This window comes from Narcine bancroftii, chromosome 13 (genome assembly GCF_036971445.1).
Source record: "Narcine bancroftii isolate sNarBan1 chromosome 13, sNarBan1.hap1, whole genome shotgun sequence".
Lineage (NCBI taxonomy): Eukaryota > Metazoa > Chordata > Chondrichthyes > Torpediniformes > Narcinidae > Narcine > Narcine bancroftii.
In genome coordinates this window covers 76,103,275-76,225,170 of record NC_091481.1, presented here as the reverse complement: position 1 = coordinate 76,225,170, position 121,896 = coordinate 76,103,275, and the positions used below count along the sequence as shown (strand labels likewise).

Sequence of the window (121,896 nt, the reverse complement as noted above, 5' to 3'; positions counted from 1 at the left end):
CTTCGTCTGAAGAGGGCGCGCAAAATCATTGAGGTCCCCTTCCACCCCGCACACAGCATCTCTCAGCTGCTCCCATCGGGGAAGAGAGGAGGATCAGAGCCAGCGCCACCAGGCTGAGGATCAGCTTCTTCCCACGGGCAGGCGAGAACGACCCAAGGAACTGCTCGCGACCACCGCCCGAGACCCTCACACCCACCGAGCCATGTTTATTTATTTGCACGCCTGGGTGTGGGTCTGCGGGCTTTGCACTGAGGACCGGAGAGCGCTGTTTCGTCAGGTTGCCCTCCTGCAATCCGATGACCATCAACTTGATTTGATCCAAGAGTGAATTTGAATGCATTTGTTATTGTGAGTGCAGGTGAGTGTGAGGGTCTTTATTTCAGATTTGCAGTTAGCCCCTGGGCACCAGGTAGATCAGGCCGGTTGAATTGATTGCAGAGCCTGGGGGTTTGCCACTTCCGGGTCCGCTGCTCCCGCCGAAATTGAAAGTAAAAGTCCGCTTCGCTTGGAAGATGAGCCGAGGGTCCAGCGCCGGCTTCGACCGTCACATCACCATCTTCTCGCCCGAGGGGAGACTCTACCAAGTCGGTCAGTCACCTCCCGCCTCCCGCCCCCCCGCTCCCACCCCCTTCTCCCGCCGAAATCGCCCCGCGTCCATCAGTGGGGGAACCTCCTATCCGATGGGCAGCTCGTCTGGCGAATCAGGAGGCGGTTGACCTGTGCATCTGCCAATCGGGTAGGGGTGGGCGGGATCGGTGTTGATTCACCAGGTGAATTCTACCCTAATTTCCAATCAGAATTCCCAGTGATTTAAAGTTTTCTTAAAAGAAGGGCAAATCAGTGCCCAACATATTAAAGAACTGCTGTTAGGTACAGAGGTTAAAACAAGTCTTCAAGGAGTTTACTTGCTCTCACCTTGTTGAATGGTGACACAGCTTTCACTTTGCAACCAGGGTTGGAAATTCCCATGTTCCACAGGGATGTTGACCTTGCCAACTTCCTCAAACCAGGGGATTTTTTTCCCCCTCAGAAAGCATGGATTTGCTTAGTTTCAAACCTGTTTACATCTACAGATAACTTCCCAACATCTTTGAGGGTGCACTCTTCAATATAAGCTCAACTTGTATTACATTTTTATCATCCTAACTTTGAGATGGGATTACAAAACTGCGCTTAGGATGTGCAAATTATTTTTCCCATGGATAGGCCACAATTCTGATCAATTTAATCTGCAGGAACATTCCATCTTTTCAATAGCTCAGGCACTTAAATGTTGTTTTGCCAGCTCCTTTAATGTGAGTTTGACTTTATCATGAAGGTTGCCACTTTGGACAATAAATATCCCATCGTAAAGATCACTAACGTGTCCAGTTTTGAGTGCTTTGTAGGACCAATTAAATTGCAGCTTGGAGGATTTTAAGAGAACAGACTACTGTAAAATGACATTGTAAAGGATTACTGCCACCCCTCAATACTGTGTGGGCAATTTAGATAAAGATATTATAGCATGTTCCAAGAATGTTGATTATTGAAGGTCAAATGCTTTCATGAGTATCTGATGAAGGGTGGCAGTCTTCTATTTAGAAATCAAATTGAAAAATTTTCAAATCAAGGGAATTGATGTATTAGACCTGGTAAAGCTTCTGCTGTAGAAGGAAACTGGAAGAACTGACTTGTGCTCCTAGTTGTTTTTGAAATCTGTGGAAATGTCTGTTTTGAGCACGGTACTAACTTATGTTCAGTTCAAACAAAGCTACAAAAGTTCTGTATTCACAAATGAATAAAATGGGAGATGGTATTGGTTGGAAAAAAAAAGCCAAAATCAAGATTGCTTTATGCTCACATACAATTATACGAGAGACTTTTGTTTTCCTTTGACTCGTAGAGGCACAGAAGGTTCCTCTATCAAGGCCGGAAGGAGAAGCAGGCGAGAGTCCCTTCGGAGACACACACCGAGTGTCTGTGCATCTGTCCACTGCCTCCTCCTGTCCGGTCCAGTGGTGACCGGCTGTGATGCAGCCGGCGGGCTGACTGGCTGCCTCACGGCTTGGCTTGGGGACACGGATACCCCTGATCGTAAAGCCCTGCAGAAAGAAGGTAGTGGGCGCAGCCCAGGACATCACAGGCCAATCCCTCCCCCACCATCGAGGTCATCTACGGAGAGCGCTGCCGTCAGGCAGCAGCAGGGATCCGCACCACCTGGCACACGCTCTGTTCTCACTGCTGCCATCGGGAGAGAGGTCTCGGTGCCACAAGTCTCGCATCCACCAGGCTCAGGAACAGCTGATTCCCCCTTCGCCATCAGATTCCTCAACAGCAAACTCAATCAGGGACTTATTTAAGGACTCTGACCTGCATTTTATTGATGTTTAGTGTAGTGGTTAGTGCAACGCTATTACAGTGCCAGCGATCAGGACCGGGATTCCAATCCAGCGCTGTCTGTAAGGAGTTTGTATGGTCTCCCCATGTCTGAATAGGTTTCCTCCGGGTGCTCCGATTTCCTCCCACCCTTCAGACAATGTAGGTTAATTGGGTGTAAATTGGGTGGCACAGGTTCATGGGCCGGAAGGGCCTGTTACCATGCTGTATGTCTAAATTTTTTAAAAATCCTCTCTGTATTGCTCAGTTTTTAATTTGTTTACATGTGTACTTGAGGACTGGTCTTTTGCACGACCAATTAGTGGTCATTCTGCCTGGCCCACAGGAAAAAAATCTCAGGGTTGTATGTGATGTCATGTACATACTCTAACAATAAATCTGAAATCTGACCTCCAGGCATCCCAGTCACTGGTTCTCAACCCCCAATTTGACTAAGCAGCTATAGAGCCTGAGGCCCTTTGGAAGCCCTCCTAACTCCAGGTTTTTTTTCTATCTCGCTATCAAAATATTGAGAATAAGACTTGGGATGTTATGGTGAAGTTGTACAAGACATTGGTGAGGCCAAATTCGGAGTATTATGTGCAATTTCTGGGTACCTAACTATGGGAAAGATATCAATAAGATAGGAAGAGTGCCGAGAAGATTTACTTGGGTGTTGCTGGGGCTTCAGGAACTGAGTTACAGGGAAAGGTTAAACAAGTTAGGACTTTATTCCCTGGAGCGTAGAAGAATGAGGGGAGATTTGATAGAGGTATTTAAAATTATGAGGGGGATTGACAGAGTAAATATAGATAGGCTTTTTCCACTGAGCGTTGTTGAGGTACAAACAAGAGGACATGGATTAAGGGGGAAAGTTTAGGGGGAACCTCTTCACACAGAGTGCGGTGGGAGTGTGGAATGAGCTTCTAGATGAAGTTGTGAATGGGGGCACAATTTTCACGTTTAAGAAGAATTTGGACAGAGGTATGGAGGCTATGGGCTGGGTGCAGGACTAGGCATAAAAATAGTTTGGCATAGACTAGAAGGGCTGAAGAGTCTATTTCTGTGCTGTAATGTTCAATGGTTCTGAGGTGCTTTATAATTGTGTAGTCTAACCATTGTCAACAGGGGCCACAGCACATTTAAGGGGGGGGGGAGGGCACGGACTGAAATCATAAACATTTTTTTAACGGTACAGAAGAAACTAACTGAACCTGACTGTTTCACAGGGAAGGGACCCCATAAACTTTGTGCAGGGGGCCATAGCCAAAATAAGGTTGAAAATGACCGTTGGTGTTGGTTAAGAAGATTGAGCCCCAGGAATAATATTCCACATGACCCTCCCAGACACGACTGATGGGGTATTGTCTTTCCGGTCACAAAAGGTCAGGCAGGTACAAGCTCCAGCATCTTAATCTTCAGTGCTGACAGTGCGGAGCTTGCACGTTCATTAGATTTCCCAGGTGCTCCAGTTTCCTCTCATATCTTCTTTGGCTTGGCTTCGCGGATGAAGATTTATGGAGGGGGTAAATGTCCACGTCAGCTGCAGGCTCGTTTGTGGCTGACAAGTCCGATGCGGGACAGGCAGACACGGTTGCAGCGGTTGCAGGGGAAAATTGGTTGGTTGGGGTTGGGTGTTGGGTTTTTCCTCCTTTGCCTTTTGTCAGTGAGGTGGGCTCTGCGGTCTTCTTCAAAGGAGGTTGCTGCCCGCCGAACTGTGAGGCGCCAAGATGCACGGTTTGAGGCAATATCAGCCCACTGGCGGTGGTCAATGTGGCAGGCACCAAGAGATTTCTTTAGGCAGTCCTTGTACCTTTTCTTTGGTGCACCTCTGTCACGGTGGCCAGTGGAGAGCTCGCCATATAACACGATCTTGGGAAGGCGATATCTAAAGCAAGGACAATTGTCATCTTGAAGATATTATGATCTGCTGAGGCAGGGATGGCCAACCTATGGCGCATTTGATGATTAGAAGCGGCGCATTGCACCCCAGTGAGGATAAAAAAGGAAGTCTACTCATGCAAAAAGTATTAATCAAAAACCGATTTGTAGAAAAAAAAAGCCCATAACAGGAATTCAAGGTTGGATAGACTAGGCTTGTATTCTCTGGAATTTAGAAGATTGAGGGGGGATCTTAAAGAAACATATAAAATCCTTGAGGGTTTAGACAAACTAGATGCAGGTAGGTTGTTTCCAATGCTGGGAAAAACCAGAACCGGGGTCACAGTTTAAGGATAAGGGGGAAGGTTTTTTAGGACTGAGATGAGGAAAAAATTTCTTATCTCAGAGGGTGGTGGATCTGTGGAATTCTTTGCCACAGGGAGTAGTTGAGGCCGGTTCCTTGTCAATATTTAAGAGTAGGTTAGATTTGGCCCTTGTGGCTAAGGGGATCAAGGGGTATGGGGAGAAGGCAGGAACCGGGTACTGATCAGCCATGATCATATTGAATGGCGGTGTAGGCTTGAATGGCCAAATGGCTGACTCCTGCCCCTATTTTTCTATGTTTTTTTCTAGAGCTAGAAAAGGGTTTTACTGAGAATAAATTAAAACGTAGCAATTATTTTTAGCATCATCAAAACACTCAAAAGTCTCAATGAGGTAAGTAATGTTTATTTTGTTTTTATATTAAATCAATATATCATGTTAAAATGCTAAGTAGGTCTATATTAACATATTTTTACAAGAATTGAATCGGGTGCAAGAGTTTTATGGCACAACTGAACTCGTGCGTGGAAAAAATTGACGCATGGAATGTAAAAGGTTGGCCACCCCTTCTGCTAGAGAATCACAATCTGACTGTAAGAAGTGCTTCAGACAATTTCTGCTAAGGGCGAATCTGTTCTGCCTTACGGCAGCTGAAAACACATCTCGTGTAATGTTGCCCTGTCATTATTCCATGACATTAGAGTGAGGAAGGGGACTGATGGAGATGCTCTGAGTCAACAGAGATTTGATGGGCTAAATGGCCCATCTCATGGAAATATGATAAATCTGATCAATTATGATTATATATTGTCCATTAATATAAAAGTATAATTTCTCGTGTGGCTGCAGGAAGTGAAGTCAATGGGGGTGAGGCTGGTTTGTGTGATGGCCCTAGCTGCATTCACAACTTTAAATTTAAATCGAGACGTACAGCATGGTAACATGCCCTTCTGACCCACTAACCCGTGCCACCCAGTTATACCCAATTGACCTACAACCCCTGATATGTTTTGAAGGGTGGGAGGAAACCAGAGCTTCCGGGGAAAGCCCACGCAGACATGGGAAGAATGTACAAACTCCTTACAGACAACATGGGATTCGAACCCTGGCCGCTGTAATGCATTGTGCTACAATAACTGCCGCTCCCCCCACCACCACCTGCAGGTTCTGGTGGTCTTGTTCAGAGCAGTTCCAATCCAAAGCAGTGATGGATCTGGGTGGGATATTTTCTGGGGTACATCTATAAAAATGGAAAGACATGCTGGGGACATGCCTCGGGCTTCCTCAGGCTTCTGGAGAAGCAGGATCGTGATGTGCTTTCTTGGTTGCAAAGTCAACGTGTTGATACTTACACCCAAAACCTCAAAGCTGTCCCTCTCAGTAACCTATGCACCACCCTGCTTCCTGATGTCAATGGCATTGAGGCCAGTGCCTCAAATGAAACAGTTGTTTCAATGGCCACTATCACATACATCCCTGAGATTCCTTTTTCCAATGGGAACAGCAGAATTACCACTTAGTGATGGAAAAAAATCCTAAACATGTACATGTAAACAAATAAAGAAATGTAAACAAACTGACTATGCAATACAGAGAGAATAAAAAAATAACAAAGTGTAAAGGTAAGAGTCCTTAAATGAGTCTCTGATTGAGTTTGTCATTGAGTCTGTTGGTGGAGGGGCAGCAGCTGTTCCTGAACCTGGTGGGTGTGAGTCTTGTGGCACTGATACCTCTTTCCTGATGGCAGCAGCGAGAACAGAGCGTGTGCTGGGTGGTGTGAATCCTTGATGATCACTGCTGCTCTCCGACGGCAGCATTCCCCGTAAGTGTTCTCGACGGTGGGGAAGGTTTTACTCATGATCTCCTGGGCTGTGTCCACTACCTTTTGCAGGGCTTTTCGTTCAAGGATATTGGTGCCCCCAGACCAGACCATGAGGCAGCCAGTCAGCACACTTTCCACCACATCTCTATAGAAATTTGCTAGGGTTTCCAATGTCATGCCAAACCTTCACAAACTCCTGAGGAAGTAGAGGCGCTGACGTGCTTTCTTCACGATGCCATTAGTGTGTTGGGTCCAGGAAAGTTCCTCCAAGCTAGTGACTCCCAAGAACTTACTCACTCAAGACTTTTGAACCAGGCTGTCTAGTCGACATACCATATGCCTCCCTTTGCCTTATAGAGTATGCCTTCAAAGCCATCAACCAGAGTGGTCTCACCACCGTGGCCGTGAGGGGTAAGGATTCAGTCGTTGTTGTGACACAGAAGAAAGTGGTGGTGAGTGCATAAACCTTCTACCCATTTCCCTCCCCCCACCCCCCCCCCCCCCAAACCCCTTCCCTTTCCCTTTCGGTTCAAAACAATGAATTCCAGTTAAATAGTGTCCTTGACTTAAGTTTGGTTGCCTTTGGAGAGGCCTGTAAAACAACCACACATTGGTGAAACACATCCACAGGCTTCATATCCTGACTGAGATGAGGACACGTGTTCATGCAAAAACTAAATGCAACCATGAATATTTACTTAGTCTCCTGCTACAATGGAGAGACTGGGCGCAGACTGGGAGATCGCTTTGTTAAGCACCTCGGCTCTGTCCTCTGCAATAGAGTGGATCTTCCAGTGCCCACCCATTTCAATCCCCTGTCCCGTTCCCTTGCTGACATGTCTGTCCATGGTCTCGTGCACAGCCAGACTGAGACTACCCGCAAATTGGAGGAACAGCAACTCATCGTCCATCTGGGTCCCCTCCAACTGGATGGAATTAACTTTGACTTCTGTGGTTTCTGTTAAAACCACCCCTCCTCCCCTATTCTTATTCCCCTGTCACCTTTCCCCCAGCTCTGACTCTCTCTCTCTCTCTCCCTCTCCCTTTTTTTGTTACACAGAGCCAAAATCAATTCTCACCTTTCCTCTTCTCATATCCAGTAAACAATCTTTTGTTGGTATGGACTCCTCCCCCCCCCCCCCCCCCCACCCCCACCAGTCTTCAGTATTTACTCAGACATCTTCCTGTTCTCTGCTTGTACTCTGAGGAAGGGCTCAGGCCCGAAACGTCGGAAACATATATCTTTACCTCCTATGGACGCTGCGAGACCGTCTGAGTTCCTCCAGCATTTCTGTGTGCTTATTATATTTATCAAATCCGTTTTTTTCTATTTATTATCTTTCTGTCTCATGAATATTGTGGTAATTTTAATTCCTACTATTGTGTATCTAACGAATCCGTATGGCTGCAGCAAGTAAGAATGTTGGTGCATTGTATTTACATGCAGGACAATAAACTCTTATACGCCCATTCAGCCCGGCCTCTGGACAAACTTCTGGTACCTCCAGCAAGATAAATAGGAAGGACCTTTTCCTCATTTGTCCATGGCCTCGTGTACTATCCACCAGGACCACCTGCAAATTAGAGGAACAACACCTGATTTTCCGTCTGGGCCCTCTTCGGCTGGATAGCATTAACGTTGACTTCTCCATTTTCTGCTCACCTGCTTCCCTTTCCTCCCCCTTCCCTCTCTATACACCAAGACGTCCCTCCTCCACCGCCTGCTGCTGTGCCCTTCCTCCCTTGTCCACTTATTATTGTCCATGGTCCTCCCCCCGCCTTACCTTTTAGTTCGGGTGCCTGCCAACATTTTGTACACACCCTGCTGACGGGCTCAAGCTAAAGCGTTGGCTATGTCCCTGTGCCATATCCATAAGGAGACTGTTTGACCTTCTGATTTCCCCCAGTGTCGTGTTTTTTCTTAAATCGCAGTGTCATTTTCTTTGGCAGAGGGGTCCGAAATCAGGAGGCAGGGTTTTGAAACGATTGGAAAGATCAGTGGACACTTGAAGGAAGTATTTTACACCTGCAGACAGGTGTGAGCCTGCAGAGGGTAGTGGCAGCAGGATCCCCAGCGCCCCGCATTCAGAGACACAGCCTCCAGTGCTCGGGACCCGGTGCTGTTGTGCACAGCCCCACAGCCTTCCCACACTACTCGCCCCTGCTGCCTGCTGCATGCCGCAGCCTTTTGCCCAAAAAGATTATTTTTAAAAAACCCACTGGGATGGATTATCTCTACGATATTGACCAGTCACATGTTTTTAAAGTTGCAAAAAAAATGCTCAGATTCCCTGTGTTTGATCCAGAACTTTTATTTACCTGCCATAATTTTTTGCTGTCGTTTTACCCTCTAATATTTACCATTGTTAAATTCCATGCCAACGTTTATGTTGTAATTGCAGGGTTTAGCCACCATGTAGCACAATGGAGCAGGCTCAACCGGTTTTAAACAAGGAGCATAGAATCAGAATTTATTGCCATGAACATGTCACGAAATTCGTTGTTTTGCAGCACCGTCACAGGGCAAACATTTATATAAACCACCGTACAACAATAGATTTAAAAAAAAAACAATAGTGCACAAAAAGTAAGGCATGTGGTTCATTGATCATTCAGGAATCTGATGGCAGAGGGGAAGAAGCTGTTCTTGTGCTCCCTGAGGTCTCGTCTTCAGGGTCCTGGACCTTTACCCCAACGGTAGCAGAATGAAGAGGGCACGGCCTGGGTGGTGGGGGTCTTTGAGGATAGAGGCTGCTTTTTTTAAGACACTGCCTCTTGTAGACGTCCTCGATAGAGTGAAGTCTGGGGCCTGTGACGTTGCAGGCCGGGTTAACCACCCTCTGGAGTTTATTCTTGTCCTGAGCATTCATACCAGGCAGTGATGCAACCAGCCAAAATACTCTCCACGGTACACCTGTCAAAGTTTTCGAGATGACATACCGAATCTCTTCGGACACCTCACAAAGTATATCTTCTGGCGATTGCATCAACATGGAGGCAGTAGAGAACATTACAGCACAGTACAGGCCCTTTGGCCCATAATAATAATGTTGATCAAGCTACTCAACAATCTGAACCTTCCCCAGCCTCACACCCATAACCATTTGTTTTTTGTATCCATTTGCCTGTCTCTCTTCTTCTCTTTGGCTTGGCTTCGTGGACGAAGGTCTATGGAGGGGTAAATGTCCACGTCAGCTGCAGGCTCGTTTGTGGCTGACAAGTCTGATGCGGGACAGGATTCTGTTAAATGTCCTGTAGAAACTGCAACCTAAACACCATGCACACAATTCAAAGAACACACTCTTTCTTCGTCACACAAAAAAAAGGCACCAACCTTTTTCTTATTCCAAAAAAAACACCTTTCCAGAAAAAACCCCTCTGCCCTTTTCTATCGGTTCTCAATCACGCTGGCGACTACGACGCTCCTGTTCTCCTGCACGTGCGGCCCCGCCCACGCACGGCGGTCCACCGTGTGGTTTGCACTCCCCACTCTGGCCCCCACATGCGTGTAACCACTCTCGCCCGTCGCCCCGGAAACCTCACCACCGGCTCTACTCCCGGCCCACGTTAAGTAAGCGACCGTGACAGTCCCTATTGTACCAGCACCACCCCCCCCTCCCCCAGTCCCGGCAAGCCATTCCAGGCACCCACAACTCTCTGTGCAAAATATACTTACCCCTGATGTCTTCCCGAAACGTCCCTCCCTTCACTTTGTACAGATGTCCTCTGGTGTTCGCTACCCCCGCCCTGGGAAAAAGGCACTAGCTGTCCACCCTGCTCATAATCTCGTTGACTTTCTAGTCACCTAAATGTCTCTACTTAGTGTATCCTGACATCAGGTCCAAATTAGATTTTTTTTAAATATATCTTGGCTGCCCGGAAAGATTTTGCATTTAAGAGCCGATGTTATTGTCTGGCATGACACTTTCCAGGTGCTGTCTGTAGCTTCGTTGTGTGGCCACTTTCCCAGGATCCTGATGGCAAGGGAGCAGGACAGAAATGGTCAGCTGATGGTAATGATGTTGGGTGTCACTGCAGAGTAGGGAGTGGTGCCCAACAGATTAAGTTATTGACTTGCCTTGTCTGATGTTGTAGTCTGATACTCCACTGGCCAAACCAGAATGCCCACGGTAATCTGTTACTCAGTTGACATCTTAAACGCCTCATCACCACGGCAACCATGGCTTTGCCCTATCAGAGCTATTCCCTTTTATACCTTCCATCGTTCCTCAACCTCCCCGCTAATTAAAAGTGAACTTATCCCTCACTTTTCCAGTTCTGCAGTCAGGCCAGTGACCTGAAACAGTTCCATTTCAGTGGATGCCACCCCACTGGCTGAGCACTTCCACCATTTTCTCTTTTTATTCTCATGACTGGAAAGAGTGCTGAGTACCGGGACCGTGTGGTCAAAATTCACCCCTCCCCCCCCACCCCGGTGAAGTTGCAGAGCTGTGACAACTCCCTCTGCTCTGATGGGGCAATCATCAAGAACTTGGGTGAATCATCAGTAGGAACACCCAGATGATTCTTAAACAGATCAGAAATAGAAGCAGGAGAAAGGCATCCGGCCCATTGAATTGAATTGGATTGAAATTAGACGCACAGCTCAGTAACAGGCCATTTCAATCCGTGAATTTGTACCGCCCAATTACACCCAAACAGCCTACAACCCCCCCCCCCCCCCCCCCAGGGCTGATCCGATGATGGGCTCATCTCCACCTATCTGCCTTTTCCAGTAGGAACACCCAGATGATTCTTAAACAGATCAGAAATAGAAGCAGGAGAAAGGCATCCGGCCCATTGAATTGAATTGGATTGAAATTAGACGCACAGCTCAGTAACAGGCCATTTCAATCCGTGAATTTGTACCGCCCAATTACACCCAAACAGCCTACAACCCCCCCCCCCCAGGGCTGATCCGATGATGGGCTCATCTCCACCTATCTGCCTTTTCCCCCCATGTCCCTTAATTCCCTTACGACGTTAAAAAGCTATCCAACCTTAAATGTATTTACTGAGGCCGCCTCCGCTGCTTCAGTGGGCAGCGCATTCACCGCCCTCTGGGAAAAGCAGTTCCTCCTCATCCCTGTCCTAAACCTGCTACTCTGAGGCCAGGTCCCCTTGTTCTGGTCTCCCCCACCAACGGAAACAACGTACCTACCTCTCTCTTGTCTATGCATTTCATGATCTTGTACGTTTCTGTAAGATCCCCTCTCATTCTTCTAAAACCTAGCGATTTTCACATCATATCACATCTAAGCTCAGTAAAAATGAAGCCTAATTTTTGAAATTCATCACGCCAAAACATGACTGCAGCATTTCATTGAGTTTTTCAGTGTATCTGACCAATTCTGGGCAAGTTGGAAGCAGATTCCCCCCCCCACCCCCCCACCCCCCCCCTAGGGAGAATATTAGACGAGGTTCAACTATCATCGGATCATTTCAATCGAGCATAGCCATTCACAAAAAAAACAAATGTCAGAAGCATTTCGGGAATAAATATCTTCCAGCTTGTAGAACCAGACCAAGGATGGTCTCCTTCCTGCCATGAACAGACTCCCAAATGAACTTTCCACTACTAAAAGGATGTTCCTTTGCTCTGCTCTAACTGATCTCCCTCTGTAAATCTCCATTTCGTGCTGATATCTTTTTACTGCTGCACTTTAGATTAAGATTGACTAGCTGGATTGCACACAAAACGAACGTTGTCAGTGTGCCTCACTCCACAGTTGAGTTGAACAATTCAAAGGCTGATGAAGGAACACTTTCTCCATTGACCCTCCCTGACCCACTGAACATTTCCAGGGTTTGTGGATAGATTTTTGGATTTCGGATTTCTTGCCAGAGTACATATGTGACATCACATACAGCCCTGAGCTTCTTTTTCCTGTGGGCCAGGCAGAATTACCACTTAATGGTGGTGCAAAAAAAACTATACTTAGCATATACATGTTGAAACAAATAAAGAAATGTAAACAAACCAACTGCATTACAGAGAAAGATAAAAATATCAATGAAGTACCCAGGTAACAGTACTTAAATGAGTCCCTGATTGAGTTTTTCGTTGAGGAGTCTGATGGTGGAGGGATAGCAGCTGTTCCTGAATCTGGTGGTGTGAGTCGTGAGGCACTGATACCTCTTTCCTGATGGCAGCAGCGAGAACAGAACGTGTACTGGTGTAGGTCCTTGATGGTCGCTGCTGCTCTCCGACGGCAGTGTTCCCCGTAGATGTTCTCGATGGTGGGGAGGGCTTTACCTGTGATGTACTGGGCTGTGTCCACTACCTTTTGGAGGGCTTTATGCTCAAGGGTATTGGTGTCCCCCCCGTACCAGAATGTGACACAGCACACTTTCCACCACACCTGTCGAAATTTGCCAGTGTTTTCGATGTCGTACCAAACTTCCGCAAACTCCTGAGGAAGTAGAGGCGCTGAAGTGCTTTCTTCAAGATGCCATTAGTGTGTTAGGTCCGGGAGCGATTCTCCAAGATAGCAACTCCCCCTCTCAATCGCTGATTCCCCCACTGATCACTGGTGCATTATCACGCCAATTTTCATTTTATTTCAGGATAAGCTTATTGACCCCAGCACAGTCACGAACGTGTATCAACTCACGGACAAGATCGGCTGTGTAATGACAGGCATGTTAGGTCAGTGGTTTTTAATACTTTGTTTGCATGCCTGTCCATTCAGTGCTGTGGCAACTATACTGAACTCCAACAACTTTCTTCCCTCCATCTTACCTCCTGACATAACCAGCGGACAGCCGGTCGCAGGTCCAGAGAGCTCGGCATGAGGCTGCCACTTGGAAGTACAAGAACGGTTACGATATCCCAGTTGAGGTGCTGTGCAGGCGAATGGCGGACATCTCCCAGGTCTACACGCAGAATGCGGAAATGAGGCCCTTAGGATGCTGTGAGTACACATCTTCTTCACGTTTAGGATTTGAAACACATCGGTTGATAGTCTGTTGATGACAGGCCTTAACAGCAGACTGAGAGAATCTTTGGCCCCACAATAACGAAGTTATCCACCTAAGGTAGTCCAAGCCTGTGTTTGGCCCTTTCTGTGTCTGATCCTTTCCTGTCCATGCACCTATATCTTTCATTTTTATTTTATTTCTTAAATTTTAGACATCCAGCCTTTCTGGCCCACGAGCCCGTGCATGCCCCGTTGACCCGCACCTCCAGTACGTTTTGAAGAGTGGGAGAGAACCCCAGGGAAAACCCACGCAGACACGGGGAGAACGTACCAACTCTCTTACAGGCAGTGCGGGATTTGAACCCAGGTCCGGTCCCGATCGCTGGCACTGTAAAGCCATTGCGCTCACCTTACTGCCCCTAACACCATGTCTTTTGAACAACTATCTGTGTGAAAAAGATGTCCTCTCAGGTCCATTTTCAATCTTACCTGCCCCCCCCCCACCTTAATTCCATGGGCTCTCATTTTAGACTCCCCAACCCTGGAAAGAGTATGAATAAGCCCCTCCGTTAACCCCCCCCCAGCCTCCTATGCTCCAGGTAGAAAAGCCTTCATGTCTCCAGCCTCACCACAATCCCATGAATCCCGTGAATCTTACCAGCTTCATCACACGCTTCCCACAATGGGAATATTTATCATCCTATTTAGTTGGAACATGTGGTCCAGACTGGCTATGGGGAGGAGATTTCCTTTTGTGTAGGACATCAGTAACCTACATTAGGAGTTTCACCCAGTTTATTTAATTACTCCGATTTATCATGTTGGGATTTGAATGTCTCTGAATCAATAGCTCAGGCCTCGGATTAACTACCCCAATATCTAGAATTGTTTTACAGGAACTGGGTATTACAGGAGTTACAAGATGTTTATGCATCAATTAGGGAGGAGACACCGTATACCCTCGTGTAATAGTCGATACCATGTAGAAGTCAACCCCTCTACATTTGGCCCCTGCCGCCCACCCATCCGAGCTCCCGACACCCAGACCGCGAAGCCTCGCCTAGTCCCTGGCCACCTACCCATCGGAGCTCCCAATGACTCGACTGTGGCCGTTCGCCCATCCAAGATCTTGATGCCCCGAATAGACTTACCAACCGGCCCCCCCCGCCCATCCGAGCTCCCTACAGCTTACCACCCGTTCCCAGCTGCCCATTCATCCGAGCTCTTTTTGCTTCGAACAACGCAGATGTAGTAGTATGCATGCAATAATTTAACCCCATAAATACGGTAATGAAGACCAGCACCTCCAGGTTCAAGGACAGTTTCTTTCCAACACCTAATGGGCTCTTGAACCTCCCCTTGGTACACTAATCATGCACTGCTCTGTCACCACAAGTGGACTCCACCTGAAACGTTGGCTATACCTTACACAGTGCAACTCAGATTATCCGAATTGGTTGGGACCGGGCCTGTGTCAGATAAACTTTTTTTTCTCGGAGAACTGTTCATTTTTTAAAAACAGCCCAGTAGCAACAGCAAATCATTTGCATCAATGTTTAAACAACAAAACAAACAAGGGTGCTGGATGGAAAAGGTCATCGTGAGCTCGTGGAGCTGTTCTAGTGAACCGGTGCGGACTTGAAAGGCTGACATGGCCTGTTTCTGCTCCGTAAATGGTTATATGGTTATGGTTAAGGGAAGACTTTTTAAGCATTAAAATAATATTTAATTCTCACCAAAATAATGCTGGCTGCCTATCCCCGACTCATCCCAGCCGCTGCTGCTGAGGCTTCCTGGGCCAGTGGAGCACTCACTGGCGAGTCGGCGGGCTCCTGTCTCCCCGGTCACCGGAGCTCCCGATGCCCGAGTCCCACCCCCAAATCCTCCCGCACGTGTAGGAGAGGTGGCAGAGGAGATTTACCAGGATGTTGCCTGGATTGGAAAACAAGTTAGCACGTGCACACTGGGGAGAGGAGGGAGGGAAGGGGAGGGGTGGGGGGGGGGAACACCACTGAGCCTGAGGTCCTGCTCCTGCCATGGGAGGCCGCTCTCCTCGATGATGCCGGGACGAGGGATTCTTCTGAACACTTGCGGCTGGGAGACAGCGACGTGCGGTTGGAGAGGGAGAGTTGGAGAGAAAAATCCATGGGGGAAGGTAACGAAATGGAATGAGAGAGGGGAGGGAGTTACCTGAAACGAGGACAATCGTCGTTTTCATTCTAGGTCAAGAGAATTTTTTTTCCAACCTGTGAGGTCAGCTCAGATAAATGAGAATTTGTGATTATTTTGGATATTCTGTTATCTAAAGTTTTGAAAAAATTTTGGATAAATGAGGATTTTGGAGATTCCAATTTTGGATAATCAGATTATATATATATTGTAGTGTGCGCAGTACCGCAAAAGAATGACTGGTTTATTGCACTAGAAGCTCTGCAATGTTCTCTCCCCGCTGCTGACGACAGGAGTGGCATCACTACGGTGCCGACTTCCGATTGGTCAGTGTTACCACCGTTGCTCGTTGTTTCCTGCTGTGCCACCTGGGACGAAGGTCATTGGGCCCTGCCTGGCAATCGCTGGCCATCTTGTGCACTGGGTGGCGTCCCGGTTAACAGGCCACTTCTATATATATACCTATCTGCTGTTTGACCTGCTAAGTTTCTCCAGCATTGTTTTTACCACAAAAGGACTGTCTGCGCCATTGTAGGTCACAATGTTTTGGACCAGGATTACTGTAAACATTTATTATCTAATTATTTTATGTGTTTATTGTCTCTTTAATTTTAACACAATTATTTTTCTGTGATAGTTTACCTGCAGCAAGTAAGAATTTCAATGCATATGCAGATTGTATGTTGTGTCTGACCATAAGACGTAGGAGCAGAGATAGCCTACCCCATCGAGTCTTCCTTGCCATTTATTAACGAGCTGATCCTTTTTCCCACTCTACCCCGCTGCCTGGCCATCTCTCCAATAACCTTTGAGTCATTCTCATTATCAGAAGATTGATTCAAGTTCCTGAAGGAAGGGAGGGAATGAGTGAAGGCTGGCCTCCCGAGGCGAGAGACTATGGGATGAGATCACCCATGCCTGCCCACCTCTGTCCTAATTACTACGTTGCAGGCATGACGCTCCTGGCTATTGACGATGAACGTGGGCCCCAGCTCTACAAGTGTGACCCCGCCGGTTACTACTGTGGCTTCAAGGCCACCAGTGCTGGGGTGAAACAGACTGAAGCCAACAGCTACTTGGATAAGAAGCTGAAAAAGAAACCTGACTTGACATACCAAGCCACTGTGGAGGTGCTGTAAATTTCATAATTTGCCTCGTTTACTCCCTTTTCATTTGTTTCTGAAGATTTTGGGATTGTGGGAAAGCGTACACACATTCAGATTTTTTTAGACTTTTGTTGTTTAAGCGTATTTGACACAAAATGCTGAGTTCAGAGGGAAGGATTCTCCTGCAGGCAAACTGACAGGTTCTCTCCAACATTCATCTCACCATGCAAGGAGCACATTTCTTCGGGTGGAAATTACAGTACAGGCCCTTCAGCCCACGATGTAGTGCTGACCGATATAAACCTACTCAAAAATGTAAACCTTCCTCACCTCACTTCCACATCCCTCAATTTGTCTGGTATCTGCTGAAGAGTCTCTTAAATGGCCCTGTTGTTCCAGCCTACACCATTATCCCTGGCAAGTCATTCCAGGCACCCACAACTCTGTGTAAAATTCTTCCTCCTGATGTCTCCCCTAAACTTTCCTCCCTTCACTTAGTACAGATGTTTTTTCTACTCCTGCCCTGGGAAAAAGGTGCTGGCTGTCCATTCTGCCTCTCAGAATCTTGTAGACTTCGATTAAGTCATTATTTTTCGCTCCAGAGAGAAGTCCCAACTCTGCTAACTTGTTTTCCAATCCAGGCAACATCCTGGTAAATCTCCACTGCCCCCTCTCCACAGCTTCCACATCCTTCCTGGAATGAGGTGTCCACAACATTCCAAGTGAGGTCTCACTGGAGTTTTATAGAGCTACAATAAGCTACAATAAGCCTTGCTTACCTTGCAGTGATGACGAGAGATCAGAAGGAGAGTTTATCCACTATAAGCCGAACTGCTCTGTCAGCTTATTGGAGGATGGGAAAGGGTTGGAAAACAGAAACTTTGCAACCCCCACAGCAAACAACCCATTCTTTCACCCGATACCCACATTCCTCAACAAAGCCCCAAAACACATCCTTACTCCTTGCACCCACTTCCCCACCCTGAAGATCCCCAAACCTCACCCAACCCCATCCATCCGCTCTATTCCCTCACCCAACCCCATCTACCTGCCCTCCATCCTCACCCTACAACCCAACCCCATCCACCTGCCCTACATCCTCACCCTACATCCCAACCCCATCTACCTGCCCTACTCCCTCACCCTACAACCCAACCCCATCCACCTGCCCTACACCCTCACCCTACATCCCAACCCCATCCACCTGCCCTACACACTCACCCTACAACCCAACCCCATCCACCTGCCCTACATCCTCACCCAACATCCCAACCCGATCTACCTGCCCTACTCCCTCACCTTACAACCCAACCCCATCCACCTGCCCTCCATCCTCACCCAACATCCCAACCCCATCTACCTGCCCTACTCCCTCACCCTACAACCCAACCCCATCCACCTGCCCTCCATCCTCACCCTACATCCCAACCCCATCCACCTGCCCTTCCCCTCATCCTACAACCCAACCCCATCCACCTGCCCTACACCCTCACCCTACATCCCAACCCCATCCACCTGCCTTACATTCTCACCCTACAACCCAACCCCATCCACCTGCCCTACACACTCACCCTACATCCCAACCCCATCCACCTGCCCTACCCCTCATCCTACAACCCAACCCCATCCACCTGCTCTACCCACTCACCCTACATCCCAACCCCATCCACCTGCCCTACATCCTCACCCTACATCCCAACCCCATCCACCTGCCCTACCCCTCATCCTACAACCCAACCCCATCTACCTGCCCTACACCCTCACCCTACATCCCAACCCCATCCACCTGCCCTACCCCTCACCCTACAACCCATCCTCATCACCTTCCCTGCACCCTCACCCTACAACCCAACCCCATCCACTGCCCCATCCTTCACATAGCAATGCCCATATGGCCTCCACCCTGCCATCCAAACGCACCCAGCTCTCTAACCCATTCCTGCACCTGCCTCTTCTCTGCTCCCTCTATCTGCATTCGCCCTGCAACTCCACTCGCTGTATCCTCACTCCACCGATCTTCCATCTTTCTCAGCTTGTCCTTGTCCCCTTCAATCCTCCACTCCCCGTGCTCCGAGCAAACCGTTAACGCTCACACACTGCGTCACAAGTAACTGAGCCCTGATGACAATTTTGATGGGGGAGGGGAGGATGTTTTTCAGTGATAATAGTACTACATAAATGCAAGTTGTGGTTGTGAGGAATCTCTGAATGGTTTCCAGTTCCAACACATCCACAATCTTTAGTAAGAAGCTGCTAAGTTGTCCCCTTTCCTTCCCCGCAGCTTGCCATTTCCTGTTTGTCCACTGTCCTGGCACTTGACTTGAAGGCAACCGAGATAGAAGTTGGCGTCGTCACTGTGGAGAATTCCAAATTCAGGTACGTTGAATCCTTAAAATGAGACATGCAAATTAGAATAATAGACCAACAGGAGGCCAGTCGTCTTCTACAGCCCAGTTACATCCTAGTTAATTTGTTTCCCAATTCCTTTCTGTCTCGGTACACTTCAGCACCTGATAAGAAAGGAAACATGTAAGAGGAGCAAGACTTAGCCGATGTGGCCTCAAACCTGTTCCTCCCTTCACTGAGATCATGGATCATCTTCTTGATAGGTCCTAAAAGTTGGTGTAGAGGTTAGCGCAATGCTGTTACAGTACCATCACTCGGGACCAGGGTTGGAATCCCACGCTGCCTTTAAGGAGTTTGTACGTTCTTCTGCCTCTGTGTGGGCTTTCCCCGGGGGCGGGGGGCTCAGATTCCTCCCCCTGTTCAAAAACATACTGGGGTTTGTAGATCATTTGGGGTGGAATTGGATGGCACAGGCTCATGGGGCGAAAGGGCCCATTACTGTGCTCCATGTCTAAATTTAAATTATTTTTTTAGAAAAATCCAGCATTCTACCCTCTGAACAGGCTCGATGCCTGAGCATCCAGGCCTGTGGGGGCTGAGAATTTCCATAGCTTCATGCGGAGCAGTTTCCCATGACGGACAGCAGGAGAATGAGGGGCTCCTTCCTGCTTCAAGGCTCCTGAGGTTGGTCCCCCCTGCTGGCACTCGGAGAAAGAAAATATTTTTGCCATTTGCATTCTGAAAGGCGATCTACATGGTGCAGTGTCCCAGATGCAAACAGGATGTTTCTTTGTCTCACATCTATTTGGCTTTGAAAACTTGCTGTCAGTCTAACCTACAAGATTGACTGGAATGGTTTCTGTAACCATGCTTAATGCCATCACTGTGTGATTGCGAATCTTAAAACAGGTGCAATCTTAAATAAACACTTGTTGCATTTCGTACAACACAGGACATTCGGCCCATCAAGTCTGTTCCAGTTTACAGAGCAATGCTATTTCCCACCATCTTCGCCCAGGTTCTACCACTTGCTCATTTACTGCAGCCAATTAAACCACAATTCTTTGAGGCGTTGGACGAGAACTCCGGGGTGGGGGGAGAAACCTGCGCGGTCTCAGGGAGAATGTGCAAACTCCACACAGACAGTGCTGGAGGTGAGGATCGAACCCAAGCCACTGGAGTTGAAAGGCAAGGGCTCTACCCACAGAGCGATTGGGAAGCCCTATGCTCTTACAGTTTCTGATAGATAATGATGTACCTTTGTACACTCCTACACCAAACCCCCTCCAACAATATAGCCCACCCTCTGTTATAATTTACAGCCCAGAAAATGACCATTCGACCCCTCTGCTTGGTGGCAGTGTTTATGCTCCATACAGGCCTCCTCCCAATCTCTACTCATCTCCCTCCTGTTTATTCAGCTTCCCCTCTTGCTCTCCCTGTCACCGAGTTCCCATTCCCACCACCCTGCAGACCGAAAGGCTTCCCCAAACTTCCACGATGGATTTATAACTGATTACAGACAGAGCATATAGATGTTTGGATGGGCATGAAGGTTTGGGAAGGAGCGGAGCAGAGGGTTGGCTTTGGGTAGGAGAGTGATGTCATGGCTTGCAGCCTCGCTGCATCCATCCCAGTGGCCATTTTAACCAAGAAACTCCTCTGCATTTCACCCGAACAGGACCCTCAGCGAATCAAAGATCGAGAAGCATTTGGTAAACATTGCGGAGAGAGACTGACTCCCTCAGGGAGCCCAGGTGAAGCTGCGTTCAAGCACTGCTCTGCAGACAAGAGGAATAAAGGAAGATTATGCCACAAACACCTGGTTCTCCAATGAGGAAAATGTGACGGGGTGTTAAAAATGTCTCTTTTCTGCTCTCCCCTCAATACTCCAATACTGTTCATAAAAGATTACAAATTTAGCAACTTTAATAAGGAACTCAATGTGTAAAATACTCAGTACAACTCAGAATAAATGTGAACATAAGATGAGAATTATTTTGTTATTGGGATCGATGATCGTCTATTGATGAATTGGAGGTCTGTACTTCTCCAAAGCAACCAGAAGGCCACCATCCTCCAGACAAGGCTCCGCACCTCTCCTTCCCCCTTCAACATGTGCAGATTCACAAGATATTGGAGCAGAACCACTGGTCCATCAAGTCCGCTCCGCCATTCGAATCGTGAGCTGACCCATCCTCCCACTCAGCCCCTCTCTCTGGCCTTCTCCCCATCACCCTCGATGCCCTGACTCATCAAATACCTGCCAATCTGCACTGAAATACACCCAACAACCTCGTTTCCGCATCCGCCTGTGGCAACAGGTTCCACAGACTCACAACCTTCTGGCTAAAGAAATTTTTCCGCATCTCTGTTTTAAATTGGTGCCCTTTTATCCTGAAGTCGAAGCCTCTTGTCCTAGACTCCCCTACAATGGGAAACTCCCTCTACTCTGTCCCGGCCTTTCAGTATTCGAAATGTTTCTATGAGGATCACCCACCCCCCACCTCCCACCACATCCAACGAGTGCAGCCCAAGAGCCAACAACTGTTCCTCATATGCTAACCCTTTCATTCCCGGTATCATTCTAGTAAATCTTCTCTGGTCCCTCTCTAATACCAGCACGTCCTTTCTCAAATAAGGTGCTCAAAACTACACCGTACTCCAAGGGAGTTCGCACCAGTGTTTTATAGAGTCTCAACAGTACATCCCTGCTATTCCTCGAGAAATGAATGCCAACATTGCATTCACCACTGACTCAACCTGGAGGTCAACCTTTAGGGTATCCTGCTCAAGGACCCCCAAGTCCCTTTGCACCTCTGAATTTTGAATTTTCTCCCCCGTGTCCTCAGTGCCACCTTCCTGACCACCTATTTTGGGATCATCTGCTAATTTAACCACAGACCCATCTCTTCCATAATCCAAATCACATATACAATGTAAAATGAAGCGGCCCAAACACCGACCTCTGCGGAACACGACTGGTAACCAACCTGAACAGGATCCCTTTATTCCCACTCTCTGTTTCCCGTCGACCCGCCTGCGCTCTACCCGCGCTGATATCCTTCCTGTAATTCCATCAGCTCCCATCTTGTTCAACAGCCTCATGTGTGGCACCTTGACGAAGACCCTTTGAAGCTCCAAGTACACAACATTCCCTGCATCGCCCTTGTCCATCCTACTTGGGATCCCTTCAAAAAAATTGCAATAATTTTGTCAGACATGATTTTCCTTTAAGGAAACCATGTTGACTTGGGCTTATCTTGTCATGCACCTCCAGGTATTCCTCATCCTTGCCATTCAACTTGAACAGCTTCCCAACCACCGACGTCAGGCTAATAGGTCTATAATTTCCTTTCTGCTGCCTCCCTCCTTTCTTAAACATGAGAGTGACATTTGTGATCCTCTGGTCCACTGGAATCCTGCCAGACTGTATTAATTCCTGGAAGATCATTACCAACACCTCCACAATTCTTCAGAACCTGAGGGTGTATTCCTTCCGGTCCAGGAGACTTATCTATCCTTAGACCATTTAGTTTCCCAAGTACCTTCTCTCTGCTGATCTTGACTGCCCTTACTTCTCTTCCGAGAAAGCCACGAGACTCCAGTATTCTACTGACGCCTTCCACAGTGAAGACTGATCCAAAATATTAATTCAGTTCCTCTGCCATCTCCTTGTCTCCCATTACAATTGCTGTTTTCTATTGGTCCTGTGTCTTTGGTCGCTCTTTCTCTTTGATTAGACTTGCTAACTTCCTTTCCTAATTCATCTTTTCCTTCCTAATCACCTCCTTAGTTGTCTTTTCCAAGTCTTTAAAAGTTTCCCAGTCCTCCATCTTCCCACTCATTTTTGCTTCCTTTTTTGCCCTCCCTTTGGCTTTTACTCGGCCTTTAACTTCCCTCGTCGGCCACAATCGTCTCATTTTTCCATTCACAATTTTCTTTCTGTTTGGTAGGTGCCTGTCCTGCTCTCTCCTCATTTCATATAGAAACTCCAGCCACTGCTGACCTGCTGTCTTCCCCATTCCTGTTTTATTCCAATCGACGTTGGCCAGATCTTCTCTCATGTGACTGTAATTCCCTTTGCTCCACTGAAATACCGACACGTTGGACTCTAGCCTCTCCTTTTCATATTTCACAGTGAACCCAATCCCATTGTGATCACGGCCTCCTCCATTACCTTAAGTTCTCTAATCACCTCTGGTTCATAACTCAGCATCCAATCCAGACCAGCTTATCCCCTGGGGGACTCATCAACAAGCTGCTCCAAAAACCATCCCGTAGACATTCGACAAACTCTCTCTCCTGAGATCCCGGACCGACCTGACCTTCCTGATCTCCTTTCATGTTAAAATCCCCCATGATTATTGTAACGCTGTCCTTCCAACGTGCCTTATCTATTTCCAGTTGCATTTTGTAGTCCACATCCCGGCTGCTGTTTGGGGGTCCTGTAAATACAGTAACTGCCATTAGGGTCCTTTTACCTTTACCCATAAGGATTCTTCCTCTTCTGATCCTATGTTCCTTCTTTTCAACGATTTAATATCGTTGCTTATGAGCAGAGCCACGCCACCCCCTCTGCCTACCTGCCTACCCTTGTGATACACCGAGTATCCTTGGACATTCAGCTCCCAATGACATCCATCCTTTAGCCACGATTCAGGAATGGCCACTGCATCGTACCCTCCAACCTGCAGCTGTACAGCGAAACCATCCACCTTGTTTCTAATGCTACCTTTAGACCAGTTTTTGCGTGTCCCGTGTCTCTGCCATCCCGCAGGTTACTATTTTGTCACGTCACCTGCCTGTCACCCTTGCTCCACACTATCTTCATTTTATCGATGATTCCCCCAGCACTCTGACTCCCACCCCCCAGCCAAATTAGTTGAAACCCTCCCGAATGGCTATATTAAACCTACCCACCAGGATATTGGTCCCCTTTGGATTCAGGTGTAACCCATCCTTTTTTATAGGTTGTACCTTCCCCAAATGAGTTCCCAATGATCCAGAAATCTGAAGCCCTTCCCCCTGCATCAGTTTCTCAGCAATGTATTTATCTGCCTGGTCTACTATTCTTGCCCTCACGAGCACATGGCACAGGCAGTAATCCTGAGATTACCACCCTGCTTCTCAATACCCTGTATTCCTTCTTCAGGACCACCTCACTTATCTTACACATGTCATTGGTACCAACATCTACGAAGACTTCTGGCTGTTCACTTCACCCCTCAGAATGTTCTACACCTGGTTGGAGACATCCTTGGCACCAGGGAGGCAATGCACTGTCTGACTCACAGAATCCCCTATCACAATTGCATGCCTCTTCGGCCTCTCTGCTACAGAGCCAGGTTCAGTGCCAGAGACCCAGTCCCTATGGTCATCCTCTGTCACGTCATCCTCCCAATGCTATCCAGAACAATAAACTGGTTGCTGATAGCAACAGAACTGTTCTCTACATACTCCTTGTGGCTCCAGTCTATCACATCCTCACTCTCTAGCTCCCTAACATGGTCTCTTAGGTTATAAATTAATTAAAAATTTAAAAATACAGCACGGTAACAGGCCATTTTGGTCCATGGGCCTGCGCCACCAATTACATCCAATTTACCTTCACCCGCCGGTATATTTTGAATGGTGGGAGGAATTTCGAGACCCCAGGGAAAACCTGCACAGACACTTGACAGGCAGTGTGGGTCTTGAACCCCGGTTCTGATCGCTGGCGCTGTAATAGCGTGGCACCAACCGCTACCCCCCCCACAACAACCGTGTCGCTGGGTACCTGAGCACCAATCTCAGGGGGACTCGGGGAAACTCCATCGTTGTTAGTCTGGAGTCATAGCTGCATTTTATTTAATTACAGGGGGCAACAATTTTTTTTTGGAAACATTTACTTTCTTAAAAAAAAGGTGATGATCAACAACTTCAAGCTGAACACACAGATAATTTCAAGTTTGCTGGGCCACGTGGGACGTTGAAGAAAGATTAACTTTTTATCGAATTTACCCTGTTTAATCGCATAATGTTGCTGACATGTTGCGTTAGTTCAACTGCCCTGAAAATGTTTTGCCGCTGATTTTCATTTGTACTCAGCATCTGATGCCTCTCCTGTCAGTGTCCAAACTATAGTTGGCCGGCACTGATGGGTTCCAGTTGCCCTGATCCCGCTTTTCCACGGTCGCAATGTCCTGGTGAAACCTTTCACCGTGTTCGTCACCGACGGCCACCAAGATCGGTCGGGAAGGAGTCCAAGTGCGAATGCAGAAAATGAATTTTCAATGACATCTGGTTTTGTCTGCTTGAAGTAAACTTATGACAGGAAATCACAAAAAAATGGGCTATTTCTAAAAAGGTACATAATAGGAAAGTTTTAAGGTGATATTCATGATCAGCAACCTAAAATCCATACAATACACCCAAAGGCATTCAGGAAGCAAAACCTTCCTTGTCCAGTGTTCACTGAATATCCAAATTCTATGATGACATCATCTGAAATTGATTTCAGATTCACTCTCTCCATTTTGGCACGGCAGCTATTTACTTCTGCTTAATGCAGAAAGTCCCAGAGGCGAAGGGACACGATGTATTTCAGGAAATGCCTCTTGCAATACTGAAGCAATGTAACGGTCTTAAACTTCCTCTTGTAGCTTGTTGCATGAAATACCCAGACACACACAGCAGGCCGATCACTGCACCATTGTACATGAGAGTTCGTGTCGCTCTGGCAGTGAATAGGCCCGGCTGTTAAGAGTAGCCTCTGCACTTTTGTTGATGGGGATGGAAAGATTATGTACGTCTGTAATTCTCTCTAGTCCCAATCCTGTGGAAAAATTTATGAAGATTGACCCTGTCACTCCGTAAAAGAAAGCTCATGCAGCAACTTTGGCAATGATGCTAACCCGGTGGGTGAACAGCCCATTTTAATACAGCATCTGTTATTTAGAAGTTAAGCCTTAAGCAGTTGGCAAGGGCGCTGGCAGTGGTTGTTCGCGGTGATTACTGACAATTTTTTCTTCATATTAGACAAAACTAAGACTTTAATACAAAAATTGTAGTGAAGGCCTTGAATGTAGTTTTCAACGGGTTTATTCCATGATGGGGCAGCACAGGTTCGAATCACGAGCTGTCTGTACGTTCTCCCCGCATCAGCATGGGTTTCCCCGGGGGCTCCAGTTTCCTCCCACTGTTCAAACATACCCGTGGGGTCGTGGGTTAATTGGGCGGCACGGGCTCAAGGGCCGAAAGGGGCTGTTACCGTGCTGTATGTCTAAATTTAAAACTTAAATGTAAAATATTTTCTGCGTCAGCTTGTTTGTCCCTCTATAGAAATATGCTTCTGAAGAAGTAGATTTGGGAGTTGGTAAGCAGTGGAAACTGTCACCTGCCCTTCTTGATATATCATGTGAAGTAAAATCTGTGAAACAATACTCAAGGTCTCTACATCAGTTAATTTCATTGACGCAGTCGGCAGGATCCTTATTAAAATGGGATCTGCACATCACGGTCTCCGAATCAGTTAACTTCATTGACAGGAGGAGTCAGGATACAAGTTCTTGCTGGTACTGGGAGTACCTGCAGGATTAATGAGGCGGTTAGCATAACGCCTTTACAACGCCAGCAATCGGAACCAGGCTTCAAATCCTAGATTGTCTGGAAGGGGTTTGTATGTTCTCCCCACATCTGCGTGGGTTTCCCCCTGGGGTTCTGGTTTCCTTCCACTGCTTGAGGCGTTGTAGGTTAACTGGGTGTAAATTTGGCGGCACGGTCTCAAGGGCCGAAATGGCCTGTTACCGCGCTGAATGCCTACAATTTAAACTTATGTGGGTCAGAGAACATTGCTTCTTATTTGTGAAGTGATGTGGACTGTATCCCAACTTCTTCATTTATTGATCATCCTTCAGCAGATGTCGTGGGGGAACAGACAAACCATACACAGGTTGTTTGCATGTTTTTGCATATATGTGTTTGCATGAGGACAGAAGAATCCCGTTGCACTTCACAATTGTATGATAATAATAAACTTGAATTGAGAGTTGGAACAGGCCCTTCAGCCCCAACATCCATACTGACCCACCTGGCATTCTGGGCTGGTCCCATTTTCATTTGGCCCATAAACCTGTTCTATCCCTCTATCTGTCCAAATGTTGCAATAGTGTAGAATGATAATTAATTCCTCTGGAATCAATAAATCTAAAACCCTTCCCCCTGCCAGCCTTGTCCTCATTCTGACGCTTTCCTGATCCTTGCTTATTCCTTGAAGAAAGGCTCAGGCCCACAATGTCAGTTTATATCTTTACCTCCCTACGGACGCTGCAGGACCAGCCGAGTCCCTCCAACATTTCTCTGCATTGGTACATCTGATAATCTGGATATAATCAGCTGAACTCTGGGGAGAGAATTCCAAGGGTTCACAAGCCTACCGTCATCTGACTGAACAAGTAGTATAGTAATGGGAGACCTTCAGTTCGAAGAAGACACGTTGTTGTTCTGGACACAAAGTTGACGTTGCAGTCCCAGTCTGGAAGCACATTGGGGGCCACTGGAAGTCCGTTGTTGTAATAACAGTGGCTGCTGCACTGTGACACCGTTCACAGTTTTCCATCAGTTTTTGGCGGCGGCTGTCTTCAAAACTGGTGTAGCCTTCATAGCACAGGGCTCACCAACGGGACCAGCCAGCAGCCGCAACTTCTAGTTCTCTTGGTTGGAGGCCACAGTAAAGTAGGGTTTACTTCACAATGTCTTTATGGCGCTTGCGTGGATGACCTTGAGGACTCCTTCCTGTCTCCAGTCCATGATAGAGCAGCTGGCAAGGCATACGGTGGTTGTCCATTCTGATGACGTGTCCCCATCCACCTGGCATCTGGGCTCTGAGGATCAGGGACTCAGTGCTGGTGGACTTCACGCGACACAAGACCTCCAGGTTGGAAACACAGTCTTGCCAATTAATGTACAAGTACAACCCGATGAAACAGTGTTGTCTGGTCCTCAGTGCAAAACACATCCAGACACAACAACACACATACAGACCATACACACGCAGGACAAGAATTCATATATGCAAAATCCAACACCTGCCTGAACATTACTTGCTGGAACATAGAAATGCAAAGCTGTGTTCCCTTGGAGAAAATTACTTACAACTTTTTTAAAAAGTATGACATTTAAAAAAAAATTTGTCAACCAGGCTTGAATTCCATAGTGTGGACCATCTACTCCTGAATCGGTGGCGGGGGGGGGGGGGGGGGATCCATCCCATCCCATCCCACCAGGAAAAGTTAAGAAACCAGCCTGAGCTCTAGACATCGTGTCGTGACAAACCCCTGATATGTATTTCATGCCTTTATTTGTGAGCGTCTTTGATATCGTGTAAAACTGTGGTAAGTTAAGTGTTAAATGTTGAGGGTGTGTGGGGGGAGGGAGAGAGATGGAACGAGCTTGAACTCGACAGAAAACTTTGTATAGAATTGATCATTGCAAACTGTAGTCGATGCTGATACTGTTAAGATTGACACTGATCATGTTGATAACTGTTTGAGTTTAAGTTTGGAAAATCATAAATAAAATATCTTTTAAAAACCAAAGAAATAAATAGATATTATTTCATAAACATGAGTCTCGGACGGTTAGTGCGAGCAGTTGCTTTGGTCGTTCAGCGTTCTCACTGCCCGTGGAAAGAAGCTGTTCCTCAGCCTGGTGGCGCTGGCTCTGATCCTTCCCCGACGGGAGCAGCTGGAAGATGCTGTGTGCGGGGTGGAAGGGGTCCTCAATGATTTTGCGTGCCCTCTTCAGTCGATGATCCTGGTAGATCACGCCGATGGGGTGGGGGTTGGGGGGAAGTGATCCACTCTGCCGCTCTTATGGTCCTGTGGATTGACCCCTGATCCATTTCTATGCAGCAACTGTACCCACACTGTGATGCAGCCGGCCAGGATGCTCTCGATAGAGCTCCTGTAGAAGGTTGGCATAATGGCAGCCGGTAGCCTTGCCCGCGTCAGTTTTTACAGGAAGTGCAGTCGCTGTTGCGCCTTCCTGACAAGTGAGGAGATGTTGAGGGTCCATTAGTTAAATGAACTCCAAGGATAAAGATACATCCAGGTAACTCAAGCCCGAAACATTGGTTCTGTGTCTTTCTCTTTGCTGTATAAAGGACACTGCTTGACCTGCTGAGTTTCTCCAGCGTTGTGTTTTTACTTCATTCACGGTGACTGTAGATTTTTGTGCTGTACTCGCTGTGAAGAAATTGCTCTTCTCTGTTCTGGACGACCAACCTATGTTATGACTGTGACCTGCTGGCTTGAGGCTCTTCAGCCTTTCAGCACCTAGACAGATTTTGTTCGCTGCATTGAGATGACATTCCCTTTTTGCGCAGAGGGAAGAGGCCCAGCTTGGTTAAGTTCTCATGGGACAAACCTGCCATAGCAAGAATCAATTTGGTTAAACATTGCTGCACTCCCAATGCTAGTATATTTCCCCCTTTTGGTAGGAAGACCCTGTGATATCTGTCTCTGAGGCTGACATCAGAAAGTCATTCAAGAGGGTGAACCCTCGCAAGGCATCAGGCCCTCATAGCGGACCTGGCAGGTGTAGAGCGCGTTGAAAGAACCAAAGACTTGTTGATCCAAACCAAGGCTTTTATTAACTAAAAGACTGGAGCATATCACGTAGGTCAACCAGTCCAGAATGACCTGGTCTGGCTAGGAGCAATCCTTTAAGACCTGCCAGTAGGTGTAGCTACACTCTCAGCCAATCACAGTCATCCTACACTACCATATGTACATATACACATTGGTGATACATATACACATTGGTGATATAATCTATACTATCACAGCAGGGTACTAAAAATCTGTGCCAACCCACTAGCTGGAGTGTTCACAGACATTTTCAACCTCTCAGTGCTGCAGTCGGAGATTCACACCTGCATCACTCATTCCGGTGCCGGAAAAGAGCAGAGGGAACTGCCTCAATGACTATCGCCCAGTAGCACCCGCATCTGCTGTGATGAAATGCTTCCAGAGGTTGGTCATGGCCTGAATTAACACGTACCTAAGCAAGGTCTGGACCCGCTGCAATTCACCTATCATTACGATTGCTCCACAGTAATATCGCTGGTTCTCCACTCAGCTTTATATCACTTCGAAAACAGCAACTCAGATATGCAGTTGCTCTTTATAGACAACAGCTCAACCTTCAAAACCATTAGTGTTAGTCCACAAACCTCAAACCCTGATCCTCTTCACCCCCCTCTGCAACTGGATCCTTGACTTTCTCTTCGAAAGTCCACAGTTAGAACAAATTGGAAACAACATCTCCTCCTTACAGTCTATCAACACAGGCACACCTCAAAGAGGCGTGCTTAGCCCACTGCTCTACCCAGAACTGTGCGGCCAGGCATAATTCCAATGCCTATCTACAAATTTGCTGAGGACACCACTGTCGGTGGCAGAATCACAAACGGCAATGAGAAAGTGTACAGGAGGAAGATAGATCAGCTCGTTGAGTGGTTTCATACCAACAACCTTGCACACAACATTAGCAAAACCAAGATTGATTGCAGACTTCAGGAGGAAGACAGGGGAACATGACCCAGGCCTCATCGAGGGCTCGGTAGCGGAGAAGGACAAGAACTTCAAATTCCGAAGGGAAGTCACGTGATGGAGTAGTGGCTGGCCGAGTGGAACCAGCCCTCTCCAAAGAAAAGAAAAAAAAAGTGTGAAAAAACAGAGTTCAATAAACATAAAATACAGGAAGAGAAAGAGAAAGTTCCAGAAAAGAGACAGAAGATGGCACCCAAAAGAGAAAGTAAGAATAACAGTGAAAAGGGAAGAAGGAAAATCACTGAAGAAGAAAGAAAGAAGGCCTTACCTGAATGTCGGAGCAGAGAGCCACTGTGGAGAGGAGTGGCTAATCTCCGATGTTGGTGAGTCCCCAGAGGAGCGGTGTCCTCATGACCGGCGGGAAGAGGACCCAAGAAGAGGTGCACAGCGTGCAAGTAAAAGAAAAGGTTAACGCCAGCGGGAAGGGGACTCAGCTGAGCAGCCAGCTGCAGAGCGGCCAGCTGAGAGATGCCCAGTAACGGGACGTTTGGCTGGGGGAAGTAAGCAAGAAAGAAGGAAAGAAGAGTGGTGAGAAAGAGAATGAAGGGCTGGAAGAGGGTGAGCGGCAACGGGGCGACCGGCAGAGGGACGACCTGCAGCAGGAGGCCCAACAGCAGGAGGCCCAACAGCAGGAGACACAGCAGCTGGAGGCCCAGCAAGGATACAGAAGCAGCTCACCAGAGAAGGATGAAGATACACAGATACAGAGAAGGGAAAAAGACGACACAGACACAGAAGCAGAGGAAGAAGAAGACCAAGAATTTCAAAGAAGGTAAAATAGTTTAGATAAAGCCTTTCTTGAAGAACGAATGAGGTCATTAAAAGAATGGCTATCATTTAGAATTTAGTTCAATCAAAAGAAAAATGAAAAGAGCTGAAGACAGAATGCAAAGTTTAGAGTTGGTCATGACTGAAATAGGGAAAAGAGGAGAAAATGTGGAGGAACGAGAAGTTGCTGTAGAAATGGAGATAAATGATTCAAGAGGGAAGTTGGAAGAGAGCGAAAAAAAATTAAAGAGTCACAAGATTTATTGTCACAAAAAATTGACCTATTGGAAAACTACAGTAGGCGAAACCACATAAAAACAGTGGGCCTGAAAGAAGGAAAAGAAGGGTCAGATATGAAGGAATTTATAAAAGGATGGATCCCGAAGGTGTTGGGAACGACAGATTCACATGAAGAAATAGAAATCGAAAGGGCGCATAGAGCACTAGTACCGAAACCGCCACCACATCAAAACCCGAGATCCATATTGGTAAAACTTCTAAGATATATGACAAGAGAGAACATACTGGAGCAGGCAAGAAAGAAGGTTAGAGAAGACAATAAGCCGTTGGAATATAAGGGACAAAAAATATTTTTTTACCCGGACATAAGCTTCGAACTTTTAAAGAAGAGGAAGGAATTCAACACGGCGAAAACAATCTTATGGAAGAAAGGGTATAACTTTATATTAACACATCCAGCAGTACTCAAAGTATTTATTCCTGGGGAACGGAATAGACTGTTCTCGGACCCAAAGAAAGCCCAAGAATTTGCTGAACATTTGCAGGACAGGAGAAGAGAGGAGGAGGAGGAGTGACAAGAAGGATGACTGGCAAGAAAATATACAAAAATATGTAAAAATATAAAGATAATGTATATATGAAGATTTAAAGATGGATAAGAGAAGGGGAAGAAGGGGGGGAAAGAGAGAGCTTTGTTATATGTATAGGAAAATAGTGTTCTCTGGGGGGGGGGCTGGGGGAGAGAATAATGGTCACTGCGAAATCGGTTGACGTTTTCGAGTAAGTTCGCAAACTGAATGGAAAGGGGAGTTGTGGTTGCCGTCAAGGTACAAAGGGCAACTCAAGGAGGGGAGATTCATTTGGGGTTAAAGGGTTATTGCTTGTGGGGATTGTTGGGGTATTTCATGTCTTAAGTGCGTGGTCATATATTGAGATTAAAAAGGAAAACTTAAAAAACAGTAATGGAAAAAAGGGGATGGAGGTGGTGAAGAGGCAGAAAGGAAGTGAAAATAAAGATATTAGATGGGCATGATGGACTATATGATTATAAACATTAATGGAATATATAACCAAGTTTAAGTGTATCCCTTTGGGAAAACAAAATCACATATGATTTAAAAGACAAAGTTACAATGTTTGAAAAAACCTGGGAACCCTATATGGAACATAACAGAAAGAGCAGGCCTCGGACCACCACCACCTAAAATGATAAGCAGATAAACACGACCAGATTTAATGTGAATAAGTAGATGATACGTCTTTTTTGTTTGTATAAAAATATTGCTTTATTATATTTTATATGTTCAATATTTACCGTTTTTGGAGGTTGGGAAGGGAAGGATGGGGAATAAAAGAGAAAATGTTACTGTGAATATTTAAAGAGATGTATCTGTAAATATATTGGTTGATATGGCTCATAGTGCGATAAGTAAAGAATTACAGAAAAAAACTTCAAATTCCTGGGTGTCAACATCTCCGAGGATCTGACCTGGAGCCTCCATGTTGATTCAATCATAAAGAAAGCTCGCCAGCGGCTATACTTTGAGGAAATTCGGTATGTCGCTGAAGAAATCTTCTACAGATGTACTGAGGAGAACATTCTGGCTGGTGGCAATGACTGTCTGGTATGGAGGTGCCAATGCTCAGGACAAGAGGGTTGTTAATTCGGCCCGCGACATCACGGGCACTGGACTCCATCGGGGACATCTACAAGAGGCACAAGCCACCTCTATCCTCAAGGGCCCACCACCACCCAGGCCATGCCCTCTTCACTCTGCTACCATTGGGAAAAAGATCCAGGAGCCTGAAGATGAGCACCCAGTGGAATAAGGACGGCTTCTTCCCCTCCTGAATGATCAATGAACCATGGACACTGCTTTACTTAGACTTTTCGTGCACTATTTTTATTTATTGTTGTACGGTGGTTTATATGAATATTTGCTCTATGAAGAAAGCTGCTGCAAAACAACAAATTTCGTGACTTGTTCATGACAATAAATTCTGATTCCAATTCAGAACCCTGCATAACATTCCAGATGCTGCCTCACACAGTTGATGTAATAAATCATTACTGCTGTACACAAATCCTCTTCCAATAAAACGTCAACAGACCACTTGCCTTCCTAACTGGTGGGCTAATTGCCTGAAGTTCAGCATTCCATCTGCCGAAGATGCTCCTTCAGTTACTTGTTTAAGCCCATCATTAATGAAGGAAGGCTCGCGGGGATTAAATAGCACAGCATGGAATGTGGAAGCGTTACTTCTGCAGGCACTGCTGCCATGAATGGAACCCTCTGATTTAATGCTGTGAATCCAACGAAGCAGGGGTCTGGACCTCGAGGGGGAGGGGTGGGGTTTAAGTGGCGAGATTAGTCGCTAATGCAAACCCCATGAAAGGAAAAAATGCAGGTTCAGCCGTCACAATAAAAATGAATTCATGGCAATTCATGGTTTTAACAGAAAAGTCTGCAGACACCGCAGTTGAATGCTGGTAAAACTCAGCAGGTCAAACAGTGCTCCTTTGAGCAAAGATAAAAGTACATAGCCAACGTTTCAAGCTTGATCTTAATGGTTTTATTCCCAGTTACTCCATAGATGTAAAACATCTGCAGACGTTTTACAGCTTTGCAAACGTTTAAGGCTCAATGAACAAAAATAAAATAAATTACACATGACCACTCGACGTTCCTTCCTGTTGGTGCGACAACAGTGCTTTTTGTTATGGGACACAGCTCTCTAAGGGGTTGGCACATTGGCCTTCATAAATCAAAGCATTGAGTTGGGATGTTACGGAGAAGTTGTATAATACATCAGAGAGGCCAAATTTGGAGCACTGTGTGCAGTTTTGGTCACCTAACTACAGGAAAGATTTTTAAAAATTTAAATTTAGACATACAGCACGGGAACAGGCCATTTCAGCCCAAGAGCCCATGCCGCCCAATTACACCCAATTAACCTATACCGCCGATACGTTTTAAATGGTGGGAGGAAACCGGAGCCCCCGGGGAAAACCCATGCAGACACCGGGTGAATGTACAAACTCCTTACAGACAGCGTGTGATTTGAACCCTGGTACCCATTGCTGTCATTTTAACGGTGTTGCACTAGCCACTTCGCTAATCGTGCTGTCCGATATCAATAAGATGGAAAGAGTGCAGAGAAGATTCACTAGGATGTTACCCGGACTTCAGGAACTGAGTTACCAGGAAAGGTTAGGACTTTATTCCCTGAAGTGTAGAAGAAGTATTTAAAATTATGAGGAGGGTAGTCAAAGTAAATGTAGGACACCTTTTTTCACTGAGGGTAGGTGAGATACAAATTAGAGGACATGGGTTAAGGGGTAAAGTTTAGGGAGAACTTCTTCACACAGAGAATGATGGGAATGTGAAATAAGCTGCCAGCTGACGTGGTGAATGTGAGCTCAATTTTAACATTTAAGAAGAATTTGGACAGGTACATGGATGGGAGAGGTGTGGAGGGCTATGGACTGGGTGTAGATCAGTAGGGCTAGGAAAAAAATGGTTCAGCACAGATTAGAAGGGCCAAATGGCCCAGTTTCTGTGCTGCAATGTTCTATGGATCCAAAGCTGGCAGACATGTCTTATTGTCAAGCTCAGGAGACGAACACAACCTGGATTACCAAACTCTCTCTCTACCTCCACCAAATCCCACCTAGCCACAGATCAGAAAGAAATGCATGTACAGTAAAACCCCTGTTATCCGGAATTCGGGCAACAGATAGTCTCTCAAGTAATCGGCAACAAACAAAAAGGAAAATAGATAGGTAAAAAATATGGGTTTAAAATTGGTGTAGCTCACCATTAGTTCGTCAACATGCAACCTCAAGCAACTGAAAAATTCACTTATCTGGCATCTATCAATCCCCATGGGTGCTGGATACCAGGAGTTTTACTGTTATATGAAATAAAGAGTCAGAAAATAGAAGTGAGAGAAAAAAAACAAAGAATGAAACTAGAATTATTGCCAATTGATCCTTTGAGTCGATGGCAGTAACAATGCATAACACTGCAAATCATTTTTCAAATGCCTGTCCAACATATTCTTGGAACCCCAAATAACCCCCCAGGGAGCACATTCCAGATCATAACCACTTCTTAATAAAAAAATGTTTCCCGTATCCCACCACCTCTCCCACCCAGTGGGATTTTGCCCAGCGCGTTGAAATGATTTTAAAGCAAACATTAGAAAGGTTTCATGGTTCGGTATGTAAAACACGTGGAACGAATTGCTCAGGCAAAGTGCCAGAGAAGGTCCACGTTGCTGGGCGTCCCTTTCGCTGATTTTTCTGAATCAGAGTTTTTTGAGTTGAATAGTAGTGAGATGATTCAAAATATGTTGCAGACTGGTTGAGGGATTTCCCCCGTCTTAGCTCGAAAAAGTACAGGCTAACCCTTCCAAGTTTGGATGAAGCGTTGATAGTGGATAAATAATGGGCTAAATTTACACAACTGCTGCCTTACTCGATCATTCCTTCCTGCAGATGTCTTCGAAAAGTCAAGTATGTGTACAGTCCACATCCCTTTCACATTTGTGTTCTGAACGAGAAGAGAAATAGCGCGTAATTTCAGGTCATTAAGTTTGCCACTATTGCCACTTTCGGCGTGGGAATCGGTGTGAATTAGGCCTGCTCAGTATCGGCACAGAGAAAAAAAGGTTCACCAAAGTGACTAACAACTAGAATTATTAATGACATAGAATTCTCCATCTCTTAAATTGAGTAATCAATCAATTTGGCCAAGTTCACTGTGACAAAACCAAAGACTGGAAATTCCAAACGTCTCATCATTTCGACAATTGCAAATGTTAAAACTGAACAAAGGGATGGGAATTCATCAGGTCTGGCCTCCGCCCATTATCCAAACTCTGAAAAAAAAAGTCCTTCCAATTTAACTTTAATTTAGAGATTCAGCACGCTTACGGGTTTTTCCGGCCCAAGAGCCCATGCCATTCATTTATAGCCAAGTACCAACCGTGTACGTCTTTGGGGCGTGGAAGAAACCCTTACACGGGGCTAGATTTGAACTCGGGCTACCGACGCTGTAATAGTGAACTGCTACACTAACTGTGCTATTTCTAATCATTCACTGTGCCATTAAAAATGCTTCTGCGGCAACAGTGTAGCAGTGCAAAATGAAGTACAAAAAAATGATCAGACCATATTGGTGTTATATACAGGCCCCCAAACAGTAGCCGGGAAGTGGACCATGAGCTACAGCAGGAAATACAGAGGGCATGCCACAAGGATAATGTCAAAATAATTATGGGGGATTTTAACATGACAGGGGGTTGGGAAAGACAGGAAAATACTGGAAGCCAGGAGAGAGAATTTGGAGAAAACCTAAGAGATAGCTTTTTTGAACAGCTTGTCGAGAAGCCCACCAGGGGACCTGCAGTTCTGGATTGGGTCACGTGCAATGAACTCGAGGCTGTTAGGGAGTTAAAGATCATAGAACCTCCAGGAAGCAATGATCATAACATGCTTTAAATTAATTTAAAATTTGAAAAGGAAAAAAATTTATTGGATGCATCAATTATTTTTTCAGTGGAATAAAGGAAATTACAGTGGTATGAGAAAGGAGCTGGCTCAAGTAGACTGGAAAAGAGCACGATTGGAAGATATTTTTGCAGGTAAAAAAAGGCATGCAGGATAGATATATTCCAAGGAAAAACAAATTTGTCAAAGGAAAGATGGTACCCCTGTGGCTGACAAAAGAGGTGAAAGCTAAGATAAAAGCAAAGGGGAGGGCATACAAGGAATCTAAAATTAGTGGGAAATCAGAGGACTGAGATTCCTTTCACACTTACAGAAAGAGACAGTCATTCGGAAAGAAAAGATTAGCTAACAATATTAAAAACAATACTAAGAATTTTTTAAAATATATATAAGGATTAAAAGAGAGACACGTGTTGACATAGGACCAATAAAAAACGATGCTGGGGAAATTGTAATGGGTTATAAAGAGATGGCAGAGGAACTTAATCAATATTTTACGTCTGTCTTCACCGTGGAATATCCCAGATAGACAGAGGCTTCAGGGAGTAGAGTTAGATTCAGTTAGGGTTACTAGAGAAATTGTGCTAGGCAAACTAAACGGATTAAAGATTGATAAATCTCCCAGACTGGATGAGGTGCATCTATGCGTTTTGAAAGAGGTGGTTTTGGAGATTGTCGATCCATTGGTGATGATCTTCCAGAAATCGATAGACTCTGGAGAGATTCCAGAGGATTGGAAGGTTGCAAATGTGGTTCTGCTGTTTAAGAAAGGTGGGAGACAGAAAAAAGGAAACTATAGGCCGATTCGTCTGACTTTGGTGTTTGGGAAGATATTAGAGTCGATCCTCAAGGATGAGGTGATGAAATAACTAGAGATGCCTGACCAAATAGGCCCAAGTCAGATGGTCTTTTAAAGGGGAGATCCTGCCTGACCAACCTATTAGAGTTTTTTTGAAGAAACCTCAAGTAGGATAGACAAAGGGGAGGCTGTGGATGTTATCTATTTAAAAGGCTTTCGATAAGGTGCCGCACATTTGGCTGCTAAATAAGATGAGGGCCCATGGAATTTCAGGGAAGTTATTAAACTGGATAGAAAAATGGCTCATAGGCAGGAAGCAAAGGGTTGGAATTAAGGGTTCCCGTTCTGGATGGCTGCCTGTAACTAGTGGTGTTCCGCAGGGGTCAGTATTGGGGCCGCTGCTTCTTACAATTTATATTAATGATTTGGATTGTGGTATGAATGGTTTTGTGGCCAGATTTGCGGATGACATCAAGACAGATGGCGGAGTAGGAAGTGTAGTAGAAATGGTAAAGTTGTAGAAGGATATAGACAGATTAGGAGATTTGGCAAAATTATAGCAGATGAGATTTAACATAGAAAAATATACAGTTGTACTTTTTGACAGTGGAAATAAACAAGCAGAATAGTATTTGGATGGGATGAAAATTCAGATCTTGGATGTGCAAAGCAACCTGGATGTCCTTGTGCAAGGAAACCTAAAAGTTAATGACCAGGTGAAATTGGTGGTGAAGAAGGCGAATGCCAGGTTGGATTCATTTCAAGAGGAATAGTGTAGAAGAGTAAAGAGGTGTTGATGAGGCTCTATGGGGCACTGGTGAGACCCCATTTGGAGAACTGTGTGCAGTTTTGGGCCCCCTATCTTAGAAAGGATGTGATGTTGTTGGAGAGGGTGCAGAGATTTACTAGGATGATTCCCGGAATGCAAGGGCTAACGTACGAGGAGCGTTTGGCAGCTCTTGGGTTATATTCATTGGAGTACAGGAGAATGAGAGGAAATCTCATAGAGGCACTTCATATTTTGAGAGGTTTAGATAGGGTGGATGCGGGTAAGATGTTTCCCTTGGTGGGTGAATCGAGAACAAGGGATCATAGTCTGAAAATTAGAGGTTATCCATATAAAAGAGAGATTGGGAAGAAGTTCTTTAGCCAGAGGGTCATGGATCTGTGGAACTCACTGCCGCATACAGCAGTGGAGGCCAGATTACTGGGAGTATTTAAAAAAGAAATAGACAAGTATCTAATTAGTGAGGGTATCGAGGGATATGGGGAAAAGGCTGGAAATTGGAACTAGTGTAGAGTAGCTTAATGTAGATTTATGGAACAAACTTGATGGGCCTAGTGGCCTGCTTGTGTTCCTTGGTCTTGTGAATCTTGTGAGTCGAAGTTCAGTAAAAGTCATATAATCAAACAGTCGTGTGCAGCTTTTAACCCCCCCCCCCCCCCACCGCGTTCCAAATGATGCCATCGCGTTGTGACGTCATAATGTCACTTGGAACCTCCCGAGCTGGTTCGATTAAGCCTCCAGTGAGCCGCTACATTTCCATTATTTCAGGAATAATTCAATACAAATTCATTTCCTTATCGTCTAATCCTGACTCTTTGAGTCACCACAAGATATTGACAGATCCAAGTTTCTCCTCTTTCATTTTATCTTTTGGGACTCTGCATCATGGTCTGATATGGGGAACACTAATCCCCGAGCGTAAAGCCCTGGAAAAGGTAGTGGACACATCCCAGGACATCACGGGCAAAACCCTCCCCACCATCGAGAACATCTACGGGGAACGCTACCGTCGGAGAGCAGCAGCGATCATCAAGGATCCAGCCCACCCAGCACACGCTCTGTTCTCGCTGCTGCCATCAGAAAAGAGGTATCGGTGCACCCACCAGGTTCAGGAACATCTGCTCCCCTTCCACCATCAGACTCATCAATGACAAACTCAATCAGGGGCTCATTTACGGACTCTGACTTGGGCATTTCATTGATTTTCTTCCTCTCTGTATTGCACAGTCAGTTTGTTTACATTTCTTTATTTGTTACAGGAAAAAGAACCTCAGGGTTTTATGTGATGTCATGTATGTTCACTGCGACAATTAAATAATTTATCTTGCATGCAAAGTTTATTTCATATAAAGTTCCACTGCTTTTGTATCCTGTCAGCTTTACAAGGAATGCTCGGAAGACAAAATAGATTAATTTTGTGTCTGTTGTAATTCCTCCAATTTTCTGGACTTCCTTTCACTACTTATGCTTCTTCCATAACAGACAGGAAGGATGCATCACAATCTAACAGTATGAAAACAGTATAACACCATCGCACGTCCCAGCTGAAAGCATTCTAGATTTGCTTTCACCTAGCACCTTTCTTCAGTTTGGCTCAATCCAAAGTATAACTTAAGTAATTTTGGTGTAAGATTAGTCATTAGGCCTCGGCGAGAAGAGGCAGGGCCAAGGTAAGGTCTCTGGTGAGAGTTTATTATTATTTATTTTTTGACCTTGTATTCATGCCGAGGTAGAAGAGGCCGAACGGTAATGAGGTTAGTGGAGTGTACATCTTGTCCGAAGTGGGATTTCTGGGACACTTGCCATCGCCCTGATACAAGTCGGCCCTGACAACGATGGTGTTCAGTTCTGTCACTCACGTCTCCGCTCCTGTCAGGAGGCTGACCCAACATCTCCGCTCCTGCCGGGAGCCCGACCTGATGTGCCCGGTCCTGCCAGGAGGCCCAACCAATATTCTCCACACCTGCCAGGAGCCCGACATGCCCGCACCTGCCGGGAGGCTGACCCCACCACCCCGTCCTGCCGGGAGGCCAATGTCCCCGCTCCGCCAGGAGCTGATCCCACATCTCTGCTCCTGCCGGGAGCCCGAGATGGCGCCAGGTAACTTGGGGCAGCAGCATCACTTCACAATCCACGTTACGATTTGGAACACACGCGGATTGCCATCGCACTCTATCCCTCTTCAATCTCTCCCTCCCCTGTGGCAGCAATCTGCGCATGCGTTCCAAACCACCTTTTATTTTAAAAACGGCGTTGGGTCCAACAAAGCACATTCCCTTAACATCACTACAAGAGGAGCACTGAAAGGATGAGATTTAGGGGGGCTGGTGGCAGTGACTCCCAAGAACCTAAATATGTTCACCCTCTCCACCTCTGCTCCCCACAATGATCACTGGATTGTACACCTCTGGCTTTCGTTTCCTGAAGTCAACAATCAGCTGCTTAGTTTTGGTGACATTGAGTGCTATTCACCCAAGTTTTCAATCTCCTTCCTTTATACAATCCACTACCGTGGTATCGTCGGCAAATTTGCAAATGGTGTTATTGTCGTACCAAGCTACAGTCGTAGGTGTAAAGTGAGTAGAGCGGGGGCTAAGACCATAGCCCAGTGGTGATCTGCTACCGATGGAGATTGTGGAGGAGATGTTCTCATCAATTTTCACTGATTGTGGTCTGGAGGCGAGGAATTCCATGATCCATTACACATGATTCAACACCCAGGTCTTGGAGTTTGTTGATCAGTTTTGAGGGGATGATGCCGAACTGTAGTCGATAAAGAGCATCCTGATGTCTGCATCTTTGCTGTCCACATGCTCCAGGGCTTTGTGTAGGGCCAGTGAGATATAGGCCTGTTGTCACGATAGGCATATCCATGTGACCACTCGGACAGAAGCAGATAGGCTTCAAACACCAGCCTTTCAAAACACTTCATTACTGCTGAAGTAGGTGCTACTGGTCGCTAGTCATTAAGGCAGGTAACTGCCCTCTTCTTTGGCACCGGTGCGATCGACATCTGTTTGAAACAGGTGGGTACCAGACCTACCAGAGTGAGACATTGAATACATCCGCGAATACATTGGTAAGTTAGTCAGCACAGATCTTTAATACTCAGCCAGATAATTCATCCGGGCTGGATTCTTTCCTCAGATTCGCTCTCCTGAAGACTAAAGGTGTTAATTAGATATGGAGAGGAGGCCAGGAGAGAGGAAAGGTAAGAATTGATAGGGAGAGAAGGGTATTCTGGCCCTGTGAATGCAGAGCTGGGGGAAAGGAGACAGATGGAAAAGGGAAGAGAGAGAGAGGGCGGGGGGAAGAGACAGGACCATAGGAAAGGAGTCATGGAGGTGGTTTAATGGAAACCAGAGAAGTCACTATTATTGCCATCCAGTTGCACGGTGTCCAGACAGCATATGAGGTGGTGTTCTTCCAATTTGCAGGTGATCTCAGGCTGGCAGTGCATGAGACTATGGGCAGACATATCAGCAAGCGAATGGGGCAGGGAAATGAAATGGGTGGTCACTGGGAAAGCCACACTACTGAGGCTGAGCCGAGGTGCTCAACAAAGTGATCTCGCAGTCTGTGTCCAGTCTCTCTGATGTAGAGAACGCCTCGATAGGAGCACCGGATGCAGATGACCCCCTTGGAAATTGACGTGTTGTTTCACTTAGAAGGACTGTTTGGTGCCCTGAACAGTGGTGAGTGAGGAGGTGTGGGCATAAATGGAGCATCTCCTGTGGTCACAGGGGTAGGTGCCAACGGGATGATTGGTGGGGAAGATCGGACGAGGGAGTCAATGGAGGGAGCGGACCCTGCGAAAGGCAGAGAGAGGAATATGTGTCTAGTGGTGCAATCACGTAGTAGGTGGCCAAAATGGCACAGGATATCTTGGATGCTGAGGCTGGAGAGGTGGCAGGTGAGGACAAGGGGAATTCTGTCCTTGTTGTGCATGGGGGTGGAGGAGCCAGGGCAGATGTGCAGGTAATGGAGGATATGCGGATAAGAGCCAAATTGATGGTGACAAGGGTAAGTCACGTTGTTTGAAGGAATCTCTGATGATCTGGCTTGAAAGACCTCATTCTGGGGACAGATGCAACAGAGGCGGAGAAATTGAGAGAAAGGAATGGAATCCTTACAGGGAACTGGATGTGAAGAAGTCTAGACAAGGTAGCTATGGGTTTGTAGATGTCTGTTGAGAGCTTGTGTCCTGAGGAGAGAGAGAGATCAAGGAAAGGGAGTGTGTTGTTAGAGATGGACCAAATTAATTGGAGGCCAGGGTGGAAATGGGAAGCAAAGTGGATGAAATTGACGAGCTTATCATAGGTGCACGAGGCAGCGCCAAAGTAGTCTTTGATGTAATGGAGGAAGAGTTGAGGGGCCTTGCCCGTATAGGCACCTGACATGGATTGCTCCACAGAGCCAACAAAAAGGCTGGCATAGCTGGGGCCATGAGGGGACCCATGGCTACCCCTTGGAGAAAGTGGGATGAGCCAAAGAAATTATCGAGGGCAAGGACAAGCTCTGCCAGCCGGAGGAGAGTGGTGGTGGAGGAGGGAGGGGGAACTGGATGGGTCTGTCATCGAGTAAGAAATTAAGGCTTTCAGTATGGGGGATGGAGGTGTAATGCGATTGGATATACATCTAGGGAAGCCGTCTTCTCAGGAATAATCAGCATGGTGTTGTTACGGGCAAATCATGCCTTTTGAGCCTAATTGAGTTTTTTGAGAAAGCGACTAAAGAAGGAAAAGTGGAAAGGCCTTCAGCATTTTTACACAGAAACTTCGGGAATTTTTTTTCTTAAAAAAAAATTAGTCCCCCACTACCACAAATTTTGCAGTCGAGTATCCCGCATTTGGGGACATCGCAGGTATCAGCACACCCGAAGTGCAATGGGATAGCCTCGTCCTGGGAGATCGGCCATCATGACCACCGATTCTCCCCTGCCAGGTAAGTATACTTTGGGATTATTCTAAAAAAAAGCATACTTTGCTTTGTATGTCCTAATGTGATCATTAACACAGGGACACTTTTACACAGCCTTCCTTTGTGGCGGAGTTTGTTGGAGGGGGATCATCGTATTCGTTAGGCCCGTTTCTCATGGAATGGCTGCGGTCAATTTACACTGCAGCTGTTCCATAAAAATGTGTAGGGGTCCCAGTGGAAAATTTGTAGGATGGAATTTACATAATAAATTCTGCTTGACATTTTGACACTGCCAATGGAGCAGAAGCTTTCTGTTCAGCGGGTATGTAAAAGTGCCTACCCAGGACATGCTCTGTTTTCGCTGCTGCCATCAGGGAAGAGGTTTAGGTGCCACAAGACTTGCCCCACCAGGTTCAGGGACAGCTGTTACCCCTCCACCACCAGACTGGAGGACTCATTTAAGGACTCTTACTTTATACATTATTTATTACTGAAAATTTATTTTTAATCTGCATTTGCATTCAGTTTGTTTACATTTCCTTTTATACACGTATCTTTTTCTTGTGTACAGTTTACACTACCAATTGCCGCCAGGCCTACAGGAAAAGAACCTCAGGATTTTATCTGAAATCATGTATGTACTCTGACAATAACTTTGAACTTGAAGAAAAAACACAAGTGGTGGTTGCAAAGGCAGGAGATGATAGATGGAGAAGGGAGGGAACAGCAACAATCAAGGGGAGGAGGGATGGCTGGGTGAAGGGAGAACTGGAAAGGGGAAGGGGGAAGAGGAGAGCAGGTTAGCAGAAGCCACCTGGCTGGAGAGTGCCTAGATGGAAAATCAGGTGTTGTTCCTCAATGTGCAGGTGGTCTTGGTGGGGCAGTACATAAGGCCATGGACAGACATGTGTCACACAGAACTGAAATGGTAGGCTACGGGGAGGTCTCTGTCACTGGTGCAGAGTGAAGGTAATCAGCAAAGCGATCTCCTAATCTCAAACTTTGAACTTGAGATGTGGTACTATGGATTTTAGTGAAGCATTTGACAAATTCACAAGACATGGGGCCCATAGAACTTTGGTTGTGTGGATTCAGAATGGGCTTGCCTGCAGAAAGTTGTAGCAGATGGAATCTATTTTGCCTGGAAGTCAGTGGCTAGTGGCATTCCGCAGGGATCTGTTCTGGGACCCTTTGCCGTTTGTGATTTTTATTAAAGACCTGGACAAAGAAGTGGAAGGATGGGCAAGCTTGCAATGATGCAAAGGTTGGAGGCACTGTGAATAATGTAGTTTGTTGTAGGATACACACAGGATGCAGAGTAAGGCAGAAAGGTGGCAGATGGAGTTCAATATCAATAAGTTGAGGAGATGCATTTTGGCAGGTCAGACAGAAGGTTAATGGCAGGATTCTTAACAGGGTGGAAGAATTTAAGTACTTTGTGATCCAAATACATAGATCTCTCAAAAGTTGCCGGACAGATTGATAAGGTATGCGGGCCATCATTAATTATGAGGTAATGTTGTAGATCTATAAAACTTTGGTTAGATCTCACTTGGAATATTGTGCTCAGTTCTGGTTGCCTCATTACAGCGTGGAAAATTTGGTGGGGGAGGGGCAGAGATTTACCAGAACGTTGCCTGGATTGGAGAACGTGTCTAATGAGGCAAGGTTAAGAGTTACGGCTTTTCTCTTGAGAATAAAGGATGATGAGCAGTGAGTTAATAGAGGTTCACAAGATAGGAGAGGAAAGATAGGGTAGACAGCCAAATACTTTTTCCCAGTGGCAAATACCAGAGAACATCTGTTTAAGGTGAGGGGAGGCAAGTTTAGAAGAGACATCAAGAGTAATGATTTATGATCTCCTGTATCAGGAACCTAGAAGTGTTCGGTGTTGATTATCTTTGAGGATGCATACCACCTCCTCAAGTGATATTAATGACCCCCCCTGGGTGCATGGATACTGAATCCAAGTTCAATGGAGGGAGTTTACACAGAAGCCCCACCTGTGTTTCTACGCCTCTGGGTATTTGTGCAATTCACAAACCACCACAACTTGACGTTCATCAGAAAAATAGAGATCAGTAACCTCAGGAGGAAGAAATGCTGGTTGGACGTGCGGAGAGTGAGGGAGCGGAGATTCAGCGCTCCCAAGGAGTCCGTCGGCCACCGGCTGCCATCGGCTCCACACGGACTTTGAACGGCCCCTTGAGGGAACCGAAGGTGGTTTCAGTAGAAATCCTGTGACTGCGGGCCTGCGCCCAAGATGGCAGCACCTAGTAATTAGCAGCAGCCGGAAGGGGCTGTAGACTCCGGGGAAGGACCGGACCAAGGTCCCGGAGGACGGGAAGATCATGCACCGTCTGAGGGAGAAGCGGAGATGGCCCGCTGGCAGTGAACCAGAGGGGTATCTGCAACTGAGGGACTAGTGAACGCAGTAGGCTGGTGACTCAAGGTGAGGAACCCATGGAAGCTGTGGGTTACTGGAGACTGCTGTAGAGACTCACGCCGTGCTGTAGAGTGCTGGACGCTGGCTCAAACTGGCTGGGAGGGTATCGGAATCGAGCGCGCTGGAGGGTCCCTGACTGCATCGGAGGTTCAGATCTGGAGCTCAAGTTGCTGACGATTTGGACTGGACTGTGTGTGGATGCAGGGGCCGCAGAAGTGCTGGAGGTGAATCTGCGGACTGCGTGACTCTTCGGGGACTTTAATTTGTTTTCCTCTCTCTGACTGTAAGAGGTGCTCAGGCAATTCATGCCAGTGGTGAAACTGTCTGCCTTACAGCAGGCAAAAAGAAATGTCATGTAACGTGACTAATTTATTGCTGTCACAATAGATTGAAACTTGAAATGTGTCAATTTGTTGGGTTAGAGAATTCAGCCGAAGTTGAACAGCAAGTTCCCCGCATTGTTTGCTTATACTTAAGAACTAGGACCTGGGTCAGGCCATACAACCACTGCAGCCTGCTCTGCCATTACCCATGCTCCACTGCCACATAACCCCAAATTCCCCTTTAGCCTCTTTTTTGGTTGTTCATAAGGAGTCATGGGCCAAACAATATTAAGCCTGGCAGTTTTCAACCAGTTCCACTGCAAGAAAAAGTGTTTTTAAAGACTATGTTCTAATGGGGTACTTAAAAATACTCAGTTGGCCACAGGCTGTAGTTTAGCCATCCCTGATATATAAATATGAAGTTTACAATCCTCTGGATTTTGACAAACCTGTTGGATGCTTGCAACACTATTAATGTCCATATCTCAACATTCAAAGTATGATAGATTGGACATTTTCCACAAGGCCTTTTCCACCCATGCAAGGTGTGCCAAACTTTTGAAATTTTACGTTCTTGTCTCACTTGTACCATGGGTTTGGACCCAAATAAGCTGGTGATGGTCACATAAGGAAACTGGACAAAAATGCAACATTTTCCCCACAAACAGCCTCAGGTCAATGAAAGGGGCCCCAAAATTGTAATGTCAAGGCAAAGGAAACTCAAGGAACAAGCAGTTGATTTACATTCAGTGACATTGCATAAATAGAAGAGGTAATGACCAGATGCTGAAAGATTTCATGTCAATGTGGGACTTTACCGTCCATTCAGGAGGATGAGCAGAGGCCTGGCAATTGCATTCACCTGTAATAGTGAGGTACTGCTCATTTTCAGAAATCACACACTGGATGTAAAATTACTTCTAGAATTGTATCCCACCCTCTGTCCTTCATTGCTGTCCAAAGCAGGAGAAAGTCTCAAAAAAAAACAAACAGCCTCTATCCTCAAAGACCCACTGCCACCCAGGCCATGCCCTTTTCTCTCTGCTTCCATCAGGAAGGAGGTACAGGAGCCTGAAGATGAGCAGTCAACGGCACAAGGTCGGCTTCTTCCCCTCCGCCATCAGATTCCTGAATAATCAATGAACCAAAGACTGCCTTCCTTTTCATGCACCACTTTTTATTTTTTATATTATTGTTGTAAGGTTTATAATATGAATGTTTGCACTATGAAGCTGTCACAAAACACCGAATAAATTCTGATTCAGGATGTGCTGTCTTGGGACTTGAATCCATAACTAAACCAGAGAAACCAAGGACAAGAGAGAGAAAAACCAAAGACAATACTCGACAGCACCAAAACAAGACTGCATTATTAAACCACAATATTTGCAACTTTTATTTGTCAGTTTTCTTTTTTTTTAAAAAAAGTGCTGGTTATCCTAAGTGGTTACATTTGGCTGCAAGGCAAGCAAGACACTAGTTTGCAATCCCAGTGCATGGCCAGAGAAGCAAGGAAATAAAAGATAGCAATAAAAATACAAGTCGACCAACTACTGACACAAAACCATGGCTATATACCAGAAATTACTTCACTCCAGGGAAACTTCACGAACACTACTCATTTTTATCAGCAGAAATGAGCATTCTGCACACATGCACAGAGGTGAGAGGAAATAACTTTGTGATGGGTGATTGCAGTAAAGACAACTCACGCCATAGACCAGAGCAACCAGCTCACAGGGGACTGACTGATCAGAATAGAAAGCTAGAAGGAAGTGTCTTTAAATGTGTTCACCTTTTTTGAGTATCAGGGGCCATTTCCATTCAGGTTCAAAAAAATTCCATCAATAGATCTTGCACAAGCTGCTGGATCTCATTTCACTTGCTCTATTGGATCAGTTATTTAAAAAAAATAAAACTCAATTATAACTCGTTTAAGTTGGCCAGGGTCAGCTGCCAGTTGTTGTCCCTCCCGACTCCTGCGGGAGGGCACTGATCCAAATTCACCGCAGGTTAAAGAATCTATCGGTATTTCTATTCGCAAGGCAGAGACTTTGCCACTGCAGCAGATCAAAACATTGGGTGGATTACATCTTACCTTCAGTTAAATGGATTGGAGGAAGTGCAGTAGGTTTTACTGAAATGAAAATGGATAAATCCAGACGAGACACTACACAAACTAGGATTATTACAATTAGGGGGTGACCTAACTGATGGTTTCAATATATTACAGAGAACCAATAGAATAAACAGAAAAATTACAATTCTATTTCAGGAAATAAAATACTGTGCATCAAGAACTCCTAATATGGTGGAAACACGGAGTTAAATCTAGACCTCACTGAATGATCGAATAGTTGCATTTTCGCCTCCTGATCTCCCTCTCTCTGGAATCTCTTAACAAAGGAATTAGAGGTGGATTTCCAAAAGGGAAAAAAAAAATCTTTAAATTACAACCAGCAGACAGCGAGAACCTTCACGAGCTCACAGGGAGCCTGCGTTCATCTGCGTTCAGCAGACTTATCCTTTAACAAACGTACTTCCTTGATAATGCTGCTAAGCACCGGCAGTAATAAACTAGTTTCAGGAAGACTGGTGGGGAAAGGAAGAACCCAGAACATCATCAATTGCAGATCTCCCAATGGGAACCATCACACAATGCACAGGTCTTCAAAAGCTCTTCCTGGCTTACAAGAGTCTAATCAAATGTAACATTGAAATTTAGAAGGCTAATCTATTCAGGCGATGACCTTTAAGTATCAAAAATAAGGGACAAAATGCATCTAAACAATAAATTATCTTAGTCTTAACATGTGGACCATCAATGAATTTATTTTATGTAATTAACAAACTCATTTTGCTTTAGAGTCTTATTATTAGATTGCCTTTCTCAACCACGCCACATACTTGCACAATTCAGCTATGGAAAGTTAAAGAGGAAAATCAGGAGTAATTGAATTGTCTCTATGAGTGCAGCCACAGATAGACTCCATTCTCCTTGTTTGGCCAGGAAGGGTGAATTCAATTGCACTGAGTTACTGCAACTGCAGTAGTGCATTCAAATACAGAGCAACCTATACCCTTAAATACCGACTGTCCAACTTCCTACAAGTAGTTGTGGTGCACGAGTGTTGGGAAGTCCCTGCAGCAAAAAAAAAATCCAAACAGCATTCACAAAACTGATATGTTTGCAATAGGTCCACAAGCAAACTGTTCTTTGTCAGTGCGAGGCAGGTTGTTGCAGCAAAGCAGAGATGTACGATTACTTCTTTAAAACTTGTATTAGATTCATTTCCACCGATCCTGCCAAGGATGACGCTCGTGGAATCCTGGCTGCAAGGAAGCCATTTTGCCTTGCAAAAGACTGGGGGAAGCAGCATAGCTGCAGTATATTTTTTTCTGAACAGCAACCTTCCTCCTCTCCCCCCCATCACTACAACACAGCCCCAACCCTATCCCCAGGCTCCTTCTTCATTGTTCCGACTTGGCACCCAATTTTCCCAAGCTTTATTCGCACTTGTACCCATTTCCACTGTTCATGCTCTGCTGTTCCCACGCTGCCAAACTCCCATCTCGCCTGCTTGGAACTTTTCTATCGAGTTCCCCTTTGAAAGGATGCCAAGACACATTCAAAACACAAACCATACTTTCAGATGCAAGGTTATAAAGACTACTCCAATGCTACATATTGGTTCAATGCAAAGTTACACAACAGTTAAAAGGGACTAAAGGGCCTTTACAGCAGTTGAGCTGAACCACTTTAATGCTAGTTTTACTCTTTAAATATGATAATGCAGAATTTTCTGATCTTCCATTAACATCCATGCACCACGAAGTCATCATACTCCCCCTAAAAAACAAAAGAACAAAACTTAATAGAACATGATCTGAAGAATTTGAACCAAAGTTCATGATTTCACTTGTAGACACATCATTTTGTTCAATCGCTGCCCTCTCGGTGCCAGCTACCTGAAATATTGCTTTGAAAATAACAGGTGGACCCTCAACACAAAGACTGCCACATTCTAACTACTCTCAACACACAGGAATTGCTCATTAGATCTTTGTGGGTGCTTTGCTGTCACTATGTCAAGAGTCAAAGTAACTTTGATCTCCCTTGAACCTTTATGGCTTTTCACACCAACCACACACAAACCTCTGTGGAAACTATCAATTACTTTCAGTGATGTGTGCATTAAGATTTACTGTTAAACAGAAAGAGGAACTATAAAGATCGGACAGAAGATTATAACTACAAGGGCATAAAATATGCAAAACAACGAGGTCATTTTTTCTGGCTTGGGCACATTAAGTGCGTTTTATGGTCACGCACAAGTCCTATCGTGCAGGAGGGACTTCTTTTTGGACAGTTCTTCCAATGTCGTTCTACAAAATTAGCAGGACAGCAAAGAAAAAGATGTCCCGGTTCGGCAAAGGGCCCAGGCCTGCAACGTTGGTCACCCTTTACTTCCCGTGGATGCTGAATGACCTGCTGAGCTTCTCCAACAGGTTTGTGGCCTGGTTCTTGGTTTTCTGCATCTGCAGAATTTTGCGTCGTTTCAACCTCATGTTCGCTGAGAGTAGACCATGATGCCCAAAGTATGGACAACACAATTCAGCTTCAGAGCAACTCAGGCACCAGTAAGTTCAGCACAGAAGGATATAAAATCTTCAATACAAAGTCTTCAGTTTAAAGCGGGGGGGGGGGGGGGGGGGGGGGGAATCATTTTAAAAACATAGCGCTGGAGAAACTCAGCAGGTCAAACAATGGACTTTATATAGCAAGGATAAAAATGCAGAACCAACGTCAAGCCCTTCCTCAAGGTATGAGCAAAATATAGACAGGCACCTGAGCAAAATGGTGGGGGGAGTACAGTCCCACAGACAGAAGGTACAAGGTAGATGGGGTGGTGGTGGAAGGGGCACACCAGCAAACTAAGGTGGGGGGGGGGGGGGGCGAATGGCTCTGTGAAGAGAAAAGGAAGGGGATCAAAAGCTGGAGGGATTAATAATCATGTCAAATTCTAAACTAAGCAGCTGATTTCAGCGTCAACACCCATTCTTTAGACAAGATCAAAGCCCACAGCGATGAGGCCTGCCTAGTTCAGGTTGAGTGCCCCTTATCCGAAATGCTTGGGACGAGAGATTTTTCGGTTTTTGGGACAAAGCAATGGAGCTTCCGGTTGGCTGAAACATGGTGTAGCAGTAGCAGTCAGATGCTCCTGCCTACTTTATATTTCTTTCACCTATTTAGTGTTTTACTTTACAACCAAAGTGTTTCATATTTTTACGCTCGCCTTTATCTATACTTGTTTTAAAATGGCTACAAGAAGTGGTAAATCAGGAAAGAAAGAAGAGCCAACTAATCTGACTATGGAGCATATTTCTGAGCTACTGGATACAGTCATTAGCCCATGATTTTAAACTTATCTCAAGTCAGAATGATGCTAAACTTGACCAAGTCCAGAGATTAACTGAGGAACACGGTGAACGTTTATCGTCTTTTGAGCTTGGTTTGAACAACTTGTGCGAGCGTGTTGACGAATTAGAAGATGTGTGCTCCAGATTAAGTGACAACAATTCAAAGCTAATGGCGTAGAAGGCAGGAGCAGATGACAAAATCTGCATATTTTGGGCTTGGCTGAATCTACCAAAAGTGGGCAACTTACAAGAATTTTTTCCAGAGTTGCTTTGCGTGGTTTTTGGGAAGGAGCTCCTCTCGACCTGAGATTGATAGAGCTCACCGCTCATTAATACCTAAGCCTGCTCCAGGGCAGAGACCACGCTCAGTCATTCTTCAGCTACATGGTTATCAAATAAAGGATTTTCTGATTCATAAAACTCGAAGAGGGAAACTCGAATATTGCAGCCAGGAGATCAGGATTGTAGAGGATTATTGTCCCCAAATGTGTCTCCAAGCCTTCCCTATTGTATCCAGGACAAGAGGGCTCAGTCTTAGAATTAGAAGGTACCCATTTAAAATAGAAATGTGGAGAAATTTCTTTGGCCAGAAGATCATGGATTTGTGGAATTAATTGCCACATACAGCTGTGGAGGCCCGATCATTGGGGGAGTTTAAGGGGTGATTGCTAGGTATCTAATTAGTCAGGATATCAAGGGATAGAGCAAAAAGGCCAGAATTTGGAACTAAAACAGTTTAGCTCAGGGGGGGATTTGCTGAGACTTGATGGGCCGAATGGCCTACTTTGTTCCTTTATCTTGTGTATCCTGTGCATATCCACATTACAATTCCCAGTGGACACAAGAAGTGGCTCTGCTTGATCGAAGAGGCTCGGAATTATCTAGATGGTTTCCCTACTGCATCAAGCCCAGTGTGAATTTCTACTTGGTGACTGAATTTCTATTTGGGCAAGATCTGGTTGGCTTTCTTTGTTTTGGCAACATTTTATGGGGCAATAAACCCACTTGGGTTGTAGTCATATAAGTAATTTTTCTTTGTATTAAAATTCATTGAACTATTACATTTTTTTTAAACAAGAATACTGAGAATTATACATTCATTTTTTCTCAATAACAATGGTTCATATTTCTACTTTATTATATACTTTTCAGAACTGTATGAGAAATTCTAATTTTTTTAAATATGGGTGTAGTCTTAACAAAATTATGTCCAGCAGGAAGATTTGTTTGGGTGGCAAATGATTGTTTTGAAGTGCTTGCTGTTGACAACTTTAGCAGCTTTCTGGCTTTGAGGTTGGAGGTGGTTTTCTCAAGGTTGTTATGGCTTTAGGAGTTGGTACAAGTTTTGACCTTGTACGGTTTATTTTTAATTCATTACTAGTTTCAAGTTTTTGCCTCAAGGCCGATACCTGGAGTTTGGATATTATTTGTGCTAACCAACTTAAAATATACTTAAGTCTCAGGAAAATTTTATTAATTTCCTTATTTGGAATGTGAAAGGCTTGAACCATCCAGTTAATAGAAGGAAAGTGTTTTCATATATTAGATAACTTAAAGCCACAATTGTATTTTTTTTTACAAGAAAAGCATATTCATTGTTGTGATAATTCTCACTTCATGACAAGGTGGGGGTGGGGGGCAGCATTTTCATTCTTCCTTTCAGGCTAAAGCCGGGGGGGGGGGTCTTTAATTATTATTACTCAAAATATTCCTTTCGTTCATCAGTGTTGTATCAGATACAAATGGTTGTTATATCATTGTTTCAGGGAAATTGTATAAGATGGTAGTTTTTCCCAATGTTTACTCCCCAAATGTAGATGATGTGGGGCTTTATTGACTTTTTTTCTTCCCTATCAGACGAGTTTATACTCCCCGATTCTTGGTAGGGATTTTAAATGTTGGTTAGACCCTGCTTTGGATCATTTGTTTCCTAACCCTGCCACATTAATTCTTTTTTTAAATCAAATTATGGTATTTCTGATGTCTGGTGTTTTCTTTATCAAAATAGGAGAATATTCTTTCTTTTCACAGGTTCAACACACTTTTTCGTGGATTATTTTCTTATTGATAATCATCTAATCCCACTGACTCAATTTTGTGATTATCAGAGTATAGTAATATCAGATCATGCCCCTGTTTTATTATCTTGTACCTTTCCTGGCCTCCCTCAAATAAAGACACTGGCGTTTCAATTCGTCTTTACTATCACATAATGACTTTGTGAAATTTATGGAAGAGCAGATAACATTTTTCTTTTATACAAATACTTCATTAGAAACTTCCAGTTTGATTACTTGAGATGCTTTGAAAGCTTTTCTCAGGGGGGGAAATTACCGTAAATATTTGTGTATAATGCGACCCTACCCCATTTTTGAGGGGAAAAGTTTTACCCCTCCCCTCACCCGCCTGAGTCGCACTGGCATCTCTCATGACCCCCACCCAACCGATTCGCGATGTCGTCTCTCACGACCTCCCCTCCCTCGGCCGCCCGAGTTGCGCTGCTGCTCTCCCGCCCGAGTCGCGCTGCTGCTTGCCTGCTCAAGTCGCGCCTGCTCGCCTGCAGAATTTTTTTTTTAAATTTTACTCGAGTATAATGCGACCCTCCTCCCCCTATTTTTATGGGGAAAAAGGGGGAAATTTTTCTGCATTATACTCGAATATTTACAGTATTTCTTATACCATGAATATAAAAAGGAAAGCCAATAAAGATTAAAATTAGTTAATCAAATTAAACAAATAAATCAACAATACGCTCACATTAAAAATCCTGCATTATATAAAAAGCAGGTTGAACTTCAAACTAAATTTGATCTCCTGTCAATGTATCCAACTTGAATTCCAACTTTTGAAGGGTAAGAGTCAGTTTTATATTCATGGTGACAAATCTGGTTAAAAAATTTTTTTTAGCTTATCAGTTGAGAGGTTTTGAAGCAAGCAGCAAATTACAATAATTCGAATGGATGATGGTTAACATTACTACAGATCACTGAGATAAATGATACATTTATTTCCGACTTTATGCTTTTGAATTCACAAATGATAGCAGTTCAATGAAGAGTTTCCTGGATCATTTAAATATTCCCACACTTTCTTCAGATAACCAAATGAGATTAGATGAGCCTATAATCGCAAGAAGAAATAGCTGCTACTATTTCTTCATTGCGTTCTAGAAAATACCCTATGGTTTTCCTGTGGAGTTTTTTTTTTTAAATCATTTTCTCAATTGCTTTCACCTCAATTAGGTTCTGTGTTATCTGATTTGTTTAAGCAGGGTAATCTCCCAGCATCATTTAACAAAGTGTATACATCTCTCATAGTAAAGAAAGATAAAGATCCAACTGAGTGCTCCTCCTACAGGCCAATTTCTTTATTAAATGTTGATGTTAAAATTTTGGATAAAGTTTTGGCCCGTAGATTGGAGAATATTTTACCATCAATCATTACTGAAGATCAGAAGGCTTTATTAAAAGCCATTACTCTTATTTTAATATACACCACTTACTGAATATTTTGTACTTACCTTCCAGTGCCGTTCCTGAATGCATTCTTTCCTTGGATGCAGAAAAATCATTTGATTGGGTGGAGTGGATGTATTTATTTGCAATCTTAGAAAAATTCAATTTTGGACCATGTTTTATTACATGGATTAAATTACTGTATTCATGCCCCACGGCTTCAATTCTCACCAACATTCAATAGTCACTACCTTTCGATCTCCAATGGGGAATCCATCAAGTCTTTTTGATTTGGCCGCAGAACTATTAGCGATTGCATTTCGAGAGTGTGAGGATATTTCAGGGATTTGTCAGAAGGGAATTGAACATAAAGTTTCCCTTTATGCAGATGATCTGCTTTTCACATCAAGCTCTGACACCTCCTTACCTCCCATGGTGTCACTACTTTCCCAATTTAGTCAGTTTTCAGGATATAGATTAAACCAGCATAAAAGTGAACTTCTCCCTTTGAATCCACCTAGTTCTCCTTTTAAGGTCGTGAGAAATCAATTTACTTATCTTGGTATTACAGTTACAAAGAATCACAAGCATCTTTTTAAAGAAAATTTCCTTACTTCATTAAAACATGTGAAACAGTCCTTAACATGATGGTTGCCCCATATATCTCTGGTTGGTCGTATTAATCCTATCAAAATGAATCTCTTAACTAAATTTTTATCTCTTTCAATCTATACCAATTTTCCATCCCAAATCATTTTTTGATTCGCCTATATCGTCTAATACATGGAAGGGTAAGCGCCCTCTTCTAAATAAAGTCTATCTTTGGAAATCTAAAAGGATGGCGCCACCTAATTTCAGATTTTATTATTGGGTGGTCAATATACGTAACCTTATGTTTTGGTTATACTTTCATAATCGAGTGGACCCTCCAGTATGGGTAGCAGTGGAGCTGAACTCTGCTAAAAACATTTCCATTTCAGCATTTCTTGGATCCTCATTTCCTTTTTCTTTAAATAAATCAACTGACAATCCTGTTGTCAGGCAGACTGTGAGAGTCTGGGTGCAGTTCAAAAAACACTTTAGACTTCATGGTTTTTCTCTCTCAAGTCCTATTCTATCCAATCATCTTTTTCAATCTTCTCTGGATGATTTTGCTTTTCATGAATGGCACAGATTGGGCATTGAACGTTTCAAAGATATTTTTATGGATAACACTTTTGCTTCATCTGAACATCTTTCTCAAAAATTCAATTTACCAAATAATCAATTTTTCAGATATTTGTAAATCAGGCATTTTCTTCAATCGCAGATTCCTGATTTCCTGGAGGCACCTGATGCAATCATTGTTGACGTACTTTTTAGTTTACAACTTGCTCGCAAAGGTTTAGTATTCATTATCTATGATAAGTTGGTAGGTTTAATACATGCCCTTCTAGGTAAAATTAAAAATGCCTGGAACATGGTTTGGGATTCAATTTTTAAGCTGGTTAATACCACATCTTTATGTGCCCATCATTGTTTATTCCAATTCAAAGTTGTATTTAGGGCCCACATGCCTAAAGTTAAATTATCTCGTATTTATTCAGATGTAAATTCTTGTTATGATGAATGCAAGAGAGGAGAGGCTTCTTTAATCCATATGCTCTGGACATGTCCTAGCCATGAAAATTATTGGAGGGATGTGTTTCAAACTTTCCCCTTAATCCTTAAAGTAAATCTGGAGCCTAATCCTCTGGCTGCTCTTTTCAGTACAACTGGAGAGGATGATGGTCCTTTAACTCCAATCAAATGTCATATTCTGTCTTTTGCCTCTCTTTTGGCCAGACATGCGATATTGCTTAGATGGAAGGATGCTACCCCGCCCACCCATGCTCAGTGGCCAAGGGACATTATGTCTTATTTAAATTTAGAAAAGATTCGTTACTCAATTAATAAGGTTTCAAATGTTATGGGGACCATTCTTCAGTTATTTCTACAACCTCTAGGCAGTTCGGCGGGCAGCAACCTCCTTTGAAGAAGACCGCAGAGCCCACCTCACTGACAAAAGGCAAAGGAGGAAAAACCCAACACCTAACCCCAACCCACCAATTTTCCCCTGCAGCCGCTGCAACCGTGTCTGCCTGTCCCGCATCGGACTTGTCAGCCACAAACGAGCCTGCAGCTGACGTGGACATTTACCCCCTCCATAAATCTTCGTCCGCGAAGCCAAGCCAAAGAGGCATAATATAAATCCTGAATTTCAGTACTTTGGCATTTTACTCCAGGAATGAAGGACATTTTTTTTTTAGCCATACAATGTTGATTGGGGGGGTGGGGGGGAAGGATTTAGAGACACCGCTATTCACGAAAAAATTATGAGATGTGCTTTTGTATTGTGGATGCGCTCGATGTGCCTTTAAATTTTGCTGAGCTATGTAATCTGTCACTTTTATTGAGCATTCCATAAATGTTTTGTACATGTATTTTTTTTTGTGTAAAGCCAATCAAAACTTTAACAAGAACTAAGCGGCACAGTTGCATCAGTAGAATACCTGTATCAGCGGTTAAACAACAACAAAACAACGGCAGGCTTTTTGAGTGCCAACATGACGCCACAAGTGGAAAATTCACATGAAATAATGTTTAGAACTTACCAAAAAAAAACTTGATCTCTGCTTACAAAAGAAGACCATCTCCCTGCCGCTGCCTCCGGTCCCCGATACCTCCCCACCACCACCGCCAGAACCGACACCTCCCCACCGTTTTACCCGGGAGCCTGAGGTCCACACTCCTGCCCGGGAGCCCGAGGCGACTTCTTCAATGTGGACATCACCCCACCTGATGTTGAGAATAGAGTTGCTGTCAGTGACTGCAGTCAATGCTGAAGACTTGGACCCAGCTCCGTTTGGCATCTTTTGGCAAGAAGCAAAGACTTCGTTTTGTTCCATAGAGCTCTGTTGTTCCCAATTTGACGGCAACAGAGTGTCAGAGCCCCACATGGGCAAGTCAGGTGGGGAATTTTTTTTTCAACTTGTGACGTCTCCTCGGCACTAAAAAAAAATTCCAGTTTTTGGATCTTTTTGGCTTTCGTATCTTCAGGTAAGGGGTACTCAACTTGTACATGAATTTCCTTACTCTCCCTTCAATTTGACCCATTGGCTCATTCAAAGCTACAGTTCCCTAAGTGATAATTCTGCTTTGGGATGAATGAGTATTGTTTATCAGTTTAACTACACAAGACTAACCCAAAGCTATTTTGTTGTGTGTACACCCCATAAGGGTGCTGCCAGGACCAGGGTCATGAAGAGAGGGAACAAATTGGCAATCCTAAACTGCATCAGCATTTACTGGATTTTCCATCATTGAATGGTAAAGCAATACACCTGTATATTTAATATTTATCACAACATGGCTTATCTTCCTCATAAAGGAAGGCTTGATGGCGTGGGTAAGACACCATTCTGTACAGCATCAATTTTGGATTACTGATGAGACAGTTAAAGAAAGTTTCGATAAAGGAACATGAAATCATATGGAGATCCTGGATTGTGGGGAAAGACTAAGACACTTTACATGGGAAGTAGCAAAAATTGATGCCAAGCCACATCAGATATTACAGCACATATGGTCAAAGAGGGTTAGATTCATTAACTAAGCAGAAACACAGGAGAGAGCTTCAGATCTTAAGATGAAGGTACCCAAACAGGAAAATCAAAGGGATTAGAAATTAGCTCAGGTTTACTGGCATGAGGGTCAGTAACCAGAGGACAAAATTATAACTGGTAAATAACCAAAGCAGAAGTCAATGGTAACTTTTAATAAACCATCACCTGCTGTCACTATCTGGAAATCACCACTTGAAAAGGTTAGTGGGAGCAACACGCCAGTTTCCAAAGATAGAAAACAGAACATCACAGCACATTGCAGGCCCTTCGACCTACATTGTGCTGACCTATGAAATCCCTACTCAACAATCTAAATATTGCCTACCTCACAGTCATACCCCTCTATTGTTATTGCACCACAATTGAGATAACAGAGAAAAACTTGCATAGGTGAGGTGAAAGAATAGGGGAGAGGAACTACCTTTCAAAGCAGCCGGTACTAGTTTGACAGGCCAATTGTCCATTTGAATGTGTGAAATTCCACCATTCTGCCATCAAGTGAACTCTTATTCAATTTTTTTTTCCCTCGATGGCATTGAAAAAAGAGGCTCTAGAAGAAAAGTATACAGCAATCATGCTCAAAAATGTGCTTGTATTGTATTGCATTGGGGTCAAATGTGAAACCACATTAACGGCACTGGAATTTAGGATATTAAGGTAAACTCTCCCTACCTCGCTACCCATCCATGTGCCTTTCTAAGAAACTCTTAAATGTCCCTATTATTTCCACCCACCATCACCACCTGGAACACATTCCAGGCGCCCACAACTCGACTCACCCTTGCCGTCGCCCCTAAACGTTCCTACCTTCATTTTGTACAGCTGTTTTCCACTCCTGTGCAGCAAAAAGAGGGGTGACCGTCCATCTTATCTACACCTCTCATAGTCTTATCAACCACTATTGTCCCCTCTCATCCTTCTTCACCCCAAAGAGAAAAGTCCCAGCTCTGCTAACCTTGGCTCATAAGACACACCATAGCTTCCACATCCTTCCTTGTAATGAGGTGATCAGAACTGAACACAATATCTCAGTAACCAGTCCAATCTGGAGATATCCTCCCTCCTTGAAAATGTTCTCAGATGTCACAGTTGAGCATGTGCCATTAAACTGCTTTACATACCACACCGTCTTCATCAATTCCTTCATCTTCATCTGTCTCATCCTCTGTCAGCGGTTCTGAAGAGCCATAGTCTCTGAGCATCTGAGTTATTCCAGAATCTGGCATGTACACTGCTAGACAAATTGGGGTGCAGCTATTGTACATCTGGGCATGAACATCTGCTCCTCTGTTTAGTAAGAGTTTGACGATCTGACGATTCTGTTGTTCTACTCCCAGGTGCAATGCAGTCCGACCTGCACATTTCTCCTACAGACAGAAATTGATGTAAAGAGCTTTAGAAAGATGGGCAATCTCTCAGAATTGAATTGTTGTCACATGGACCAAAAGATTGAAAATCTTTTAAGCAAGCGAGCAGCCCATTCTTAAACAGAGCAGGAGCATCTTCTCATTAATTCCAACAATGGCAGATGCCGAAGTATTAGTTCATACAGTGGAATCCCTGTGATCTGACACCTACAGGGATCACGGATGCCGCATATCCAAATTTTCTGGTTGACTGAGACACACTGTTACAATGTCTAATTAATACACCTGCATTAAGAATACTCAGTTTAAAAGACAAAAGACAGTGCAAAATGTAAAGTAATTTGGAAAAAGTCAGTATTGTGCTATTTAATTTCATAAAATTCACTGTTATCAGGTAATTCCCATAACTTACAAAATTTAAATTCGAACCCCAGTTCCTGGCACTGCAACAGTGCCGTTGACGTAATTAACCCCCCTCCCCCAAGTTTATAGATAAGGCCTTACTAATATTCCAAATACGAATAAACAATAAAGATTCTTAATAGGGAGGGATAGGGAGACACTTTGGGAGAGTCGACCCAGCATCATCGACCGGTTCTTCACCCTGGGCACCGCCATTTTATTCAGCAGAACTTTATTCAAACAGTTGGTGCGAGCGGGACATGAACAGGGTGCTCCACTAGTTGAATGTTTGCTCCAAGGGCTTTAGAAAATATTTACTTTTACAACTTTTTTTATTTAAAATTTTATTTATTCTTATAACCATTTACAGCACAGAAACAGGCCGGTTTGGAGGCCGTGCCGAACATCTTCTCCCACCTAGTCCCACTAACCCGCATTTGGCCCATAACCCTCCACACCTCTCCCGTTCATATACCTATCCAACCTTTCCTTGAATATTAACATCAATCTCGCTTCTACCACCACTGCCAGAAGTTCATTCCATACCTCCACCACCCTCTGCGTGAAGAAATTCCTCCTTGTTTCCCTTTAACTCTTGCCTTCTTGTTTGAATCTCCCCCACTCTCAGTGGAAAAAGCCTGTCCACATTGACTCTATCTGCCCCTCATAATGTTGAATACTTCTATCAAATCACCCCTCAACCTTACATGCTCCAGAAAATAAAGTCTCAGCCTGCTCAACCTTTCCCTGTAACTCAAACTTTCCCTGTAACTCAAACCCTGAAACCCCAGCAACATTCTCATAAACCTCCTCTGCACACCCTCTATACTGTTTATGTCCTTCTTGTAATTTGGTGACCAAAACTGCACACAATATTCCAAATTTGGCCTCACCAATGCTTTATACAATTTCAACATAACATATCAACTCCTGCATTCTATACTTTAATTTCTGAAAGCCAACATTCTAAATGCCTTCTTCACCACCCTATCCACGTGATTCAACTTTCAGAGAATTATGTACCATGACTCCTAAATCCCTTTGTTCCACTGCACTCCTTAATTGTCTACCATTTAACGTGCATGTCCTATTTTGATTAGTCCTACCAAAATGTAGCACCTCACATTTATCAGTATTAAACTCCATCTGCCATCTTCCAGCCCACTTTTCTAACTGTCCTATATCACCCTGTAAGCTTTGCTAATCTTCCTCGCTCTCCACAACACTGCCAACCTTTGTATCATCTGCAAAGTTACTAATTCAATTTGCCACCCTATCATCTAGATCGTTTATATGAAAGACAGCAGTGGACCCAGTACCGATCCCTGAGGCACTCCACTTGTTACCGGCCTCCAATTCCACAAATAATTTTCCACCACTACTCTCTGGCATCTCCCATCCAACCATTGTGGAATCCATTTCACTACTTCATCATTAATATGTAATGCTTCCACCTTCCTTACTAACCTCTTATGGGAAATCTTATCAAAAGTCCAAATAGACACCATCCACTTCCTTCCCCTCATCAACCTTTCTTAGCAACCTCCTTGAAAAAAGATTTATTAGACATGATCTACCGCGCACAAAACCATGCTGACGACTCCGAATCAATCAAGTCTTTCCAAATAGTTGTATATACCATCTCTAAGAACACTTTCCATCGAGTTACCCACCATTGACGCCAGACTGACAAGGCCTATAATTACCAGGTTTGCTTTTGTATCCTTTTTTTGAACAGCAGAACAATGAGCCACTCTCAGTCCTCCGGCACTTACCCCGTGGCCAGTGACATTTAAAATATTTCTGTCAACACCCCCACTATTTGTTCACTAACTTCCCTCAGGATCCTAGGGAATATTTTGTCAGGACCTGGAGATTTATCCATCTTGATCTTTTTCAATATAGCCAACACTACCTCTTCATTAATTCTTACATTATCCATGAGCTCTCTACCCTATTTCTTCACGTCATCTGGCTCAATATTATTTTCCTTAGTGAATACTGAAGAAAAAAAAGTTTAAAATTTCACCCATTTCCTCTGGCTTCTCACGGAGCCCTACCCCCCCTCTTCTTCAATGGGTCCAGTTTATCCCTCACTATACTTTTACTTTTAATGTATCTATAGAAACCCTTTGGATTTATGTTTACTTTTCCTGCCAATGCAGCTTCATATCTCCTTTTACCCTTTCTAATTTCCTTAATTTTTTTTTTTTAAACACTCCTTATATGCCTCAAGCAGTTCATCTATTCCCTGATGTTTATACCTGTTGTACACAATCCCTCTTCCTCCGAACCAAGTTCCCGATATCTTTTGAAAACCAAGGCTCCCTAGTTTCTAACCTTTCCTTTAATCCTCTCGCGGACAGACCGACTCTGTCCTCTCAGAACTTCTCCTTTGAATATCCTCCATTTATCTGCTACATTCTTCCCTGAAAATATCTTACCCCCAACCCACACCCTCCAAATCTTTTCTCATCCCCTTGAAATTTGCTTATCTATGCATTTATTTCCTCTGGGGATTTTTTCTGCCAGTTGTTTGGGTTTCCGGTTGATTGACTTCCAGATCATGGGTTTTTTACTGTTCTTCATTCCCCAGAAACTTTGTTTTAAAGAACTTAAAATGATAAAAGAAAGAGCATCATTCTGATTGCTTATGTCCCAATAATGGTGGCTATTTTGTGCACTGAAGATCCTATGAAGTGGAGTACAACTAGTGGCTTTTGGATTTCCTTAAATGGTCTTTAGGATTAACTGCTACTACTTCTTAGGACTCCCTGGAATTAAGGTTGATGAGAAAATGGGATTGGAGTAGAACAGTAAAAAACCTGCTAAGTTATAATAGTTATAATAAAACTATTAATTTGAAATACACGAAGGCAAACATTTCAGATGTCAGAATATTGTTCCAAAGCATTTGAACAACTAGTTAATGGGTTTGCTGGGATGGCGAGGGACATTGTCCAGGGCACCAACTTCTTTGTAAAGAAAGATTTATTTATTTTTTTTAAATGGTGGGTAGAGCTTCAACTGGCTTCAATAGAAGATGACATGACTGTTCCAGGCTCACATTCATGGGAGACCACAGTGAGACCGTGGATTGGGCTTCCCACCCACACTCTCAGGCGAGCTACATGCCCTGTGGGAGGGGAGAAACCTAAACCTAAACAGGAAGAGACAAAAATCATCTTGAATGAAAATGGGCCAGTCCCTTCCCCCTCAGAATCAATGAAAAAAAAATTGCTCCTCCCCCACTCCCATCGACCCAGCCGAAGGTTGAAAGCCCTCGTCTCTCAAACTGCTTTATAGAGATTAGACAACTTGCCTTTGCATTCACATCCACTTCAAAATGTAAAAGATACTCAACGATCTGAACATCATTAAGTAGTGCAGCCACGTGGAGGGGCATGAAACCTGAGGGAAGAGAGAAAATTCAGAATACGAGAACTAAAAATTAGAAGTGTGCCACCTGATCCCAAATCAATGACCAGTCTTTCACAGGTACCATTTTAATGCCCTGTTAGATTTATAACAGGCTTTGGATTTCTATTTGAATTTTGTACACATTCAGTTTTCTCTTTCCCTTCAATTTTCTTCAGCTTTTCTGAAAGTTCCTATTCACAACTGGGTCCTGTTCCAAGGTTAGCTCAGAACACTCCCAAGCCTGCATCCCAATAGGAGGGTTACAAACCATTCCATGATAAACACCGATTCTTACTGCAAATTTAAAAAGAACATTGAAAACCACCTCTGCTAAATCCTAACAGAGGTCATTTAGAGTTTTGCAGTTTGGAAATGAATCTCTGATGTATATGGTTTTCTTCTGACAAATAGGCTATTAGGGACCCTGGCTTCCTAACATCTATCTATCTCCTGGCTGAATACAGAAGGTGTGAATAATGAGATAATTATACAAAGCAGTAAACTCTGTGGTTTCAAAGACTGATGAATCGCATGATACTATCCAACACCACAACTTGACAGTAACATCTTATTTAAAAATATTCTTGTGTGTCATAAGGTTTGACTTTCTCACTACTAGATGAATACACAGTTATAACAATAATCAACGCCCCAGGCTTCCAGCAGGGATAGTATCCCCATCCTGTACTTTTGACTCCGAAAGTGACCACCTGTTCCAGGCAAGAGACTTTGATTTTGTTAAAGCAAAGAACCAGGAACGGAGAAACCAATTGCTAGGTTGCAATTTCATAATTAAAAAATTGGAACGCTTCCAAAACTCTAAGCTTTCATGTCTGCTAACTCGACAAATGCATTCCAGCCAGAACCTGTCTAAAAGGAAACAAAACTCTGAGACTTTACCTTGGTAGTTATAGAAATGTAGCTGTTGTCTGAACTGTGAAGGATCTGAGAAACTGGAATACTTTAGATGACTGGAATGGTGAAACAGGAGTGCCTGAACACAGGCAAGTGCCATTTCCTTGCAAGCGAGATGTAAGGCAGTGTTCCCATCCTTCTCTTGAAGCAAGAGGTTGGCTCCAGCTGCTACCAATTTCTTTATTAATTCTGGTCGTCCAAGGATCACAGCCAAGTGCAGTGCTGTCTGCAAGAGATTTAAGTGGGAAAGAAAGCAGATAATTATAGAGGCAATGTGGAGGGAGAGTCTGCATACTTTCTTTTTAAATATTTTTTAATGAATTTAACACTATAAACTTGCATATCAATTTTTAAGGAAAACACACAAGTCATCTCATATACATACGTACAAACAAATGGATGGAACTACATTGGACAGTTCCTTAATCCACATGAGAAGTAAGGTATTGAATTAATCTATTAATCTATTAATCTACATTTTTGCCAAGTTAATTCAAATAATTGATTTAAAAAACTAAATTTAATCTACCCCTCTCTCTCATCAAGGTTACCTTGGTTTAAAAAAAAGGTAATTGTGGATCTTATAGTGACCTCCAGACAGAGAATCTTTGGAACATTCAAAATTCTTAATTCTTCCAAATATGACAGTATTCTATAAATGGGCCCCACGTTTTTACAAATTGAAACTTTCCATCTTTAATTTTGTATCATTTCTGGCATTAAAAAAATAGATATGATTTTCTGGCGGATACAATTGCAATGTTTAAAAAACATATGTGTACATTGTACATGGAGAGGAAAAGTTTAGAGGGATGGGGAATGAACACAAGCAATCTACCGGGACCAATGTCTGAAGAGGGCGCACAAAATCAGTGAACTGGTGCGGACTCGAAAGGCCAACATGGCCTGTTTCCGCTCTGTAAATGGTTATACGGTTATAAATGTGACTAGCTTGGGTAGATAACTTGGTCAGTGATGACACATTGGGCCGATGACTGCATCTGTCCTCTAAAACCACAGGAGGATCAGTGCCAGCACCACCAGGCTGAGGAACAGCTTCTTCCTCGTGAGAACGCTGAGCGACCAAAGGAACGGCTCACATCCACCCTCCAAGGGGCTAATATTCACAAAACAATATATTTTTATGCGTGGATATTTGTCCTGCATTGTACTGGTTGTCTGTGCGTTACGTCTGTGTTCCTGCACGTTTTGCACAGAGGACCGGCGAACACTATTTCATCAGGTTGAACTTCTACAATCTGATGATAATAAACTTGAACTAGACTCTCTACAACTGGGAAACATTATAAACAGGGGTTTGAATGACAAAGCTAAAGTGATCATTTCCATCTGCACTCTACCCACCTGCCTCATGTCATTCTGCAAGTTGAGAAAATCTGTACCCTTCACATAATAGAGAAGGTGCTCCAGCAAGTAATCTTCCTCATGAATGATGGCTAGGTGTAGCATCCTATTAAAAAAAAATTCCAGTTGTTAGCCCTTCACCCATGGTGGTAGTCAGTTTAAAAATTAAATGCAGCTGAGCTCCTCGGGGTAACTATTCCGTGTGCGACACAGCAAGAGAATGCGCATGATAGAGGGGTAACAACAGAATCAATAAGCTAATTAGATAATCTGATCTCTTTAGTTCAGACACCATGAATACAGCAAAACCAAAGAGGGAGAGAACTGCTCCTCCAATAACTACACACATTAGACAATTAATTGGCTATTAACATCAAGACAGCTCAAAGCTGCATTGACAAAATATGGTACAATATAGATTTAAGCAGAAGTATTTTGTATTTTGGAATTTCTGCACCAAACACACATTCTTCCATTAAGGACAGAACAGTCAGTGCCCTATTACCTCTCAAAACTTATGGAAAAAGTCACCAACATCAAGTGGACATAAACAAGAACAGTCAGTTCATGCAAATCTCTGAAAGCAGGACAACATTCAAGCAACAATGAATGTAATCGATCATATCAATGTGACTATTCTTGCTTCTTAACTCCCTCCCCACGGATATCTGGTGAGCAACATGACTAATTTGGAAACAAATGCAGTAAAATAAAGTAGGGCAGCACTTTTTGAAAACCAGGTTAGCACTTAATCCCTTCTGTACCACTTTTAAAACAAGCTCCCTGGAAACTTCCACCTAAGGCAAGAGTGCTGCAGATTTCTTTCCCCTGCTGTATTACTGGCCCCCAATTTAAGAGTGGATATATCAACATTGTGCCACTCCTTCAGAACTACAATCAAGAACCCGGAGTGGTGGTTGACCCAACATTACCTAGCCAAGGCATGAACCAAGAACAACACTGGGAATACTTGTGCAAAAGTTATATTCATTTTTCTTAATTTCCTTCAACTGACCCACCCAGAGTAACAATGATTTGCACAGGGTCAATGACGTCGAACGCTTTTCACGATAATTCACGAGGAAAGGTTCTGAAGGATGAGAAATGGGATTAGGGGATTTGGAAAAGGCTTTAACAGAGGGAGAAACATCTTAATAAAACTGAAAAGATGGGATATAAAAGCAAAACCACAAAAAATTGAAAACAATGGCTCATATAATAAATGTTGCAAAAGAAAAAGGGAGAATGAGGGAACTGGCCAAAGGGTACTTGAAATAAATAATGGGTTTTTAGAAGAAGTGCGTAGAATGAGCTCTGGATGATGCACGAGAGATGAATTCTGGAAATTCACAAGGGCCAACATAAATGGCTCTCTTCGGCCCCAATACGACCCAACTCTGCTGTGATCACAGAATACCATACAATTTTTGCACCAGTTTTAATGGATAGCACATTGTGCTAAATATGAACTGGAACAATCTAATACAATATTTATTTGGGGCAACACATTTACCATCGTGTTAACATGATGCTTTTACAGCGCTAGCAACTCAGGTTCGAATCCGCCGCTGTCTGCTTGAGTTTCCTCCGGGTACTCTGGTTTCCTTCCACCCTTCAAAATGTAGGATAATTGGTGAACTCGGGGGGGGGGGGGGGGGGGGGCACATACTCGTGGGCCAGAAGGGCCTGTTACCATTCAGTATGTCTAAATGTAAATTTTTAATTAAATTTAAGCCAGTTGAAATGTCAGTGTTAATACACGGAATTGAATTCACGAACATCTGCTTGACATACCCAGGTCCATCCCTGATATGTACTAAGATTATTTTCTGACACAGTTAATCTTTTATAGCACCGAAAATAGACTAAAAGAACTTGTTAAAGGCCCCTAACTGGAGAGCAATACCAAACAAACAAACCATACCTTGCCCTATCAGGCAGATGACTTGTGTCTTCATCAGAGTTTGATTTTTAAAGTACCTTAAGAGTGGAAAGAACATTGGCAGTTTGGAGGCCGATGCCTGAATTTTGGTCATCAACAGTTTAAGAGAAGGACCCCAAAGCTAATCAAGAGTCCAGAATAACAATGCTGGAAATTTCAGAGATAGGTGGAACAAGACCACAGAGATCAGGGAGTTGAAATTCACATTGGGGTTGTTGGTCAAAGTAGATGTAAATGTTTGATTTGATAGGACTTGTTCAAGGCACAGCTGTCCAGGATGTAGCAATATCCTGGGAATTTCCCCACGCTTGATGGCTAAACAAATCCTGAATTTTCTTTGTAAACTTCATGAATGTTGTTCCTTCTATCACTTTCCCAATAACCGTCTACCTACAGTAAATATCACAATGTATGCAACGATTGCCTATAATTTCTCAATTTACTAGCCAGGATACTGCTCCAGCAGCCTTCTGGTACTTCCTTCAAAAGGTCCAAATGCTCCAAGCAACAAGTGATGGCATGCTCAACTCGAGCATCTCCTCAATGGACACAAACCCACAGCACAGCGCTTATCAATGGATAATGACCCCAGCAGAAACCCAGTGGGTTAAAATGTGTCCCATACCTCGCAAGTCTTCGAGAACTGAAAACAGGGGAGAAGTGGAACTTGAAGCTGAACAGTTGGCGAAGTAACTGATTTTAACCTGGTAGATTTCCTTCTCATGGGACGATGGCTTGTGCCATGGTCAACTCCGTGTTGAACAATGATTGACTCAGGAGCTTCATACTGACCTGCCAAGTGTCTACCACACATGCTGAGGAGGCAAAGTCAGGCTGAGAAACAGAAATGTATGCCAATTGCCTGCACAGTTGTTTGCTCTAGGCCTCCTTCACAACCTGTGGAGCTTCCCATTCCTCTTAACACGTTCCAGCACTGCTCAGCCTCCCAAAATCCCAGTTATTCTGCATCCCACAAGGTCAGTTAAAAATCAGATAACTCAAAATCATTCAGCAACATTTCACCTTCTAATAGGTAAAATTCTCAATGCAAGATTTGTTGAAAATATTTGGATTTAAATGCAAACTTAAACCTTGAAATTACTCCCAGCTGAAGAGGCCCATATTGCTTCAATATTGGGGTTTGGGATTTATATACAGTAAAACCCCAGTTTTCCAGAATTCAAGCAACCGGCAAAATAATCTCAGAAAAATAAATAGGTAAAAAATACAGACGTTTAAAATTGGCGCGCTTTGCCATTAGTTTACCATTCGTGCAACACACAGTCTCAAGCAACTGGATATTTCACTTAATTTTTTTTAAATTTAAATTTAGACTACTTCCTACGTGATATAGCAAATTTGAAACCGGTGTTCAGCTTGAAGTTGTCTATCATAATCCAAATTTTTTTCTGTTCGAGCACTGATCTTGTAAACCAGGGGTCGCAAGTTTGTTCCTCGCTGGGGCCTCATTTCTGACAATAATGGAACCTTTTACCTTTTGGAAAAAAAAATTGTTGTCCAGTGTAATTAGAACAAGGGACTTTCTGACGTTCTAAAAATATATCAACAGGCTCAGTAAACATTATGGGCTTGTTTCCTCAAAGCTGCAGCTGAGAGAAAAGTAGTTAGCACTGAATACATGATAACATTTCACTCTGAGACCAGATGGCCCAACCCTTTTCTATTAATTTCATCTCTGTGCAAGGAAAGCAGATTAAGATCCAAAATATACATGCAGTGTGACCAGGGCGCACACACACACACACAGACACACAGACACACAGAGACCATATCCTCCCTTGGAATAGCCACTCTTTAAGTGTGACACCAACACATGGATTCACAAGGACATGAAAGTCTGCAGACACATGGTTGAAGTAAAAACACGAGGCCGGAGAAGCTCAGCAGGTCAAACAGTGTCCTTTATAGAGCAGAGATACAGAAATACAGAACCCTTCATCGTGGTACAAGAAAAATGTAGGCAGGTACCCAAACAAAATGGTATGGGGCGGGAGGGAAGGGGGAAAGCACAGAACCACAGGCAGGAGGTAATAGGTGGATGAGGGAGGGAGGGAGGGAACACCAGCAAACAAGGGGGGGGGGGGGATGGCTGTGAATGGAGAGGGAAGAGGGTGGAGAGCTGGAGGAAAGACAGAAGGATGGGGAAGAGACGGAGAACAGGGAGTGATCAAGCAGAAGCCTGGAGAAGACTATGTTAATGGCATACCTTGATGAGAAATGAGGAAGGGCTCAAGCCCAAAAAGTTGGTTTGTATCTTTATCTTTGCCTTATAAAGTGCGCTGTTTGACCTGCAGTCTTTGCCAGCATCCAGTTTTGATTTTGATTCACAGTTCCAACGCTGTAAGCCGCCTTCTTCCACACATCCTACTTCACCCCCACCATAATCTCAAACTGGAATGTGCCTTCATGACCTGCACCTTGTGTGTCACATAATTTCCTTTGCCCATCGTGTTCAAAAGTTGGTCCTGCTAACTAAGCCTTTTCTAATCCCTACTCAAGCTTCAAAATGAGTATTTTACATGAAAAGACTTTTTTTTTTAAAATGTAGACATTCAACATGCTATCGGGCCCTTCTGGCCATGCTGCCCAATTAACCAACAACCCTGATACATTTTGAACAGCGGGATTAAACCTGAGAGCCCGGAGGAAACCCGTGCAGACATGGGGAGAACGTACAAGCTCCTTACAGACAGCACAGGATTCAAATCCTGGTAACTGCTGCAGTAACAGTATTATGCTAACCACCCTGTTCTGGGTCCAGAGATTTTACAAGATGACACTGTTGACTTGTGTGGGTGGATAGGCTGTCGAATTTGGGACTGTTCTCCTTAGTGCAGAGGAGGTGGCCCTAAAAGGTGCTAGATCTGAAGCAAAAAATAAACTGCTGAAGGAACTCAGTTGGCCAGGCAGCATCTGTGTCAAGACCCTGTATCAGGACATAACTGATGTTCAGGAATTTGCTCCATTTCCTCTGACAAATAGATCAATTGTCACAATATTAAAATATCAGAAATAAGAGTTTAATTTCATCCCAACAGACATGTCATGATCTAGAATTTTCTACTGGAAGATGGTTGAGTCAAGTTTCACGTAGAGGGGCACAAACTGCTGGGTGTGAGAAAGTGGCTGGGATTCACATTTCAAAGATCAGAATTGTCCTAACACAACAAATGCCGCCCCTTGCACTGTAAGATTAAAGGTAAACTACCTCCTCCAATTAACATCAAGCTACAGTTAAAAAAGACCCTGGTCTCAGGCACCTAAGGAGATTGATAGATATCAGATAAGTGAATTTTCCGGTTGCTTGATTCTGCACGTTGCGTGATTTGCAAACTAACAGCAAGGCGCGCCAATTTTACCTGCTTACTTTCCGTGATTTCTTTTTTTGACGGTTGCTTGAATTCTGGGCAACAGGGGCTTTACTGTACAACCTCACACAAGTCCAACTGGGGCACAAGGGTAGAGCTGCCAGAGTTTCGTTAGATTAAACTGTCAGGTTTCACAGATGAATCTGAATCTCCAACACTCACACAAGAAGCATTTGAGACAAGAGGTGAAAATATTTGCTCCCACTCTGCACTAGGTGTGTTATCAGTCAGCTGCGGAATAAAGCTATTTAAAAAAAAAAGCATCCTGAAGACTTGACTAGGTCCAGGACCGAAACAATTTGGTACACAACTGTATACTTATCCGGGAGGAGTCATGTGATGGAGTAGTGGCCAGATGGGAAAACCAGCCCTCTCCAGGAAAATAGAAAAAAAAAGTCAGGAAAAAGCAAAGCAGAACAGAAATAAACTACAAGAAATAGAAGATACAGAGAAGAGAAAGAAGATGGCTTCCAAGAAGGAGAAAGTGAGAACAGCTGGAAAAAAAGTAAAAAAGTCGCCGGAGAAGAAGGAAGAAGGCTTTACCTGCAGAAAGGAACAGGACGCTGTAGTGATGAGGAACACCCGACCCTCGAGGTCAGTACCTGCCCTGCAGGGTCACGACCCACCAGCCGGTGCACTACAAAAATGGCACTCGGAGCCAAACAAAAGTGCGCAACTGCGCAATCAAAGGAGAAAGAGGACACCGGCGGGAGGGGGGACACAGCAGAGGAGCGGGGTGTCACGGAGCGAGCAGCTGAGGGACACCCGACACCAGGGCTCTCAGCTGGACGATAAGGAAGACAGCAGAAGAGGGTGCGATGAAACAGATGTGGAAGACAGACGGAGGGAAGATCAACAAGAAGACCAAAGTCAAGAAGCACATCAGACGAGCAGCCCAAGAGGAGAGGAACAGCAAGAAGAGGCCCGACAAAGAGATACAAGCAGCTCATCAAGAAAAACAGAAGAGATACAGAGACGAAGAAGAGAAGAAGATGCAAACACAGATACAGACACAGAAGAAGAGGAAGAAGATCAAGATCTTCACAGAGAAATAGAAGGTAAAACTGATGGACAAAGAGAAATAGAAGGTAAAACTGATGAACAGAATATAGATAAAGTTTTTTTTTTGAAGAACAAATGAGATCACTAAAAGAATGGTTATCATTAGTTTAATGCAATTAAAAGAAAAATGAAAAGAACAGAAGACAAAATAAAAAGGTTAGAACTGGTCATGACAGAAATAGGGAAAAGAGTAGAGAATGTGGAAGAGCGGGAAACGGCTGTAGAAATGGAAGTAAACGACAAGATAAAAATTGGAAGTGGAAAGATTTACCATTAACACTAATAGGAAGGATAAACTGTATTAAAATGAACATTTTTCCAAGGATATTATACCTATTTCAGGCATTGCCAATACAACTGACAGAGAAATTCTTCAAGGAGTTAAAGAAAATAATAAGGAAATTTTTATGGAAAGGGGGGAAACTGAGGATAGCACTAGATAAATTAACAGAATGGTATAAACAAGGAGGCTTACAACTGCCAAACTTTAAAAATTATTATAGAGCCGCACAATTAAGATACCTATCAGATTTTTATCAAACAAGGGAAAAGCCAGATTGGACTAGATTAGAATTAGATAAAATAGGGGAAATGACACCTGAACATATATTATATAAATGGGATGAAAAATTGGTACAACATAGAAGTTCTCCAGTATTACATCATCTCCTCAATATTTGGAAGAAGATTCATGTAGAAAGAAATAAAACAAATTATCAATTACCAAAACTAATATTGACGCAAAACAAGTTACTCCCTTTTACAATAGATAACCTTTACTTTAGAGAATGGGAGAAAAAAGGGATTAAAAGAATAGAAAATTGTTTTTCAGGAAATAGATTATTATCCTTTGAACAAATGAAAGATAAATACAATATAACTCAAGATACAGCACTGGCATATTACCAATTGAGATCCTACTTGAAGGATAAATTAGGAAGCAGTTTGAGTTTGCCAGAGGGAAGTAACTTTGAATATGTGATTACAGATACAATGATAATCAAAAGATTTATAACAAATATGTATATTAAACTGCAAGAAAAGGAGAATGAGGAAACAAATGGTAAAACTAAACAAAAATGGGAACAGGATTTAAATATAAAGATAAGAAAGGAAACATGGGAGAAGTTATGCTCTGGAACGATGAGAAATACAATAAATACGAGGTTACGTATGATACAATATAATTGGATACACAGGCTATACATTACACCTCAAAAGTTAAATAAATGGGACCCAACAGTATCTGATAGATGTTTTCGATGTAAAAAAGAAATGGGAACAACAATTCATGCAATCTGGACATGTGAAAAAGTAGAAAAATTTTGGGAAGATCTCAATCAGATATTAAATAAAATAACAGAAAACAATATACCAAAGAATCCAGAGATCTTTCTCCTAAGTAACATAAAAAACAAAGAATTTGGAATTGATTTGGAGGATGCACAAAAAAGATTTGTTAAGATAGCTCTAGCCGTAGCAAAAAAAATGTATTATGTCAACCTGGAAATTGGAAGATAATTTGAAAATACAACAATGGTATATAGAAATGAATAAATGTATTCCATTAGAAAAAATAACATATAGTTTAAGAAATAATATTGAAATATTTGAACAAATATGGAAGCCTTATATTAAACACAATAGCGAAAACCTACCGGGGACAATCACTTCCTAAGTTAACGGAAGGAAAAGGAAATGAAAAGAATGGACTCAGTGGAATTTCTGGTGTATTTTTATTGAATGACAACATTGTCTGACTGGTTTAATGTATCCTAGATTTTATACCTTAAATGGACGGGAGGGGGGAGGTGGGGAGGGTGGGAGGGGAGGAGGGAGCGGGGGGGGGAGAGAAAATGACATTGTATATGTGTGAAAAGGAAAAAATGTGTATCATGGTTAATGTGATTTATGGTGTGAAAAATAAAAAATTATATATAAAAAAGATAAAAATTGGAAGAAAGTGACAAAATTAAAGAGACACGAGAATTATCTCATAAAATTGATATGTTGGAAAATTATACTAGGCGAAACAACATAAAAATAGTGGGCCTGAAGGAGGCACAGACATGAAGGAATTTATAAAAGGATGGATCCCGAAGGTCCTGGGAATGACAGAAATGCAGGGAGAAATGGAAATAGAAAGGGCACACAGAGCATTAGCTCCAAATCCACCAACACATCAAAAAACAAGATCCGTCTTAGTAAAATTTTTGAGATATACAAGAGAAAATATACTGGAACGGGCAAGGAATAAAATTAGAGAAGATAATAAACCATTGGAATATTAGGGTCAAAAAATACTTTTTTACCTAGACATAAGTTTTGAACTCTTAGAGGAAGGAATTTAATATGGCAAAATCAACTTTATGGAAAAAAGGTTACAAATTCATATTAAGACATCCAGCCGTGCTTAAAATATTTATACCCTGGGAGCAAAATAGACTGTTCTCGGATCCAGAGAAAGCGCAAGAATTTGCAGAATGTTTGCAGGACAGGAGAAGAGATGAAGAGATGTAACAAAAATGAAGAACGGCGATAAAGTATATATAAAGATGTAAAAACAATGTATATGTAAAGAACTAAAGAGGGAAAAGAGAAGAGAAGGAAGGGAGTAAGGGGGAAAAAAAGAGAGAGCTTTGTATATATGTGTTTTAAAAAAAAGTGTTTTCTGGAGAGGGCTGGGTGGAGGGGGAATAACCGGCACTGCAAAATCAGTTGACGCTGTGAACAAGGTCGCAACCCAAATGAAAAGGGGAGTTGTGGTTGCCCGGCAATGGGTATGGGGCAACTCAGAGAGGGGGGGAACTTTTGGGGTTAAGGTATTAGTGGATGTGGGAACTGCGGGGGTACTTTATGTCTTAAGAGAAACCTAAGAGATGAAAATGGGGAAAAGGAGGATGGAGGTGGCAAAGAAGAGGAAGGAAAAGAGATGTATGCAAGATATAAGATGGCCACGTTGAACTATATGACAATAAACATTAATGGAATACATAACCAAATTAAAAGGAAGAAGTTACTAAATTTACTGAAGAAGGAAAAAACAGATATAGCATTTGTGCAGGAAACGCATCTAACTGAAGTGGAACATAACAAACTAATGAGAGACTGGGTAGGACACCTATCGGCAGCATCCTATAATTCAAAAGCTAGAGGTGTAGCCATACTAGTTAACAAAAATGTGCCATACTAGTTAACAAAAATGTACCAATCAAAATAGAGGAGTAAATAATATATTCGGCAGGGAGGTATGCAATGATAAAGTGTCAGATATACTCAGAATTTTAGAATTTGCTCAATATATATGCACCTAACGAGGAGGATCAAAAGTTTATGTAGGATATTTTTTTGAAGATTGCAGACACTCAATGAAATATATTGATAGGAGGGGATTTTAACCTTAATTTGGACCCAATGTTAGATAAAACTGGACAAAAGATAAGTAAAAAGAATAAAGTAGCCAAATTTGTGGTTAAATCAATGCAGGAAATGAAACTTATGGATATATGGAGGAGGCAACACCCAAGAGAGAAGGAATTTTCATATTATTCGAGTAGGCACAAAACTTACTCAAGGATTGATAGGTTTTTGTTGTCAGCCCATATTCAAGGGAGAGTTAGGAAAACTGAATACAAAGCTAAACTACTTTCAGATCATTCATCCCTGTTATTAGCAATAGAACTGGAGGACATCCCACCAAGAATATATAGATGGAGGTTAAACTCCATGCTACTTAAAAGACAGGAATTTAGGGAATTTATTGAACACCAAATTAAAACATATTTTGAAATAAACACAGGATCAGTGAAAGACAAATTTATATTACGGGATGCAATGAAAGTCTTCATTAGAGGGCAGATAATAAGTTATGTGACTAAGATGAAAAAGGACTACAATCGGGAAATAGAGCAGTTGGAAAGGGAGACAGTAAGTACAGAAAAGGAACTAGTAAAAAGGGATGACATAACGAAAAGGAGAGAACTGGCGGACAAAAAAATAAAATACGAAACATTACAAACGTATAAGGTGGAGAAGAACATAATGAAAACAAAGCAAAAGTATTACGAACTGGGAGAAAAAACACGCAAAATATTAGCCTGGCAACTTAAAACAGAACAAGCTAAAACAACGATACTGGCATCAAGGAAAAAGGACAAACAAATTACATATAATTCAACAGATATTAATGAAAATTTTAAGGAATTTTATGAACAATTGTATCAAACTGAGAACGAGGGGAAAGATGATAAAATAGAGGAATTTTTAGCTAAAATTGAACTGCCGAAATTGCAAGAAGATGAACAAAACAAACTAATAAAACCATTTGAAATAGAGGAAGTACAGCATATATTAAAACACAATAAAACACCGGGAGAGGATGGATTTCCAATAGAATTTTATAAAACAGTTAAAGAGTTATTAATTCCTCCTCTCCTGGAAGTAATGAACCAGGTAGAAGAAACACAAAACTTGTCAGATTCATGTAAGACAGCAATAATTACAGTAATACCAAAGATGGGGAAGGATCCACTAACACCAGCATCATATAGACCAATATCTCTACTTAGACTATAAGATAATAGCGAAGTTATTGGCCAGTTATATACCTAAAATAGTAAAAGATCAAACTGGATTTATTAAGAAAAGACAAACAGTGGAAAATGTCTGCAAACTTATTAATCTAATTCATGCAGTTCAAGGAAATAAGAAACCAACAGTGGCTGTTGCTCTAGATGCAGAAAAAGCCTTTGACGGAGTAGAGTGGAATGACTTATTTAAAGTATGACAGAAGTTCAATCTACCAGAAAAATATATAAATTGGATTAAAGCATTGTAAATGGACTGTTGGCAAAGGTAACAGTAAATGGATATGTATCAAGTCACTTTAAATTAAGTAGGTCAACTAGACAGAGATGTCCACTATCTCCACCCCCCCCCCACCCCCCACCGCCCCCATGTCTTAGCAATAGAACCTTTGGCAGAACTGATAAAAATAGAAAATAAAATAAAAGGGATTAAAAATAAAGGAGGAGTATAAAATCAGTTTATTTGCAGATGACATCATAGTATACCTAACAGAACCAGAGGTGTCAGTAAAAGAATTACATAAGAAATTGAAGGAATATGGAGAGATACAAGATCAATGCAATTAAAAGTGAAGTGATGCCAATGAGTAACGCAGACTATACAGAATTTTAAAAAGAATCACCATTTAAATGGCAAACACAAGGAATCCAATACCGAGGGATCAGGTTAGATAATAACTTAAGCCACTTGTACAAACTAAATTATCAGCCACTAATAAAGAAATTGCAGGAAGTCTTAGAACAACGGAAAGAATTACCGCTAATGTTGATAGCGTTAAAATGAACGTGTTCCCAAGGATACAATACTTATTTCAAATATTACCAATTCCCTTAACAGAAAAATTCTTTAAGGACTAAAGAGAACAATAAGGAAATTCTTGTGGAAAGGGAGGAATCCAAGGGTAGCGTTAGATAAATTAACAGAGAGGTATAATCAAGGTGGTTTAGTTACCAAATTTTAGAAATTATTATAGAGCTGTACAATTGAGGTATTTATCAGATTTTTACCAGACAAGGGAAAAATCAGACTGGACTAAGATAGAACTAGATAAAATAGGGGAAAAGGTACCGGAACATATAATTTATAAGTGGGATGAAAAGCTGGTGCAATATAAAAACTCACCAGTACTGCATCATTTACTTAATACATGGAAGAAGATCCACTTAGAAAGGAAAAAAACGAATGATCAAATACCAAAATTACCATTGACGCAAAATCCGCTAATCTCTTTTACAATAGACAACCTTTCCTTTAGAGAATGGGAGAGAAAAGGAATCAATAGAAAACTTTTTTTTGGGAAATAATTTATTAACATTTGAACAGTTGAAGTACAAATATGGAATAACTCATGGTACAATGTTTACATATCATCAATTGAAAGTGTATTTAAAGGATAAATTGGGAAACAGCTTGAGATTACCAGAAGGAAGTAGCTTTGAATATGTGATTACAGACACAATGATAATTAAAAGATTTATAACCAACATGTACATCAAGGTGCAAGATAAGGAAAATGAAAGAAACTATAAACCTAAACAGAAGTGGGAAAAGGATCTAAACATAAAGATAAAAAATGAAGTATGGGAAAAATTATGTTCTGGAACTATGAAGAATACAATAAACACAAGGTTACGCAAAAGTTAAAAAAATGGGATTCAACATGATTGGATAGATGTTTTCGCTGTAAGAAGGAAATGGGAACAACATTACATGTAACTTGGTCTGTACAAAAGTAAATAAGTTTTGGGAAGAATTAAATCAGATACTAAATAACATTACAAAAAAATAACATACCAAAAAAAACCAGAGATTTTTTTTTAAGTAACATAAGAAGTAGAGAATTAGGCCTCAAATTGGATAAAGTGCAAAAAAAATTCATTATGATCGCCTTAGCAATAGCAAAAACATGTATAATGTCAACTTGGAAAATGGAAGAGAGCCTGAGTATACAGCAATGGTACATGGAAATGAATAAATGTATTCCACTGGAAAAAATAACATACAATTTAAAAAATAAAGTCACATTATTTGAACAAATTTGGGAATCATACATGGAACATATCAGAGAGAGCTTGCCTACGACCTCCATCCCCTAGAATGAGAATGAAAATGATAAGACAAAACGACTAGATTCAGTGTGTAATAAATAGATGACGCATTTTTCTGGTTTATTTTCCTTTGTGTGAAAATTTTGTTTTATGGTTTTATTGTATTATATATGTTGAATGCGGAGACAACGCTGGCGTTGTCTCCGCTCCATCCTCAACATCCATTGGAGCGCTTTCATCCCTAACGTCGAAGTACTCGAGATGGCAGAGGTCGACAGCATCGAGTCCACGCTTCTGAAGATCCAGCTGCGCTGGATGGGTCACGACTCCAGAATGGAGAACCATCGCCTTCCCAAGATCGTATTATATGGCGAGCTCTCCACTGGCCACCGTGACAGAGGTGCACCAAAGAAAAGGTACAAGGACTGCCTAAAGAAATCTCTTGGTGCCTGCCACATTGACCACCGCCAGTGGGCTGATAACGCCTCAAACCGTGCATCTTGGCGCCTCACAGTTTGGCGGGCAGCAACCTCCTTTGAAGAAGACCGCAGAGCCCACCTCACTGACAAAAGGCAAAGGAGGAAAAACCCAACACCCAACCCCAACCAACCAATTTTCCCCTGCAATCGCTGCAACCGTGTCTGCCTGTCCCGCATCGGACTTGTCAGCCACAAACGAGCCTGTAGCTGACGTGGACTTTTTACCCCCTCCATAAATCTTCGTCCGCGAAGCCAAGCCAAAGAAAAGATGTTGAATATTTATGGGTATTGGAGGGGGGTGGGTAGAAGGGAGGGAGAGAAGGGGGGAAAAAAAGGGAGAAAAGACCAGTGTGTAAATTTAATGAGATACGTTTGTACATATTTTGGTTGATATGGTTCAAAGTGTGAAAAAAATTTTTTTTTAAACTGTATACTTGTCTCTTACCTAGCGCGATATTTAATTTATTGTCATAAACATTGTACGAGGTATGCAAGCACCGAAATTCTTACTTGCTACAGATGAACAGCTACTTTGAAAAGGAAAAACAACTACAGGTGCGCCCGGTTGAAGTCAGTTGTAGAGGAGTTGTCACCATGACCAAGATTTTGAGGCAAGGCTCTCAGAAAGGCAATAAAATTCCTCTGCAACTCAACCAAAACAAAGTCATTAGCTCTGGCTAAAAAAGAGGGATCCTATCTCGACTCCAAAATTACCACAAAGAGAAACGGATATGGGACACAGGGTCCGATCAACTTGTGGTGGGCCTGCCTCAGCAGAGGGGGTCTTGTGCTTAAAAGGCCAAAATACCCAATGATGCCAGGGAATACAAATGAAGATGCATCCCACTCTAGATAACATCTCCTCGTGGTCATCATCCATCATTGTAATTGAACCAATCATTAAAAAAGGTTCCATTACTGTCATGGCAGACAGAGTCAACACTTTGACCAGCCAGCGCTACTCACAGAAACCTACAGTACCTTGAGTTCCTAGGCGGTCTTCACTCCAAATACTGACCAGTCCAGAGCCTACTTAGCTTCCAAGATCATACAATCTCAGGTGTATACGGGCTATTTGGTGCTGATAAGAGGATCAACCTTCTCTTCTTTGGCTTGGCGGACGAAGATTTATGGAGGGGTAATGTCCACGTCAGCTGCAGGCTCGTTTGTGACTGACAAGTCCGATGCGGGACAGGCAGACACGGTTGCAAGGGAACCAATACTGAAATGTCAGGGATTGTAACACCTAGTCCTACAAATCAACCATTGTTAAATTAAATAGAAAAGCTAGATAATAAATATCCACATTTACTCTAGTGCAATAAGAAAATGGCATTACAATCATGTAGACAGTCCATTTGTTGTGTCAGAGCAGTCCTTGATTAGTGTAATGGGGAGCCTGATAGCCATTGGAAAGAAACTGTTCTTTGAACATAGATGTGCTGGTCTTCAAGCTTTTAATTGAATTTTAATTCAAAGATATGGCAGACAAGCCCTTCTGGTCTATGAGCCATCAACACCACCCCCGCCCCCCTCCGCCCCACCACTCCAAATGTATCTATGTGACCAGTTGCCTACTAACCCTGCACATCTGGACACCCACAAGGACACAGGGAGAACACACAAACTCTTTTCAGACACCAGCAGATTCAAACCTGATTCACTGCTGCAGTGATACCATTGCACTAACCACCTCACTAACCGTCCCCATATCTTCGACCTGAAGGTCGCAATGAGAAGAGGTTGTGACCAGGGTGCCTTCTTGAGGCAATGCCTCACATAGAGGACTAAAATAATTTGTGGGGGTTATTTATCTTGCTTTATGTTTGAAGGATCTCGCTCTGTGGAATCTGAATAAGACCATTCCTACTATATCATCATACTTTTAAAAAAAATTGTTTCAACTAACTGAGAAGCTACAAGACATCCACCGAATAGAAAATACGCATCTGTTTAGAAATTAGAATTTATATTTGCAGAGATTTCTGGTTCATACCAAAATTTTCCATGTATATAATGTAAAAAGGAATGTTCAGTACTTTTCCATAAATGCAGAACCAGTGGCATTGAAATTAGTTTGCTTCTCTCAGGTGCTTTGAAGGTCATCCTGAGGCAGTAAATGATTCAATAAGGAAGGCTACTCATGAGATACTGGTTCCTGCAAAAGTCTACAGCAGCGGGGTTGACGTGTCAGAATTTACTGGGGAAGAGTTACTGGCTCTCCTCTTTTATTCTTACCCGAGACCAAGCTATGACAAGAAAAATAACAAGCTTTTTAAAAAATTTAAATGCAAATTGAATTTTTTTTAAAAGCTTGAACTATACAAGAAGATGCATTTTAATAGCTGTCATGTGGGTGGGTTTAAAATTTTTAATTTGGACATACAGCATGGCAATAGGCCCTTCAGGCCCATGAACTCGTGTACCCCAATTACACCCAAATGACCTGGAATCCCCGGTCTGTTTGAAGGGTGGGAGAAAACCAGAAGAAACCCATGCAGACATGGGGAGAACGCACAAACTCCTTACAGACAGCACAGATTCGAACCCAAGTCACTGGTGCCGTAACAGCATTGCGCTAACCGTCCCATCCTGTTCTGAGGCTTCCATAGCTGATTAGATATCCATCCCCAGAATACCGAGATTCTGATTTCAAGATCATTTGTCAGCAATAGTGCACTGTTTACTGTAAAATTAATATCCGATGCACTTGTGGAAATCAGTTTTCCCATTGACCACATAAGACTGCAGAACCTGGAATTGGAGCCATAAAAAAAATCTACTGGAGGAACTCAGCCAGTCAACCAGTGTCAGTGTGGAAAAAAAGAATGGTCAACATGACAATGAGGGGTTCTAATGACAGATTCAAACAAGAAACATTGGCCATTCTTTATCTCACACTGATTCTGTTCCACCAGCAGATTTTTTGCATGTTCCATATAACCATTTACGGAGCGGAAACAGGCCATCCCGGCCTTTCGAGTCCGCACCGGTTCACTAGAACAACTCCACTAACTCAAATCTCCCGCTCTCCGCCAATAATCCTCCAACCCCCTCTCCTCCACGTACACATCTAACTTTCTCTTAAATGAGGGACAAAATAGAGACGAGGCAAGATGATCCCATTTTACTTTTGGCATTTAAAATGTCCATAAAGCCCAGTGGCTACAAACTTCATGAAATAGAGGGTTAGAGATCTGGAATAAATGGAAAATCAGCATTGGGGTCAGGGGCACATGGGGTGGGGGAAGGATATGAAGAAACTGATAGACTAAAAGTTAATTAATTCCTGTGACTATGTATGCTTAAAAAAAAAAGTTTTGGAAAAAGGTGGTTTTCATTATCGAAAATTCCAGATTCTAAAAGTGGCAAATGTCACTCCACTATTTCAGAGAGAAAACAGAATTGGACATCAGGAGAGGGGAAATTCTAAAATCTATTGCTAAGTAGTGATAATATTAATAATAATTTAACTCAATAGGCAGTCAACATGATCTGTGCAATGGCTTGGCAACATATGCTAAATGCAAGAACATTTAAGCAGCCTCTTCAAAGCCTTAAAAGAAAAGCTCCAGGAATCGTGGACTTCAATATACTATTGCCGTACTGAGCAATTCCAGGTCCCCTGTTAGTTTTACAGATGCAACATTAAATTAAGGCCCAATTTGCTATAGGGAAAATGCTTTAAAATACAGATTTGACAGAGAAAAACGATAGACTTCTCAGGTCTATTATCCAAACTTGTGCACCTGGAGTATTGTGCAGGCTCCATTTCCAATCTTTTATTTTTTTACCACTCCTTCAATGTTTCAAAGAAATAGTTTGCTGGAATTGTCCCCAAATGGGAGATGACAACAGGCTGACAAGATACTTGGTTGAGCAATCCTAGAGCGAAGAGTTTGAGATGTAGGAGGAGAATATTACTGCCTATGGGCATGGCAACTGATGGCACGACTGGCAAGGCAGAGAGATGTCAAAGTGACAAATTAGCAGGAGGAGCCCAGAGATGGTGGAGGACGAGTATTTCCAAGCAGGACTTTGATGCTCAAAAGTGAGCCAATACACATGTGTGCTCACCAACAAGTCAAGTCGTGTGACAGATCGCTCGAGTGCAAGTTGATTAGTGGGCAATGCACAAACGTTCTCGAGAAACCAGCGGGCCATACAGCGTCATCTCGAGAAACCAGCGGGCCATACAGCGTCATCTCGAGAAACCAGCGGGCCATACAGCGTCATCTCGAGAAACCAGCGGGCCATACAGCATCATCTCGAGAAACCAGCGGGCCATACAGCGTCATCTCGAGAAACCAGCGGGCCATACAGCATCATCTCGAGAAACCAGCAGGCCATACAGCGTCATCTCGAGAAACCAGCAGGCCATACAGCGTCATCTCGAGAAACCAGCAGGCCATACAGCGTCATCTCGAGAAACCAGCAGGCCATACAGCGTCATCTCGAGAAACCAGCAGGCCATACAGCGTCATCTCGAGAAACCAGCAGGCCATACAGCGTCATCTCGAGAAACCAGCAGGCCATACAGCGTCATCTCGAGAAACCAGCAGGCCATACAGCATCATCTCGAGAAACCAGCAGGCCATACAGCGTCATCTCGAGAAACCAGCAGGCCATACAACATCATCTCGAGAAACCAGCAGGCCATACAGCATCATCTCGAGAAACCAGCAGGCCATACAGCGTCATCTCGAGAAACCAGCAGGCCATACAGCATCATCTCGAGAAACCAGCAGGCCATACAGCATCATCTCGAGAAACCAGCAGGCCATACAGCATCATCTCGAGAAACCAGCAGGCCATACAGCATCATCTCGAGAAACCAGCAGGCCATACAGCGTTATCTCGAGAAACCAGCAGGCCATACAGCATCATCTCGAGAAACCAGCAGGCCATACAGCGTCATCTCGAGAAACCAGCAGGCCATACAGCATCCATAGGAGATGCAGGGCAACCAAAGTTTTGAGCCAGAATCCTCCCCTTCCCATAGCGGCCGGGCATCCCTGCTGAGCGCCACCAGCCCTCGTGCGCCCCAGCAGCTGCCGACCTTCTGGTTTCCCTCTCATGACGTGCGCGCGCGCGCTTGAGGGGCGGTCCACTCGCGCCTTGACCACACGTGCAACGGCCCCTTGCGCGCGCGTGTGATCCCTTGCGCGGGCCGGCCTTGGTGCCCGTGGGCGTGCGCGGCAGGGGCCCGCGCTCCCAGGCGCAGGCTTCCTCTGACGGGCATGCGTGGGGGCCCGCCAGGGCGCGCGCTCTCACGGGCCGGCAGGGGGCGCCAGGGTCACGGGGGGGCGCGACCGCACTCACGAGTCCAGGTCCTCGGTGCGGTAAGCGAGCAGCCTCCCCAGGTCGCCGGGCGGCCGGCCGAGCTCCACCCGCTCCAGGCCGCGGGTGATGTGGCCCACGCCGCCCTCGGGCCGCTGCCGGCCGCCATCGGGCTCGCCCTCCGCCTCGCCGCCCTCGGCCGCCGCCGGTCCGAACTGGCGGCCCTGCAGCTCGGTGATGGAGCCGATGCCGCTGTCGTAGTGGTCCTCGGCGTCGGGCTCGCTGGCCCACGGAGCCTTGCCCGGGAGCGGCCTCGGCCTCTCCTCGTCGGCCGCCACCTCCATGACGGCTTCCACAGGGGACTCGATCGGCAAAACCGCTCCCTCCGGACGCGCTTCTAGCTGCACATTTCGCCTCTTCAGCCGGATCGATGAGGTAAGGGGCCCATCATCTGGCCGCCGCTCTCCGATCGGTCCCCTGGCCGGAGATGGCCGCCGCCTTGTTTACGATGTCGGCTGACGGGGGAATTCCCCCTCCCCCCCCCCCCCCCCTCGATTCCGCGCCCGACCAATCAACACGTGCCTTACTGGTCCGTGGCCCTGCTCTGGAGCGGGCGGACTGCACCTGCGCCGGCGCAAAGCCTTCTGGTTGTTGGCGTTCTCGATCAAGCGTGGCCAAACTTGCATAACTTTCGGAGCCGCTCTTCCGGGCACAATGTGTGACAGAAGGGAATAGAATGACGTGTAAATCGTAATTGCGTTACTTGGGAGCTTCTTAAATAACTTAGAGATGCAAGATTCAAATAATAAGGGACTTTACTTACTAATTCCAGAGAAATATCCTTTCATATGAATAGTTTTCACAACTCCCTGTTTTCTTACTTCGCAGACGAAGATTTATGGAGGGGGTAAATGTCCACGTCAGCTGCAGGCTCGTTTGTGGCTGACCAGTCCGAAGCGGGACAGACAGACACGGTTGCAGCGGTTGCAGGGGAAAATTGGTGGGTTGGGGTTGGGTGTTGGGTTTTTCCTCCTTTGCCTTTTGTCAGTGAGGTGGGCTCTGCGGTCTTCTTCAAAGGAGGTTGCTGCCCGCCGAACTGTGAGGCGCCAAGATGCACGGTTTGAGGCGAGATCAGCCCACTGGCGGTGGTCAATGTGGCAGGCACCAAGAGATTTCTTTAGGCAGTCCTTGTACCTCTTCTTTGGTGCACCTCTGTCACGGTGGCCAGTGGAGAGCTCGCCATATAACACGATCTTGGGAAGGCGATGGTCCTCCATTCTGGAGACGTGACCCACCCAGCGCAGCTGGATCTTCAGCAGCGTGGACTCGATGCTGTCGACCTCTGCCATCTCGAGTACTTCGACGTTAGGGATGAAAGCGCTCCAATGAATGTTGAGGATGGGAGTGGGAGGTTTGAGCTAGTGGAATTGTTCTATTGAACCGGTGCGAACTCGAAAGGCCAACATGGCCTGTTTCCGCTCCGTGAATGGTTATATGATTATATATGCCTTCCACCATCTCGGGGAACTGTTCACCCCCAAACCTATACCTGTGCATACACCCCAGAGTGGTGCGCTCCAGTGACTGGAGTGAGAAGGGGGTATTCTTACGCAGTTACAAAATAGTACATGTTATCCTGACTATATAACATCAATCTCTTGCATTAAGCCTTAAAATTCATAGCGTTGAAGTCTATGATTTAGACCTGGGTTCAAGGTGAGAAGCAAACTTTGCAAATATCTGCTCTGGATCATTTTTCTCCACCTCTGTAACTCCCAGCTATTAAATAAGTCAAGTCTTCGGAGCAGTAGACATCTGACCTTCTCTGCTGTTGCACTTTTAAAATAGCTTCTACCTGCTCAATTGCTTCAGCGATTCAACAATGCCTTCAGCCTCCCAGTCCATCACTGGGTGAACTGCTGTTGCTCCAGCAATTTTCTTTCCAGTAATGTTTTTTCCTCTTCTTCCCCTTCGTATTTCAGTGACGTATCAATTGTATGGCTTTATTCTTGTTCTCTTGTACTGCTGCCACCATGTTATGTCTCTGAGGCTTCTTAAATAATTTAGAGATGGAAGATTCAAATAACAAAAGAGACTTTACTTACTGATGCCTTCCACCATCTCAGGAAACTGTTCACACACACTCTATACATATACATACATACATCCCACAGTGGTGCACTACAGTTTCTACAGTGAGAAGCATGCATTCTTATGCAGTTACAAAATAGTTCACATTATCATGACTATATAACAATAATATTCATATGTCATTTTTAAACTAATTTGCATTTGTTTTAATAATAAAAACGTACACCTACTGTATATAGAGTTGAATTTTGTGGACCAATTTTTAGTGTAAAATTTAAGGGGTTAACTGCATGCTAATTTTTAGGGCAAAATTTTGTGGACCAATTTTTAGGGTAAAACTTAACGGGTTACATGCATGCTCTTCTCTGTGGATTGTCGCCTTGTCGTGGTGGAGAAGCTTTTTTGGACCTGTGATCCCGAGAGCGATGCTGTCTGGAGCTCTGCTGGTAGGGTCACCCATGGTGGTAAGGTCAAGGGTGAAGTCTCTGACAAAGACCAATCCAACCAAACCTCAATGGTGAAACAGGCGGATGAAGTTGCTCTGAACTCAACAGCTGTGAAGGCAGACGAAGGCTGTAACAAATCTATCAGTTGTGGTTTCCATGCCATTGGAATTAGTTGGTTGATTTGTGAAGTATCATGTGCTTCTTGGAATGCATCATCAAGTACACATTAAACAAATGCACACACAAGCTTCTTCACTCTGGATCAACGGAACGAAGGCCATCATCCTCAACTACAAAGGATCGCCACAAGATGCACAGTACATTTGACCATGGTAAGTACCTGCGTCTTTTGGTGAGTCAGGAGCTCAGATGGGCAGGCAGCCAGGGCTTAGGCTAGAGTCTGCCCTGACCATGAACCGTCACCTAGGCCCTGGCCAACCTCCCTATCTGAGCTCCCGATGCTCCAAACTTGGACTTATCACCTCGTCCCGGCCAACTGCCATTCTGTCCAAACTCCCAACACCCTGACCACAGACTTGCCACTCAGTCCCACCCATCTGAGCTCCTGACTATCCATGCTCGAACTTACCACCCAATCCCAGACACCCACCTGCCTATCCGAGCTCCTGATGCCCCCAAACAAGGAATTACCAACCTGTCCCATCTACCTGCCCATCCATCCAAGCTCCCGACACAGACTTACCATCTCGTTCCAGCCACCCGTCTGTCTGAGCTCCCGACGCCCCTGAACCTGGATTTACCACTCAGTCCTGGCCACCCATCCATCTGAGTTCCCAACGCCCCCGAACTTGGACTTGCCACTTGGTTCTGGCTACCCATCTGCCCGAGCTCCCAACGCTCTGACCATGAACTTACCACCCGCTCCCAGCTGCCTGTCCATTCAAGTTCCTGATGTCCCCAAACACAGATTTACCACTCAGTCCCAGCCACCTGCCCATCCATCTGTGCTCCAGATGCCCTGAACATGGACTTAACACCCAGTCTCAGCTACCTGTCTGTCTGAGCTCCCAATACCCCAACCACAGACTTACCACCCAGTCACAGCCATCTGCCCGCTCATCCAAGTTCCCAATGCCCCCGAACATAGACTTACCAACCGTTCCCACCCTCTGAGCTCCTGATGCCCTGACCAAGGACAATTGGTAGACGATGGCAAGGCACACCCTCTAACACAACCATTGTGAGTGTCGGCTTGTACAAATCTTGTCTCAGCCAACATATTTCCACAAGCCACACATTATATATCAAAGAGCCGCACGTGGTTCACAAACTGCGGTTTGACCACCCCCAATTCAAATTCAAGTTCACTGTTCTACCTAGGATAATGGGAAGGGTTTGTTTCCATGAGCAACCTAACAGAGATAGGAATAGGAGGGTATGTGGATGGGTTGAAATGGAGGGACACGGGCCACATGGTGCATAAATGCTGGCCTCGATGCATTAGGCAGAATGGTCACACCTTTGCACTAGATAACTAACATTACTCCAGTACCACTACAGGTCTGTCTGCACTATTTAGCTTCACATTCTTACCACTAACTGCAACTGTGAATATCTATCTAGCTTTTTGATAGTTATTATCTTTTGCCCTTTTTCGTGTGGCAACTTAATTTAGTCTCTTGTTCGTTAGTGTGAGCTGAGTAGCCGTAACAACCAGGAATTACAGTGCATCTCTTGTACTAATGTGTATGTCAATAAGCTCTTGGGAATAAAGCACTAAAGTCTGCAGATACCGTGGTTGAAGTAAAAACACACATGCTGGAGAAACTCAGCAGGTCACATAGCGTACTTTATATAGTAAAGATACAGATACAGAACCAATATTTTGACCTTGAGCCCTTCATCAAGGTATGAGCAACATGTAGGCGGGTGCCCAAACCAAATGATGAGGGATGAGGGGTAGAGGGAGGAGCACCGTCCCACAGGCAGGAGGTCATAGGTGGATAAGGGAGGGAGGGCACACCAGCAAATGGGGGGAGGGGGATGTCCGCATCAATGGCAGGGTGAATTCCTATGTTGCACCAGCAACATTTCTAGGTGTCAACATCTCCGAAGATCTGTGCTGGAGCCTCCGTGACGACGCGATCGCGAAGAAGGCTCGCTAGTGGTGATACTTTGTGAGGAGTTTGAGGAGATTTGGTACGTCACCAAAGACTCTCGTCAACCTCTACAAGTGGGCCGTGGAGAGCATTCTGTCAGGTTGCATCACTGCCTGGTACAAAGGTGCCAACGGTCAGGTCAAGAATAAACTCCAGAGGATTGTTAACTCAGCCTGCAACGTCACAGGCACCAGATTTCACTCCATCGAGGATGTCTACAACAGGCAGTGTCTTAAGAAAGCAGCCTCCAAATAAAAGTGAAGCGATGCCAATGAATAATGCAGATTTCACAAAGTTTAAGAAAGAATCACCATTTAGATGGCAAACACAAGCAATTCGATACTTAGGTATACAACTAGATGATAATCTAGGCCATCTATACAAACTAAATTATCAGCCATTAATGAAGAAATTACAAGACGACTTAGAACATTGGAAAGATTTACCACTAACACTGATAGGAAGGGTAAAAATTGCATTAAAATGAATATCTTCCCAAGGATACAATACCTATTTCAATCGTTGCCAATTCACCTAACAGAGAAATTCTTCAAGGAGCTAAAGAAAATAATAAGGAAATTCTTATGGAAAGGAGAGAAACTGAGGATAGCGCTAGATAAATTAACAGAATGGTACAAACAAGGGGGCTTACAGCTACCAAACTTTAAGAATTATTATAGAGCAGCACAATTAAGATACCTGTCAGATTTTTATCAAACAAGGGAAAAACCAGATTGGACCAGATTAGAGCAAGATAAAATAGGGGAGAAGGTACCTGAACATATACTATATAAGTGGGATGAAAAGCTGGTGCAACATAGGAATTCACCAGTATTGCACCACCTGCTCAACATTTGGAAGAAGATTCACGTAGAAAGGAAAAAAACAAATTATCAACTACCAAAATTAATATTGATGCAAAATAACTAATCCCTTTCACAATAGATAACCTTTCCTTTAGAGAATGGGAGAGAAAAGGGATCAAAAGAATAGAAAATTGTTTTTCAGGAAATAAATTATTATCTTTTGAACAAATGAAGGACAAATATGGTATAACTCACAGTACAATGTTTGCATACCACCAACTGAAAACCTACTTGAAGGACAAATTGGGAAGCAGACTGAGGTTACCAGAAGGAATAAATTTGGAATATGTGATTACAGACACAATGATAATTAAAAGATTTATAACAAACATGTACATCAAACTGCAAGAGAAAGAGAATGAGGAAACAAGCTGTAAACCCAAACAAAAATGGGAACAAGATCTAAACATAAAGATAAAGAATGAAACATGGGAAAAGCTATGCTCCGGAACTACGAGAAATACAATAAACACAAGGTTATGCATGATACAATATAATTGGTTACACATGCTATACACCACGCCCCAAAAGTTAAATAAATGGGACCCAACAGTATCAGATAGATGTTTTCGCTGTAAGAAGGAAATGGAAACAATAGTACATGCAATTTGGGCATGTGAGAAAGTGGAAAAGTTTTGGGAAGATCTAAACCAGGTATTAAATAAAATCACAAAAAGCAACATACCAAAAAATCCAGAGATCTTTCTTCTAAGTAATATAAGAAGTAAAGAACTTGGCCTCGACTTGGATGAAGCACAAAAAAGATTTATGATGATAGCCTTAGCTGTAGCAAAAAAATGTATAATGCCAACCTGGAAATTAGAAGATAGCCTGAGAGTACAGCAATGGTACATAGAAATGAATAAATGTATTCCATTGGAAAAAATAACATATAATTTAAGAAATAACATCACAGTATTCGAACAAATTTGGGAACCGTACATGGAACACAACAGAGAAATCCTACCGCGGACCTCCACCCCCTAAAATGACAGAAGGAGAAGACGACGAAATGAACTGACCCAGTGTGTAAAAGTAGATGACACAATTTTCTTGTTTATTCTCATTGTGTGATGACATTATTTAATGGGTTTAATGTATCATATAGGTTGAAAGTTGAGTGGGTGGGAGGGGGGGTGAAGGAGGGAGGGAAGGGAGGGGGGGAAACAAGGGAGAAAATTCTTGTATATTCAAGAAGGAAATGTTTGTGTGTATTTCAGTCAGTATGGTTCATAGTGTGAAAAACAAAAAATTAAAAAAAAAGCAACTCCCATCCTCAAAGACCCCACCACCCAGAACATGCCCTCTTCACTCTGCTACCATCAGGAAAAAGGTACAGGAGCCTAAAGACGAGCACTCAACGGCACAAGGACAGCTTCTTCCCAGCCGCCATCAGATTCCTGAATAATCAATGAACCCCAGACATTGTCTCACTTTGACTTTTCATGCAAAATTTTATTTATTTGGTGAAGTGGTTTTATATAAACAATTACACTGATGCTGTCGCAAAACAAGGACTGTACTGACATGTTCATGACAGTAAATTCTGATTCTGAACACCTCACCTGCCTTTACACCACCTGCATCAAAGTAGTGAGAAGAATCTTCTATGCTGACGGCCTTTGCAAACCGTTGCAGCTTTCCACTGAGCTTGTGTGGGTGTGGAGCAGATTTGCTCGAATCGGATGTTGCACCCACATACTTCAGATATAAAAAGATTGAGGGTCTTTTTTTTTTGTTGAAGCAGGATGCTTTATGTTGCTCAGTGGTTTTGTTCAAACTACGACAGTTGGGTGAGGGAGGATGAGACATTGGCTGTGATCTGGAGAGCTTTGCCTGAAAGGGCAGCAAAAAGTGAGTGTAGTAAAAACACAGAAACCCTGGAGCATCCAGAGGAGGTAAAGGTAATATATAGTGTGGATTGTGGAGGGTCACATGGCCTCTCCGTCTGGAACCTGGTGGGCATGTGTATTGTGAAGGTCACATGACCTCTCCGTCTGGAACCCGGTGGGAGTATGGATTGTTATCATGTGACCTCCCAGCCTGGAACCTGGTAGGGGTGTTGTGGAGGGTCACATGACATCTCTGTCTGGCACCTGGTGGGAATGTGGAGGGTCATGTGGCCTCTCCGTCTGGAACCTAGTCGGACGTCGCGTCACCTGCCAATCAAGGTTGGACTTCGCCAAGGTCCCTTTAACGTCTAGTGATTACCTGGGCTGGACCCTTCAGCTTACTGTACTATAAAGTCCACCAAGTGCAGTCGCTCTTCCTCTTTTTGCTCTTCGGCCTTGGTACGAACCCTGTTGTGGACAACACGAGAGGAGTTGTTAAGGTGTACACTACATAGGGATCGGGGCTGTTTTGTACTCTTGTAGTTGAAGATAGTATCTGAGCCATGCCCACATTAGACAAGGAATGGCGGATAGCATATTGTAGTCCTTGGTTGTGATGCGCCTGTATAAACAGTTGCTAATATCAGTGGTGTTAAGTCCGGTATGACTATCCCCTTGCATGCATTTTATTAAAGATTGTTTCTGCGTTCAGGTCTGTGATTCTTTGAACCCACTGAACGTTTCCCTTCTCACTCAACAATATATAACTCTGGCCTGAAATGACAATAATATACCTGGACGCTGTGAGACGGGCTGAGTTCCCCCAGCATTTCTGTGTTTTACAGAGTCTGCAGATTCTCGCGTTTCACAGCAAAAAGAGGTTGGACAGGAGCTATTGAGGAGAAAAGTACAAGGGCTGTGGAGAAAGGACCGGGAGTGGACTGTTTGATGAGCTCTTTCAAAGAGTTGTCTCGGTGGTCATAGGCTGAACAGCCTCCTTTTGAACTGTGATGATCTATGACATGGCGAACATAATCTGAGGAATGAGTCACAGCGTCAACTCAACTCCAGCCATGAAGGGCCTGAGTAAATATGGAATCAAATCAGAGAAATGTTGGCATATGTGGAAATGAGCCGGTTCATGTTTCAGGAACCCCTATCAGAGTGTTTAGGCACAAGCTTGGGCTGGCAAAGGTTTTGAGGCTGAAACAGGTTTCAATTTTGTTATGAACTGCACGTAACAAGCGGTAATAGACAATGAACCAGACAGTGTTTCATTTTAAAACATTAATTTTATTTTAACTTTTCAACTATAGTCTTAACTTTTAAACTATCCTTAATCCTAAATGTACCCCTGACAAAGCACGTGCGTTTGTGTGTGTGTGTTTTATACCCAAACCATTATAGTCCAAGCCAAAATCTACAAAGATCAGTCTTTCAAATTCAGAGTTGAAGGGCAGGCCTTTGAAATTTGACACCCAGAATCAATGTTGGGAAGGAAGACTGGAGTTGCGACTACTAGAGACTCATGAATTCTCCTTGCGTTGTCTTGGAAGAAATTTCCATCCACGCAAGCTGTGATCATAGCACTCCTGGTCCTTTTGTAGGCGAGACTCGAACTGGATGGCCTCCACAAAGCTTCCAAGACCCTGGCACCGGTCTCTCCAAGTGACCTTCACTGTGGGTCACAATCAAAATGAAGTACTTGGCTTCCCATAAGACCCTCCTGGCCCAGGTCCATCCACCGAAAAGGCCCAGCCATTCACAGAGCCGGCTTTGCTCTGAATTCCACAGAATGGCTGGCCATGAGAGCTGCTTCAAAAAGCTGCTTCCTCTCCAGCGTCAGAATGGTTCTCCCTGTATAGAATCACAATGTCTTTGTAAATGTGTTGAATTCTGGAAACAGACTGTGACAAACCTTCCCTCAGTTCTTGAAGTGTGAAATATTAACTGTGACAAAAAAAAAAAAAAAAAAAAAAAAAAAAAAAAAAAAAAAATATTAACTGTGACCATTCAGCCCCTCCTGTCTTACAGTGATAATCCCATTTTACTAAGACAGGAGGTCATTATACTTCCCACAGATGCTGTCTGACCTACCGTGTGTTTCCAACCTTTCCTGATTAAATTTCATATTTCCAGCAGCTGCAGATTTTATTTCCCTTTCAAAAAATGATAATTCTAGACATCCAAGATGTCCACCATCTTCAAAGAACGTGGCTTCCCCTCAACTCAGCCCTTACTCCCATCTCCTCCCTTTCCTGCACATCTGCCCTAGCCCCCTCTGTCCATAGACACACAATAACAGGATTCCCCTCAACCTCACTTACCTCCCCACCAAGCCTCTGCATCCAATATATTATCCTCCCCAATTTCCATCACCTGCAAAATGATCCCACCACCAGACATACCTTTCCCTCTCTGCCTTCTATAGGGAACAATCCCTCCTTAACTCCCTTGTCCACTCATCCTTTCAAACTAATTGCCCATTTGGCAGCTTCCCCTGTGACCACAAGAAGTGTCACACTCCTCCTTCACCACCATTCGGGGCCCCAAACATCCCTTTCAAGTCAAACCATACTTGTGAATCTGTGGGTGTCATCTATGGCATCCAGTGCTCTGGCTGTGGCCTTCTCTACATCAGGGAGACTGGACGCAGACTGGGAGATCGCTTTGCTGGGCACCTTTGCTCTGTTCGTATCAATGAGCGGGATCTCCCAGTGACCAACCATTTCAAATCTGTGCCCCACTCCAGCGCCAACATGTCTGTCCGTGGCCTCATGCACCGCCAAACCAAGAACACCCGTAAAATGGAGGAGCGACACTTAACATTCCATCTGGACCCTCTCCAACCAGATGGGATTAACATCGACTTCTCCCGTTGCTGCTGGCCCACTCACTCCCTGTTGTCCCTCCCTTCCCCATCTCTCTGTCTCCTTTCCTCCAGCTCTCTGCCACTTCCCTCTCCATTCAGAGCCATCCCCCTCCCCCTGTTTGCTGGTGTGCTCTCCCTTCCTTGTCCACCTATGGCGTGGGACTGGGCTCCTCCCCCGCCCCTGCCTCCACCATTTTATTCAGGTGCGTGCCTACATTTTGCTCATCCCTTGATAAAGGTGTCAAGCCTGAAAAGTTGGTTCTGTATCTTTACCTTTGCCCTATGTTATCATTGCTTATCTTAGCACTATTTTTTTTCCATCCCTGTATTACAGTCAATTTGTTTACATTGAGTACAGTTTTATTTTGCCCTACCAAGAAGTGACCCACAGGTATAAAGGATCTCAGGGCTGTATGTGATGTCATGTATGTACTCGGACAATAAATCTGATAATGTACGCTGTTTCACCTGCTGAGTTTCTCCAGCATTGTACTTGTATTTCAGCCACAGTGTCTGGAGACTTTCGTGGTTTACTTCAATAAATTATATTGTTTGGCCCTACTTCACCATGTGTTCAGCTTCTCTCTCTCTCTCTCTCTCTCTCTCTCTCTCTCTCCCCACATTGGCCACACCCATTATCTCAGCACAGAGGCTGCAAAAAGCTCTCCACCTGCATCGTACAACATTCCAGAACCTACCAACCTCATGCCAGGCAAGCCCCAAATGAAGTGGTGAATAAAAAAAATAAAGCTGCAGATAACAGAAATCCAAGATAAAAGCAGAAAGCACTGAAAGCAATCGAGCAATATCTGCTGAGTTACATTGCATGAAAGCTGCTTCACCTGCTGGATATTCTCAACATTTCCCATATGGCATGCTGCTTTCTACAATTAAAGTTATTTTTATAAATAACCTTTTTCCTGTTAATTAAACATGAGCCACTCCTCAAAATTTTAGGTGCTTTAGATTCGAGCTCTTTCGTAATCCTGTGTTTGAATGGATTCTACTAAATTACGTAACACAAAGAAATCTCTTGCATAATCAAATACCTCTCTCACACTGAATTTCAACTTTTATTATGCAAATAATCGCTGACTTTTGTTCTCTATCATGAGATATATTTGCAGAATTCTGCCCTGGCATGTTGGACAGTTTCTGTAACAGGTGCTACAAGCTATGGCTTGGGTTAGAGCTGTATGCAGGTTAGCTCAGGTTAGAGCTGTATGCAGGTTAGCTCGGGTTAGAGCTGTATGCAGGTTAGCTCGGGTTAGAGCTGTATGCAGGTTAGCTCGGGTTAGAGCTGTATGCAGGTTAACTCAGGTTAGAGCTGTATGCAGGTTAACTCGGGTTAGAGCTGTATGCAGGTTAGCTCGGGTTAGAGCTGTATGCAGGTTAGCTCGGGTTAGAGCTGTATGCAGGTTAGCTCGGGTTAGAGCTGTATGCAGGTTAACTCGGGTTAGAGCTGTTTGCAGGTTAGCTCGGGTTAGAGCTGTATGCAGGTTAGCTCGGGTTAGAGCTGTATGCAGGTTAGCTCGGGTTAGAGCTGTATGCAGGTTAGCTCGGGTTAGAGCTGTATGCAGGTTAGCTCAGGTTAGAGCTGTATGCAGGTTAGCTCGGGTTAGAGCTGTATGCAGGTTAGCTCGGGTTAGAGCTGTATGCAGGTTAGCTCGGGTTAGAGCTGTATGCAGGTTAGCTCGGGTTAGAGCTGTATGCAGGTTAGCTCGGGTTAGAGCTGTATGCAGGTTAGCTCGGGTTAGAGCTGTATGCAGGTTAGCTCGGGTTAGAGCTGTATGCAGGTTAGCTCGGGTTAGAGCTGTATGCAGGTTAACTCGGGTTAGAGCTGTATGCAGGTTAGCTCGGGTTAGAGCTGTATGCAGGTTAGCTCGGGTTAGAGCTGTATGCAGGTTAGCTCGGGTTAGAGCTGTATGCAGGTTAGCTCGGGTTAGAGCTGTATGCAGGTTAGCTCGGGTTAGAGCTGTATGCAGGTTAGCTCGGGTTAGAGCTGTATGCAGGTTAACTCGGGTTAGAGCTGTATGCAGGTTAGCTCGGGTTAGAGCTGTATGCAGGTTAGCTCGGGTTAGAGCTGTATGCAGGTTAGCTCGGGTTAGAGCTGTATGCAGGTTAGCTCGGGTTAGAGCTGTATGCAGGTTAGCTCGGGTTAGAGCTGTATGCAGGTTAGCTCGGGTTAGAGCTGTATGCAGGTTAGCTCGGGTTAGAGCTGTATGCAGGTTAGCTCGGGTTAGAGCTGTATGCAGGTTAGCTCGGGTTAGAGCTGTATGCAGGTTAGCTCGGGTTAGAGCTGTATGCAGGTTAGCTCGGGTTAGAGCTGTATGCAGGTTAGCTCGGGTTAGAGCTGTATGCTGGTTAGCTCGGGTTAGAGCTGTATGCAGGTTAGCTCGGGTTAGAGCTGTATGCAGGTTAGCTCGGGTTAGAGCTGTATGCAGGTTAGCTCGGGTTAGAGCTGTATGCAGGTTAGCTCGGGTTAGAGCTGTATGCAGGTTAGCTCGGGTTAGAGCTGTATGCTCAGGTTAGCTCATAAAGAACACGCTGTACCCAGAAAGAACAATATGAACCCCAGTTGAATGGCGTTAACACTGAGCTTTATTTGGCTCACAGCCCTGCTTTTATTCTCAAGGTGAGGGGCGTGGTCAAAGCCCCCTCAGCGCTGATTGGTGCATTTGTGATCTGCTTTCCATGATAGGCCAGTTAGGCTCCTTTAGTTGTGGCCAATTGGAGGGCAGCGCTGCGGCCCTCGTGCAGCCTGCTGGGTCGTTGCATTCGTCCTTCATTTTGTGAGGCCCTGCGAGGGGCCGCCCCAAGTACGTATTTGTACTTCCTTCCTCCAGATTACTCGTAATCAAGGGTGTGGACCAAGGAGACGTAGAAAGCTGAAATGGTGACACTGTGCAGCATGGAAACAGTCCTTCGGCCCTCCAAGTCAATGCTGACCATCAACTACCCATTTATACTGATCCACTTTTATTCTCTCCACATTCCCATCAACTCCCCTCAGTTTCAGGGTGGCTAGCACATCCCTGTGACAACGCCAGTAACTGGGGTTCAAATCCTGCTCTGTCTGTAAGGAGTTTCAGATTTATTGTACATACATGACAATCCTTTTCCCTGCAGGCATGGCAGAATTACCATGAATTGGTTGTGTAAAAATAAACTGCATAGTGTAAACATAACAAATATAAACAAACTGACTGTGCAATACAGAGAGAACAAAGAAAATCAATAAATGCACAAGAGTCCTTAAATGAGTCTCTGATTGAGTTTGTCATTGAGGGGACTGATGGTGGAGGGGTAGCAGCTATTCCTGAACCTGGTGGTGTGAATCTTGTGGCACCGATACCTCTTTCCTGATGGCAGCAGCCAGAACAGAGCCTGGGCTGGGTGGTGTGGATCCTCGATGGTTGCTGCTGCCCTCCGATGGCAGCGTTCCCTGTAGATGTACTCCATAGTGGGGATGGTTTTGCCTGTGATGTCGTGGGCTGTATCTTTTGCAGGACTCTACTCTCTGGGGTATTGGTGTTCCCATAGCAGAGAGTGATGTAGCTGGTCAGCACTTTCCACCACACCTCTAAAAATTTGCCAGGGTTTCTGGTGTCATACCAAACCGTCGCAAACTCCTGAGTAAGTAGAGTTTATATGTTCTTCCCACGTCTGCATGGGTTTCTATTTGAAACGTATCAGGGGTTGTAGGTCAATTGGGTGTAAATTGGGTGGCACAGACCTGAGGGCTGGAATGGTCTGTTACCATGCTGTATGTCTAAATTTATAAATTAAAAAATTTCCATCTCCCACTTACGGGAATTTACAGCAGCCAATTAACCTGCCTTTGGGGTGCAGGAGGAACCTGCCCAGAGGCCAAACCACGCAGTCACAGGAAGAGCATGTAGACTTCATAGGTCAGGGTTAAATCCCTGGGGCTTTACCATTGCACCACCCAAGATCTTCATTCACTCAGCTTGCAGAGGAGAGGAGAGGATGTGGGTTCTCACTGCATCGAGCTCATTGTCTAGACAAGCACTGCCCAGTACACTCCAGAGGAAGTCCCCTGTTTCGAACGACGCATTAAATTGTTGACCCATATTCTTCTTTGGAGTGGCAATAGAAATTCCATTATGCATTCCATAATCAAATCCAGATTCTTGCCTACCCCCTTTCCCCATGGGCAAGTAGCCAACTCTGATTACATCCCACCCCAGCACTGTGATCACACCAAGAAGGTGTGATCGCAAACCCAATGCCATCAGTCTTAGCTGCAGCTAAATCCAGCAACTGGGGTTTTAAAAAATCTGCTGAAGGAACTGAGTAGCATCAGTGGGACAAAAATGGTCGCTGTTTCAGGCTGGACCCCTTTTTCAGGACAGATTCTGTACAAAGTGAAGGGAGGAAAGTTTAGGGAAAACATCAGAGGTAAGTTTTTTTTTTAAAGAAGTTGTGGGTGCCTGGAATTCCTTGCTGGGGTGGTGGTAGAGGCTGGAACATTAGGGGCATTTAAGGGACTCTTAGACAGGAACATGGATGAAAAAAAAACAGAGGGTTATGAGGAAGGGAGAGTTTAGTTCTTTTTTGTTAGGAATATATAGGTCAGCACAACATCAAGGGCCTGTATTGTGCTGTCGTGTTCTATAAGATGAGAACGTAGAGGTTTAATGTGGATAGGGGTAGGAGGGTTTAGACAGGAAGACTGTAGGGATTGGTGAACCAGAGAGGCAGCTGATCAGCGGATGCCAGACAAAGGGAGAAAGAGACCAGAGGAAGCAAACGGGTCCGTTGGAAGATGGGTCATCTAGGGTGGAGGAGAATGATATGTAGAGATAAAGGCTGCCAGTACTGGAATTCGATCAAGATCTGTTGGGTAAGAGGCTTCAGGAAAGGACAACTGGGCCCAGACAAGTCCCATTCCAATTTCTACTGTCCTCTGTCCAATCCCTCCCAACCAGTTCACATTCCGCTCTTGGGCTGATGAAGGATTCCATCCTGAAACATTGACCATTCCTTTTCTCCAACTGATGCTGTTCCAGCAGCTTTTTGCCCCAGATTCCAGACTAGGCACATTGAAGACCAAAGCAAAGGGAAGCGTCATGTCTGTCCTTCCCTGAACACCACCCCCACCCAACCCTGATGCAAAACTTTATAATCTCACCAAATCCCCACTTCAAAACACAACACAACATGGACTGGTTTTTCCATTATTTAATAGAAAAAATAAACTTTGTAGGCTATCATATACAAATGCAAGTTCATTTTTATGCAATCTCTGGTTTCATTACATAAATTGGTGAAAATTCCCAAAGCAACAAATAAAGTTTTCAGTAGTTTGATTTTATAAACCTGTGATATTCAATGCAGAAGGGTTCTGTAACACTGCCCCAGGTTTCGAGGCCTTTTTGGACTGATACATACAATAATAACTGATGAATTATAATCATTCAATCCCTCCCCTGGAGCTACACTGAGATTCATTCCTCTACTTGCTGATCAAAATTGTTTTGTTGGTGGGAAAGGAGGTAAACCTCCTCGACTCTGAGAAGTGACAAGATTGCGTGGTGAGATTGTGTGAAACAGGATTAATGGAAAGCACTTGGTTGCCGTGATCCAGATCGGGAGGTCAGGCATGAGATAGGGTCAGTAACCAGAGGAACTTGTCCCTTCCATCAGCACTGATGGGAGATGACCTGGATCTCCATCAGGCTTAACCAGTGAGAGAATCGGAAGGACAAATTGACAGACAAATGATCTTTTCCCATCTTCTACAACATATAACCATCTTAATTTTCGATCTTTTAATAAATAATCTCAGTCCAAAGGCAAATAACTCTGAATTTAAGTTGGTGGGAGAGGCCCAGATAATCCAGCCCAGGTCACTGGGCTTAAATCCATTTCTGGGCACTGCCCACATGACAGTACAATAAAATTCCATTAGTCCAGCACACTCACGAGTTTGGCAGTGCCAGGCCAGCAGATTGCCTGGAGTTTCCCCTTTTGGTAACACTTTTATTTCATTTTTTAAACTGATATTGAATGGTAGACTAAATCAGCGGGGAATGCCGAAACCCTGGCTTTAGAGTTAAAGGGACCTCAGGATAAACATTCCCAGGGGGTCATGGAAACATCATGATTACCAGATAGTTAAAGAACGGATCAGTTTCACAGTACGACCATTGTTGAACATACACTTGCAGAGATGACAACAGAACCAGGATAATAGAAAAAGGTAACAAAGAACAAAAAGCATGATACAATGCATAATATTCCCTTTTGCATTTCATTGACCTTAAACAAATGTACTTCGAGTTTCTAATTCAGTCAGATACAAAAGATTTAATTGAAAGGATTAGTGTCTAATGTGTCTGCAGCAAGTCGCAGCAATTACATCTGTCACATCCAATGCAGCGGCTGGCCGGCCATCAGGTTGTCTCCAGCTGGAGTGAATACATGGGTCATCATTTAACCAAAGAAAAGGATGCACAAGAAACACAAGACCATGGCACTGGTGTTACAAAGGTGTGGTGAGAAAGAACCAAGGAGATCAATGCGTAACTGCTTCCCCGCGCCAGACAGGTTCCACAAGAAGAATAGACTCTGGTCCTAAAGTCACCAAGTTCTAGAGCTCAGATACAGAAGGCTGGAGAAAAGGTAGCTCCAAGGGTAGGGATACCAGTGTGGAACTCAGGCCCAACCACAGGAGGCTCTTATTCGCGCACCAGCCCCCTGTGACTTCCCACATGATGGGACAGTGCCTTGCAGGCCAATAAGCTGCAGAACAGAATTGCAGCAGCTCCAAATTCCCTGTAGATTTCTGCCTACAGACACTGGCAACCCAAGTCCCCGTTCCAATGGGCAGCTTCAAAACCCAAGTAACATCCAATGACAACTTTTATTTTGCACCCCTCATCCTGACTGCGCAAGCTTGGTGCACAGGTCCCGGGTGCAGGAGGAGGGAGATGGTCACAAGACATCAAGACAGGGCTCACTCCAGCTTTGCTTCCCCACCCACCATCTTATTTGTCAGTCGGCACATGGTTCAAAGTTCAGCAGAGCACAGAATGATCTATGGACTGGGGTAGGGTGGCCCAGTGACATCGTCCAGCCCTCCCCTGCTTCAGCCAATCTCCTAAACCCTCCCTCAACACACTAGTTTCAGCGAGCGCTGAGAAGTGCGTCAATGGATAGAGTGGCGAGCTGACCTTGGAATTCGAGGCAGCCGTGGCTCTCTCAAGAGAAGAGCAAGGGAGACTGGGATCCAGCATGGGTGGTTGTGTGCTGGTAGCTCCACTTTAATACAGGATTGTGGTTGCAGTTGGATTGTGAAAGTCCACTGATTCGTACCCAGGATTCAGTGGAGGGAGTGGCCTCCTATTTGAAGATCGTCATAATCCAGTGGCATCTGTAAAACACAAATCAGGAAATGGTCAGCAACTTTTCTCCTGCCTGTCCTCTAATACTGCAGTCTTGTGGTGTTTTGGAATCTTATTAACATTAAGAAGGAACAGGCCCTTCAACCCACATGTCTGTGCTGGACACAATGCCCAAATTAAACTTGGGCATTCCGCTCCCTTCATATACATGTGTCTCTCTAGAAGTCTCTTCAATGCAACTATTATACAGTACAAGTTTAAAATTGGCACGCCTCCCCATTTGTTCGCCAATCCATGCATCCTCAAGCAATCGGCAAATTCACTTATCTGGCATTGAGGGGTTTTACTGCACCTGCTTCCAGCACTAGAACCATCAGGCTCACTTCAAGAACCCTCCACTCCCTGTTAAATATTTAACCTACACATCTCCCTCCCCTTAAAAGCGTCCTCTAGTGTGTAACAGTTTGCCCTGGGAGGTAAAGATCTGACTGCCTACCCCATTGAGGCCTCTCACTCCTCATTCACAAGAGAGTGGAGTGCAAGAGAGTGGGCTGAAGCTCCCAGGATGGGAGTGCAGGTTCACTGGAGGAGGGATAGTTAGGCCAGAAACCTGCCTTGTCCTCGACAAGGATGCGAGAGAAGGAGAACCCAGCAAATTTTTTAATTTAGACATACAGCACAGTAACAGGCCCTTTCAGCCCACAAGCCCGTGCCGCCCAATTACACCCAATTGACCTACAGCCCCCAGTACATTTTGAAAAGTGGGAGGAAACTGGAGCCCCTGGAGGAAACCTTTCATCTCCCCTCAAATATGATGTTAACTGAGGGATCAACACTGGTCTCCAAGGAGAACTGTTCCGATCTTCATTAGCAAAGTCACCTCAGCATCGACTTTGTTATACAAAAAGGTTTTGTGTTCTCTAGACCAGCCATTCTCAACTCTTTTACTGATATTCCCTCCCTGCCACCTAGGCCTCTGCTGAGAGTTTATGGGCCCACTTCCCTTTGAAGCAGTCAAGTTTTGGTTTCTTCTGTACTTCTCCACTACATAAAAATATTAATGTTACACTAGGTGAAAAGAAAACAAGGCTTTTAATGAAATGTCCTGAATTCCACCCCCCCCTCCAAGGGAGCCAGATGGACCCCATTGAAAATGGCTGCTCTAGAAGTTGACATCTGGCAGTAATTGTTTATCCTTTTAATGAGGAGGCTGTTAAAGATTACTCCATTAATTCATCTGATACTAGATCAAATCTCAAGGAATACTGGTCTCATTGATCATGGAGTCCCAACTTATTCGTACTGACCAAGCTATTCCCATTTGCCTGCATTCAGTCCACGTTCCTCAACTTTCTTTCCAGGTCTCTTGTCGCAATGTCATTTTGGCTTCCTTCCTCTACCCCCACCAAGCACCTCATTCCATATCCCCGCCTTCTTCAGTGTGAAGAAGGAGGTGGTACTCAGGCCCTTCTGGTTCACCAGCCCTTGTCACCCAATTACACCCAATTAACCTGCAAACCCCAAACATTTCAAATGGTGGGCAGAAACCAGAGCACCTGGAGGAAACCCATGCAGACACGGGGAGAACGTACAAATTCCTTAAAGACAGTGTAGGATTCGAACCAAGGTCACTGCTGTGACAGTGTTACACTAACCATGTCCTTTTTAAATCTTTCTCATCACATTTTAAATTTATTCCCTCCAGTTTTAGATTCCATTACCCTGGGGGAAAACCCATGATAGACTGGGTGAGGATAGTAGATTTCTTCCCTGAAGGTATTTTATGGGTCAACAATCCTGAAGTTTCATGGTCACTAGAACAGAGCCCAGTTTAATTTATTAACTTGGATTAAGATGCTGCCACAAGATTTGAATTTGGTTTCCTAGATCAGTGATCGAGAGCCCTGCTGACAGCCCAGTAACTAAATTGCTGCTCGGACTAATTCCGGAGAACCCCAATTTAATGCCTCATCTAGGGTTTGCTGAGCTCCCTGCCCAACACCTCAAGCCATCTCGCCGCGCAAGTCTCAATGTGGTGGACACTTACATCGCAGTCGGAGTGGATGTCCCAGTCTGCTTCGGAGTCAGAATCCATGAACTCAAGCAGTGGCATCAGCTCGGAGTTGGTCAGCTGGAAAAGCCGGTTCTGGATCTCCAGATCCGGTCGGCCTGCAGTCAGGTGCAAGGCTGTGCAGCTGTTGTACATCAGTCGGTTCACATCTGCACCACGTTCAATGAGGAGATACACCATTTCTCTGCACTGGAACTCAACCGCCAGATGTAGGGCAGTCCTGCCGCTGTTCGGTTCCTGTGGACACATACAGAACGTTAATTACTCCAGTGGTAGAGATTCAGCCAGATTTCAGAATGTTATAGAGCAATGCATGGAAACAGACCCTTCAGCCCATCTCCTTCATGTCAGCCAAGTTGCCTATCTAAGCTCGTCCCACATCCCTCTAAATCAGTGGTTCTGAACCTTTTTTTCCTCCCACTCACCTACCACCTTAAGTAATCCCTTACTAACCACAGACCACCTATGGCATAGGATACTACAGGTGGTCTGTGGTTAGTAAGGGAAGGTCGAATACATGTGGAAAAAAAGGTTAAGAACCTCTGCTCTAAACCTTTCCATTCCCTGTACCAGTTCAACTGCTGTTTAAATATGGTGGTTGTTCTGGCCTCCATTCCCCTCAGGCAACACGTTCCACATGCCCAGCAACCTCAGTGAGGAAAAGGTTGCCCATCAGGTCCCTTGTAAATCTTTCCCTTCTCACCTGAGACCTATATCCTCTTGTTTTAGACTGCCCTAACCTGGGGAAAGGCCAATGACTTGTCTATGCCCCTCATTATTTGGTGGCAACCCTCAGCTTCCTACACTTGAGGGTAAAAAGCCTCTCCTCATAACTCATGTCTACCAACCCCAGTTACATTCTGGTGCATCTTTTGTTGACCTGTTCCAGGTTAATGATATTCTTCCAACAGCCCGATGACCAAGACTGCCCCAGTGAAGGGTCCACACTTCATCACCGCTCCCCTCCGAAAGAACCAACTCCAATCAGGATAGCAGTTTGTTGGAGCTTATTGTGCGCCAAGTTTGCAATGGGCACTAGATAGAATCTTTGTGGCTGTAAAGTATTGGGAATCTCCTGAGGTGGAGGACCTATACAGATGCAAGTTCGTTCTTGTGGTAAAAAAACACCCTGTGCCTGCATGCAACAAGATCGTAAGAACCTCCAGATAGGAACAGGAACAAGCATTACACACTGACCACCTTCAACCAGTGGAACGTCACCACTTACTCTCCACATTCAGTCCCGGTGCTCTACAATCTCAGAAATTTAAAGAGAGCATGGAGACAAGGGCAAGGTGATGCTGGATCTAGATCCTGGACGTCTCTGGCTAACAGGACTTTAGGAGCATCTTCTCCAGAAGCTCAAGAAGGCAACTCCCCACCTTCTCAGTCTGGGATGGTGTCCATCGTCTCCCGAGTGGATAAAACTGTCCTGTAGTAGTGGGGACAGACAGCAGAAGACTTACCCGAGTGTTAACATCGGCTCCAGAATCCAACAGTTTCTGAACTGCCTCATGATGACCTTTCATCACTGCAATATGCAGACACGTGTAACCTGTAACCACAGAGAAATACTTTCGTCTTCACTTCAATGGAGGGTGGGGGGGGGGTTTGGAAGACACACACGTCACACTTCCACACTGCACTCCAGACACCACGTAATGCATTTCCCTGGTGCATCCCGTGAGCAAGACCCTCACTTCCCTGACCTTGCTACTTTAATCAAGTTCAACAACTTGAAGCCACGGTGATCATTCACCATCTAATTGGAGGTGGGGTTTACAGTGTCGACGCTGGCTTTACGGACAGGTTCCTGCAGTTGAATTAGCTTCCTGCTGTTCGCATCTACCAAGGTGGATCAACTAAAGCAGTTCCCCTCCCCCCCCACCCCCCACCACCCTGTCACCCTAACCCATAAAAGGGGTCAGAATCCTGTTCCAAATAAGCAGCACAAATACAGGGCCACTAGTGGTGTTAACACCATGTTATCCCCTCCCAGCCACCATCCATCTATAGGATAACAACCCTGTCCCTTCCATTTTCTTTCGTATAGGCCACCATAATGCTGTTACAGGCCCAGCAATTGGTGTTCTAGTTCAGCACTCTCTGCAAGGAGAGCATTCTCCCTGTGTCTGCATGAGATTCCTCTAGGTGCTCTGGTTTCCTCCCACCCTTCAAAACCTATGGAGGTTGTAGGTCAACAGGGTGGCATGGGTTCATGGCTGAAATGGCTTGTTACTGTGCTGTATGTCTAAATTTAAAAATTTATTCATCCACTTCATGCTCCTTGCCCAAGTTGTACAAGAGTCAAAATCTACCTACACTGTGTGTAAGAACTACACAACAATATGTGCCCTCTTCTTACCAACGCAAGAAAAAGGTTCTGCTTTGTAGCAGTGTGGGTGCTGCAGCTAGAGTTCTATACCCCTCCTTGCACAGTCTTGCAACCCCCCCCCCCCCCCACATCACATCTACTTCCAATCTTTTTCTAAGGCAATGTCTCTTGGCCTGCAGAAAGCTGGATGTCTGTAGGTTTGTTACAGGTAACCCTTGGTGAAGGCAAGCATTGCAGATATAATAAGCAAGCAAGGTTGTACATTTGAGGAGGAGAAAACTACCCCCCCCCCAAAAAAAAATTCTCAAAAGAACGTCCCCATTCAAACAAAACTGAAATCCTGATGTCGAACTGAGCAGGGGCTGTGGGTTTCTTGCATTTTTTTTTTTAAAAACTCAAAAATCGATTTTATTCATAACAAATTATTTACAAAAGGAAACTTGTTCAAAGTCTCTTCCCACCCTTCATTTTGTTTCCATACATTTCCCTTCTACGGGAGGCAAGTTTAGGGGAGATGACAGCAGCAAATCTTGATTTTAAAATAAACACAGTTGTGGAGCCTGGAATGCATTGCCAGGCGTGGTGGTGGAACCTGGAATTTATATCTATAAATTCTCATCAATTTTACCACCCCTGTGGCATCTTGTCATCCCCCCCCCCACCAGTTGTTTGAGTGGCCTCTCTCTCTTCTTCCCCCATCTCAGCCCCTCAGTGCCTGCTAATGGGAAGACTCTAGACTGTGGACCATCCCCACAGTGGGTTTCTTATGTGCTCCACAGTAAGAAAAGGAATACTTTAGGCAATCTGTGAGGAAAAAGAAACTGAGATCACGGTTCTTGGGTATCCTTTTTTTATACAAGGTGGAGACAAGACCAGGAGAGTCAACAAAATGAGAGTGTCTGTGTCACTAGTTAGCCCACTCTGGCTTCAGTTCTCTAGGACCAAGTAAACAATGCAACAAGTACCGTTGTAGTTGTGCTTTTCCAGGTTCTGTCGTTGACCTCTGCTTCCAGTCAGGAGTGGGTCCAAGAGCGAGCTAATGCATTCCAGGTTTTCCTGTTCACAGGCCAGGTGCAAGGCAGTGTTGCCTTGGTTGTCTGTGCACTCCAGATCCGCCCTGGCCTCCACCAGCTCCCTGGTCACCTCCAGCAAGCCCATGATGACCGACATGTGCAGCGGCGTCTGGAGGGAAAAACGGAAGGGAAACAAAAATTGGGATTTTTTTTAAAAAAGATCAGGCAGGATCAAAGATTCAGCAAGCAGAAGGGTTCAAGACTTCTCTGACCCACCCACCATCAGCAGAGAATGAGGCCATTCAGCCCACAATATTCATGCTAGCTCTTTAAAATAAAATGTAATTGGCCTGCATGCCGTGTTTGTCTTTTTTTTGTGGCTGTTGTTCACTGTACAAGCCAGAAACCAGCAACTTACTCTCCACATTCCATGACCATAGGCATGAGCCTTCAGTGGGGTGGGGGAAAGCAGAGATTCTGCCCACATTTAGAGGGGGAGATGGAGGTGAACTTTAAATGGGATCCTATGCAGGTATAGGTGCTGCCATAGGTCACGTCAGGGGAGTTTGGGATATGGGACAGGAGTGTTATGGGTGGGGGCGGGGTGGGTCACATGTCAAGATACCAGGTAGCTGAGTTTGGAGACAAAAGAGGTGTGGAAAATCCGCTGAATGCGGAGTTTGCTTGCCAAATTTAGTCCACTACAAATTTTAGCCAACCATTCCTTTTGACGGTTGAGGCACGGATGAGCCTGGGGCAGTCAAGAGCTGGTGACCAGGGGGCAGGATTGGTGAACTGGTCGGGTGGGCAGAACACTCACCTGCTTGGAAGAGTTGGACAGATCAATGATGGACGTATCGGATTGGAGGAGGAGGATGGCAATGTCCGGGCAGTTGTGCAGGATGGCCAGGTGAAGAAACCTGAATTCAAACAAAAGAGAGAAAAATTAGAATGCTGAAACAACAGGCCAGGAGGAAGCTCTGAGTAAACTGCATACTTTTCCTGATGGCAGGAGGGAGTAACCATCTTCAGCTGTGAAACAAAAATCATCAGGAGATGGTCTGCAAACTCCACCAACGGCAATAGGGAAATTCCCAAATCAATCTTTACAGTAAAAGGCCTTGCTGGTTTCATCACAGCGGAAAGGAAGCTGAAAAGGAATCCGTTCCAGAAAGAACTTCCTCATGGCCCTCTCTCCTCCTCACCCAAACAGCAGCAGCATTTGCAGAGCGCCTTTTAGCAAAGTGAAACACTGCAAGGCAGTTAGCAAATGTAAGCTCGGAGAAGCTGGAGGTACTCAGTGGGTCAGAGTAGAAATGGTTCGGACTAGGACCCTTTATTAAGGCCACTTTCCCCTCTCAGATGCTGAGCTGTCTGTCCTCAGCAAAAGGCCTCAATTTTGTCCCTCCACACCTACTGAATAAAAAACTGCAGATCCCTAGTACATAAATCAGCCTTTTTGGCCCTTGTAGCCTTTGCCAAACTATTAATCTGCCTAGTCCCACAGTCCATAGACCTCCATATCCCTCCCATCTATGACCCAGTCCAAATTTTTTTTATTAAATGTTAAAATTGAGCCCACATTCACCACTTCAGCTGGCAGCTCGTTCCACACTCCCACCACTCCCTGTGTGAAGAAGTCCCCTCTACTGTTCCCCCTAAACATTTCCATTTTCATCCATGTCCTTTGGTTTATATCTCTCACCTACCCTGTCCTAACCGTCTCCCTTCATTCATCAAATATAACTCCCTTTTTATTTCAGTCTCAATAACCAAATCCAACCCAAAATGTCAACATACCATTTCTCCCCACAGACACTGCCTGACCTGCTGGATTCCCCCAGCAGCTTGTTGTTTGCTCAAGATCCCACCACACAAGCAGTCATGTGTTTCTCACTGAGGAGTGTCAGTAGCACACTGCAGACAAAACCATTCTGAAGAATCTCAGCAGGTCAAAAACTGTATTTTATGTAGCAAAGTTAAAGATACAGAACCAACATTTCAGGCTCGATCGAGGTATGAGCAGAATGTCAGCCCAAACAAAACAGTGGGGAGGGGGAGAGGGGCTGTTGGGGAATGGCACAGTACTACAGGCAGAAAGTAATAGGTGGATAAGGGAGGGAGAGCACAGCAGCAAAAAGGGGAAAAGGGAATGGTCAGTGAATGGAGAGGGAAGGGGGTGGAGAGCTGGAGGAAAGAAGACAGAGAGATGGGGAAGGGAGGGAGAAGGGGGAGTGGGCCAGCAGAAACCAGAAATGTCAATTAAAGCCATCCGGTTAGTCAGAATATTGGGTCTTGCTCCTCCATTTTACAGGTGCCCTTGATTTGGCAGGTGACAGACATGTCAGCATGGGAGTGGGGTGCAGAATTGAAATGGTTGGCTACTGGGAAATTCCAGTCAATGATGCAGACAGACCTCCTGCCTGTGGGTCTGGGCTCCTACCCCCTACCCCCCCCACCATTTTGTTTGGGTGCCTGCCTACATTTTGCTCATATCTCATTGAAGGGCTCCAGCTCAAAACACTGATTATGCATCTATCTTTATGATATAAAGTGCACTGTGTGAGTTTCTCCAACACTGTGTCTCTACTTTGGTTAAATGGAGATGTTTAGTTACTCTCCAGCTCTCAGTCTCTGGGGCCAAGAGGTCAGCTCCACATGTGCTCAATCAGGCATTTTCTATGCAAGTGGACGGTCTCTACATGTTTTATTTGGCAGGTTAATTAGATAACATTAGATTCCAAACAGATGAGACAGGTACCACAGCCCTCTGAACCACTGTTCAGACATCAAGCCAAGAAGGAAGGCTCCAGTAATTCTCAGGGTGTGATGGCTGAGATGAAGTCATCATTTTCCATCTCAAACCCTGTGTACATTGGAATCAAAATGTTTCCACTGAGGTTTCCCCAATGGTCAGCTTTCAAAATTACTGCCTGCTTTGAGCCAGGAATATCACTCATTCAGTCTCTGCTACCAGCTTGGAGGTACTTCCCAGTGTAGAATCCTGGATGTTCTTAATATCACACCATGTGGGATTTGTACCCAAAGCATTCCAATTATTTTTCAGGTGGGTGAGTTGGCAGAGGCTGGGTAGAAGTTGTGACTTTTCTTTGCCAAAGTTTTCTGCAAGAATATACCATCTTTTCTGATAACAACCCAGCCAATTAATGGTCAGGGAAGTATGGGAATTTTCCCACCATTTGCCCATGGGAAATTTTCTTGAACAAAATCCACGAAGAACAGGGTATTTTGCACACGATTAACGAGATACCCTGAAAGAAAATGGAGCCAAAATGACTTTGAAAATTAGATGGAGACCTTTCAGCCCAACCTGTCCTGCTGGCACTTCTGCCCCAACCACAATATCCTCCTTTTCCACTCTCCCAGATTACCCAGCTTCCAGTTAAGTAGTTCGCCTCAACCACTTCCTGTGGTGTCAGGTTCCTCATTCTCACCACTCACTGGGTAATGAAATTTCACTTTTCCTTTTATTGACCCTCAGCTCCACTTTGACCAACTGGTCTCTGGGTGTAGATAGAAACAAATGCTGGAGGAACTCAGCAGCTCTTGCAGCATCCTCAGGAGGTCTGCCTTTATCAGATCACCCAGCAACCTTCTCCTTTCTCAGTAAGTTCACCACCCCCTCGCCCACTACAGTTCTTTTCGATAACATTAACAGTTTTAGAAGTGAAGAACTGGACTCCAACGGACCTTGATTGATGCCATGAATTAAGTACTGGGGGGAGGAAGGGATAGGAATTAAATGCTACCATTCCTGCAGGAATTAGAATTTATTGTATTGAACACCTCACCAAGTTTTTTGTTGTTGTAGTAGCAGCGAAACAGTAAAAACATTTACAAAATAAATTTTTTCAAAAGTCCACAAAAAGTTGAAGTAGTGTTCATTGATCATTCAGGAATCCAATGGCAGTGGGGAAGAAGCTGTCCCTTGTGCCGCTGGGTGCAGAGGGAAGAGGACAGAGCCTGGTGGGGGGGTCACCGAGAAACATTGGAAAGAGAAGATTCTGACTGGGTTCCAAGTTAGTTCGAGGCCTCCTCTCAGCTCATTTAAAGCATCAGCAGGGCCCCTCGAGTCTTCCATTGTCTGAGAAAACATTTAAGACTCAATAAATGCTGAATATGAATAGATTTAAAATTTCTTCCAGGCCAGACCCCACAACTATATAAACTTGTGTATGTCCCATTCCCCCCCCCCTCCACATTTATTGAGGGGCCCTGTTCAGCTGCAGCATGGTAAATCCGGCCCTGTGGGGGGGGGGGGGGGACTCGGTGGTGCCCCCTTCTCTTGTGCCCTAAACACGTGCTTAGTTTGTCTCACGGTTCATCCAGGTTTGAGCATCAGCTGTGGGCTGGGGGCTGCATGTCTACCCGCCTGACACGCCTCGGATTCTGAAGTCTGCTCTTTCTGACCCACATAAATGACACCCCCTCCTTCTCTATCGCTCCCACACAGATTCTTTTGTACATTTCCACCGCTTCTTCCCACGTTTATTTTAAGACCGTCTCACTATCCTTTCAAAAAACAAGCCACGTATCACACGTTCCTCAAGCGTGAAACATGCAATAAGGAGGGTCTGACCCCCCTCGCCTCAGAACTGCGGGTTCGACTCCCGCTCCAGCGGTTAAAAGCCCGAACAATCTGGTGTCGTCCAGAGAGCTCGCTATGTTGATCCCCTTCTAAAGCCGAGTCTAAACGTGTCCCGCTCCACCCATTTGCATCTCGACCTTGCTAATGGAGGCAAAGGGGCCAACACCATCTCTCTGCAAGCGGCAAGGGTCCTGGGGGGCGAGGCACAAATTCATTTTCGCAGTTGGAAATGCAATCCCTTCTGTTTCATTCCGGTGATTCATCATTCACGGAGATGGATTAAAAAGGTGCAATGTATCACACGAGGTGCATTCAAAATTTATAGAGTATCTAAAAGGATAAGTTGCATCTAAAAAGTAGTTTTGTTGTTAAGAAGATACATTGTAGTTAAGAAGATACATTGTTGTTAAAAAGATACATTGTATCAAATCGAACGACTCCCGCAAAGATATATTGTATCAATGTCAAGCTGAGAAAGGATACATTGTATCAATATGGCTAGAAATTGTATCAAACGTGAAACACTTACGTATCCCCATCTTCAGTCCTGAACTGTGCCCAGCTCGGGGTCACAATCTCACTGATAACGTTCAGATTCTCCATTTGCTCGGTCACGCTGTTCATGCTGCCCTCCGGCATGGAGTCAATCCCACTGTCCAGCCGCTCAACCTCCAGCCCCTTGGCTTGCTTATTTAACCTGCTCCTGTCAAATTCCAGAGGCCTTCTGATGTTGACCGAGAGCTCAGCCATTGTAGCGAGGAGTGAGTGGTCAGATTTCGCCTGGACGCGCGACACTGACGGGGACTTGGACTTAAACTGAAGGTTCTGTTTCGTAGGTGGGGATAGTTATTAATAGCGTAGGGACTTTATGGCTGTAACTCCACCTCCCCTTCTGCCGAATTTAACCAGGGGAATACCCAACGCGTGACTCCGGGTGCTTTTCAAATGTGACTAATGAGATTACAGTACTTTGCAATGAAAAGAAAGCCTTATTTCCTTGTTTCCAATTTCCCCTATTGGAGTATTTTTAAAAATTCAGGTTTAAAAGTGAATGTCCATTCACAAGTTTGCTAATGTATCGAGCAGAGGGAAGAAACACCCTTCAAACCCATTGACGTTTTCCTTCAAAAACCTGAATGGATGTACCTCGAGTCGCTGCAGATGTCTCGTTCAGGACACCTTGCAATGGGGGTGACCTGGAAAACCATCCACAGGGTGGGCTGATGAGATAAACGCACCGAAATGCTGGAGGAACTCAGCCAGTCTTTTCCATCATCTAAAGGAGACGTTTCGGCGCCTGAGTCCTTCTTCCTTGCAGTGGGGGTGGGGGGGAGAGTTGCCTGTGAGGGCTGGGAGCATGACGAGGTGAATTGGGTCTTGAGAAGGTGCGGTTGACACAGTCCTGAGCCACTGCCCGGTGACTACAGGAGACATCCTGCCCACCTCATCCATGCTGCGCCAACCCCGCATCACAGAGCAGCTTCCTCTGCTTGTAGACCCCAACCCCCTTCTCTTCCCACAGATGCTGCTTTACCCACTGAGCTTTTTTTTTGTCGGTGCTTATTTAGAAATGATGGCCAATGGTTTAGAAATGATGGCCAATGGCACATGATTTGAATTCTTGCCTTTTTTTAAAAAGGCTACTTTGCCTTCATACTCCATGGATCAGGATTGAACCTGTGTCTCTGGGGCTGGTGCACGGAGGAGAATGATGCCCGCCGCAGTCCCGAAGCCCAGTTCCTTCCGTGAATGGTGTCTGACCTGCACGCTTTGTCTGGGATATCTGATGCCTGCCTTGTGGTTATCCAAGAGCAGGAGTGGGTCACTCAGCCCTTGAACCTGCCCCACCGTGCAGTACAATTATAGCTGATCTACCCCACAGCTCATCACTTCTTCTGCACTGGATCCTTATAGATTTTCAGATTTATTGTCAGAGTTCATACAATCACATCTCTTACAACCCTGGGATTCCCTTTTCCTGCTGGCCAGGCAGAATTACCACTTATTGGTTGTGCAAAATAAAACTGTACTCAATTGTAAATAAATAAACAAACATAAACAAACTGACTGTACCACACAGTGAGAACAAAAAGAAAATCAATAAAGTGCACAAGTCAGGGTCCTTGAATGAGTCCCTGATTGGGTTTGTCGTTGAGGAGTCTGACGGTGGAGGGGGAGCCGCTGTTCCTGAACCTGGTGGTAGGAGCCTTGTGGCACCGAGACCTCTTTCCTGATGGCAGCAGCGAGAACAGGGTGTGTACTGGGTGGGGTGGGCTTTGATGATTGCTGCTCCCCTCCGACGCAGCCCTCCCTGTAGAGGTACTCAATTTCCACATTTTAAAAGTATTTCAATCTTCACTCCTCCTTTGTCTCCCAATCACCAACTGGCTCCTGTTTCACCCTCCCCACCTCATATGGATGCATCCATCCATCATCCTCCACTTTCCCTCAGTCCTCCATTCACCCACTGGATCCCTCCTGTACTGCCAGTCTTCCCTCTCCACCCTCAGCCCTGATGCAAGGTGTTGATTGACCTGAAGCATTGTCAATTGCTATCCCTTCATGGATGCTGCGTGACCAGCTGAGTAGTTCTTTCATTCCGAACCCCATTCCAATCAGTTCCCTCAGCTTGGAGCAGAGGGTTGGTCCTGGCCTCTGATCATGCCAGGGCATGTCGGTTATCCTTACACATACACGTAAACACCTACACATGCATAACAACAGTGTTTCGCAAACCATGATTCCACCTGGCATTCTGAATTACACCAGGGTATTCCCTCATAGTTATTGTTTGATTTTCTACTGAGTCACTCAGTACATCCTGGGGGGGTGGTGGGGAGGCTCATATGGTCTTGAATGTACTCCAGGTATTTTAATGGTTTATAACTATTTCAATATTTGTGTAAAAAGCTGTGAGGTGTCCAACCTGTTTAAGTGCTACAATATGAACACACCCGTGTTAGTCACAGGAAACGCCAATCTAACTTGTCCTGCACTGATTAGGCTAGAATATTATCTTTGTCCCTCCCACTCCCCCACCTGGATCCTTCTGCTCATCTCCTTCACCCCCTCTTAGAACTCGAGACACTGCGGTTGAACTGAAAGTGCAACGCTGGAGATACTCTGAATGTCAAACATTGCACTTTATATAGAACATAGAACACTACAGCACAGTATGGGCCCTTCGGCCCTCGATGTTGTGCCAAGCCATATACTCCTACCAAAATTTTTATAAAACCATTCCTACCTTCTATTTTTCTTTAATCTTGTAAAGATAAAGATACATAATAAACATTTTGGGCTTGAGCCCTTCATCAAGGTCTTAGAAAAATGTAGACTGGCACCCGAACAAAATGGTGGGGGGAGGAGCAGAGGCCCACAGGCAGGAGGTCATAGGTGGATAAGGGAGGGAGGGCACAGAGTGAACAGGGGGAGGGGGTGGCTCTGTGAATGGAGAGGGAAGAGGATGGAGAGCTGGAGAAAAGAAGACCGAAGGATGGGGAAGAGAGACGGAGAACAGGGAGTGGGCCAGCAGAAACTGAAGTCGATATAATGCCATCCGGTTGGAGAGGGCCCAGGTGGAATGCTCAGTGTTGTTCTTCCTTCATCCTTCAGCCCTTCTTGGTTTCTTAATCATTTACTGGCATTCTGTGTCCTCACCTCCTTCAATCTCCTCTGCTGCCCCGACAACCCAGATCCATCGGAGTCCTCAGGAAAGGAAAGCACCAGAGAAAACCCTGGAAGGGTGTCCCAGTGATGCAGAACTGCTGCTTCACAGCTCCAAGAACAAGATTTGATCCTGACCCCTGTTGCTGGGGCCATAAGGGATGGATAATGAATGCCAGTGATAATAATAAGACACAGGAATTTTGGAGGAACTCACAGCGTCCATAGGAGGTAAAGATATATTACTGATGCTTTGGGCCTGAGCCCTTCTTCAAGGTATAAGAAAAAGCAGACAGGCATCTGAATAAAGACTAAAGGTCCTTTTATAGTGGGAAAAAAAGTGATTGTACAGGCAGATATTCTCTGTGTTTAAATTGTTTCACTTACCTCCATAAAAAGTCCAAAGGAGGACTGACTGGCTAAACTCACTCTGTCTTCCATCTGCCTAGGGGGGTAGGTAGACTCAGAGGTGGAGTGAAGTTGCTCCACCTCCTCCGTAAAAGGAATGCTGCTGAATGCGGCTCCGAAGGGGAGGGCACATGACATCACATATGGTTAATAGAGGCTATTACGTTGGGCAGGAGATCTGCCTGAGCCCTGAGACTGCTGGCACAGATCTCCACTGGTGCTCTAACCTGCTCTTCGGTCCCCATTTTTCAGTTTAGACCGCTTTCCCTTCTCGGCGTGGTCACAGTGGCGGGCAGCCCTACTGCACCACTCGCCCCACCCCCCCTCCCCCCATTCAGCTCTGGAAACTCAGCTCTGCATAAAGGAACTGCAGTGTCCGCATTATAGGCTGTCACCATAAAAGGTACATTTGCTTTTAATCTGCTATAATGTGGGGTTTCAGCATAAAAAGGGCTACTGAGAGAAAGAGGGAAGAATGGGAAGGGGCGGGGACCAGTCCAACAGACAATTGGATATTTGGATATGATAAGAGGAAAAGGTGAGAAATGATTTTGGCTCTGTGAAAGGAGGGAGGGGGGGTGGGGCGAATGGTGCAGTAGGGCTGCCCGCCACTGTGACCACGCCGAGAAGGGAAAGTGGTCTAAACTGAAAAATGGGGACCGAAGAGCAGGTAAGAGCACCAGTGGAGATCTGTGCCAGCAGTCTCAGGGCTCAAGCAGATCTCCTGCCCAACGTAATAGCCTCTATTAACCATATGGGGGGGGGGGGGGGAGAGAGAGAGAGAGAGAGAGAGAGAGAGAGAGAGAGAGAGAGAAAAGGAGATGGGGGGATAAAGATGGGGGAGGGGGTAGTGTGTGTATTTTAATGGAAACCAGAGAAGTTAATGTTAATGCCACCCAAATGGAGAATGCCCAGTCGGAAGATGAGGTGTTGTTCCTCCAATTTGCACGAGGCCATGGGCAGGCATTGAAATGGGTGGTCACTGGGAGATACACACTATATAGACCAGTGATAATCCGGGGATAAAAAGTGCTAATCTGTTTGTACGACTTGATTCCATTACCTTTTTTGCTGCCTGTAATGCATGTCGAAAGAACCAAAGACTTGTTGATCCAAACCAAGGCTTTTATTAACTAAAAGACTGGAGCATATCACAAGTAGGTCGACCAGTCCAGAATGACCTGGTCTGGCTAGGAGCAACCCTTTAAGACCTGCCAGTAGGTGTGGCTACGCTCTCAGTCAATCACAGTCATCCTACACTACAATCTATACATTGGGGATAGAATCTGTACTATCATACTGGCTTCCTGCATTCTTCTTCACTCCCCTTCTGAAAATCATAATTGAATCAGTTTACACCATCCTTTCCGGCATTTCTTTCCAGATCACAATTTCCAGAAGAAATGTCACAAGACACACAGAGGGCTGCTGGAATCTGGAGGAACTCAGTGGGTCGAACAATGTCGGTGGGAGAACGTTTCAAGGTGAAACCCTTTACTGAGACGCACTTGGTACCCAACAGGACATTGTTAAGTAAAAGCACAGTGGTGCAGCGAGTAAAGCTCAAGTCAAGTTTATTATCATCTGATTGTATGAGTACAACCCAACGAAACAGTGTTCTCCAGTCCTCAGGGCAAAATAAGCAGACACAACCAGACATACGACAAACAATACATATGCAGACAAGTATTTCATCCATACAAATAAATATTGTTGTGTACAATATTTGTGCAAGCAGATCCTTTGGTCGTTCAGCGTTCTCTCTGCGTGTGGTAAGAAGCTGTTCCTCATCAGCCCGGTGGTGCTGGCTCTGATCCTCCTGTATCTCTTTCCTGATGGAAGCAGGTGAAAGACACCGTGTGTAGGGTGGAAGGGGTCCTCAGTGATGTTGTGCACCCTCTTCAGACAATGATCCCAGTAGATCACATCAATGAGGTGGGGGGGGGGTGGTGGGGAGAGACCCCAGTGATCCTCTCTGCCGCTCTTATGGTCCTGTGGATTGACCTCTGATCCAGTGTGAAGCAGACAGCCAGGGCATTCTCAACAGATCTCCTGTAGAAGGTTGACGTGTTGGTGGCCTGTAACCCTACCCACTTCAGTCTTCTCAGGAAGTGCGGTCCCTCTTGTGCCCTCCTGACAAGTGAGGAGAAGTGTGTCACAGCTTGGAGGACTTGGTTCTGATCCCTACTTCAGTGCGCCTGTTCACCCTGAACCCCAGGTGCTCCCACATGCCAAAGACATGTTGGTAAGTTAATTATTGCCCTTAAATAACCCTCAAGGTAGATGCGCGGCAGTAGAATGTTGACCGTGGATGAGAAAGTGAGAGGAAAATAGGGAAATACATGAAGGAATTGTCTGGGATGGAGGAGAGACTGTGGATGCTGGATCTCCACTCCCTGGAGCCATGGAGGTTATGACTAAGAGAAACTTTTTCCACTTAGGCTGGAATTTACTGCTGGAGAGAATCGTGGACGGAGGGATTTGATAGCATTTAAGTGTGCAGGCTGCTGTTTATCGACTTCAGCTCGGCGTTTAATGCGATTGCTCTGAGAATCTATTATTATTTAACAATATTTATTTAATTTACAGCATTTAAATCACTTGTAAATATGTGTGCTCCATCTATTTATGCGTTTGCATGTTTTTACACCATGGACCGAAGAACACTGCACTTTACAATTGTATTATAATAGTAAACTTGAACTTGTAGATGAGCACTTGTTGCCCAAGGGCAAGTGCTGAGAGATGGGATTAACACACATGCACGTCCATGAGTTAGCATGGATGTTGTGGGCTGAATGGCCTACTTCCATGGTGTTTGATTTTTATGAATCCACACTGATCAACCCTTCTGACAGCTTCTCCCTCCTATCCAGTCCTTAGTCATGCTTCTAAAGCATATCGTTAATTATAAAACACTTGTGTACGTCTATGTATATATCCAAGTCCTTACAGTGAGCACGTCAGGAGGATGTGATGAAAGCTCTTGGATGGTTAAAATGAGCTCCTTGCTCCCCCTTCTGGTAAAATATTACAACTGAAAAGTAAAAACAATGCTGGAGAAACTCAGCAGGTCAAACAGCGTCCTTTATATTGCCATATATATTTATCTTTTGCTGTATAAAAGACACTGTTGACCTGCTGAGTTTCTCCAGCTTTGTGTTTTTACTTCAATTGCTGTGTCTGCAGAGTTTCGTGTTTCACTATATTCCATCTGTCAGTAAATAGAGCTAAATGAGAAAAAAAATTGAAAATCTAAAAACTGTAGATGCAGTTAATCTGAAACAAAATCAGAAAATGCTGAAACACTCAACAGGTCAGGCAGTGCCCGGAGAAGGTGAAAACCGTTAATATTTCAGGTAGCAGGCTGCCTCCCTAACCATCATTCGAGGCCCCAAACAGTAACATTTCACTTGGGGTCACCTACTGCATCTGGGGCTCCTGCTGTGGTCTCCCCTACATCGAAGAGACTGGACGCAGACTGGGAGGTCGCTTTGTTGAGCATCTCAGCTCTGTCCGCTGCAATAGCGTGGATCTCACTCTGGCCATCCATTTCAATTCCCCATCCCATTCCCTCGCGGACATGTCTCTCCATGGGCTCACACGGCCAGACTGAGACCCCTTTACAAATTGGAGGAACAACACCTCATCTTCTGACTGGGCACCTTCCAACCGGATGATATTAATATCGACTTCTCTGGCTTTTGTTAAAAAGCCCCTCCTCACTTCTTCACCCCGCCACCTTCCCCCAGCTCTGTCTCTCCCCTTTTCCTTGTCTCCTTTCGCACAGACATAATCAATCTTCACCTCTCCCCTGATCATATCCAATGAACATCTTCTGTTGGTCTGGATTCCTCCCCCAGCTGGCCCTGTCTGAATTCTGAGATTGCCTGGTTTTTGGTTATTCTGTTTATTCCTTAAAGGCTCAGGCCCGAAATGTCGGTGATATATCTTTGTCTTCTATGGACACTGCGAGACCGGCTGAGTTCCTCCAGCATTGGGGTTTCACTACAATCACAGCGTCAGCAGACTTTCGTATCTCACTTGATCCTATGTACACTGTCTGTACGGTTTGGTGACTGATGATCATTTCCTGGTGTGCAGCAGAAATTATTCCTCAGTCAACATAATGCACATTGTCTGAGATATTAGGGTGGTTCACGGAGATACTGCGAGGCTGGGCCTATAGTCATTGGAGTTCAGACGAATGAGAGGCTATATTTATTGAAGCATTTAAGCTTCCAAGGAGGCTTGACAAGATCAATAGGGAAAGAATGTTTCCTCTCTTGGGAGCACCTAGAACGAGGGGACATGGTCTCCCAATAAGCAGTCGGCCACTTACACGGAGATGGAGGGGAGGTTTCTCTTCCATTGGATCATGTGCCTTTGGAATTCCCAACTCTGAGGAGGAATCATTATGAAAGAGGAAAGACTGCAGACGCTGTGAGTGGAGTAAAGACACAGAGATGCTGGAGGAGCTCGGTCCTTCTTGCAGCATCTATAGGAGGTAAAGACATATCACCGACGTTTCGGCCCTGAGCCCTTCTTCAAGGCACGAGTGAAAAAAAGGCTGGCGTCTGAATCTAAAGGCTGGAGAGAGAAAAGGGGAAGAATGGGAGGGGGAGGAGTCCAGACCAACAGATAAAAGGTGTCACGCTCGAGGTATGATGGATTGATGTAGGGGAGGCCATGGAAGTGGAGCTGAGGCCATGTCAGATTAGCCACAGAATAATAGAGAGGGCACAAAGGACCAAGTGAAAACAGAAACTGCTGGAAACACCCAGCAGATCAGGCAACATCAGGAGAAAAGTAAACAGTATCGGAACTGGGAAAAAGAGACAACTGGTTAGGAGCGAAGGGACAAAGGGATGGATAGAGCCAAGGGAATATCTCTGACAGGTACTGCTAGAAGTCACGTGCATTCCCTTGATGAATCCACCCAGCTCTTCCTCTCATTCTCTGAGACTGAAAACCAACAAGTTTTCTTTCCTTCCTAATCCAATGAAGAGTTTTGGCTGTGAAGTGTGAATCACGTTTCTCTTACACCAACATGCTGAGTGTGTCCAGCATTTTCTACCCACTTCCTTCCATTTTTTGCTCATT

General features: G+C 44.5%; 3 protein-coding genes and 1 pseudogene across 3 annotated transcripts; 1 reads left to right on the top strand and 3 right to left on the bottom strand.

The window, feature by feature from the left end:
• Positions 1-454: 454 nt before the first annotated feature.
• LOC138748931 (proteasome subunit alpha type-6-like) lies at positions 455-20,921 on the top strand. Its single transcript, XM_069909861.1, has 7 exons — positions 455-588; positions 6,743-6,837; positions 12,953-13,034; positions 13,144-13,299; positions 16,426-16,604; positions 18,862-18,956; positions 20,608-20,921. Exons 1-7 carry the CDS (start codon positions 513-515, stop codon positions 20,663-20,665), a joined length of 741 nt encoding a protein of 246 aa, XP_069765962.1. The 5' UTR covers positions 455-512; the 3' UTR covers positions 20,666-20,921.
• Positions 20,922-43,407: 22,486 nt separating this feature from the next.
• On the bottom strand, positions 43,408-43,581 carry LOC138749071 (U1 spliceosomal RNA; annotated as a pseudogene).
• A 4,106-nt stretch (positions 43,582-47,687) lies between these two features.
• Positions 47,688-85,643, bottom strand: LOC138748670 (NF-kappa-B inhibitor beta-like). The gene is made up of 6 exons (XM_069909253.1): positions 85,137-85,643; positions 66,308-66,413; positions 64,928-65,168; positions 63,930-64,018; positions 59,960-60,205; positions 47,688-50,168 (listed from the first exon to the last, which is right to left on the bottom strand). The coding sequence occupies exons 1-6, from the start codon at positions 85,436-85,438 to the stop codon at positions 50,133-50,135; spliced, it is 1,020 nt and encodes a 339-aa protein (XP_069765354.1). The 5' UTR covers positions 85,439-85,643; the 3' UTR covers positions 47,688-50,132.
• Positions 85,644-100,511: 14,868 nt separating this feature from the next.
• LOC138747925 (NF-kappa-B inhibitor alpha-like) lies at positions 100,512-113,820 on the bottom strand. Its single transcript, XM_069907574.1, has 6 exons — positions 113,249-113,820; positions 108,931-109,030; positions 108,063-108,279; positions 106,229-106,317; positions 104,739-104,999; positions 100,512-102,720 (listed from the first exon to the last, which is right to left on the bottom strand). Exons 1-6 carry the CDS (start codon positions 113,467-113,469, stop codon positions 102,670-102,672), a joined length of 939 nt encoding a protein of 312 aa, XP_069763675.1. The 5' UTR covers positions 113,470-113,820; the 3' UTR covers positions 100,512-102,669.
• Positions 113,821-121,896: the final 8,076 nt, after the last annotated feature.

Excerpts from the sequence above, each read along its gene's own strand:
- LOC138747925 (XM_069907574.1), bottom strand. The coding sequence starts at position 113,469 with ATGGCTGAGCTCTCGGTCAACATCAGAAGGCCTCTGGAATTTGACAGG. Across the intron at positions 109,031-113,248 it reads AGGACTGAAGATGGGGATAC|GTTTCTTCACCTGGCCATCC; the intron begins GTAAGTGTTTCA and ends GTTTGAATTCAG. Across the intron at positions 106,318-108,062 it reads GGAAAAGCACAACTACAACG|GTTACACGTGTCTGCATATT; the intron begins GTACTTGTTGCA and ends CTGTGGTTACAG.
- LOC138748670 (XM_069909253.1), bottom strand. The coding sequence starts at position 85,438 with ATGGAGGTGGCGGCCGACGAGGAGAGGCCGAGGCCGCTCCCGGGCAAG. Across the intron at positions 65,169-66,307 it reads TGCAGAATGACATGAGGCAG|ACAGCACTGCACTTGGCTGT; the intron begins GTGGGTAGAGTG and ends AATCTCTTGCAG. Across the intron at positions 64,019-64,927 it reads ACATTTCTATAACTACCAAG|GTTTCATGCCCCTCCACGTG; the intron begins GTAAAGTCTCAG and ends CTCTTCCCTCAG.
- LOC138748931 (XM_069909861.1), top strand. The coding sequence starts at position 513 with ATGAGCCGAGGGTCCAGCGCCGGCTTCGACCGTCACATCACCATCTTC. Across the intron at positions 589-6,742 it reads GGGGAGACTCTACCAAGTCG|AGTATGCCTTCAAAGCCATC; the intron begins GTCAGTCACCTC and ends TTTGCCTTATAG. Across the intron at positions 16,605-18,861 it reads CATACCAAGCCACTGTGGAG|CTTGCCATTTCCTGTTTGTC; the intron begins GTGCTGTAAATT and ends CCTTCCCCGCAG.